The sequence below is a fragment of the Vombatus ursinus genome, unplaced genomic scaffold, assembly GCF_900497805.2.
Source record: "Vombatus ursinus unplaced genomic scaffold, bare-nosed wombat genome assembly UNPS02014799.1, whole genome shotgun sequence".
Classification (NCBI taxonomy): domain Eukaryota; kingdom Metazoa; phylum Chordata; class Mammalia; order Diprotodontia; family Vombatidae; genus Vombatus; species Vombatus ursinus.
Window position 1 is genome coordinate 47,247,403 of NW_020954577.1, and position 144,179 is coordinate 47,391,581.

At 44.7% G+C, this 144,179-nt stretch overlaps 3 protein-coding genes across 7 annotated transcripts in view; 2 read left to right on the forward strand and 1 right to left on the reverse strand.

The window, feature by feature from the left end:
- The window catches only part of LOC114050598 (peptidyl-prolyl cis-trans isomerase FKBP14), a 9,434-nt gene extending 142 nt beyond the window's left edge, over positions 1-9,292 (forward strand). Inside the window, exons 1-4 of the mRNA XM_027872414.1 lie at positions 1-289; positions 2,557-2,708; positions 7,992-8,119; positions 8,983-9,292. The exon at positions 1-289 is cut by the window's left edge and continues 142 nt beyond it. Of these exons, the coding sequence (XP_027728215.1) occupies positions 93-289; positions 2,557-2,708; positions 7,992-8,119; positions 8,983-9,141 (636 nt within the window). The 5' untranslated portion in view covers positions 1-92 and the 3' untranslated portion in view covers positions 9,142-9,292. The remainder of the gene's footprint in view (positions 290-2,556; positions 2,709-7,991; positions 8,120-8,982) is intronic.
- A 21,426-nt stretch (positions 9,293-30,718) lies between these two features.
- Positions 30,719-95,551, forward strand: LOC114050516 (secernin-1). Its single transcript, XM_027872273.1, has 9 exons — positions 30,719-30,789; positions 53,739-53,898; positions 63,570-63,751; positions 71,007-71,209; positions 75,376-75,570; positions 78,444-78,609; positions 89,596-89,776; positions 91,269-91,428; positions 91,711-95,551. Exons 2-8 carry the CDS (start codon positions 53,740-53,742, stop codon positions 91,425-91,427), a joined length of 1,245 nt encoding a protein of 414 aa, XP_027728074.1. The 5' UTR covers positions 30,719-30,789; position 53,739; the 3' UTR covers position 91,428; positions 91,711-95,551.
- A 3,619-nt stretch (positions 95,552-99,170) lies between these two features.
- LOC114050585 (WAS/WASL-interacting protein family member 3-like) overlaps positions 99,171-144,179 on the reverse strand; it is a 72,908-nt gene continuing 27,899 nt past the window's right edge. For all 5 annotated transcript variants that reach the window (XM_027872397.1, XM_027872396.1, XM_027872392.1 and 2 more), the window contains exons 3-9: positions 118,660-118,792; positions 116,047-116,178; positions 114,300-114,953; positions 110,851-111,000; positions 109,692-109,793; positions 102,411-102,487; positions 99,171-99,863 (exon numbers count right to left, since the gene is read on the reverse strand). In XM_027872397.1, the coding sequence (XP_027728198.1) occupies positions 99,840-99,863; positions 102,411-102,487; positions 109,692-109,793; positions 110,851-111,000; positions 114,300-114,953; positions 116,047-116,178; positions 118,660-118,792 (1,272 nt within the window). In that variant the 3' untranslated portion in view covers positions 99,171-99,839. The remainder of the gene's footprint in view (positions 99,864-102,410; positions 102,488-109,691; positions 109,794-110,850; positions 111,001-114,299; positions 114,954-116,046; positions 116,179-118,659; positions 118,793-144,179) is intronic.

Below are 144,179 nucleotides of genomic sequence, written 5' to 3' on the forward strand. Positions count from 1 at the left end.
CTGCAAAGCAGGCATTGATTTCATGTAGTCAGGTCGCTTTCCCCCGAAGCGGCTCGCTTTGAAAGGACGCCTGTGCTACCGGCCGGGGCACCATGAGACTGGTCCTGTGGCCAGCCCTCCTGGCCACCCTGCTGGCCCTGGGGAGGGGGGCACTGATCCCGGAGCCCGAGGTGAAGATCGAGGTCCTCCAGAAGCCTTTCATCTGCCAGCGGAAGACCAAAGGTGGCGATATGATGCTGTTACATTACGAAGGCTACTTGGAGAAGGACGGGTCCCTGTTTCACTCCACGTAAGTGATGGGGCAGGGAAGGTGGCTAGGTAACGGGGGTGCGCCCGCCTGGACCAGAGGGAGGGTGGACCTGACCTCGAGACTGGTGAAGAAGCACGCGTGGAAAACGCCCCAAGCACTTAGGAAGCTCCCACGCTGCATCTATTCATGAACCGGGAATTCCTGGGGGAGGAATCTCCCTCTCCCTGAGGTCCGCACCTTCTCTTCCAGTTAGTCTGGTTAAGTCTCCTAGGGCACGCTGCGAGCCTGAGGGACTTGCCTTGGAGTAACCCAGAGCCTCTAGAACCCAGGGATCCGTCTCAGAGGCTTGCTCAGTACGCTAGAGACAGAGAAAAAGATGAGACACAGGCCTCTTGCCCTCAAGGAGCTTACATTGTACAATAGCCACACATTTATACTCGCTTATTAAGGCTTTGTCAAACACTTTACGGAATCTCATTCGAGCTTCACAACCCCACTCAGAGGAAGGTGCGGTTATTGTCTCCATTTTGCAGAGGGGGAAACTGAGGCCTTAGGGGTCCAGGCTTCTAGTTGGTATGGTAGGATGCCCAGTATCTTCCCGCCCTCTTTCACATTACCTTTAAATATACATATCGAATGTACCTACTTGCTTATTTTATTGTTTCTAATCATCCATCTACCCCTGACTTCGAATCCAGGATACTTCTTTCTTCTCCCTCTCCTTCCCCCCAGTGAGATCTACTAACCCAGGCTACTTCTGCTAATTGGCTATGAATACTCTGCTGCTTTCTGTAGTAGATAAATAAAAAGAATGGTCAAAAGGCACTATCTCAGAGCTAGAATTGCAGGATATGATCCAAGCCCCTCATGTCAAAAAGGAGAAATGGGTGCATTGAAGTTAACTTTCCCTGTCTGGTCCAGCCTTTAGGTAGCAAAGCCAGGAATAGAACCCAAGACTCTTGGTTCCCAGCCCCCTATTTCTTTTTTTATCAGACCTCCTACTGCTCTTCAGTTTTGGATGCCTCCCTGATAGATCTGATTTGTAGTTAAAATTCCTCCCCAGGCGTGGGAAGGAGTCCTGCCTCTGGAGTCAAAGGAGGTGAACTTGGATCTCTCTTTTACATAGTACCTATGTGACTTTTGGCAAGTCACTTAAACTCTGGACCTGGGCTTCCTCCTCTGTAAAGGAAAGGGGGCTGTATCTATGACCCTATCACCCTCCTATGCCTTCAGGAGCAAAACATGCAGGTGAAAATGCGCCACTTATGTGTTCTGTTCTGATTAATTCAGCAAAGGTCTATGTAGGACCCCACTGTATGCAGAGCCTGGTGATGGGGAGATATAGAAACGAGGGTCAGCCAGTGAGCCAACAGGCATTTATTAACTGTTGGCACTTGAGGAGTAGAAATCAATCAGTCAATCAACCAGCATTTCTTAAGTGCCCACCATGTACCAGGCATTCTTCTAAGCATCAGGAACACAAAGAAAGACAAAAACAAAGAGCTTATGTTCTGAGTGGGGAGAAAACATGGAAATAACTGGGTATATCCAAGACAAATGCAGAGTAGATTGAAGGTAACCTTTGAGGGGATGGTTCTAGCCAAAAAAAAAAAAAGGATGCTAGACCCACGTGGGGATTTGTTTTGCTTGACTTTGCATATTTGTTGCAAAGGTTTCATTTTTGTCCCTATTAAAGGCAGTTAGGAGGTAGAGAAAGTAAATGATTGTTAATTGAAAAATTTAAAAAGTTTTAAAGAGTACTGAGACCTCAGGGACCGGGGAGAATTCTGGGGGCAGTGACTGGTATTTTTGGGGGGGTTCTTCTTTTCTCTTTCTCCATGAGAGGCAGCTCTGCTATAGCAGAAGACTTCAGGTTGGGACACCTAGAACTCTTCTCCTTCCTCCCCTCTCTGTACCAGCTCTTTGGTTTCCAGTCTTGGACGCAGGCACACACCCCTTCCTGCCTGTGTATGCAGTCAGTACCTCATGTCTGACCACCGTTTGTCTCTCACTTTTTTTCCACAGGCTCCCCCTCTTTCCTCTCAGGGTGGCTCCCAAGTGCCTCTTTCTATAGCTCTCCCTGTAGATGACCTCATTCTGTGCCTCTCGCCTCGTGGGGAGAGAGTGGCCATCCTCGGCGGGCTGAAGTTGTCTTAAGGGGGTAAAAAAGAGAGCAGCTTTCACTCAAGGTAAAAGGAAGGAGCTGCACTCATGGACCTGAGGAGGAGATGGGGTGGCTAGGAAGCATTTCAGTGAAGCCAGGAGGCACGCTGGAATGGTAACTCACTCCGTCTCCTTCTCCTCAGGCACAAACATAACCACGGCCAGCCCATCTGGTTTACACTTGGCATCCTGGAGGTTCTCAAAGGCTGGGACCAAGGTCTGAAGGGCATGTGCGTGGGGGAGAAGAGGAAGCTCACCATCCCCCCTGCCCTGGGGTATGGAAAAGAGGGGAAAGGTAATCTTGCCGCTTGGTCCTTCCTCCTCCTCCTTCCTTCTCTGTCACACTCAAGTGTTTCTGCTTTGAGTTGAAGAGGAAGACTAGAATCTTCCCATCATCATCATCATCATCATCATCCCCATCATCATCATCATCATAATTATCTTGTTAGTCATATGAATGTTATTATTGTCATTAACATTAATTTAATAATAGTTATATTTGATAACAGTTAATAACAATAATATTTATATCAATACCAACATTATTGTTGTTGTCATTGTTAATAGTAATAATAACAATAATAGAGGCTAGGCCTGTGCTTTCATTGGTATTGTGAGCTCCCAGATGAGAAAAATCCTCCTACTACTGAATGTTGGCGTCTTCTCTACCCATTACACTCTTGTCCAAGGTAATGGAGAAGTTAAGTGACTTGCCCTGGGTCACACATATGTCAGAAGTGGAACTCGAACCCAAGGCTTCCTGGGTCCAAGGTCAGCTTGCTAACCGCTACACTGAAGCTTCAGATCATAAAAATAGCTGATATTTATTTCATGCCTTGGGGTTTACAAGACATTTTACATAGAACATTAGAACTGGACAGATCCTCAGGCTCTCTACTCTAACCCCCTGATGAAGACCATTCATAGCACGCACATAGCATAGTACCCGATGCATAGTAGGAGCTTAATAAATACTGATCGATGAGGACAGATTAGACAGATGAGGAATTTGGGCCCAGCCGAACAGGCTGTGGGGGCCTTCCTTCTCCATCACACAGTGCCCTTGGCTTCTGTGGCATTTAGAGTCTGGAGGAGACTAGGTTCAACTCTCCAGGTGACCATTCCTCGCAGTGACTGGGTAAGGAATGTAATTGAAATATTATCTTCCTTATACCAATCTGGGAATTAAGCCTCCAGGTAAGTGACTTGTTAAGTCACAAAGCCTCTGTTCTATCCCCTTCTCCATGATTTTTATCTCATTGCTGGGTCAGGATGATCCAGAGCCTACTGAATTAGTTCTGCTGGGTGCGGCTTCATTGTTTGCTTTTTAATTAATTCTCAGAACTTTAGACTAAGGACTTTAATTCTCTGTACTAGTATTCAAGCGTGAGTCTGGAAACTGATTCCAAATGCAGTCCTGCCTCTGACACATTCTGCTTTGGACCCTGGGCATTCTGCATTAGAAGAAAAAATCTCCACACCAGAAGTTCCTCTCCACACCAATAATATCATAGGGCTAGACAAAAAAAATTATTATTATTATTCCTATTACTATGGTTGTTATCATTCCTTTGTCTTCCTTCTCTGTCTCATTCACATGCCTCACCCCTAGTTTCTTTGTCCTTAAGTTCACTTCATATCTGTTGTTTTTCCTTTAAAAATTTTAAAGATATTTTTATTTAAAGTTTTGAGTTACAAATTCTATCCCTCCCTCCCTTCTCCCTGAAAAGGTAAGCAATGAGATAAAAGTTATACATGTGCAATGATGTAAAACATTTTTTAAGTTCATTTCTAATCAGTCTTTCTACGAGTTGGTTTATTCGTTCTCTTTTTTTCTTACTGTTTTCTCACACTCATACACACCCCCAAATTTTTCACTTTACCACAAAACATTTCCCCAGCTATGCCTGTCTTCCTTTCTCTTGGCTAGACGTTGCTGAGACCTTCCCATTTCAGTACATTCTGTTTCTTTCCTAGTTGTGGATACATTCATCCCTTATAAGGATTCCACATTTGTATTCCTGAATAGGAAGTTGCCAAGCTAAGCCTCTTCTGGCTAAAATTAAAACATTCTTGTTTCTATAGTTAGATTCAAATCTGGAAAAGAAAATCAGGCACCTAGAAAATGTATGCGTTGGGGCTCAGACTGGTTTTAGGGACGATAGGTGTGTTTTTAACTCTTCTGTGACTCCCGGCCAAAACCCTCTTTCCCTCTCTCCTCTGCCTTTAACAGGTGCTCACCATTTAACAAACCTAACTCTGCTTACCTTCCCTGAAACTGACCACAGTGAAACTAACACACCTAACACTGGACTAACACCAGCTCTTTTAGCTTGGGGTCCACGCCTTCTTTGGAAATCAACCTGGTTGTGGAGAAGCTGCTCCCGCCTTCTGACCCTGATGGGGAACAGCTTTGAGTGGACAGCGTAAGTCTTGTTCTCCTTGGAACTAAGAACCCTCTAACTCTCCTTTGTGGTCATCTGCCAGGGAAAAAATGCTTGGAAATATTTACCCCAAACTTTAGGATTAAATATATTTGGAAATATTTGGAAGAGGGAATTCATTTTTCCCAGGAAGCTTTGGGGAGCTCCAAAAAAAATGTTGGAAATGTTTACCCCCAAATTTCAGATTAAACACAGGGAAATATTTGGAAAAGGGAGTTCATCCTTCCCAGGAAGCTTTGGGGGGCTCTAGGCAACTAGCAGAGACCTTCAATTTCTTGTAGCTCACATCTTCCTTCCCCTGAAAGTGCTTTTTTTTCCTTTTAACTACTGATTCATCCCCCATTTCCCAGGAAGTTGCTCGAGTTATGTGGCTTTTATGATGGCTTCTAGCTGGAGGAATAACTCTGTTACGATTAGAAAAGGAAACTGAGGCTGAGAGAAGTTAAATGACTCGTCTGATATCTCATGGACAAGCAAGCAGCAGAGCTGGGATTTGAACCCAGATCCTTGTGTTCCACTGCACAGGAGTGTCAGATCACAAGCAGTCTGTATAACTCCCCACGGAGGCCAGAACCAAATTGAAATGTAATTGAGAAATGTTTAACGAGATAGTTAAAGACACGATAGGACACAGATTATGTAATTTGTGGATCTCTAAGTCAATGTGCCGCCTGCTTCTATTTGAGGACCTCACCAGACCCTCCGTATGCACCCATCTGCATTGTGTGTTTTGGTTTTTTTTTGTAAATCCCCATTTTCTTCCATTTTTTCTCATAGCAAGGCATTCTCAGTCCCTCATCTCCTTATGAAACAGAAATATGCTGAGTGGAACGTACTGCCATGTCGGATAGTCATCAGGGAGATGCAGTAGTTTCAGCCTCTTTGGCCTGTTGGTAGTCAGTTAGTCGATGGGTGATCATTTGTTAAGTACTCACTCTGTGCCAGGTACTGGGGCTATTTCATGTGATGTTATTGACCCCTGATTATGACATAATGGAGAAAGCATCGAGTCTGGAGTCAGGGGACCTCGTTTCAAATCCTACATCTGACACTAGCTGGCTGTGTGACCTTATCTCTCTTGGCCTCAGTTTCCTCCTGTGTGAAAAGTAGAGGTTGAACAACACACTCTAAGCTCCCATCCGGTTCTAAATCTGTAATCCAGAGCTTCCTAAATCAGGTCTGCATGATGTGGCTTTATTCTTTGAAAAATAAAATTAAAAAAAAATTTAATAAAACTTTTTCTAATCAATTTAAGGGCAACAGACACACCAGTATTCAAGCAGGGGTACAGAAAAGGGGAAAAAATTCCAAAGCCAAACCGGGGATTTTTAAAGCTGCCATTTTGGATCAGACACTCATCTTTTCTTCTCCCTCAATTTAGATAAAAGGGAGCTGTCTGTATAGACAAGTGATTGGGTCATAGCTTTAGGGCTATAGACATTAGATTATAAACTCCTTGAGGGCAGGGACTGTCTTTCTCTTCTTATTTGTATCACCAGCACTTAACACAATGCCTAGTGCATAGTAGATATTAGTAAATGACTTGGAATCATTTGTTGGCCCTAAAACCAGGAATCATTCTCCAGTGGGGGTGCCCAGAGGAAGAATAGGAAGGAAAGAACAAGGTGCTGCTAGTGGCACAGTGGTTCGAGCACAGGCCCTGAAGTCAGGAGGACCTGAGTTCAAATGTGGCCTCAGACCAAACACTTGACACTTACTAGCTCTGTGACCCTGGGCAAGTCACTTAACCCCAATTGCCCCCCCCCCCAAAGAAGGAAGGAAAGAACAAAGAGTCAGGAAAAGACATGGGGAAGAGGCAGGGAATATAGGAAGAGAAAATGGAAAAAAAATAACGTTTGCATTTGTGGCACACCGGGCTACTCTTCATGAACACAAGTTGAGGCAGTTATGTCTGTCTTTGTTTTGGTTCCATTGTGCAGTTGCGTCCGACTCTTTCTTGGCAAAGTTAGTGGAGGGGTTTGCCATTTCCTTCTCCAGCTCATTTTACAGATGAGGAAACCGAGGCAAACAGGGTCAAGTGACTTGTCCAGGGTCACACAGCCAGATTTGAGTTCAGGGCCTCCTGACCCCAGGCACTCTGTGCATGGTGCTAGTTTTATAGACTCCTAGGAGGACAGAGCTGAAAGGGGCCTCAGGTATCTGTAGTACAATCCCCTCAGCTTACAGATGAGGAAACTGAGGGCCAGTGCTTACCCAAGAGAGCTGGCCTTTCCTTGCTTCTCAGTTGTGCCAGCTGTATCTTTAGCCTGATGATAATAACGGTACTTTTTTTAAAAATTGGACCTGGCAATTCCTTTGATCTAGGGGACTCCTAGGTGAGGAAATCTCCTTCTGTCAGTGCAGATCAGTGCATGCTGTACAATCTAGAACCTGGGCTGCTGAAATGTTGGACTTGCCCAGGGTCCTCCAACCCATGTGTATCTGAAGTGGAAATTAAACTGGGTCGGCGTCCCTCTGCTCCTCAGCGGGTTGTTCTATAGCGCTTTTAAGACAAGCAAAGTGCTTTCCCTGTGTCACCTATTTTGTTCCTCACAACCATCCAGAGAGGTTGATGCTATGGTAATTGCAGAAGAGAAACTGAGGCAGAGAGGGGCTAAGTGACTTGCCCAGAGGCACCAGCTAAGACGAGTGGGGTGGGATTCGAACCCAGACTCTGAGTTCAGGCCTCTCTTTGCTGTGCTGTGCTGCTTAGGGGACCATAGCATTAAAGGGCCTCGGATACATAGTTCTAGTTGAGTTGAACTAACTTCCAGCAGTTTATTAAATAATAGCAGGGAAATCTCCCCTGAGAACGTAGACCAGTTGCACAAATGAGATTTCCCTTTTCATTCATTTTGGTCATCTTGGCTATGAGCTGGGCAAGAATTCAAGTATCTCTCCATGATGGGCTGTGTGTGTGTTTCTGGATTAGAAAGCTGAGATCTCCTGCTGATGAAGGAAAGGGAGCGCCTAGCCTCAACTCAAAATGCGAACTCAGACCTGTAGGGCACTCACTATGCTCAGTACATTTGCCCCCCAAGTTTAGCTAAGGGCCTATTTTGTCCAGATCCATAAATCTTCTACTTTTAAAAGTAAGAAGTTTCAGCGAAAGCCTTCTTTTTTCCCCCCGACAGGTCAAATTCCCCCCGAGAGTACACTGATATTCAATATTGATCTCCTGGAAATTCGAAATGGACCAAGATCACACGAGTCATTCCAAGAGATGGATCTTAATGATGACTGGAAGCTGTCTAAACAAGAGGTGAGGGTAATGTGGTGGCTTGGCTGAACACCGGTCAGGCGTCTGCACTAACTCTAGCGCTGTATCACCGACTTCTTGTGCGCGGGAGGCGCACAGGCTGCCGAAGGAGAGGTGAACCAACCCAGATCAGAAGTGGGGGCTGCTCAGTGCGGGGATCAGATTGGGAATGGCCACTGGACTTCCAGCCTAGGCAGGGACAAGGAGACCCAATCTCCCATCCGCCACCCCCCAAACAACAGCGAAAATGAGGTGACTATTTCCTGTCAAAAATATTTCGTATTTAGTTAGTTCCAAAGATCTGCAACTTCCTTGAGGCAGGTGCACCCTCCTCTGATGCAGATTGCATCAACCAGATCATATCTCCATCAAAATATACCTTGTTATAACCAGGTAGCTAAATTTATTAAGAAAAAAAAGGAGGGGAGAGTCCCTTTAGTAAATGGGAAATGTTATAAAAATCATTTGTTTTGATTATTTGTTGTTTAGCTCTACATTTCTAAAATACACATGTACGTAGAGTAGTGGATAGGATGCCAAGCTTGAAGTCAAACAGATCTGAGTTCAAATGCTGCCTTTAATACTTACTAGCTGTGAGACCCTGGGCAAGTCACTTAACTTCCATCTGCCTCAGTTTCCTCAACCATAAAATGGGGATAATGATAGCACCTCCCTCCCAGGGTTGTCGTGAGGATTAAATGAGATAACACCAATAGCTCTTTGCAAACCTTCATGTGTTATAGAAATGCTAGTTATTGTTATGATCAATAATAAAATAGCCTGAAATACAGGCTGGATGATATTGATTAATAATTCCCAGGTCATAGGGCCGACCTTTTCAAGTAGCACGATTCTTTCCTTTGCAGGTTAAAATCTATTTGAAGAAGGAATTTGAAAAGCATGGGGCAATGATCAATGAGAGTCACCATGATACTTTGGTGGAAGACATCTTTGACAAAGAAGACGAGGACAAGGATGGGTTTATATCTGCAAGGGAATTTACGTACAGACATGATGAGCTGTAAAGAAATATCCCTCTGGCGCCAATGCCGAGAATTTTTGAGCCTTATTTGCTAGCAATGTTGATTCTGTCTGTTGAGTTGGTATTTATTCATAGGAAAGAAGTAATTGTCTCCTGCTGTGTGTCTTTGAATATTAAAAGAAATTTGAGCGAGACTGCTAAGTGCTCCTTTCTCCCTAATGAGCTGTGGACCTAGGGCTTTGAAGGGGAACACTTTGTTGTAGAATCACAGATTTAAAGCCGGATAGAATCTTGGAGGCCATCTGGTCCAACCCTCCTACTTTGCTGATGAGGATACCGACACACTTAGAGGAGATGGGTCTTATCCAAGGTCACCTGGGGCCTCTAAATCCAACTCCTGGTTTTCCCAGCACACTCCAATCCTTTGTCTTTGAGCACGCCAGCCTATCTCTCATTCTTCCACCTGCAGCCTGACATTTAACTAGCTTGCTCATAATTTTAAAAGATGGCGGCCGTAAACACACTTCAGCATCAGATTTAATTAATCACAAACCACACACGCAGCTCTCTACCACCCACCTTTTTCTAGAAGTTAGATGCATTCTATTGGGAAAAGCCAAGGCTATCTATTTTCATGGTGCAATGAAACTGCCTGAGTTTTTGAGTTTTGAATCGTCTGCACGTGAGGAACTGAAGAAAATATGTATTCAGGTTTATTTGTTTCACTTGTTGCTTTATTTAAGAAGAATGTGAGTAGCTAAAATGGTTAATGATACAGAATTTAAAAAATTATATGTGCATCGTAATATTCAACAGATATTTACTAAATACCTACTATGTACCAGGCATTGGGAATAAGAGACAAAAAAGAAACAATCTGCCCTTGGGAGCTTACATTCTATTGGTGGGAAATGACATGAACACATAAATAAATACAAAATAGAGACAAAGTAATTGGAGGGAGGGAAGGCACAGGCAGCTGGGGAGGGAATCAGGAAAGGCTTTCTCTAGGAGGTGGTAGCAGAGCTGAGTTCTGAAGAAAGCTAGAGATTCTGCCCAAGACTTAAGTGGCAAATTACCAAGTGGTTCCTGGTACTAACACTGGTGACTGGGGCAAAATGGTGGGAGGGGAGGAGTGTAGTAGGCATCTTTCCCCCCACTATGATATGTTTATTTGAGGATAGCAGATACATTGCTCTTATCAAATAGGAAGTGAATCTAAATATAATATTGTGTCACAAATAGAAAGTCTCAGTAGAGGAACCACCAAACCAGGAGTGGCTTGAATCCATGGCCAAACACAAAGGGAAGATGGATTTGAGACCGAATCTTTGAGCATTAAAAGAAGCATACTATTAGTCTTCATTGGTAGAGAATATGACAAGAAGCTGCTATGAATTCAGCTACACATTTACGTGAATTTATATTTTATTAATTACAACAGCACCTGCATATATTTTGAAAGACGGTGGTACAAATGTATGAGGCACTATTCACAAAAACTCAGAAGCCATCGGAGGCAACCCATCAGGAACAAGAATCCATCTCTACAACATGCCTAACAAGAAGTCTCTACTTGAAGATCTCCAGTAATGAGGAGCTCACCACCTATCGAGGCAACCCATGACACTCCTGGGTGGCTCTAATCGATGGGAAGTTTTTCCTTTTATCAAGCCTAAATTTGTCTCCCTGCACATTCTACCCATCCCTCTCGGTCAAATGCTTAAGGTTAACCATCCTGATCCATTTCTTCCCTCTCCTCCCTCCCCTTGGCTTCTCTGGGGCTAATCTGAAGTCCTTCTTCATTCTGATTGCTCTCCTCTACACACTTCCCCATCCTAGGCAACTAGATGGTGCAGTGTATAGAGCTCCGGGCATGAAGATAAGGAGAGATCTGAATTCACATACTGCCTCAGACGCTAGCTAGGTAACCCTGGGCAAATCACTTAACCTTGCTCTGCTCAGTTTACTCACCTGTAAAATGGGAATCATAATAGCACCTACCTCCCAGGGAATCAGGAGGATCAAATGAGATAGCATAATAATATGTATAATAGTTTAATAGGTATTTAATGTTATTTAATTAATAAATAGTAATATTAAATAATAAAATTATGTAATAATTTATATAGTGATTTGTCAAGCACTGCATTATTATATTATTTTACATTATAAATTATATATAATATATTAAACATCAATGTATTGTTTAATATAGTTTGTATATATTAATATTTTAAACATCAATTTATTATTTAATATAATTTTATATATAATATACCATTCTATATAATACAGAATATCATGCATTATGTAATGAACGTATTATAATATATTACATAATATAATGATATTAAATATTAATTAGATATATTAAAGTATATAAATATATTATATACATTATAAATACTTCATTTGATATGTAAAATACTTTGCAAAAGTTTAAGTTGGATGCTATTCCTTGGGTGTATTTGCTTGTGGTACCTTGGAGACAGTAAGCACTTAAGAAATACTTGTTAATTTGAACTCCATGGGTGAATGAGTGGGTGGGCCCAAGATAAGAGCATCCATCTCTGGAGCTGGAAGCAGCTCTGCTTGGGGAGAAGACTCCTAAGGATAGCCTGAATCCTCAATCCTCCTGTGGGTGTTTGTAGAAATTCCCTTTCAGCCACATGCCCTTCCATTTCTTCTTGCTCACTGCCAGCTTTTTTTTTTTTAAAGTTAGAAGATTAAATGCAAAGTCTTATATTCCTACCAACTCAGATATGATCAGAGATGCTCGCACCGCTGCAGATTTGGTGAGCCAGCAGGGGATCAGTCCTTTCTGATGTGGGTGATTTTCCTTTTGCCTCCTCTTTTCTGTAGCCCAGAGGGAGACTTTTTAAATCAAAACACTTAATTACTTCCCCCTTATCCAAGAGAAGTTGTGAACCACGACAGACAGCTCTGTGGGTGGGTGAGAAGGGAGCAGCTGGCCTTCAGGTGGTCCCTCCTCTTCATTCTTTCTAATTGTGAAGAGGAGAGTTTTAATTGAAAGGTTCAGGTGGTTGCTTAACTCCCAGAGCACAGGAGACCTCACATTCAACAGAAATACAAGATGCCATCCACAGCCAAACAGAATGCTTCTAAAAGTTAGGTGGTCACTTGGGTTAGCCCTTGCTCCCTAGTGCCTATTTGGGCTCTCAAACAATAACTGCCCAATGGTAAGGCATATTTGGGGAACAGAAAGGTGCTCCACAGTCAGGGTTGGAGAGGCATGTCAGGAAGAACATTACTTGTCTGCCACTGGCTGTCGACCCCACTAACCCTACTCCGAGATGGGTAAGCTGAGGCCAGAGAAGGTGAGAGGTCCCAACCAGGGGCCAAACAGTCAAGAATGGGGAAATCACAAATCCTTATGTATTCCTTGCTTGTTTCATGACTGAGTCAAGATCCTGAGTCCAGAGTTTCTGCATCTCCATCGAACAAGCAGATGGAGATTTCCAGGATGGGTGACTCTAGCATCCTATGGGAAATGGTTCCTGGTCTGCCTTCCTAAAGGGAGGACTCAACCTGCATCTTTCCTAGAACTCCTCAGTATGAGTCAGTCTTGTGTGTGTGTTGGGGGGGGGCGCGGAATTCTGGGCTTTGAGAGAAGTCAGCTTGGCTTACAGCTGCTTGGTAGAATTTTTTAAAAAATTATTATTATGCATTGTTTTCTTGTTATTATGCACTCATGGTTTGCTGAGTAAACTGCAAACAATACCTAATTGTGGAGACTTGTCTTCATTATGTGAAGCTCACATAACTAGGGCTCACTGAAATGTAAGCTCAGAAAATTCACCAATGGGTGGGAGCTCAAGAGTTATTCTCTGATTAGGTAAAAAATGAGGAAACTATGTGTCAGTGAATGGAGTACTGAATTCGAGTTCAGAAGACCTGAATTCAGACATTTATTAGATGTGTGTCCCTGGGCAAGTCACTTGTACTGGCTCAGTTTCCTCATTTGTAAAATGGGGAATATATAAAATGGGAAATAGCACCTGTCTCACAAAGTTGTTGTGAAGATTAAATAAAACGGTGTATGTAAAGTGTTTTTCAAACCTTAAAGCATTATATACATGTGCATTATCATTATTATTATTGTTGTTTTAAAAATGGGGATTATAGCAGCACCTCCCTCCCTGGGTTGTTGTAAGGATAAAATGATGACAACCTTTGTAAAGTATTTTGCAAATCTTAAAGTGCTATATAAATGCTAATTGTTGCTGTTGTTGTTATAGCCATGCTCCCGGGACAAGAAGTAGGCACTGCCCCACAGAGAAAGGCAAAGCTGAGGGATAGGGGGGTGATGAATCTCTGAAAATATAGAGCTCAGTACTCACTTGGAGGACAGCTAGTGAGTGCAGTGGATAGAGCACTAGGCTTGGAGTCAGGAAGACCTGAATTCAAATCCAGCTTCGGACATTTACTAGCTGTGTGACCCTGGGCAAGTCACTTACCTCTGTTTGCCTCAGTTTCCTCATCTGTCAAATTAGCTGGAGAAGGAAATGGCAAACCACTACAGTATCTTTGCTAAGAAAACTCCATGGACAGTATTGGTGTGCTATGGTCTATGTTGTCACAAAGAGTCAGACACAATTGAACCATAACAAGGGTGTGAGCTAACTCCCCTATGGTGCCTGTAGTATGATTCCCAGTGTTTTGTTTTTGTTTTTTTAATTTTTGGGCGATTGGGGTTAAGTGACTTGCCCAGGGTCACACAGCTAGCGTCAAGTGTTTGGTCTGAGGCTGGATTTGAACTTAGGTCCTCCTGACTTCAGGGCCAGTGCTCTATCCCAGTGTTGTTTTGAGTAAGGAAAGTGTGGTGGTAAAAGGGCCCCCTCTGCAAACATGAGAGATTTTTTAAAAGAATATTTTCCCGCCCCCCCCCAAGTGCCATAATGCAATAAATTCTCTTTTTCTGTTGCTTTTGCTAGTTGTAGGGACTTGCATGTGAAACCCATTGGGGAAAAATGCATCTTTTCTGGTTATCTAGACAAGCATTTGAACATAAGGGAGTTTTTTGGTCTCCGAAGTTGGGGATAAAATCTGAATTGTCAAATATGAATAAATTCTCATTATAGCTTTAAGACAACTAAAACTACAAAAAGCTGTTGTCTTTAAAAATAGACATAGCTCACGGACATATGGAAGTGCGTCTGCTCGGTCTCTCATTAAAGGTAAACCAATGACTTGAGGAGAGGCAGTCTGGTGGGACAGATAGAGGACTGGACTTAGAAGCAGAAAGACTCGGTCACTTACAAGCCGTGTGACCCCTGTGCAAGCCACTGTGAGCCTCAGTTCCTAACTTGTAAAATGGGGAGACTCATACCTGTGTCGTCTACTTATGACATTATATGAGTGCGTAATGAAAGGAATCCTGTCTTCAGTTCCCTTCACACCCACTGTTTTTGGGGCGGCTCCAACTGTGTGGCAGCATTTCCAGCAGGTGGGGGTGTTCATTCACATTGCTGATTTTCTGATGTGTCTCACCTGCTTGTAGTACTTACCAAACTGTGGAATGCCACTTGTTTCACTGTCCTCCAAGTCAAGTTGATCAGAATGATTTCAGGAAGGAATGACCTACAACTATTGCTAACTCATCTCTTTCTTAGATTCATAAAAAGAATCTCATCATTTTGGCTAGGGACAGGGAGTAACCCAATTGGTGGCATTGCCAGAAGAAGGCAAAAGGACTGGAAGAAGAATATAGTAAGCGCTGACTGTGTGCCAGGCACCATGCTAAGTATCTTACAAATATTATTTGATCCTCCCAACAACCCTGGGAGGTAGGTGCTATTATTATCCCATTTTAAAGTTGAGGAAACTGAGGCAGACAGAGATAAAGTGACTTGCCCAAGGTCACACAGCTAACAAATGTCTGAACTATATATGGATACTGTAAGTATCCATATTTGAACTCAAGTCTTCTTGACTTCAGACCCAACTTTCTATCCACCAAACCACCTAGCTGCTTAGGTTCAATTGACTGGTGTTTCAGGGTTCTCGTCAAGTCTTCTCAGCTCTGTTTCCTAACATGGGGTACTTCACCCTGGGTGGCATTTCCTGACTTTGCCATCAACATCCCTTGTGAGGATATTGGGTTAGCCCCTGAGGGGGATTTTTTTTTTTTTTTTTTTGGTGAGGCATTTGCCCATTAAGTGACTTACCCAGAGTCTCACAGTTAGTGAGTGTTATGTGTCTGAGGCCAAATTTGAACTCACAGTCCTCCTGACTCCAGGGCAGGTGCTCTATCCACCGCTCCACTTAGCTGCCCTGTGGGGATTATTTTCAGTCACGGTCATTGTCAGTATTATCTAGTTTTAATTTTTGTTCAGTTGAGTTCAGACAGAACCAATCCTGAGATGGGTCACATCCTGCTATGGATTTATGTTTAATCTTCTGCTGTGCAGGTAGACAAAATGCTGCATGTAATTGAATAAAAATATTGGGACATGAGCTTATCTTCTGCAGGATCGCCAAAAGCGTCTTTGGAATAAGTCCAGTAGCAGTTAAAAGGATGAGAATGATATTGGATACTCCATCCTGTTTCCAGTATGTTCCTTGTGGATTTCTTCTGCTATTTCTCTATATTTTGAAGCCTTTTAGAAAGTTCAGTGGAGCCTAAAGACCATGAGTATTTTGCATTCAGGGATGTCCATCAAAAATGTTCTTAAATTTTTACCAGTCAATAAAAATAATTTATTTACATGTAGATTCTTATGTAGCCTTATCTATAGGTTTTGAGTCATTATTTAAAATTACGTTTGTTATTATTATTTACTCTTCTCATGTAACACTCTTGAGCAATCAGATTCCTATCTTTGAAAGCCTGATGCTACCCTGAAATTAGCAGAGCTTCCGTCCCCCTCCTTTGCTTTAAAAGCACATGTTCTTAATTTGGGGTCCATGAACTTGGTGGTGTTTTTCTAAATATTGTGATAATTGTATTTCAGTATAACTGGTTTCCTTTGTAATCTAATGCACCTTATTTTTGTTGTTAGAAGGGATCCGTAGGCTTCACCTGACTGCCCGAGAGGTCCATGACACAGACGAAGATTGTGGCCCCGATATAGAGTGTTTTACATTCTAGTTGTCCATGGTTTTATGCTGCATTTAATGTAATGGAATGTAAGTGAAATTGTCACAGAAGTTCTAAAACATGGAACTGGAAATGCTTACATTTTTATCGCTTTAATTAAGGTCATCCAAAGAGATTGCAGTGGATTATTACAATACAAAAGGACGCTGGCATTTGAAAGCTGCTCAAGGTTTAGCAACGGGAAGTGGATTATCTGAGCACCATTTTTGTTCCCTCATCAATTCTCTGTGTCCTTGCTGTGTGAGTGAGGCATCCAGCCTAAAAACGGTGCACTTAAGTGAGTCGGAGGCAGGCAATTTTCTGCCCAGCGATCTAAGTGCCTAGGAGAGACCTTAACTATGAATCCTTTTATGTGATGCTCAAGAAAGAAATGGCATGAGATGCTTGCTAAGAACGTTTTGTTTTTTCAACTTAGTAGTAGTTTATTTTTTCCAATTACATGTAAAGATAGTTTTCAACATTCACTTTTATAAGATTTTGAGTTCCAAATTTTTTTTCTCCCTCTCCTCCTGTCTCCCCAAGATGGCATGCAATGTGATATAGGCTATACATGTACAATCGTATTAAACCTATTTCCATATTAGTCATGTTGTGAAAGAAGAATCAGAACAAAGGGAAAAACTATGAGAAAGAGAAAATAATATGTTTCAATCTGCCTTCAGACTCCATAGTTTTTTCTCTGGATGTGGATAGCATTATCCGTCATAGCATTTCCATCTTTTGGAATTGTCTTAGATCATTGCATGCTGAGAAGAGCTAAGTCTATCAAAGATGGTCATCACACAATGTTGATGTTGCTGTGTGCAACATTCTGGTTCTGCTCACTTCACTCAGTATCAGTTCGTGTAAGTCCTTCTAGGTTTTTCTGAAATCTGCCTGTTCATCATTTCTTTATAACACAACAGTATTCCATTACATTTATATACCACAGCTTGTTCAGCCATTCCCCAATTGATGGGCATCCCCTCAATTTCCAATTCTTGGCCACCACCGAAAGAGCTGTTATAAATATTTTTGTACCTTTCCCATTTTTTATGATCTCTCTGGGATACATACCTAATAGTGGTGTTGCTGGATCAGAGGGTATGCACAGTTTTATAGTCCTTTGGGCCTAGCTCCAAATTGCTCTCCAGAATGGTTGGATCAGTTCATAACTCCACCAACAATGCATTAGTGTCCCAATTTTCCCATATCTTCTCCAACATTTACCATTTTCCTGTTTTGTCATGTTAACCAATCTGATAGGGGTGATGTGGTACCTCGGAGTGGTTTTTATTTGCATTTCTCTAATCAATAGTGATTTAGAGCATTTTTTCATATGACCGTAGTTATCTTTAATTTCTTCCTCTGAAAACTGTCTGTTCATATCTTTGACCATTTATCAATTGGAGAATGACTTGTATTCTTATAAATTTGACTCAGTTCTCTAAATATTTTAGAAATGAAGCCCTTATCAGAAACACTGATTGTAAAAATTGTTTCTCAGCTTTCTGCTTCTCTCCTAATCTTGGTTGCATTGGCTTTGTTTGTGCAAAACCTTTTTAATTTGATGTAATCAAAATTATCCATTTTACATTTCGTAATGTTCTCTATCTCTTGTTTTGTCATAAATTCTTCCCTTTTCCATAGATCTGACAGGTAAACTATTCCTTGCTCTCCTAATTTGCTGATGGTATCACCCTTTATGTCTAAATCATGTATCCATTTTGACTTTATTTTGGTATATGGTGTAAGATGTTTCCGTCATACTATTTTCCAGTTTTCCCAGCAGTTTTGGTCAAATAGTATGTTTTTATCCCAGAAGCTGGAGTCTTTGGGTTTATCACACAGTAGATTACTATAGTCATTGACTGCTGTGTCCTGTATACCTAGCTTATTCCACTGATCTTCCACTCTATTTCTTAGCCAGTAGCAAGTAGTTTTGATGATTGCTGCTTTATAATATAGTTTTAGATCTGGCATGGAAGGCCACCTTCCTTTGCATTTTTTTTCCATTAATTCCTTTGATATTCTTGACATTTTGTTCTTCCAGATGAATTTTTAAATTATTTTTTTTAGCTCTATAAATTTTTTTTGGGTAGGTTGTTTGGTATGGCCCTGAATAAAAAAATTAATTTAGGTAGAACTGTCATTTTTATTATATTTTATTTATATGTATTATATATAATTTTATACTATTTCACATATTTATTATTACTTTAAATTAATTAATAACAATTAGGTTCAATATATATTTATTATATTAACTCGGCCTACCCATGATCTGGCTTTATTTGTGTGAAAAGTGTTTTGTTATTGTGTTCTCATAGTTCCTGTGTTTCTCTTGGTAGGTAGACTCCCAAATATTTTATATTGTCTACAGTTATTTTGAATGGAATTTCTTTCTATTTCTTGCTACTGGGCTTTGTTAGTAATATATAGAAATGCCAATGATTTATGTGGGTTTGTTTTATATCCTGCAACTTTGCTAAAGTTGTTAATTATTTCAAGTAGTTTTTCAGTTGATTCTCTGGGATTCTCTAAGTGTACCATCATATCGTCTGCAAAGAGTGATAGCTTTGTTTCCTCATTGCCTATTCTAATTCCTTCCATTTGTTTTTCTTTTCATTGCTAAAAGCTAACATTTCTAGTATAATATTGAATAATAGTGGTGACAATGGACATGTGCTAAGTGTGACTTAGTCTAAAAATCTAGAATGCAGTGGGCCAGCTCCCTTGGTCCCTGGACTTCCCTGCATGTGTATTCCTCTTGGGAATTGTGGGGAATTTACAAATCCCCTCCATTTGAGAGCCTAGAATGCCTATTTTGGATAAAGAGAACTCTCTTCTAAGTAAATGAATTCTGAGAAGTAGTTCTGAGCTCCGGGACAAGTTCAAGCTCCAGGGAAGAGCTTTTTTTTCCCTCCAAGCAGGAAGTACATTTGGAGATTGGGGTGGGGATGGGCCAGGCTTCACTCATTTCCAGCTTCCTTTAACACTCTTAATTACTTCATTGTGCCTGGCCTGGCAGTGTCCTGTTTGATGACGATGTAGCCCTAAGCCCCTAACCTTCACCCCTATTCTCAGGAGACCAGGATGCTATAGCAACTACCAATGCTTTCTCCAGAAGGATGGCATGTTTTGGAAGCTTTATTCTTCCATAGTTGTATGTTTTATTACTATTTAGATTTATTTTCATTGTTGAGAAATTGTTCTCAGCCTTAGAAGTTGTTTTTAACTCTGTGTACCACCCCCCACATTTGGGATCTGGGGCTCTAGGTGTTTTGTTTTGTTTTTTTCTCCCTTGGATTATTTTACGAGTTGAAACTGAAGAGGAAGGCTGCATGGTGAACTGGAAAGACAGGACATGGTGAATGACCATGAGTTAAAATCTGGCACCAGTGACGACGTATGTGGCCTTTCTCAGTACTATTAATGACCGGGAGAGGTCAGGTCGCTAGGACGAGATCTACAGATTGCTAAGTAGAGAAGAACGTTGTGCTTGAGATGCTAATCAGCAAGCGTTTAGTAACCATGTATGGTGTGCCAGACATTGTGCTAAGGTCACAAAACGCAAAAACAAAAGTGAACCGGTTCTTGCCCTCAAGGGGTTTATACTCTACATACCTATAGACACATATGCACAATATACATATGTATACACATGTATGTATGTATGTGTACACAGTGTGCACATATATTTGCACATATATGTATGTAGGTATACACATATCAGGGCAACTAATTGACACAGTGGCCGGAGTGCTGGGCCTAGAGTCGGGAACACCTAACTTCAAAGCTGACTTCAGGTATTTACTAGCTGTGTGATCCTGGGCAAGTCACTTACCCCCGTATGCCTCAGTTTCCTCATCTGTAAAAGGAGCTAGAGAAGGAAATGGCAAACCACTCTAGTATCTTTGCCAAGAAAACCCCAAATGGGGTCAAGAAGAGTCAGGCATGACCGAAAAATGACTGAACAAGAAAAATGCACACAAATGTACATACATCTGTAAATACACACACACACACACATATAAAACAAGTAGATACAAACTGATTACAATGCACTTTTGGGAGGATGCTAGTAGCTGTGGAGATCAGTAAAGGCTTCCTGTAGATACTGGAACTTGAGCTGAATCTTAAAGAATTTGAGAGAGATTCACCTACACAATGGAAGCATTGATTTAAAAAAATAAGCAAGAATCCTACAGAAAGCATTGAGGGGCTGCTATAAGCATGGAAAAAGAATAGGTTCATAATCACAAAAGCATGAATCCCTCACAAACCAGTTCTCAAACTTTTTGATTTCAAATTTTAAACTCTAAAAAATTTTAAGGACCCCTCTGTAAGAGTTCTGTGTATATATTGTATCTATTCATATTTACCAAATTATACATTAAATTACATATTTCCCAAATGGATATTTGATTACATTTTGATATTTACCAAATTACCTATTAGAAATTAAAATGTCTTAGTGGTATTATGAACATAGTTTCAACCTCATGGACCCTGGACCCAGGGCTGGTGATGCCTGGATCACACTTGGAGAAACCCTGCTTCATGGTATCAAAACTTATAACCCAAAGGAATGATGGTAGGAACTCAAAGAAAGAAATTTACCCAAGAAAAGGAAGGTGACTTTTTATACTCATGTCTTTTCAGGAACTTAAGGAAAACCCTAAAAGTGATCAAGTTAGGAAGTCATAGGCTCACAGATTTGGAGCTGGAAAGGACTACAAGGCCATGCAAACCAACCCTTTCATTTTACAGATGAGGAAACCGAGGCCAAGATAAGTTAAGAGACTTGAGCAAGCACTGGCAAGTAGAAAGTTGCAGGGCTGGGATTTGAACCCAGATTCTCTGACTTCAATTCCAACACTCTTTCTACTGTTTTTTTTTTTTCCTGATCTCCTCAGGTATTTGTGACCTTCCCTCATTCTCTCAAATGACTTTGTATATATTTTATGTTTATTTATGTACATATGCCCCCCCCCTCCAAGAATGTCAGCTCCTTGAGGGCAGGCATTATTTATTTTTTTTTTTACTTTGCATCCCCAGCACTTGGCCCAAAGCACGGTGCTGGCCCATGGAAGCTATTTTTGAATTTCACTAAATGACACCACTCTGCCTTTTGAATTAGGGTCAGAGTTGCTGAATTCTGCTTCAAAATAGAGTCAGGGTCCTTTGTCGGGCTTCTGAGAGAGTGAGTGCTTTTTTTATAGCAGTCCCTTCCTTGTTTATTTGTTTTTCCCTTATAATTTTTTAAAATTTTTGGTCTGAATCCCTTTGAGTACATAATCTTTCCCATAATACCTTGTGGGTCCTCTTTTATTGCCTGTATTATTCTGTTTTCTCTTTTGTATTATTATCTGTTTAAGAAGATTAAGTGGTACACTAAAATTAATTGATTCTCTCTCTGGCATTAAGACTGAGCTCTAAATCAATTCCACTTCTCTGATTCCCTGTTAATACTTGACGACCTCGACAGCAACCAGTTTATGGCTCATCCATTGTCTTCCCCACCACCTTTTCCCGTTTAAGCTGTCGTACCGATTTTGAATGTCTCATGTGCCTTTGCCCCTTTATGAAGATAGACAGTGGGGTCACCTAAGAAGGCAACAATCACTTTGATAGAAAGAAGTTCTATGACTCCTTATTACAAATGAGCATCGTCAATAAAATCTCTAGAGACCTGGAAGGGACCCTAAGGATTGTCTAGGCCAACACCCCCATTTTACAGAGGAGGTCCAGACCGGGGAAGGCATTTGACCACAGGCACACAGCTCCTATGAGTCAGAGGTAGGGTTGGAACCCATCTCTCCAAGACTTATCCCCCCATCCCAGGCTGCCTTTCTGATTTCAACTCAACCAGCAGGGTGGCCCTGTGGATGTCTCGTGTTTGGTCCTGAAAACATGCTGCCACCAAATGGGCACCGTGGAAACAGCACTTGACATGGACTCAGGAAGACTTGCTTTCCAATTCAGCCTCAGACACTTAAATCATTTAACACCCGTTTCTCTCAGTTTCCACATCTGTAACATGGGGAATAATAACAACTACCTCCCAGTATTGTTGTGAGAATAAAACAAGATATTTGTAAAGTACTTTACAAACCTTAAAGAACTATATAAATGCTAGCTATCATTATTGTGTTTCTTTAAAATTTCATGTGAACTCAAAAGTAACACTACTCTACCACCACCACCACCACCAACATAACCACCACCACTTCTACTACTACTACTACTACTACCACTACTACTACTACCACCACCACTACCACCATTATCACCACCACTATTACTACTGTCACCACCACCACTACTCCTACTACTAATACCACCACCACTACTACCACCACCATTACTACAACAACTACTACTATAATCCCTTTAAGGTTTGCACAATATTTTACTTATATTATCTCATAGCAACCCTATGAGGCAATGCTACAGATGGTTTTATGCCCATTTTACAGATGAGGAAAATGGGGCTCAGAGGTTAAGTAACTTGCCTAAGGTCACACAACCAGTAAGTGCTAGAGACAAGATTTGAACTCAGGGTCTCCTGCCTCCAAGTCTAGTACTCAAAGCTGGAAGGGACCTCCAAGACAGGTCATCAAGCCTTTTCAGGCACAAGAGTTCCATCTGCAATATACCGCCCGTGGTCATCATACAGCCTTTCTTTAAAAATTTAAATGAAGGGACACCTCTCTCTCCCAAGCCATTCATTCCTTTTGGGGATGGTTTTGATTGCGAGGAAGTTTTTCCTTATGTCAACGCTAAATTTGCATTTCGAAAAAACTTGAATTCAACAAACTTTTAAACGTCTCCCAAAAAAATTTAAAGTGATTTCAAGACAGAGAAGATGACAATGAGCCGAGGCCGTGAGAGGCTTTGTGAGGGAAGTGTTGCCTGTGTTGTCCCTGAGTGTCAGGATATTAGTCCAGATGACCAGTGAATCCAGAAGACATTTCTCTTCCCCACGTTCCTCACTCGCTCTTTCTTCACTCCCACCCTCGGTGAGCCTCTTGGCTGCCTTCGATGGCTCTTTTCTAGCTAAGGGTCACTCAGGAGGATTAAACTCCTAGAAGTTATAAAACAGTGTGAGAGCCTACCTCCCCTCTCCCCTGGGAATTTCTCATCACTCCTGTTTCTACCCACGGGGGACAAGCAGAGCAAAACGAATCCCTCTTCTTCATCATAGTTCTTCCAGTACTCTCCTACCTCCCCAAAGTTTTTTCTAGCCTAAACCTCTCTGGTTTCTTCCTTGAGTGTGAGCTTCAGGCCCCTCCCCATCCTGGTTGCCCTCCACTTTATAAATGTCCTTCAGAAAATGTGGCCTTTCTGCACCTTGCTGTGCACAAACCCCAGCAAATATGCTGATGGTGGGTTTGCCAACAGCCCTCAGCCGCACTATGACTAAGGATAATTTCCTCTTCCCAAAACAGATGCAGTGAGGTAGCCCCAGGTGCTACAATCAGGTACTGAGGGAGACATGTAGCTAAGAGAAGGAAGTGAAAACCAGGAGGACCCTTTGTGGGTCTCTTCAGCTTCTTTTAGCACTAATTGTGGTCTCTCTTCATTGAGAACAAACCTCCATCTTGTTTTCCTGTGGCCACAGACGCAGCTCTCTCCCAAGTTGACTCATTGTAAAAAAGTGATCTTGAGATGAAAATCTCTGCATGACAGCTGCCACTCAACCCCATGAATGGATCCTGGGGACAGCCAGCCTCCAGTTCTTTGTCTGACGACTGCTTACTATGCAGAAAAAATAACAACCATTCCCGAAAGCTTAGTCTAGGTCATTCTTGGTGTTTTGTTTTTGAAATGTATGGAGAGCTTTTTTGTTTTTCTTTTGAAATCACTCGAAATTAAATGGGAACCACCCAAATGCAGAGGATTTTCTCAAGAATTAAGCTGATAAGCATGTCTTTGCTTATTTAGCCTCCGAATGACTTGAAATACTAAGAAAATACCATACTAGTTTTTAACTCAAAATGTAATTTTAAATTATTATTGAAATGTATGTCCAAAGGATTTGACCTTCTTTTTCTGCAATCAAGACTGACTTACTGAGTGCGAACTTTAAAAATAACAAAAATAGACAGTCACCCCCAGTGTTCCTTTGCTTAGTTAGCCAACAATTGAATAGCTGGGTGATTTGTAAACGGGATTTATGTAGGTTCTGAAGACCTGTTGCTATGGCAACCAAGTTCAGAAAACTAATCTCTCTGTGAGCGTCAGGAGATTATCCCAGATGACTAAAGAATCCAGAAGATGGTTTCTCTTTGCCATCATCTCTCTCTTTTCACTCGCTCTCACCCTCCATGAGCCCTTTGGCTGCTTTTACTGGGCATTTTTTTCTCCTGGGCTTCTATTTAAGGGTCACCCAAGTGGATTAAATTCCCAGAAGACACAAAACAGGGCGAGATTCTGCCTCCCCATTTCCCTGCTATGTAAATACAGCATTCCCATCATGCTGTCTTCAGCTCCCTCCCTTGAGACTTAGCCAGTGACAGCTTGTTTTTCTCCTGATATTTTCAGGTATCCACAGAATCACTGAGCTAAAGCATCTCTATTTATGAGGTTTTAAAATCCATTTCCAAAATCACATGTAGGCACTTTGAGATTATGGCCGGCACATAATAAGTGCTTAATAAATGTTTGTTGACTCTCTGACTAAGAGCTGCAAACTGGCTTAACATTTCTGGGAGACAATTTGAAATTATGGGAGAAAAGTCACTAAAATGTTCATATCCTTTGACCCAGTGGTCTTATTTCTAGGCATGTACCCTATGGAATGGAAATCAAAGACAGAAAGATCCCAATGTATAGAAAATATGAGCAGCAGCATTTTGTGGAGGATAAAATCAAAATAAAACTGGAGAGATAGTGAGTGCTCATCAATTAACAAAACATGTTAAGCTCTGTAAACACAAAGCTTTCACAGCTTACAACTGCACTAAGACTTTTGGGATGCCTTGTATAATGGAATAATATTGAATTGTAACATGGGCTAGTGGATAGAGCTCTGAACTTGGAATCAGGAAGATCTAAGTTCAAGATATTTCCTAACCATGCCCTCCTGGAACAAGTCACTTCATCTGCCTGGGCCTCAGTTTCCTCACCTGTAAAACCAGGTTGGCCTTGAGGATGTCTCACCCTCCAAGAGGGTCCCTCTTAGCTCTAAACTTATGATTTTTTATGGGGAATTCAGAGAAACTTGGGAAAATAGGAATGAACTGAGGCTGAATGAAGAAAGCAGATGCCAGAGAACCATATGCATACCCAGTGACTACAATAATGTAAGTGGAAAACAACCCTGCCTGAAAGGCAGGAGAACTCAGCAAAGAGGGAGTCTGATCCAGGAGGACAGATGATGAAATCCTTCTTGGTAAAGGGGTATGGGACTCCCAGTGTGGAATGTTACATCCGCTGTTAGATGTGGTCAGACAGGGTTGGCTGGGGTTGGGGTAGAGAGTTGAAACAGACAACCTAACACATCATTAACACGTATTTTTAAAAATGCATTGAGTTGCAAGTCCTTGGCAGGGTCTAGGTGTAGACCTGCCTACACAAGCAATTTCTCAGACCTCCAGATAATAGCCCTTCCCCCACCTCCATAATTCCTCTGTATTTACTTTGTATATTTATGTTATGAACACCCCCCCCCCCCCCACCTTAGAGTGTAAACTCTTGGAGGACATTTTGGTCCTGGTATCTCCAGAACTAGCATGATGTTTTGTATATAGCAGGAGCTTAATAAATGCTCATGGAATTGAATTGGAGTTAGATAAGAAATACAGATTATGGTGCAGTTTGGAGTTTTTAGACTTTTGGGCCATTCTGAATATTGATTATAAAGTTGTTTGTTTTTTAAATGAGGCTCACCCTGTGCTGGCATTGCTTCAAGTTCAAGGGCCAAGACTTGACTTTGCACTGTCTGTCCCCATGCTCTGGGGCCACTTTTTGCCGAAGCCTTTCCTCCATCCATCCCCTGCCCCCAATCCATTGGTGCCATTCTCCCTAAGGCAGCTCATCTTGTCGGTATTTTTTTCTGTCTATGTTGTCAGAGTGCTTAATGTATGCTTATTTGTTGATCAATAGGCCTCCAGTATCTGTGAGTTACAAAGGGCAGTTAGATGACTCAATAGGCCTAGAGTCAGGAAGACCTGAGTTCAAATCCAACCTCAGACACTTCCTAGCTATGTGACCTTGGGGTCAGTTTCCTCATCTGTCAAATGAGCTGGAGAAGGAAACGGCAAACCGCTCCAATATCTTTGCCAAGAAAATCCCATGGACATTATTGGCATAATGTAGTCCATGGGGTCAGGAAGAGCAGGGCAGAACTCAGCAAGAATCAATAAGCGCCTATAGCAATGATCCCAGGATCCTCTGGACAATGGCGGTGGCTGGGCCCCATAGCAAGGCACTCTTTTGCTGGCAGAGGCTAATGAGGCTTCTGGGCTCACCATGTCCTCACACCATCCCTTACCCCTTCATTTGGTCCACTGGCCAAATGAATTTTCCACCTTTGGTCTAAATTTAAAATCGATAAAAGTGTTGGACAGTAATGGAAATTGGGGAATATGTACAGGGGAGCAGTTCTGGGGCCTCCCCGTCCCCCCTCCTGGATTTACCATTCAACCAGCAGGCATTTCAGTTCCCTTAGTAAAGAGCATTCTCACACCACTGGTTCTAAATTAGGCCAGAGAATACTCCCACAGTGACTTTCCCAGAACATGGAAAGGATTTGACTAAGTGTCTCTTCATGACAACAAATAAATGCCAAAGACACGAACGAAGATTTCCCATTTCTAAAATCTTATGTTTCTTCTCAGCTCTCCCCTCCCCTCCCCCTTTTTTAACGTATGAAGAGAAAATGCAGAGAAATACAGGTTTTTGGAGCTCGGTGGGAGGAAGAAATCTGGTGCCTTTTGCTTGGGGTATGAAATGGAAAAGAGCAATAGATTTGGACTTGGAGAATCGGGTTCAAGTTCTACCACCACTTCCTTGACCTCTCTGGGCCTCTGTAAAAGGAGAAGGTGGCGGGGATGACCCCTAGAGCCTCTGCTGCTATGAACTTCCTCAAAAAGCAGGTAGCCCTTTGTGCTTAGTGGGCTGTGATTAGAAACAGAACAAACACAAGGCGTTTTTTGCATTTGGGCTCAGGACAACAAACACCCTCCCCCTGAGACCAACACAGAGTGTAGTCCACATTTGCAGGATGTGTAGACAGGTGGATAGAAGCCAGGTGGATAGCAAAGGGTTGGGGGCAAGGGAAGAGTTTTCCCTAGACCACCCTCTGGTAGCTTTCCGTTTTGATTAATTCTTGCTAAGGAGGTGCTAAATTCTCCTGCTTTTCTGCTGTTGAAGGACAGAAAAAGTGCTCTCCATACCCTTGTCCCACCCTAGGTGTAGCCCCTCCCTCCCAGGGTTGTTGTGAGGAAGAGCTTAGCGCAGTGCCAGTCCCACAGTAGGTGCTTAATAAATGCTTGTTCCCTTCCCTTGTCCTTTTATAGATGAGGAAACAGGTCCTGAGAGGTTGTTTTTCTAAGATCACACAGGGAATTGGTGGCAGTGCCAGCATCCTCTGATTCCCAGGTCTGCACTGTGTGCAGTGCCAAGCACAGTGACTTGCATTCCATCAACCAGCAAGCTCTGTTGAGCTCCTACTGTGTGTCAGACTCGCCGCTAGGTGCTGGGGATATAAAGGTCGGCCTGAAGCTGTTCTTACCTTCAGGTGCTCCGACTGTGTTGGGGTGGGCAGAGAACCAACATGGTCGTAGAGCAGGGGGAGCTGTGGTGTGACTCCATCTCCTCAGAAGGCATAGCATCGCTGACTGCCATCTCGTGCAGGCCCTGGGAGCGATCGGCAGCCCCAGCACTCCGGGAAGGAAAGGAGGAGAGAGCACCTGGAGGGAAGGGGCTTCTTGAGCCCCAGCCTTCACCATGGGGCCAGGGGAGCGAGGTGAGCAGGTGAGAAGGGGTCCCCCTAGTGGCCGTGGACTGTGATTCCAGTGAAATGTTGCAAATTCAGCGATCTTTGCAGCCTCTAACTTCAAAGCTCCCAGTTTAGCACCCCCCGCATATCTTAGGAATCAGAAAAACTTGTGACCTTGGATGCGTCACTCCATGACTTAGTTTTCCCATCTGTCAAAGGAAAGAGATGAGAAGTCCTCCAAGATTCCTCCTAACTCTAACACTTTAAGTTCTAGGAATACAATTTGGACACCCCTTTGACATAAAGAGATAAGGAAGGCACAGTGCCTTGAGTGCTGTCGGCTCTCAACAAATGTTCATTTTAGCTGACAAGTGATAGATGGCAATAGAGTTCTCAAGAGTCACATTTTCTCCGGTGAATATTGTCCTAAGTGTTTTAGGTTGGGTGCTAAAAACCAAAACCAAAACCAGAGGGGCTGTGGAACCTTCACAAGCCAAGGAAAAGAATGCTTATGCTCAGGAGTGAGTCATCTCTTGTATTCTGGGCTCTGAGAGGCCCAGAACACCTGAAATGTGTCCACGGTCAACTTCCTCCTAGATGGGGCAGAAACCTCAAGGACAAATTTAATGTGGCCTTTAGACCTAGGAAACTCTGGGTGTGTCACAGGATTTAGGGCTAGACATCATTCAAAGCCCTTGTTTTGTTATAATCCATCCTCCACAGAGCTGCCAAATGGATATTCCTCCAACATGGATGGATCTGTGCCACTCCCTAGCTCAAGAATCCCTAGTAGCTTCTTATGGCCTCGAGAAGAAGTATCAACTCCTCAGGCTGGCTTTCAAGTCCCTATAAAATCTGACTCTTCCATGAATGTCCAGTCCCATTCAGTCCCATATATACTTCCATATATATACTCCCATATTCTCCTTTCTAGTGTTCCCCAGAGGGGACATTCCATTCTCCCATGGCCCAGATGTTGTATGGGTTGCCTAGAATACTTCTTCTCTCCTTAACTTTCTTCAAAGCACAGCTCACAGGCTACCTTCTTCGAAGGTATTTATTCTCCCCCAAACTGGAAAGAACCCTGGAATTGGAGCTGAGGACCTGTGTTCAAATTCTGCCATTGTTGCCAGATGCCTGTGTGACCTCAACCACGCCATTTCAGCTCTCTGGCCTTTGAATCTTCATCTGTAAAAAGAAGATGACTTTTGAGGTCCCTTCTAGCCCTAAATGGATGATCCTGTTTTGTAATTTTGTGCATATATGTGACACAGATGATCCTTGTGCATGGCCTCTGAATACCACAGAGTCCATAGAATGTAAGTTACTTAAATACAGGCTTTCTGTCCCTAGTGCCAAGCACATCTTAAAGTTCCTTGAATTCAGGGTCTTTTGTTCTGATTGGTAGCGGTCTTTTTCTGCCTAGCTTCTAGAAATATAGCAGGGGCTTAACATCTACTATGGAATTATAACCTGTCTTGTACAGCTGACTCTTCTTTTAAGTCTATAATAAATTTAGTTCATAGCTTTCAAAGGTGCCTTGCTTGTTTTTCTTCCTGTTCCCCCCACGCCAACTCCATTAAAATTCTTTAGTGTTCTTTCTTTTTCTGCAAATTTATCACTGGTCTCTCTCTTCCAACTCCACAGCCACTAGGAAAAAAGAAAAAGAAAGAAAGAAAGAAAGCTTAGTAAAGCGAACCGAATTTCCACTTTGGCCCCCGTCTAAAACAGCGTAACATCGGAGTTTATTCTGTGCTGGAGGCAGGATTTGAACTCAAGTCTTCTTATTCCCATTGTACGGCACTGAGGGAAACTGAGGTCCAGTGAGGGGAAGAGATTTGCCCAAGGTCACACAGGGGGTCAATAGCAGTGCCAGGAGTGGAATTCAAGTTCTCTCTCTCCAAACCTATTTCCCTCTGTATCATCCCTAATGTCCTCTCTCAGCTGGTCTCCGGAGAAAGCCGGTCCAAGCAACAGGGTCTAGGGAAAGGGATCGGGAGGAGCTCTCTCTCAGAGCCTGCATGAAGGTCAGAGCAACAGGCCCAGTGTTCCTGGGGGGGCCTGCGGGCGATCCCCTGGAGGGTGAAACTGCCCTTCCAGGGCAAGGCACGGCCCAGGCCGGATGGAGAGTCAGAGGGCGGGCTCTTCAGCGGACTGCGTCGCTGACATCCGCACGCGGAGCAAACACCCCAGGGGGCTGCTTTGTCCCAGGACCCGCCCAGGCTGCCGCAGATCTCTCCCACTTGGTGCTCCTCCCTCCCCGCCCCCGCCCCTTCCCCCCTGGCACTCAGCCGCACTGCTGCCGCTGCTCGCTAGGCTGGCAGCTGACGGACGCTGGGGCCACCGCGCCGTCCTCAGCTCCTGCAGCCTCCGCCTCGGCTGGGAGGGGCCCCAGCTGTCTGGGGACCCGGGGGTGGGGGTGGGGGTCTCTGGTCACGTGGGCTAGGGCCAGCTGTTACCTGAGGGTGGGGGTGGTGGGAGAGCAGGGAGGGGGGCGGGGAAGCACCGGCAGGCACTTGGGCAGTTTCTGTTACAGCCACTGCAGCCCGGGCTGCCGCCGCCGCCGCAGCAGCAGCAGCCGCCGCCTCCGGGGAGCCCAGAGACACAGCGAGCCCGGGAGAGAGCGAGCGTCCAGCCAGGTGAGCCCTCCGTGCAGAGCATCTCGCAGGGGCTGCTGCCCGCGCGGCACCGAGCAGGGGCTCCTGTTCGGTTTGCTCTGAGCTGGAGGCCGGGGCAGCCTCTTTCCCCGGGGTTCTCCCCCCACCCCCATCCCTTCCACCCAGGTTTTGGTCCTGAGTCAAGATCACGATCGGACTACCGTGGCTGTGTGGTTGGGTATGTGTGCTGCAGCTCCGTCAGACCCTAGAGGGGGAGAGAGACTGGACAGCCAAGCGGGGGCCCCGGGCCCTCCTTCAACCCCGCTGCCCCTCCCCCCCACTTCTTTCTTTCCAAGGAGCAGCTCCCCAAGTTGCATCCTTGCGAGTGTGTGGGCAAATGTCGCTCCGTGTGCGTGCCGTCCATCCTTCCCTGCTGCTCCTCCCGCATCCTTCCTGCCCTCCTTGCCCGCCCCATTGTCCTCTGGAGTATTTGGGGGGAGAAGGCTCCCCTTCTGCATCCCCCGTGTTCGGCCTGGCACAAACAGGCGGTCCAGCCACCCTCTCCTTTTCCCGAGAGTTCCCGTACCTGTCTGGAGGATTCTAACATGGCTGCCTAGTCTCCCCTTACAGACCTCCTGCCCGTGCCCTTGGCCCGCCTGCCACCCTCCCGGCTTCGTTTGCCGAGTTTCCCTTTAGAGCGGATTTAATGAGCCCGGAGGCCATTCCCGCCGTCTGCCCCCCACCCCCATGCCCCCAGGGTCCTCTAGCTGTGCTGTCGCATAGAGAGTAGGCAGCAGACATTCCTTCCCCTTCGCTTCACCTTGGGGGGCGCCTGGGGCTGGGGCTGGGGGCTCCTGAAGGGCCGGCTCCCGGGCCCTGTTGAATGTTTGCACTTGAGTGAGTGGTGACTCATTCGCTGCCCTCCTTGTCTTTGCATCTAAGATTCTAGCCTCAGTTTGGGAGCTGCCTGGGCCGCCCCTGCCTCCATGAAGGGGTGATGTTTGTGGTCCTTCCGAGCCCGAGGAAGGAAGAAAGAAAAAAGTTTTCTGTTTCATGATTTTGAAAACGCGAGTCATACTTAGAATGGGGGTGAGCATCAGTCACACCACTTTTAATGCTGGCGTCACTCACTGGCAAGACTGACTTGGGGTTTGAGTCTGGCATTTAGGGTTCGGCAGCGTCCTTGGATTTTCTTTTTAAATACCGGAGCCTCACAACCGCCTCAGGATACCTTTGTGACTTACATTTGCTGCTGAGAATATGGTGACTGCCTGTGCCTATCCTGCCCAGATGATGCAGCATTTTGGGAAGAAATCTGTCTTAACAATTCAAAATGGCAGCATGCTAAATCAGTTGTGTGTTGTTGTTTTTTTTTAAAGATAAAAGGTCAGTTCAACATCGATATATTTTCCATATGGCATTAAGCTTCTGATGGAAAGATCAATAGCTATCCAACAGAATCTTGCTGTATTCAGCAGTGAAGTCAGAGGCTGCTTCTTGCAATGAGGCTCAGATTTTAGGAGAGGCATAGGTGGGATGCTAAGTGTGTGTATATATGTGTGTAGTCCGGTGGATCGAGGTTTGAACCTGGAGTTTGGAGGATTAAAATCAAATCCTGCCTCAGACCCTGAGTGGCTCCTGGAACGTCACTAAATCACTCTCAGGCTCAGTTTTTTTCCTTTGTAAAATAGGATAATAATAACACCTGCCTCTCTCAGACTCTGTATCTTCATCTGGAAAAAGGGGCAAATAATGTCACCTACTTCACAGGGCTGATTCCAGAATCAGATGAAATAACCCATCACAAGTGCTTAGAGATATATAAATGCTCATTATTGTTATCAAGTCTTGGCTGCCCTAATGATTTTTCCCCCCTTCCAAAGCACTAACCCTCCAATGTGGAGGAATTAGAATTGGAAAGTCCAATCATCTAGAGATCATCTAGTCATTTTCCGGATAATGAAACTGAGGCCTAAAGAATGGGAATGGCTTGCCCAAGGTAGCAGAACAAACATGGAACAGAGTCAGGATTGGAATTCAGGTCTTTAGACTTGGAGGCTGGTGTTCATTCTGCTGCTCAGTGAGCCTCCCAGGAGAGGCCAGGAGCTGAAGGAAGTTGTCTTCTGTGGGAATGTGCTGTGGGATTTGACTGGCCTAGCTGCTTGGCTTCTTTGAATGAATAAAAAGTTGGTTGGTTTGCTGGCCTGTTGAAGAATAACTTCTGAATTCAATTTGTATACCACCCCCTCTAAGGTTTCTTTCCCTTCCCTCTGTCTTTCCCTGTGTATTTTGTTTTGTATATTTTGACTCCTCTATTAGAATAGAAGCATCTGTATGACAGGGGTGTTTTTGCTTGCCCCGCACATAGTAAATGCTAATAAATGTTCGTTGAATGATTGATATGGGATTGGATGCTTGTTTGTTCTTATGCTTTTTTTTTTTTTAACATGGAGTCTGGCCTCTTTTTTCAAGTAAGACATTTAGATTGGGCACCATAGATTCATTCAACAAATATTTATTAAATACCTACTATGTGCCAGGAATAGGAATAAAAAGACCAACAGGAAATGGGCCTGGACTTCAAGGATCTTATGTTCTTTGCGACATGCACACCGATAGATCAATAGAAAACATGTACAAAGTTTTTTTTAGGGGGGAGGGGACACTAATAATTGGAGGTATCAGGAAATGCATGTAGGAGACGCCATTTGAGCTGAGCCCTGAAGGGAAGTTCCACATTCCAAGTGACAAAGAAGTGCCTCTCAGTCTTGGGGGGACAGCCTGTGCAAAGGGAGATGAACTGTGTGTCCAGGGCCCAGCAGGTGGGAATGGAGAGTCTGTGAGGGGGAGTAATGTGAAATCAGTCCAGAAAGATAGGCTGGGGTGAGAATATAAAGTGCTTAACATATTTAATAGAGAAGTTGGTATTTTAGCCATCAGGAGCTCCAGAAGTTTCTTGAGCTGGGGAGTGACAGGGCTGTTATGTGATATTAGCACATACAGCTCTCTGAATGCAGGTAGAGTAGTTACAGTCAAGAATCACTGGACTGCTTGACGTGTTTTCCTCAAGGAAGAGGGATTAAAGTATGCTATTAAATAGTTCAACTCAACAAACATTTATTGAACCTACTACCTATTACAGTGTATGCCAGGTTCTCTGCTCAGCAATGGGGATTCAAAAACAAAACAGAAATAGCCCTTACCTTGCCAAGGAGCTTACCTTAAACTGCAGCATATACTCAATTTAAATAGATATATGGAGAGAGCACCAAAGGCTGGGAGGATCCATTACATTAAACAGGCATTTCTTGAATGCCTACTGTGTGCCAGGCACTGTTCTGGGATATAATCCAAGAACTGCTTCGAGTTCGTATTTGCACCCTAGTGGTTGGCAACTTGGGGGACATAGTGCTTAAAACGCTTTTGAAACAAAGGCAAAACCTGCCCTCAGTGAGCTTATATTCTACCTGGCAAACTCATGTATTTACATAGTGGAGGGATACCAAGAGAGACAGCATATTGGAGTAGTTAGAGAGAAAATAAGATGTGTGTTTGAGCCTTCTAACTAACGCATCCCGGCTGAAGGATTATGCTCTTAGTGCATTGGGAGCTCATTGCTAGTTAGAGAATAATTGGTGATCTACGTTTGTGGAGAAGGTTTTCTCACTAAGAGTTCCCCACACTAATAAAGAGAGAGAGAGAGAGAGAGAGAGAGAGAAAGAGACAGAGACAGAGACAGGGACAGAGAGAGACAAAGACAGAGAGAGACAGACAGACATAAAGACAGAGACAGACAGAGACAGACAGAGAGAAGGAGAGAGAGAGAAGGAGAGAGAGAGAGAAGGAGAGAGAGAGAGGAGAGACAGAGAGATGGAGAAAGAGAGACAGAGACAGAGAAAGAGACAGAGAGAGAGAAGGAGAGAGAGAGTGAGACAGAGAGAGAGAGATAGAGAGACAGACAGAGAAAGAGAGAGAAAGAGAAGGAGAGAGAGACAGAGACACAGATACAGACAGAGCAGAGGAAGAGATGCAAAGACACAGAGAGAAAGACAGAGACAGACCGACAGGCAGACAGATGACAGGTAGACAACTGTCAGGGGAATCAAAACATCTGTATAGGAAAACGCTATTTCTTTATCTTAAATTCTGGATACTTTGAGCAGTGTTCAGAATGCCTCCTTTCCTCACCTCCCTGTCTTAAAATCTTTGTGCCTCCTGAGCCCAGTTCGGGCACCACCTCCTACAGAGGCCTTTACTGCTTCTTTCACCTGTTTCGTTCTTGAAGTGATATTATGTGGTGATATTGTAAATGTGTTGCATGTTCCCTCAATTAGAATTTAAGATCCTTGAAGGCAGGACTGGTTTGTTCTGTGTCGTCTGTATCATCTCCAATAGCACAAAGTCGAGCACCTAGTAGACGCTTTGAAATGTTTGAATTAAATTGTATTTTAGGATTTCTATGGAGTTTAATCTTTCATCTATACATTCAAGAAAGCATTTATTAATCACCTACTTTGTACTTGGCACTGTGCCAGTGCCTGCCCTCAAGGAACTTAACATTTTATTGGTGGAAAACAACCCGTACACAGAGAAGTATATAGAACTGGATACCAAGTAAATGCAAAGTCATTTTGACAGTGCAGAGGGGAGGAGAGAACTCACGCCTGAAGAAATCATGGGAGGTCTCCTGTAGGAGGTGGCATTTGAGCTGAGCCTTGGAGGAGGTTAGGGAGTCTAAGAGGCAGAAAACATTCATCTCTGTCATAGCCTTTGGGGAGGGAAGAAAGTGCATTTTGAGATTTCGTTTTTAAAAATAAATAGGGCTTGTAGTATCTTTGGTAGAAGATCTTTTTCTGAGAAACCAAAACGGAGTCACAATAGTATATCTATTCATCTAAAGCAAGATAAAAGCAAAAGGTAAACACCATAAATAACCCAGTAGATTTTACAATGATTCTTGAGGCAGCCTTGGTTAGGACGGTGATTGATTCATTTTAGGGTGAGCCTGAATTTTTCACGCCTAATTTGAGTCGAATGGTATACAAGTTGCCACAGAAAAATTAAGCTGGGGTTAAGACTCAAGAGGAAATGGAGCAGGGCCACATTTCTGGCTAACTGTTCTGTGTGCCTCTGGAGGATGGCGGTTAGACAGGAGGGGCGATCCTGAGAGAGGGAAGGTGGAGAGGACGGACTTTGGGAAAGAGATTCTGAGATGAAGAGGGGGTAGATGGGAGAGCTTGTGCCTGGTGGGTTCGTGCTTTTTGATGAAGGAAGGAGTTCACTGATTGTGAGGGCTGGGGCACGAGTGGATGTAGCAAACTGAGGACTCAAGCAGTCAGTGTCATGGAGCTAGAGCTAACAGTCATCTAGTCCAATGTCCTGACATGGCTCTTCACCTTCTCTGCGCATCCTCCAGCCTATCAAGGCCTTGACCAGAGCTCAGGATAATGTTTGATGGGGATGGTCAAGGGATGAAAAGCAGGATTTCTGGGCAGTGGTCTGGGGCAGGTTGGAGTTGGAGGGCATCCCTGATCAGTGATGGGAATGTCCTCAGTGGGCTCCATGGGCCTGGGCTAGAGTCAAAGAGAACATAATGTGGGAGATCCTGATGTAGCAACTGGTGGGCCTGTCAAGAGGCTTTCACCATGGCAGAGTCCATTGTGCTAGAGAGAGCAGTACCAAAGAGGCTGGTCATGGCATTCAGAGCATCAAAAGATATCCATTAGCTTTTTGGAAAACTTTCCCAGTGACTACTTACATCTTAGCATTAAGATGAGATATGATTCTATCTGGTAATTAATAGCTTTGCAAGTATTTATATAGTGCTTTAATTTCTGCAATGTAATTAAATGAATTTCTCACTTGATCCTCCTGCAAAATGGGGATAATGATAGCACCTACATAGGTGCTATCATTATCCCCATTTTGCAGGTGAGGAAACTGAGGCAGACAGTGGTTAAGTGACTTGCTCAGAGTCACACAGCTAGGAAGTGTCTGAGGTTGGATTTGAACTTAGATCTTCACCTCATCAAGTCTAACACTCTATGCACTGTGCCACCTCCACTGCCATCTGGTGGAAACAGCCCTAGGCAACAGGTCAGCCACCTCCATCACTAATAGCATTTGCAGCCAGAAGGGGAGTTCATGTAGTAAAGTAATTAAAGAAATGAACGTTAAAAAACTAACTTGGCAGCCTTTCTCCAGTTCTGAAATCAGACTGCCTTTTCGCTCTTCATCCTTCTGGACCCATCTTATTTTGTGCATTTAGGTACTGTATTTATCTAACACAATGGCTGAAGACTGGGATGTGTGACAGAACACTGGAACCACACAGACGTGTTTAGCAGCTTTCTTGACAAGCGCTGGCGAAATGGAAGTGCCTCCTTGCTTACGGATTGTCAGATGATCTCTGCAGTTATAACCTTGAAAATGGGTCTTACGATTCAACCTCTTGAGAATATGTGGACAATTTGTCCCTTCTCCTTTTTTAAAAGTAATATTCTGAAGTTAAGATCGCAGCTGTAGACTTGGCAGGGGCCCGGAGCCATCCAGTTCAACCCTTTCATCTCAGAGAAGAGGAGCTTGAGATATGGAGCGCTGGCTTGGCCGGCGACACGCAGGTAGTGAGTAGAAGGGCTTCCCGGGTTCTCTTTCTCAAAGTCCAATGTTCTCTCTACAATCCTTCCTTCCCACTATGCTATATTTCCCATCCCCCAGCTTTTCTTTAAAGAATTCTGGAGAGACCGGACTTGTTTTGCTCAACTCACATGAAAGAATCGTTGGCATTCCTGCTGAACAGAAAACAGGGCAAATTACACCCAAAAAGAAACTGATTTTCTATATTGTATTTCTCCTATTGAAATATCAATGAGGAAATTGTGTCATTTTATTATGGAGTTCTTTAAATGAAAACCTGGAACTGTATAAAGTATAGCATGCTGGGGGGTGGGTTGAGGGCAGCAGGAAGTTACAGGAAAGCAGATTTCAGGTCAACCTAAGGAAAAACTTCAAAACTATTGGAGATGACCCAAAGAGAAATGGGATGCTGTGAGAGGTAGTGGGTTCCCCAGCACTGGAAGCCTTCAGACATGGGTGGGGTGGCCCCTTGTTGGGTATGCTGCAGAGGGGAATCCTGATTGGGTGCAGGTTGACCTCGAGGCCTCTGAGGCCCTGTCCAGCTCTGAGTTTCTACAATTCTGTGAAATAGAGCAATATGGCATGGATCGAATTTTAATAGTGTTGGCGTGAACCGATGTAGTTTGCAAGCCCTTTGTGCGGATGGTCTTGGAGAGCTGTTCCAGCCAGAAAATTTGTCACCTTGAGGCCAACCTGGTGCTGAGCTATTCCAGATTAACAGACCAATTCTTGGACTTCTGTTGGCCCATACCTGAAAACCTCCCATTTTGGTGGAACCTGCCAGAGAGTGCACCTCTCTTGTGTGGCCTTATGAACCCAAGCTTGCCCATGGAGGACCCATGGAGGACTCCTGTTTGTGAAGATTTTGTCCCCTCATTACGCTCCAATCTTCTCAAGGCAAGGTTCCCCCCCACCTTTGTTTGTGTGCCCAGTGTGGTGCCTGGAACACAGTAGATGCTTAATAAATGCTTATTCACTGTGGTGGAGCTTAGTGAAAGAATAAATAAATTATCATTGTCTAAGATATTTTTACAGGTTCACCCTAATAAGCAAACTGTTTGGTGTTACAAAGAAACAGCTTGCAGTGGGAGAGATTTAACTGGAATCGGGCAAATCTGGGCTCCAGCTGTGTGTCTGGGTCAAATAAGATGCTTGGAAGGAATAAGATAGTTCTCTAAGACTGGGGTTCTTATTCACCTTTTGCGTGTCATGGACTCCTCTGGCAGTCTGGAGAAGCCTATGGACCCCTTCTTAGAATTTTTAGGTGCATAAAATAAAGTGCGTAGGATTACAATGGACATCAATTATATTGAAATATAGGTATCAGAATATAAAAAAAAGTCTATGGATCCCAGGTTAAGAACCCCTGCCCTAAGACTGTAAGTCATGGAAGAGTAGTCAGTCCGTACCACAAAGGGCTCCCACACTGGGTCTTCCCTAAACAGAGGAAATCACAGTTCTGGCAGAGATAAACCAATATGGAGGAAAGGAGCCTGGGGAGCAGTGAGGGCTGCAGGGAGGGCGATAACTGTCTTCAGATATTGGCAGGGCAATCATGAGGTGGGGAGGCTATGAGTGGAGTTGATGGAGATAAATTTAGGCTAGATGCTGGGAAGAATTTGCTGATGAGCGCTCTCCTGAAGTAGAGTGGGCTGCCTGGGGAGGTAGTGGGTGCCCTCTCCTAGAAGGCTGGATGACCCCTCCCCAGGTCTATTATGGTAGGGACTGCTTGTGTGTATGTGTTGCTGGCTGTTGAGATACTGTCCCGCCATGAAGTACTGGGATTCTTCAATGCATCACCAATTGCATGGAGACTCATGCCTTTGGTCCCAGTGAGGATCAAATGAGAACAGGTGGCGGTGAAACCCATCGACTCCTCCCCATGGGTGCTCACTAGCATTCATTTTACAACTGAAGAACTATTCCAAGCTTTTTCTCTAAGTATTAGCCCACACCTCTCCATCCCTCATTGATTTCAGGTAACACAGGCACAGACCCTTATGACAGACCAGTCAGCCACTCAGAGAAAATCGTTATATTTGAGAATTCTCACTCTACAAGTCTTCAAATGAACATGCCAAGACGTGGCGCAGGCAATGAATATTTGTAGCCGTAATAAATTGGCAATGGGGTACTAGGTTTCCGCTGTTCCTGGGATGCCTCTCCAAAGTCATCATTTCTGGCAGCCTGGGTTCCACTGGGACCTCTTTGAGGATAGTGATGGTTAGGCTCTGTTATTCTCCCTGCTTACTTCTCTCCAGCCAGGTTTCTTTCATGCTCGGCCTGATGAGCCAGCAGAATGTATATGGGTTCAGAGGTTCACCACTCTACAGCTGGAAAGGACCTAAGAGGTCATCTTCTTTTATATATGAATGACTTGTCCTAAGTGATGCAGTGGAAAGAGTGAAGGCTTGGAGTCAGGAAGACCTGAATTCAAATCCAGCCCCAGACACTTACTATCGGTGTGGCCTTAGACAAGTCACTTCACCCTGTTTGCCTCACTTTCCTCATCTGTAAAATGAGCAGGAGAAGGAAATGACACACCACTCCAGTATCTCTTCCAAGAAAACCCCAAATGGGGTCTCAGAAAGGACTGAACAGCAAAGACTTGCCCCCAGGTCTAACAAGTAGCAAGTGGCAGAGTTGGGATTCACATCTGGTCATCTGGCTTGAAATTCAGGACTCTTTCAATGGTGCTGCCTTCCCATCATGCTAGATTTCTCAGTTCCTCTTTTTATTTAAAGAATTCTATCATCAAAAACTCAACTTGCTCATTTACATTTCAATAGGAAAAACACAATAGAAAATCAGTTTCTCGTTGGGTTGAAACTCATTCCAGTTTTAGTCCAACAGAATGCCAATAATTCTCTCAAGTGAATCAATACAGTAATTTTTTGGGTGGTGGGTGGGAAAGGAGTAGGAAAGGAGTCTGGATAATTGTTTCATTTAGTTTTGCAAGAAAAAGCATTTCACCCCAGGATTCCAAGAACTAATTAATAATTCTGAAATCTCATTGGGACGGACATTTGCATGCTGCCCTGAACTAAATCTTTTCCTTAATAGAGTAGATGATGACTAATGAGGAATGTTTCTAGAAGGTTCACTGAGAGAGATGTGGGGCTTTCTGTGGGAGAGAGGCCATTCATAGCACCCAGCGATTGAGGGAGCACACATGCATCCAATTCTGTAAACATTGCCTGAACTTGAAGACAAAGACCTTTTTTTCTAACCTAGCTTCCTCCCTCCTTGTCTAGACATTCTAGGAGCTGTTTCCTAGTTACATATGACCAGCATTTCAACCCCCCAAACGGGTTAACTTCAGCCTCCTTTCAGCAGCCTAGAGAGTGGCTATTGAGGCATTAAACTCCTTAGGGCTGGACTTCATTAGGACACAATTCACATCTTTCCCCTATAAGTAGTCGAGAGTGTAGATAGGACTCACTGGAAATTCAGTGTTGGTGTGATGAAAAGACTCAGGGTAGAGCTCGGGTTAAATGTATTGACCAGTCTTAGTTCTGGAGAACAGACATGGGGGCAGGGGGGTACTGTGGATGCATAATGTTGCCTTTGCCTTCAGAGGAGGTCATACTGTCTGTTGGTTTTGCTTAACGGCAGAGTAGTGAGTGCTAATTGTGACATCCCTGACAAGCATCATAGAGAGGTCAGGGATGAGGAGGATGAAAACTATCCTCAGATAAACTGTTTAAGAGGGAAGAGGAAGACCTCATGGAATCATAGGCTTAGAGTCAGGTGGGACTCAGAGGCCATTTACCCCAATCTTCTCTTTTTGCTGAGAGAGGTTCAGTGATGTGCCAAACAGGCAATTGGTAGCTGAATCTGGATTCAAACTTGGATCCTTTGATTCTAAATCTAACGCTGTTTCCTTTACCCACCTCATAGAGAGACTTGCTCTTGGGACACAGGGCCTGGTTCAGGAGACCCTGGTCTCCTTGGGAAACCACCTTGATGTTCTGATTGAAGTTAGATTCAGAGCCCAAGACACTGTGAGGCTATGCTATAGAGGCCACAGGCCCGGAGGGAGAAGGTGGGGAGAGGGCCTCAGAGGCAGCTACTTATTTTAACTCATGTTTACTAACCAGGCATCAGGCTCGGTTATTTTTATCTACTAAGGGAATACAGATGCTGCCATCATCCTCTAAATTACAGCATCCTGGGTCAAAGTGCCCATTGTCCCATCCTAGTTATGGCTCCATGGAATGGTTTTTCCTTTGGATGAGGAAAGGTTCTATGGAGAAGGGGACACTGGGAAAAGCCTGTGATGTAAGAAATGAAAGCTATCACTTAAACCTTTAAAAGTTAAGAAAATGCTGCTGCAACAACAAAGATCCAGCAGAACTCTTGACATATCATTGAAAAGGACACAATCAACCAATATGCATTTTTGAAGCACCTAGTGTCTACACGGCACTATGTTAGAAGCCAGGGATCCAAAAGCAAAAATGAATCAGCCCTTGTCCTCAAGGAGCTTACATTCTAATGAAAGAGACATCAAATGCTTCTAGAAGTATATACAGAATATATACAGCATGAAGACAAGGTAGTTTGGGGGAGGGAGCACTAACCCCCTCATGAAATGTTTCATGTAGAAAGTGGGATTTTGAAGCTGAGTTTTGAAGGAAATCAGGAATTCCAAGAGGTAGAAATAAGAAGGCAGAAGATTCCAGGAACAGGGTAGAGCCATTGCAAAAGCATGGAGGAGATGGTTTGTAGTGTGTGAAGAACAGTGAGTGCAGCTAAATCATACATTGTTGGCAGGGAGCTGTCCAGTTCTGGTCTGGTGCAAGGGGCTCCTCAGAGCCCATGGGTTCAGAAAAAAACAATTCCTTTAATAAAAACATTCAACAACTCCAGTAAAAAGGAATCCTCAAGGTGGTTAACAACAACAACATTCCATGAAGGTATAAAGCAGGTAAAAAGTCTTGGGTAAGGAGATTAAGAAGCAACAGGCAAGGAAGTTCCCTGGGGTCTCAGGACCTCTTTGCTAAAGTCTTAAAACAGTTTCCTACGTCTTCCTTTTCCAAATCACCCACTGCTAGATCCCAAATCTATTGACCAGGGTCTGCTGGGGCATTGCTTCCTGCCTCACAACAGCTCCTGGTGGTTGGGTGGAAGTGTGGGGGTTAACTCAGGGCTCTCCTGGCTCACAACCAGAGATGTGTGTGAGAAGACAAGAAAAATCTGTTCTATAATCATCCTAATAACTGACATTGGCCACAGGATTTATTTGTGGTGGAAGTGAGAGAACCATAGTTCTTCCATGAAAGTTGAAGATGCATTTCTCCGACTCCTCTAAAAGGTATCATCTCAATGATGCTGAGATTAATAGCTTTCACCCAGACCCCCCCATCTATCTTTCAGTATTTCCTCCCTTCATTCTGATTGTATGTAACCTTTAAAAATAATGTTTGCCTGAAAGTCTAGATCCCGTGGTGATTGACTCTATAAATACCAAGGGCATTAAATAAATAGATGTTTTCTTATTGACATTTTCATCCTCCTTGTGCCTGGAATGCACTTTTTCCTGACTTCCATCTCTTAGAATTTCTATCTTCAAAGCCACAGTTTAGGTCCTGCCTTCCACATGAGGCGTTTTCTGTTTCCCTCTCCCCTCTTCCCAATCCTTAGAACTCAACAGTTCTTAAAATTATTTTGTATTTGTTTATCTGGTTGTAAGCTTCTTGAGGGTAGGAATGATTGTCTTTTGAACAAAGTAGTGTTTAATCAGTCAATCAACACACTTTTATTTTATTTATTTAATTTTTTGGGGGTTGGGCAATGGGGGTTAAGTGACTTGCCCAGGGCCACACAGCTAGTAAGTGTTATGTGTCTGAGGTCACATTTGAACTCAGGTCCTCCTGACTCCAGGGCCGGTGCTCTATCCACTGCGCCACCTAGCTGCCTCCAACACACTTTTATTAAGAGCCTACTGGATGCTAGGCACTGTGCTAACTGCTGGATATATAAAACAAAAAATGAAACAGACCCTCGAGGAGCTTACATTCTGTTTGTAGAATCGAATTCATGGTTGTCATTTTTCCTTTTTGTCCTCTTTGCCACCATGACAGGTGTAAGGTGGAATTTCAGAATTGCTTTCATTTGCATTTCTCTCCATGATTGTTAATTTAACTGCTCCATGCCAGTGTGCCCACCCTGCTGATCCTCTATTGGTCTAAACTGTCTGTGTGATTTTGTGATCCGGCAAGAATCCACATCGGTGTTTAGAAACAAGGCTCCCTGGGGCAAAGCCCCATTCTCCCCATACGAGTAACAGCTTTGTGTGGATGGATAATCAGACCAGAAGGAATTATACAGCAAGTAAATGATGCTCAGATAATGTTCTTTATACATGAGAACATATTTTATTGCAAATAATCTTGAATATGAGCAAACGATGATCTATGAATGTGCCTCCATGGGGTCCTCCTTGTAACACTGCAGACTGTAATCTGTCTGTGCCTCCTCATCTTGGCTGACTCTTGACCATGTCTCATGATCATTGGGCAGGATCGTAGATTCAGAATTGGAAATGACCTTAGAGGCCATCCAGCCCAACCCCCACCTTTTACACATGGGGAAACTGTGGCCCCTCGAGGTTCTCAGTGACTTGTCCAGGGTAGCAAACAGCAAAGCCAGCATTTCTACCCAGATCTTTGGATTTGGAGGATTATTCTTTCCATCATGCCATCCTGCCTAGAGATTTTACATGGACGGTCCACCCAGCATGATGACAATCTTCCTCCATGTCTCTTGGCATCAAGTGGGTTCCAGAGCTCTAATCCCGTGGTCCTTCTGTCATCCCTTTCTACCATCACGATGGGTCCACTTTGTCTATTCATGTGGCATTTTTACCAATATCTTTTATGTTATCTATTTTTTTATATGAAGTTAGGTTCATAATTCCATTCATTAAACATTTCTTAAAGGCCTGGCACATAGTAGGTGATTAATAAATGATTGCTGATTTACTGACTTCCTATTGTAGCCAGGGCACTGTACTGAGCTCTGGGGGTACAAATACAACCTTGAAACAGCCCCTGTCTTCATAAAACTTTATTTCTTTCGGGAGATGCAATGTATATGGAAATAAATGTAATCCAAAGCCGAGTGTGACAGGCCAAAGGAGGGACCTAGAGGACAAAAACACATTCCCAGACAAGGCTTTGTGGAAGATGTGGCCCCCGAGTTGGCCTTGAAGGAAGAGACAGATTTCAACAGACAAAGATGAAGGAAGGAGTACATTCTAAGCCTGGTGGAGATGGCCAAAATGAGTGGATGGAGAGAGGAAAAGGAACCATGAAAGCATGGAAGAATGAGCTTTGCAGATTAGCTAAAGTATGAAATGCATGAAGGGGAATAATAATAATGGTAATGTAGCTCTTATGGAGTCCCCTAGGGTTTGCAAAACACTTTTTATGTTACCTCATTTGATTCTTACTAGGCCTTCTCAGAGAGATGTTATTTATTATTAGTCTCATTTTCCAGATGAGGAAACTGAGGGAGGGGAGGTTAAGTGACTTGTCTGAGGTCACACAAATAGTAAAGCACCTGAGGTAGAATTCTGACTTGGGTTTCCTGACCCCCAAGTCCATCGTGATGATGTGAAAAGTCTGGAAAAGGAAGTTGGATTCAGGTCATGGCAAGCCTTGATGGCTGGGCCACAGAGGTTACGTTTTATCCTAGAGACAGTGGGAGACACTGATGATTGTAGAGCTGGGGAATGATTTGTACAGGTCTGTGCCTTCAAATGGTTAGGACAGCTGTATGAAAAATGAAATGGAAAATGAAGAAATCAGAGGCAGAGAGATCAGTGTGGAACTTTTTTTTAACCACACTCCAAGCTTTAGGTGATGAAGGCCTGAGTTAGGGTCGTAGTGGTATCAATAGAAAATTTCATTTTTAAGTTAAAAATTGGTTTTTATGCCACAAGGCCTCATTTCTTTCTTCTCTTTATTATTTATTTAATTTAAAAGCAATTATTTTTTTCTTTCACCTATCTCCCCTCCCCACTGAATAGAAAAAAAAAGAAAAAGAAAATCTAGGTAACAACCAAGTGTAGTTGAACAACAACAACAAAGCTTCTCAACTGGCCATGTCCAAAAATGTTTGTCTCCCCTTCCATCCTGACTTCATCCTCTCTCTGCCAGTTTCCTCATTACTCCTCTGGACCTGTAGTTGATCATTGCATTGGTCGGTGTTCTTAAGTCCATCTGTCTTTACACTGCTGTCATTAGTGTGTAAATCATTCTGCTTCTGCTCACTTCACATTGTATCAGTTCATACAGAGGTTTTTTGTGAACCATCTCCTTCATTTCTTAAAGCATTCCATGACCTTCATACACCATTATTGGTTCAGCCATCCCCCAGTTGATGGGCATCCTCTTAGTTTCTTGTTCTTTGCCACCACAGAAAGAGTCCCTTTAAGATTTTCATACTTCTCTTTATCCCAGGCTCCGGTTCTGCTCTGACCTGCGGCTGACCCAGAAGGTCAGCTCCCATGACTGTCCACACCTGCTCAGTCACATACTTGTGATTTTATTCCTTTGTAATGATACCCTCATGGACACATAGGACCCATTGGCCTTTTCCAAGAACTCTCATTGAAGTTGGTAATATTTCAGAAAAGGCTTAACACAACCCCCATGCATGTTTGAACTCAGAAAACTCCAGCCTCAATGAGAGGTTACTGTTTGAAAATAGTCATCCCCTTCAGAGCATTTTTTCACAGGTTTTGGAGGTGGAGAGGAAAGGTTGAATCTGAGAGGGAGGATAGACAGGATTAGAGATTGTGTGCATTGGGGTAATGGAGATTTTTTTCTTTTTTGGGGGGGGTAATGGTGATTTGAAAATACCTCCCAGGTCTGGTGCTTGGCCATTATGGGAACTATGATGCCAGGGACAGATATGGAGACATGGAGATGATGGCTTCAGAGGTCCTCATGATACAGTAGAAAGAACAGTGGACCGGAAGGCAGATCAAATTCCAGATGTGTTGTCCACTACTGGAGTGACTGTGGACACATCGTGTGATTCCTCATAGACTCTGTTTCTTCTTCTTTGAAATGAGGGGGTTGGCCTGGAGGATCTCCAAGGTCTGTCCCAGCTCTCAGTCTGAGATCATATACTCCTATGATCCTAAGCTTTACTCAGAAGAGCAGTCCTTTCATCACATACACGGCTAAGTCCAGACTCATGTCTTGGAATATGGCTTCCAAATCCGACCACCTGGCCAGCTGGGGAATGGATTAGAATGATCTGCAACAGTGGTGGAAATTCTCTGAGTTTGTATGGATAGAGGCCAACCCCTCAAACATTGCCTTCCTCCGCTTTAAAGTCTAGGTATGTACTGAGAAGCAATTACATATATACACACAAACATACATATATATATATATATATTTATGTGTGTATGTATGTATAATGGATCATAATGGATCAGTGTGATCTCATTGCTGTGGTGATTCTCTTCCAAGATGCAAATCACAGCCCATTCATATCTACTCTTGTGACTGCTCATCTACACCAGCCCATCTTCTATGACTCTTATTCATGCTCCTAGAGTTTCACCACCTGGAAGGGGACCTGGTGAGGGGAGGCAGGGGGCAGCCCTTTGCTTTTTCCTGACATCAAGAAAGTTGTCTCTTCTTCTTGACCTATGACCAGCATCTCTTTTGATCAGACATTGCTTCAATGACCTCCATTACTACCATTCTTTGTTACTTCTTATTTTTTTCTATATGGAAGTCTGTTTATACCTCCAGCCTCCATGTACCTTGCTGTTGCCCTCATGGTGGTCCTTCTTTTTAATTCTTTGCAGACTAGCAATCCTTGTGTCAGGTAGACAATCAAGAGGGATCCATCTCCTCTCTTAACTTGTTTTTTTTTTTTTTTTTTTGTTTTGTTTTTGGGCAATTGGGGTTAAGTGACTTGCCCAGGGTCACACAGCTAGTAAGTGTCAAGTGTTTGGTCTGAGGCTGGATTTGAACTCAGGTCCTCCTGACTTCAGGGCGGTGCTCTAACCAGTGCACCACCTACCTGCCCCTCATCTCTCTTAACTTGTAACACCCATAGCATCCAACGTGCATAGGCCTGTGATGTAGCCACTTTTTTCCTTCGTGCTCTTGCTTGGGAGACCACTTCAGGTCTGCCAACTCTGATGCCTGGGCCTTCCCTTTTCACTAAGTTATTAGAGGAGTAGTGATTTTCATCAGTATAGGGAATATTTGAGTCTATAAGGGAGACCAAGGCTATAGTATACTGGCTCTCTTTGTTTTCACTTGGGATATGATGAAGAAAAATGTTTCTGCCACCAGGGAGCTTAAAGTCTAACTTTTATATATGACAGGGTCCCAAGTGTGATACAAGGTGCACTGAGCCAGGGATGGAGTTGTGAACCAGATACACTTCTCTAGGAGAATTTGAGGAGGGATAGCTCACTTTCAGTGTGGGGAGGTGGGATCGTGGAGGGCTTCAGGAAGGAGGAGACATCTGAGCTGGTTTCTGAAGGAAGACAAGGTTATCAATAGGTGGAGATGAGGAAGGAGGGTATTCTTGACATGGGGCATGCCCCGTGCCAATGTGTGGAGGAAGGAGAGTTAAGGATGAGATCAGAAAGCCCTAGCAATCCAGTTTCACTGTGATATAATTTATATGACTAGAGGGAGAGAGAGTATGAAATAATGTCTATTATACTAATGTAGGCAAGAGGTGATGGCGGCTTAACTGGTGAGTAGAAGACAGATAGGAGGGATATGGCCGCTAGGTAGGACCTGAGTGAGGGAGGAAGGGGGAGGAGGTACAGATGACTCCAGGACAGGCTTAAAATCTGTGTTGGGAGGATGATGGGCCATCAACAGAAACTGGGAAAATTGGTCTTGGAAAAATAGTATCATCTCCCTTTGGTTTATTTTGTTCTAATTTCTGGGTCAAAGATCATCTTTTCTTGGCAGAGAAAATGGAAGCAAGGCGGTAATTGAGCAGCTCGGCCTTCTCTGTTGTCAGTCATCATCCTGCCCCTTCCAGGCAAAGGTCTTTGACCTTCTTTAACCTTCCTTTTCCCCCAGCAGAGCTTTACATAAAGCCCTTTTTGTTGGCTGGTTTTCCTCCCCGGCGTCAGATACTTCTAAGACTGAGCATTTCTGACACATTTTTATAAGGCCATGCAATATCTTTGTTTTCATCTTCCATTGTGCGGCCTTGCTTACGTCTCCTGTACATTATCTTTGAAAAGTCTAAGTTGGTTCGTGAGTTCCCTGTGCATCCACAGCGGTCTTTTTTGTGCAATTCCCTCTTTTCTTCTTCATCAGAATTAGATTTTTTTGTGTCTTCAGAATTTCATGCCCAAGAGAGTCTCATCCTTCTTGGACTGAATTTTCCTGTACAATCTTAGCCCGTGAGATCCTAGCCATCTTTCCTCTGAATATTTGAAATTTGCTCTTCCAAAATCTGGGGAGGCTGGGCATGGTGGCATACTTCTGTAATTCCTGCTGCTGGGGAGGCTGAGGCTGGTGGAACCCTTGAGCTTAGGGGTGATGACCTATAGTAGACTTTGCTGATTGAGTATCCATAGTAAGTACAGAATCAGTGTGGTGAGCCCTTGAGAGTGGGGGCCAGCAGTGTACCCAAGGAGGGATGAGCCGACCCAGGTCAGAAACAGAACAGGGAAAAGCTCCTATGTCAATCACCGGTGATACTGGACCTATGAGCAACCCATGTACTTTTATCTTCAGAGAGATAGAGATACTCAGTCTTGAGTAAGAATGGGTGAGGGGGTCAGTTCCGGGATTTCTAACCTGGGTGACCAGGAGGTTGGCTTGTCCAGGTTCCAGTTCTGACACCTACTGCTTTTGTGACCCTGGGCAAGTCACTTAATATTTCAATGGCTCAGACAACTCTCTAAAATTTTATATTGCCAAGAAAGTGACAAAAATACTACTCTGTATGCCAGACTTGTGATCGATTTTCTGCACTCTTCCTCTATTTCTTCCTTCTGTCCTGGCGGTCTGTATTACGCTTTGATGACATGCTCACTTCTACTTCTACTGCCATAATCTTCATCCAAATGCTCTCCAGCATTTTTTCCCTTCTGGTTCCTGAATTTCCTCATGATGCCAATCTACTTTCTCCCATTTTGCCTTTCTTGTTCTTTGTGGGAAACTCCATTGACTCCCTAACTGGAAAAAAAAAAAGGACGTTTGACCACCTATGAAAGAAGATGACTTGATAGATATGGCATGATTCCAGTGAGAAAAGAGAGAGGACGATGTTCTCTTCCTGTCCTTTTCACTTTCCGTCCCTCATGAAGGGGTTAAAAATCTCCAAGTTAGAAATTCATTCTGTACTTAAAGTCCAGAGCACTTGGCCTGGGTGTTGTCTCTGAGGATAAGGGTTATGAGATTTCCTGAAGAGATTAGTAAAATTTGGCTCTCACTCTCCACTCTCCCCCATCTGACTGGGGCCATCACTTACAGGAGGCTCCAACCTTAGGTGGTTTCATTATTCAGTCTCACAAGAATCCTTTCATGGAGGATTTTAAATGCCTCACAGTCGCCACAATTAATCTCTCACTACTTTGGTTTGTAAGGGAGATGACAGATATGCAGATGTAGCATTTGAGCTCCAAACAGCAGAGGATTTCAGAAATAATGGAGTGGATGATTGTTTGGGAGCTTGCTTCATTTCTCCTTTGGCGTTTATTTTGCCAGTGCTGTGGTATAGGGGAAGGAACAATGACTTTAGAGGAGGAGGGCCTGCGTTCAAATCCATGACTGACCACTAAATGTGGAGGCAAAGGCTTGTTCAATGTGACCATTACAGAAATAGCTCTGGTTTCAAATCCTCTGGTCCCTGCTTGGTCACAGTATTCAGCAGAAAAATGAGCTCCTTCAGCCCCACAAACTGCTGGGCATCTGTTGCCGACAGTCACCACTGCATTAAAATGGACCGAGAACATTTGGTTGTGCAGCAGGAGTCCTGACAGAATGGTCAGCAGCAGCCAAGGAGCTTATGGGAGTCTTAGCAGCTTTTCCAGAGCTAGGCCTTGGCTTAGATGCAGAGATAGTGAGTTACCATCTTCCACTGAGGCAAAGAGGGGGAGGCTTAATTTGTATTGATGTGACCTTGTCAAGGACAAGAAAGTATAAAATGTTGATTATGTATGTAGATAAGATATAAATAACCTATAATGTGTCACTCTTTTTTCCAAGCATACCTGAAGAAGTAGAAGTAGGAAGAGGGAGCAAAATTCCTGTGTGTGTGTGCATGTGTGTGTGTGTGTGTGTGTGTGTGTGTGTGTGTGTGTGTGTGTGTGAGAGAGAGAGAGAGAGAGAGAGAGAGAGAGAGAAAGGGAGAGAGAAAGGGAGAGAGAGAGAGAAAGGAAGAGAGACAGAGAGAAAGGGAGAAAGACAGAGAAAGAGACAGAGACAGAAATAGAGAGGGGGAGGGAGAGAGAGAGAGAGAGAGAGAGAGAGAGAGAGAGAGCACACAAACAAAAAAGCAGTCATTTTGTTGGTATAGGGGTGCCTCCCAGGGTAAGAAGCTCCATCCACCAATACAGATTGCAACCCGTGAGTTAGCTTGGCATGGTAAAAAGAGTAAGAAGCTTGGCATGGATATGGAGTTGAAGCATCAGGGCTCGAATCCCAGTTCTGACTTGGTGTTCACCTTTGGAGCTCTCCCTCAGGGCTCAATCTGGTTTATTGGCAATTCTACAAACTGGTCCCCTCAGCCCATCTACATCTACTGGTTGGCTCTAGACCCCAGACCATGTTTTAGCTTCACATCCTATCCAGCCATCCCATCATCTCCTCTGCAGTATCTGTCCCCATCCCCCTTAAACCCTGCAGAACAAAGCTCCCCTCCCTGCTCCAGTTTATCCAAATGCCATGTCTTCTCCTATGAGATGTAATATCCTTAAGGTCAGGATTTGTCTCTTTTAAAATCAGTGACCAACACATAGCACTGCTTAATAAATGCTCATTCATTCATATATGTTCCATACCACATGAATACGGTCTTCAGAATTTATTTATAAGGGAGACAGACATCAAGGTTTGATGTCCACAGGTTTTCAGACAATCAAGAATATCAATCAAAGAAGCACTCTCCTGGGCTCACCAGCTTATTCTGCCATCCTAAACTGTCTTAGATGTCCTGGCCAAGTCCTTAGTCCCCCATGATTCTTCTCCAAGGTTTGGCTTTAGATTATCCTTCTTCTCCCTAACCCAGAATGCACCTGCTGTGTTTTCCTACGGAACGATTCCCTCCCCCTTCCCTTCAGAACTGGGAGTCAACCTCCTCCAGGGCTCGTCCGTCCATTCAATAATCCCAGACCCCCTCAGCCAATCAAGATCCCCAGCTCAGCTTTTAGCGCGACAAGCACGCAGTGTCTTTGAGGTGGAAGGGACCGAGGAGGTCACTCGGTCCCACACGAGCAAGAACATCTTCTGCAAGTCAACAAGTCAGTGAACGTTTATTCCCGTAACCCCTCGAAGTATCAGTTTCCTCATCTGTAAAGGGATAATAATACTTGTACTACCTCCTTCTCAGAGTTCTGAGGAAATTGCTTCATAAGCCTTCAAGGGCAGGAGAAGCAACTGGAGCTAGGAAGTGCGCGACCAGAGCTTTGTCTCAGGGTACTGACGTCTGTGGGGTGCATGCATCTTCCCTGGTGCAGTTGGGAGGCCAGTCCCCTGTACTTTACATCTTATCCCACCTTGGTAGCCTCAACTAACCCGTACAATATTGGCGTGATCCTGTTTTTTCATCCCACTCAGGGCCATCCCTAACTGCCTCTTCTCCCCTTGAGTGTTACCCACGGTGCCCTGCTCCTCTGACCCATCTCCTCCACTCTCCCCACCCCCATTCCTTCAAGGGTGCAGGCTGGACTTTCTGGGAGGGAGGAAGGCTGCTGTGCTCTCAGTGTGACTCTGCATTCATGGTTAGATTGTCCTTTGCATCACTGTCTCCCCACAATGGAGAGTTCTAAGTTATGACTCTGTATAGAAATAGGTGAAATTGTTAAGATTTTAGTGGGAGGCAGTGTGATGAGCCCTACATTTGGATTTGGAGTCCAAAGACCTGGATTCTTGCTTCAGTTCAACAACTTCTTAAAAGCCTGTGTGACCTTGGGCAAATCATCTAAAGTCTCTGGGCCTCTTTCCTCGTCTGGAAAACAAGCGGTTCCCCTACATGATCTCTAAAGTCCCAGCCTTCCTACACCATAGCATATTAGCTCAAGACTGAAGTGATATACAGAGGGAGGAACCAACAAGTCATGTGTGGAGGCTGGCCAGTATAGATGTCCTCGATTGGCGCAGAGGTCCAGTTCAGGGGACTAGAGATCCAGGTGTGGGGAGGCTTCATTGTTGCGTAACTGAAACAAGATTAAAAAAAAGATAACTTTTTTACTTCTCACTGGTCTTTCTTTGCTCCCTCAATTTCAGCCATATGGCAGCATGGAATCCTGCCAGCCCTGCAGGTGGGGGTTGGGACACAACCAAGTGGAGTGTTCCCGCTTTCCTAGGAGATGACAGATTGCCTCTTTTTTGTCCTTTCCCTTTTGCCATTTTAGCTGCTTCTGATGTCCACTGTCATTCTAGTATTGAACTGTTTGGCAATAATTTGTATTTATTCATTGTATGCTTCTCTCTATCTATCTACCTAGCCATCAATCTATTTATTTGTCTACCCAATTTTCCATCAATCCATCTGTCAATCCATCCGTCTAGCCATACATCTAGTCATACATCTATCTATCCATCTTTCTATTCCTCTACCCATTCATCTATCTATCTATCTATCTATCTATCTATCTATCTATCTATCTATCTATCTATCTATCTATCTATCTGTCTGTCTGTCTGTCTGTCTGTCTATTCATCTACCTATCCATCCATTTATCCATCTAACTGTTCATCTGTCTATCAATCCATCCATCTATACATCTATCTATCCCTCTATCTATCTATCTATCTATCCATCCATCCATGTCTTCAATCCTAATAGAATATAAGCTCCTAGAAGGAGCCTATTTTACTTTTGTCTTTGTATCCCCAGTACCTGGCACACAGTGGGTGCCTATTAAATGCTTGTCAATAGACTGCTTGGCTTTTTTAGCCCCAAGGATAAGTGGCATTACTTATAACTGACTGGTCTTGATTATCCCACAATTTTGCTCCTTCTCATTTGCCAGCTGGGATTTCTTCATGACCAACAGTGCACACAATTCAATACTAGTATAATTTTAGTGGATCAAATATTCTGGAGAAAAGTACTATGCTGATGGCATGTTCTGTGTTCATCCCAGCTTCATCACGCGAGTGCCGTTCTCTTTTCAGGATGTCTGTGGCTCCTCCCAGCTACTGCTTTGTGGCTTTCCCCCCACGGGCTAAGGATGGGCTGGTGGTGTTTGGGAAGAACTCAGCGAGGCCCAGAGATGAAGTCCAGGAGGTTGTGTATATCGCAGCTGCGGACCACGAACCCGAAAGCAAAGTGGAGGTGAGTGACGTGGGATCCATGCCATATTTTGTGGTTTGTGACTTTTTACCTTTCTCCCTCCCTTCCCTCTGGGCTGACTTAGCTCATGCCACCGTGATGGTCTTTCTGAGAAGCATGCGTGCTGGTTCCAGCTGCCACCTGGGCTTCTATTTGGTACTATTTCTCCTGCTCATGGTGTTAAAAAGTAGTAGCCAATAAGTACATCAGTCACTCCCATGTGTCCTGAAGAGGAATGTGAACAGATTCCCCAAGTCCTCAGGTGCAAATTTAATCAACATCTAAGCAAAAGTTTCTGTTGTTAGTTTCAGGAGAAACAGATCTCTCTAAAGAATGTGGGACTGAGAAACAGGAGAGATTTTGCTTTGAATTTTGGAGCTGGCAAAAAAATCCATCCCTGATTCAAGTGGGTTTAATCTCCAGAGGGAATAGGAGATAACTTCAGCAGACAGACACCCCTGGCTTTGGAGGAGTGATCTGGGAGCCAGAGCAAGTAGAAGGGCGTGGAGAAAGCTGTCCCCTGCATCTGGTGCATTACGACCAGCTCTTGTCATTCTTAGCTTGGTGTGGGGATGCCTGGGTCCCATCGCCCACACAACGAGGTATCTGGGTCATCAGTAGGGCACAGGGCAAGAGCTAGAAGGGACTTTGGAGGTCATCTCGTCCAACTCTCATTTTGGAGGTGAAGAATGGAGAGCCAGGTGGGCTGTGACTTCCTCGAGGTCACACAGGTAGCATTTGGCAAAGCTGGCGCTTGAACTCAGGTCCTGTGACTCTCAGTCATCGACTGACTGATGGATATCCCAGTTTCTTTTAAATGTTTCTTTTAAACCTTGATTGGGTTTGAGGAAGAACCCTGTCCAACTCCAGGTTTTCAGTCTGGTGTGATGCAGGGTCAAAGACTTGTGAGTCAAATCCCCAAGGTCCAGAGGTTATACTTATTTTCCTTGTTCTTGATTTGGTGCTGTGTGCAGCAGCCCCTGAAAGGTCTATTCCACGTCAGGAGAAACCAAAGAGCGAAGGGCATCATTGGCCTCCCCAGCCTTCTTTTCTAGGCTGGCGTTCTTTGGCTGCTCAAGCTGGAGTTTTGGTCTACCAGCCTCTTCTCAAAAGGCTTTGGTTGGTTCTGTGGCCAGAACCTTGGGGTTAGAAGGGATTTCAGAAGCCACTTAGACAATCAATGAGTCCCCCAGCATTTATTAAGCACCTACTGTTTATAAGACCATTCACAACCAAGTGGCTTACATAAGAAATTTTTGAGACAGGTCCTTGGCAGTTTCGGGGTGTGTAGCCAGACTGACCATGGTCACAGGGGGAATAGTAAAACCTTACTCCTGTTTAACGCTGCTCTTCATTCCATGGTTCAGATAAACCACAACTTAAATCATTCCCCCTCCTTGAGTTGTATGAGGTTATTTTTACAATTGCATACAGTAAATATTTGATATCCTATGATAAATTTTCTATTCTGCTGTTCCCTCCAGTGCTGAAAAAGACTTCCACGCTAGTGTGTTTTCTATAAATACTGCCTTTCGTAAGTGTTATAGTAGTTTTTAAAATAATAATAATATCGAACATTTATATTGTCAAGTCTACAAGAATGTATTAAGCACCTACTATGTGCCAGCCATGGTGCTAAGCACTGAGGATACAAAGAAAGGCCAAACCTTAGTCCCAGCCCCCAAAGGGCTGACTGTCTAATGGAAAAAACAAGCAAACAACATTGTATAAACAAGCGGTCCATTAGAGAAGTCTCAGAGGGAAGACACTAGCGTGATGGGGGACAGGGAAAAGTTTATCATAGAAGGTGAGGTTTTAGCTGAGGCTGAGAGGCCAGGACACTTGTGGCCAGGACAGTGGAGAGAACGTTGGCTCTGGACACAATTGCCCTGGGTTCAGGTCCTACCTCTAATACTGAAGACCTGTATGATCTTGTCACTTAACTTTTCTGGGCCTCAGTTTCCTCCTCTGTAAGATGAAAAGGTTAGACTAGAGAAGGCCCCTCCAGCCCTTCAGCTGGGATCTCTTTGTATGCTGATAATTTGGCAGACCTTTTATTAGATGTCTGTAAACCTCTAAGCAAGGTAGTACAGTGGATAGAATGCCACACCTGGAGTCGGGAAGACCTGAGTTCAAATCTGACATCAGACACTTACTGAGTGTTCCTTGGCAAGCCATGTATCTCTGTTTGACTCAGTTTCCTCATCTGTAAAATGAGGATATTAATAGCACCTACCTTCCAGGGTTGTTGTGAGGATCAAATGAGATAATAGTTATAAAGTATTTAGCACAGTGCCTGGCACGTAGTACACTCTATATAAGTGGTAGCTGTTATTATTACTAATACATTGTTGGTCAGTCATTTTCAATCATATCCTATCCTTCATGACCCCATTTGAGGTTTTCTTGGCAAAGATACTGGAGTGGTTTACTATTTCCTTCTTCAGCTCATGTTAGAGATGAGGAAACTGAGGCACACAGGGTGAAATGACTTGCCCAGGGTCACACAGGTGGTATATGTCTGAGGCTGGACCTGAACTCAGGTCCTCCTAACTTCAAGGCCTGCACTTTATTCACTTCACCACCTAGCTGCCCTATTACTAATATATAGTTATCAAAAATATTAAACAACGTTATTGTACAGTCCTTTGGCATAAGGCAGTCCCTCCCGGGAGGTCTCTGTTGACCTTTGCTTTCTACACCTAGGCTCATAGTGCCCTGCTCCCCCAGTAGAGGGGTGCCTGTCAATGGGTTAAGTCCTTGTCCAGGTACCCAACTTATGTCTATGAAAAGGCTGGTGGGCCAGCCAGAGAGATTGGGGGAAAACAAGCCCTCAACGAGTTCAGGTGCTGAGAATAACACATGAATCAGTTCAGTGCAAAGCCTTGTTGCAAGCAATGGGGAAGAGGGGGAAGAGGAGAGAGAGAAGGCAACCCCACATATAACTCAGGCTTACACAATGACACAGTATAACTCACACACAGGCAACTCTGCGCTCAGGAGCACAGAGACACAGGTCCATTCAGCAGGAAGGAGGTGCCCCCACAGGAGGAGAGGGGCTCCTCCAAAGGGTCCTTCAGAGAGGGGGGTTCTTATACTATCATCTGGGGGCTGACCAACTTGCATATCAGGAAGTCGAGGCAATATATTATTTTATCAGGGAGAAAACAAGCTAGTGATCGACAAAGCGTTATTTGGGGGACATAGTTGTACTGACCTTCAAAAACCTGTTTTTGTCAGCATTTCTCCATGAGTATGTTCTAGAGAGCCTCCCTTAAGGGGAGCCTGTCCTGATGGCCTCAAAACCATCAGCTCTAATTTCCAACAATGGTTTCCATTCATAAATTCTATAACCTACAACTTTCTTATAGCAGAGATATTATTGATGTCAACATTTCAGCTTGTGATATTGCCGGTTACAACTGGAATGACTCTGGCCACCTTGTATCTCATCAGTTTTACAAGGAGCTGGTTAGAGCTTCACCAGTATTAGGAATAACATGCTAATAATTACCCCTCCTCCATCTCCCAGCCCAAAAACATCTCTAAGGAATGAGGGGCCTCAGCAAGAAGTGTCCAGTAGCCCCCTCCCTCGGCTGCTTCATCTTTCCCCAGTCCACAACCTTGTGTGATCTCAAAGCCCCAATGAGAAAATAGCAACACAAATTCTCCTCTGTGCAGAAGGTGGGAGATACCAGACCCTACAGTCTTCTGTGATTCTATATGGCCTTGGATGACTCATCAATAAATCAGCCATTCATAGAATGTCAGCGTTGGAGAGACTGGGACTTCTCTCGATAATATACTCAATGAGAGGTCATCTAGCTTTTGCTTGATAACCTCCAATAAGGACCCAAGACATCCCGGGCCACTTTTGGGTGGTGCTAATTATTAGGATGTTACTGCTGACATCAAGCCTAAAGTTGGCTCTTTGTGGCTTCTACCCACCACTCCCGGGTCTTCCCTCTTAGGCCAGGCAGATCAGAGCTAGTCCTTCTATGGGATAACCCTTCAGGGACTTGAAGAGTTATTATGGTTCTTTCCTTGAGTCTTTTCTCCTGCATGTTAAACATGCTCAGTTCCTTCTACCAGTTCTTATAAAAATGGCATGAACTGGACACTCTCCAGCGGTGTCCTTCCCAGAATGTGGCACCCACCATGGTACCCAGTGCTCTGGTCTGATCAAGACAGAAAACTACCTTGTCCAGGGTATCGATGTAGCTTGTCATGGCTTTGCCCAGGGACAAAAGGCCAGGTGGTGATTCTTCACACCCGCCACGGTTTCCAAGCCTGCCATCATTTCTAAAGCATCCCATGTCCCGTCATTGTCCCTTAGACCAAGAAGTTTGATGGGCTCTTCAGACTGTTGGCAGTGCCAGGATTTTCTTCACCCGTCCGAGTGCAGTAGGAATGACGTAACGAGTGTTTTTTCATTCATTAAACAAATGTATTGTCCCGCTGTCTCCATTCCCCCTTTCATTGGATAGTGCCCAGGAATACTGGCTGCTGGAATGTGTAAGGGGGAGGCCAGGGTTGTCATGAGCCCATGGAATAATAAAGGACTTCCTCTAGAAGAATTACCTTTTGTGTTTCTGGCTTCTGTTGTGCGCCATGACCTTTGCATATCTGATTTTTCAGCTGTTTTCAGGCTGCTTTGCCTGTCATTCTCCAGGTGTTCATGGGCTTATCTGCTGGGAGGAAACTCAGAGATAAGCTTGAGTTGATCGGTCATTTTGGAGATGGAGAAATTGACTTCCAGAAAGTGATTTACCCAAAATCACACAGCAAGTCAGGGATTTTCTGGGTGATCTTAGTCTTTATGTTGTAAGGACTTAATTATTTGATTTTTTTGCTGGCTATTAAGTTTGTAATTTTTCAAAATTACATTTATTATTTTAAAATTCCTTTCAATGGTCTCAAACATGAGTATCTCAAAATAGAGAAGAATTTTAAAACACACACACACACAAAGGTGATTTTCCTGATTTCTGGTTCAAGACTTTAGTGGGATACAAGGGAAAGAATATTGGTCCTAGAGTCAGAAGAGTTGGGCTCAAATCCCACCTCTGATGCTTATTACCTGTGCAAAGTTGGACAAGTCATTTTATTTCCCTGCGCCTCAGTTTCTCCATTTGTAAATTGAGGGGCATGGACCAGCCCCTCCCAACTTGGGGGCCACGAGCCTCTTTCCTCACCATCTCCTACAATAGTCACACCATATAGATGCTCCCTATTATTTATTTAAAAAACACTTGAATCATTTCTCAAAAGCTATTTTTATAGAGAAGCAATCAATTAATCATGATGTTTCAGGGTGTGATTATGTCCAGAAGTGGGGGAGCAGCAACTTAGACCCAGAAATTGATCTTGTCTTAGTGATCTAGGTATTTCAAAGCCAGTTTGCCTAAGGCTTCCAGAGCTAGAAAGTATTGCTAGCTTCAGATTGGGCCAGGCCTTTATTCCCAAACCAACAAACAGTGAAACTTTCTGGGGAGGGGGAGAGGGCACCCATGCCTCCAGGGACACTTTGCTGCATTTAAACAGCCCAGACATTCTTAGGGTGTGGCCTTTGGCATCCTGAGTGCTGGCTGCCTCCAGAAGCCCTGATTGACTCCATCGTTGGAGACTGGATGGGTGTGGCCACTGGCTAGCTGCACAGTTTGACCAGTTTAGTGGGACTGATCTACCACGAAGAGGCTGAAATGGAGGGCCTGTGTCCAGCTTGGGAAAGATGGAGCAAAACCTAAGATCCTCATTTCCATTGGGAATGTTTTTTAGTTTATTATCTTGAGGCTCGGCATTGTGACCTGGGAGGCAGATTTCTCGGTCACATGTTAAGGAATTTTTAGATATTTGTTGTTGTTCATTTTTCAGTCGTTTCTGACTCTTTGTGATGCCATTTGGGAATTTCTTGGTAAAGATATTGGAGTAGTTTGCCATTTCTTTCTCCAGATCATTTTACAGATGAGGAAACTGAGGCAAAAAGGGTGAAATGACTTGCCCAGAGTCATACAGCTAGCAAGTGTCTGAGGCTGGATTTGAATTCAGGTCTTCCTGACTCCAGGTGTGTCATTCTATCCACTGAACCACTTTTTAAAATTATAAACTTGACCACCAATAAAATGAAGAATAAAATAGATTTTCTTTTTCAATACAAATTTGAATAAGAACATTTTCAGGATTAGAAATTTCTCCTACTTGAGAAGTTCCCATTTTCAAGGATGCTTTGCTTGCGACTCCATTCCCAGTGGGCTGCTCTGTACCAAGATTATGATAAACCATCTTTGTTTTCTGAACCAGTAGGCGCACAAGAGTCCTAAGAAGAGACAGAATTTGTGGCAGGGTGTCAGCTTTCTGGAAACCTCCAGGGTGCTGTCCTCTCCCCTCTGCTGGAGCCAGAATCCTGCAACTGGGGCCTTAGCGCTGCTAGGTCTGAATGCCGGGGCTCACTGCTCTCCTCAGGGACCCTGACAAGCCTCCAGTTTGCACTGCTCCTTCACCAAGTCCAAAAAGGCTGCTGGCCCCTCTTCCCATCCTGCTATTGGCTCTTAACGGTGTGGGAAGATGCTACGGAACACTGAGGGAAGGACTATTCATTTTTGTGGCAGTTCTTTGTATGTGTTTCTTGGTCCACACTCATATTTATTCCCTTGTGACTGAGGAGCTTTAGGGTTAGCTGAGTTCACAAGGAAAGGGCTGCATGTTTCAGAAGCTTCAGACCGGGCAGGCTGAGCAGGGCCTGTGGGCAATGGCCAATGATGGTGTAAAGAGTTCGTACAAGAAACAAAAGTTTAAAAGGGAAAAAAAACACCCATTAGGATGTTTTTAGTTTAATACGTCGCTGAGGCTCAGCATTGTGACCTGGGAGGCAGATTTCTTGGTCACATGTTAAAAAGTTTTTAGATAAATAATTTAACTAACTTTAAAAAATAATAAACTTAACCACCAATAAAATGAAGAATAGAATAAAATAAAAGTCCTTACAAAATAAGGAGTAAAATAACACACAAAGCTATAAACATATTATAGTATATTTAACTATATATGATATATAAAATGTAAATGCATAATTTATATATAGAAAATGTGTGTATATGTACACACACACATATACATATATATATAAATATATATATATATATATATATAAATGTGTGTGTGTGTATGTAAATGTTTTAACAAGGCAGCATGGTATAATTGAAAATAGACAGATGCAGTAGCGGAGGACCTTAGTTCAATTAAATTCAATTCAGTAAACATTTAGTCAGCACCCACTATGTGCCAGGCATTGTGTTATGCGCTGGGGATATAAAAAGAGGCAAAAGACAGTCCCTGCCCTCAAGGAGCTTATAATCTACCTCACCACTGTCATTTACTCCCTGTGTGACCTGAGACAAGTCTTTTAACTTTGCTGGGCTTCACTTTCCTATTCTGTAAAACTGCAGGGAGTCCCTGGTCAGCCTCTGGGGTCCCTTCTATCTCTAAGGCCATGGTGCTTGCTTGTATCTTTTTCTGAAGTTTCCGAGGCTACTTCAGTCTGTGTCCAGTCCAACCATCCTCCCCCATCACATCCCTCCTCTGCTCTTTGGCTGTTTCTTCAATATCTCAATGAGAAGGGACCCATGGGCTTCACCAGACGGCCACTGGGCTCGAGGGGCTCTGAAGTCTTTCCAGCTCTGACATTCTGTGGTTCTGCCAAAGCTGGTCTCTCCCATCCATAATACATGCTTTTCTTCCCTTTGGTCACAGAACAGACTGGGTAACTGGAATTTAGCATCTCCATGACTTCTCATGGCAAAGGGCTGTCAAATGTATTGTCTGTAAGAGGCATTTCCCTCCCTCCCCCATCTGTTTCTGGCTTCGACTAGAGATGTCCTCTTCAATAACACCAGCCTTGCTGGACTCCATCCACGGCAGAGACTTTCCCAGCCAACTCTGTGTTTAAAAAGAGCAACTCCAGACTTTTACAGGCTGTAAACAAAGCTGTCCATGATCACTATTTTATTTCACCCCTTTGTTTGGTCTGGAACAGAGTGTCCCTTTGACATCACAATTTCTGAAGGGTTCTTGACCTAGGGGCCATGAACTTATTTGTTTTTATTTTTTAATATTTCATTATAATTGGTTTCCATGACAATTCTATGTATTTAAGAACATGGTTCTGAGAAGGAGTCCATGGGCTTTATCACACTTGATTGCCAGAGGAGGACATGACACAAAAAGGTCGAGAACTCCTGCTCTACAGGACCTTGATTTGTTTTTCTATGTCTTTGTCAACAAATATTATCAAAATATATCAAGTACCTACTATGTGCCTAGTCTTGTGCTGTGGGGGAATAAGAATGAAGTACTGGACTTTACTTAGCTATCACTCCTCTTGGAAGGTAAGCTTTCTGAGGGTAGGGACTGAGCATTGTTTATCTTTGTATCTCCAGTAAGTTGCACACAATAGGTGGTTCATAAGTGCTTATTGAATGAGAGTTAATGCAAACCCAATAGTGAAACAATTAATTAACCCTTAAGTTTTAAACTTTAAGGTTCTTGAAGGAATTTCTTGTTTGTCTTTTTTTTTTTCCTGCTTTTTGGTGAGGCAATCGAGGTTAAGTGACTTGCTCAGGGTCACAGAGCTAGTACGTGTCTGAAGCTGAATTTGAGCTCAGGTCCTCCTGACTCCAAGGCTGGAGCTGTATCCACTGTGCCACCTAGCTGCCCCTTCTTGTTTGTCTTTGTATCCCAGGTGCCTCTCACACTGTTGTTGACTGATTAAATGAGGAAGGAAAATGGAATTTCCCAGAAGGGAATATTTAGTGACAATTGAGATAACAAATTCAATAGAATGGGGAATGTGGAAGCCTGATTACAGGAATTTAAGAGGGGAATAGCTAGATAGGAAGTGGAGATGGTTGTAGATGAGCTTTGGGAGGTTTGGAATTTAAAAGGAGAGAATTTGGATGGTAGTTTGAATGGTCAAATCAAAGCTTGTTTTTTAAGATAAAGGAAATTGGAGAATGTTTGAAAGCTGGAGAGACAGAGAGAGAGACAGAGAAAGACAGAGAAAGAGAAAAACAGAGAAAGAAAAGAGAGAGAGAGACAGACACAGAGACAGAGGGAGAGAGAGGGAGAGGAAGAGAGGGAGGGAGGAGAGGGAGAGAGAGAGAGAGAGAGAGAGAGAGAGAAGAAATGGCTCACATTGATATAGTCCTTTAAGGCAGTATGTTTCAGCAGAGTCAAAGGACCACCTGTCATAGTAAGCCTCTAATGTAGAGGGGTCGTGATTGGGATCTATCTTCACACTGGTGGAATTGTGGATCCTTAATATATTATCTTATTATACCTAGTTTATGGCAAAAGAGCTGCAGAAAAGTGTAAAGGCAGACACCTTTGGGGATGAACATCTCCATGTTTGTCCTCTGCCTAGTTCACGGTTTGGGTGCACACAGTCAGTGCTTAATAAAAGCTTATCGATTTGTAGGTGGAGCTAGATCTCATTTTAGAACAAAATAAAGCATTGATGGGGGCAGCTGAAGGGTCCCATGGAATGTAAACTCCTTGAGGGCAGAATCTATTGCCTTTTTGTCTTAAATCTCCAGGAGAGTACCCAGCACACAGTCGGTGCTTCATAAATGCTTGTTAAACTGAACTGAATTCTCTCTCTTTTCTTCTTCCTTTCTTAGTGTACATACATTGCAATTGACCAAGTCCCGAGGACGCATGCCATTGTGATCAGCAGACCTGCCTGGCTGTGGGGGGCAGAAATGGGAGCCAACGAACATGGGGTCTGCATCGCCAATGAAGCCATCAGTACCAGAGAGCCAGCCCCTGAGAATGAAGCCTTACTGGGGATGGACCTGGTCAGGTAGGTGGGGGCTTTACTGGAGAAGAGAGGCTGCTAGGAAGTGGGATGGCGGGTTGGGTTTGTCATCCAAGAGAAGCAGGCAGAGGCATGCACACACCCTGAGTGTTAGGCCTTGCCCTGGCTATCTGTTGTCCTGTGTATTCAGGAAGAAAAGAATCATTTCTAAAGCACCTACAATATGTCAGGAACTGTGATAAGCACTTCACAAATATTTTATTTGGGACAGGGCTTGAGGTGGGAAGTAGATCTGAGGGCAGCAAACATTCTCCTCCCTCCCCCCCCTCCCCATTTTATAGATGGGAAAGCCAAGTCTCAGAGAAGTGGGATGGCTTCTCTGTGATGGTCTCATGGCTAGTAAATTGGAACCCAGGTCTTTCCTGATTCTAAGCCCAGAGCTCCTTCCAGCACCCCTTCTGCCTCTCAGACTCAGGCCTGTTCCACTGATTTGGGCCACTCCACCCAAGGTTTTCTAGTGGCACAACATGGTGCCGTGGAAAGAATGCTGCATGTGGACTCTGGCTTGCTCTATCCAAAGATCATAGAGGGATGAGTTACTGGGGTAAACCTACATTTCCTTCAAGACTTTGGGCAAGTCATTTTACTTTCATGGATCTCAAATTCCTTCTCTGTAAAATTGGAAGGGAGTGTGTAGAGTAGGACTAGATAAATTCTAGGATCCCTTCAGGTTCTGAAACTCTGAGCCTTCTTTCTCACCCGTGTGTCATTCCCCCTCCCCCACAAAATTCTTTCTTTCCCCTCTCCTTCTCCCACCCCACACAAGAGATGAAGGGATGGTGCCAAAGGACATTCTCAAGTTTTTTACATTCTCTAAAGTAATGGGACGAAATCAGAGGGGGCCCGTGGTTAATACCACCAGATGGAGACGCAGGAGGCCTGAGTTCTGGGCTTAGCCAAGCCTTTAGGAATATAAGATCAAAGATTCGGAGCTGGAAGGACTCTCACACACCATGTAGTCTAAACTGTGTGACTGGGAGAACATTTCTTCACTGGTAAGGGACTTAGTTTCCTCATCTGTAAAATAAGTACATTGAACTAGACATTCTTCAGGGTCCTTTTTACCTTGAAAATTCCACGTGTCTTTACAAGGAATCTGAGCAGCATATCCTGGGCTTTGCTTTACCCCAAGGTCAGTGCATACCATACAAAACACAATTGTATCATTTTCTTATTTAGTCATTTCAGTCGTATCTGACTCTCTATCGCTCCACTTGGGGGTTTTCTTGGCAAAGATAACAGCTCATTTTACAGATGAAGAAACTGAGGCAAACAGGGCTAAGTGACTTGCTTAGAGTCACACAACTGTAAGTGTCTGAGGTCAGATTTGAACTCGAGTCTTCCTGATTCCAGGCTTGGCAGTCTATATACTCGGACACCTAGTTGATCATTTGCATCATATCTGTCACCCCAAACCTTTCCTACAATAGCAAACATTTCAGGTAGCATCAACGCACCAGTCTCATTTTGCAAATACATAGACAAGGCCTGGTTTGAAGTCTTCTGGGTCAAGACCATGTATCCAGGTCCAGGTGGGAGCTAAGCCAGCACTGAGCTCCATGTCTGTTTTTTTGTCGATTCTTGGCATGAAGGCGGATTTGGCTTTTCATCTGCCCACCTCCATCTTCTCACTAGCACAGTCTCTGACATAAGTGCTTTGTAAAGAAATGCTTGTTGCTTGATTGAGTGGGGGGACCTTGAGGAAACTTTTCCTGTTGCCCTCCTAACCTGGCAGCCAAGAATGGCAAAAGTAGCACTGCTGGTGTTTAATCAATGGGTCCATCTGAGCTTTCTCATATCGAGCCCTGCAACGTGCGAACCAAAGCAGCTCCTGGGAAAGATCAGCAGGACACAAACTGGTGAGTTCCATGCAAGAGGGAGCGTTTTGCATCTCATGCTCTGTCCAGTGCTCAGCTAGAAGGCCCCAGTTTGAGCGGGATCCTGCCCACTTGTCACATTAGAGGCATGGCTTTTACCAGCCCCCTAAGGCTCTGCAGTGACATATATTTTTATCCTTTCTGCCTTTTTCATCACCCCTCACTGAATTATTTAAGGTGCTGCTTAGTATCATGTGAGAAGCCCTCGTCTGTGCCAACCACCCTGGGCTCTCAAAGATCCTACAGTCACCAGCTCTGTTCTTATTAGGGCACCTTACTCAAAAAAGGATAGGGTTTCAAGTTTGCAGGTTGGCAGTTACCATCCTGTTCTTACCACCCCCGCTGGTGCCTCCTTGGCATTTCCCTGTGAGAGATCATCGGAGGATGAGCTACCAGGATTAACCTTCCTTTGGTGGCTCGCAGTACAATTTAAGCAATGAAGGATTCTTTGAAGTGTCTTCTCTCTATGAAGTGCTATGGTAGGGCTTAGGGAGGCCAAGGCAACATGATGCTGTGCTCAGATCGCTCACTATCATATCTACTTTTTGCCACAATCTGGAATCCTGTTGTCCACAATGGTGGGACCTAAACATGAACTCTAGATGATATGTTTGGAGATTTTGCCATAGTAAATTCTGGGTGGGGACAATGAGCCAGAGAGAGAGGGGATTATTTGGGGGATATCCCCTGAGATCAAATCAGGTCTATATGAGCCTACAGTCAGGCATCTTGGGCCATAGGCTTATCTATGTGCCCACTGCTTCTTTCCAGTAGAATATAAGCTCTCTGAGGGCAAAGACTCATTTTTTTTGTTTGTTTTTACTTTGTGAATAGCACCCAGTAAGGTGACTGGCATCCAGGAAGCTGGCAGCAGGCAGACTTGGAGAGAGGCCAGGCAAGACCCTAGTCCTGGAGGCAGTGAGGCATGGGGCAGATCATATAGAAGCCAGAGTATTTAGTCACTCAGTCAATTAGCATTTTAAAAAATCTTATTTTTTTTTTTTAACATTCATTTATTAAAAAATTTTTTTTTTTAGTTCCACATTCTCTCCCTCTCTCCAGTCCCTCCTCTACCCATTGAGAAGGCAAGCCTTGTGATACAGGTGAAGTCACAGCATTTTTTATTAAGTGCCAGGTACTATGCTAAGCAGTAGGGATACAAAGAATAATAAAAAAAAAGAAAAGAAAACAAACAGCCTCTGCCCTCAAGGAGCTTGAAATCTAAAGGGAAAGTCAAGCATGAAAAAATAACTGGGACATAGAGGTATGTGTATATATATATATATATATATATATGTATACACACACATATACATATACATATATACATTATATACACATATTATACACACATTATTTTTATATATACATATATCTATATCTATCTATCTATCTATCTATCTGTCTATCTATCTATCTATCTATCTATCTATCTATCTATCTATCTATCTATCTATCTATCTATCTTAGACCATTAGGGAAGACCAGGAAAAGCCACTTGCACAAGGTGGGACTTAACCTGAGTCTTGAAGAAAGCCAGGGAAATTGAACGGTGGAGATGAAGAGGGAGATCATTCCAGGCATGGGCACAGCCAATGAAAAGGCATGGAGATGGGAATGCCAAGTACGAGGAAGGGCAGTGGGTCAGTGTGGCTCAATCACAGTGTGTGTGGAGGGCAATCAAGTATAAGAAGACTGGGAAGGTAGGAAAGGGCAGGTTGTGAAGGTCTTTAGATGTCAAACAGAGGAGTTTAGTTTATCCGGAGGTAATAGGGAGCCACCACAGCTTATTGAGGAAGGAGCTGTAACATGCACAGACCTACACTGTAGCACAATGACTAGCAGTGGAGAGGAGAATGGATTGGAGTGGGGAAAGATGGAAGCAGGACTGTGGAAGCCTATTGCAATGGTCCAGGCTCAAGGTAAAGAGGACCCATACTAAGGTGATGGCTGGGTGAGTGGAGAGAAGAAAATGCACATGAGGGATGTGAGATGTTTGTCAAAGAACTGACAATCTGGGACAAGCAAGAGTGAGGAGCAAGGGTAACACTGAGGTTTGACCTTGGGGTGCCTAGGAGGATGGTGGCACCCCAGACAGTAATAAGAAATGCAGAAGAGGGAAGGATTTAGGGGCTCAGAGAAAGAGTTTAGAGCTGGAAAGAGACCTTAGGGATTATTGAATTCAATCCCTTCATTTTGCAGATGAGGAAACTGAGGCACAGAGAAGCAACATGGCTTGTCCAATGTTGTGCAGCTTGTAGGTTGCAAGGGCAGGCTTACAGCCCAGGCTGTCTGACTTTAGAGTGACTGCTTTAATCAGTCATACCGTTCTGCCTGCAGAGCACCAACACAAAGACTTTGGCACAAGGAAGTGGAACAGGACCCAGTTACTGGGACTAGGGCCCTTGGCCACTTGGAGGAAAGGGCAGGAGCCCAGGGACAGAGCCAAGGCACAAGGGGGTTACAGAGCTGGGTGCCGGGATGATGGGATGCTGGGCCACCTGGTGGATCTAGGGCCTTGACCTCTGCTTTTCTGCTTAAGACATGGATTGGTCCCAGGGCCTGGAAGCAGGGCGAAATCTGAAGGTCAGAGTTAAGTGGACTCAGCTCTATGAATGCTGGGTCAGAAAAGCAAGCCAGATATTACAGGAGGGCTTTATAGAAAGTTGGAGCTGGTTTTTGAAGGATGGTAAGGATTTGGATAGATGACTTTTTTAAAAATTATTTTTATTTTGAACTTAACAAACACCAAATAGGATAAACATTTTCACATACATAATAGAACAGGAGAGAAAAAAAGGACTGTACATGAAACTTCAGATTTCTATTATTTGCAACTGACTTTTCTTTTTAAGTAGGTAAAAAAAAACAACCTATAACTTTCAAACCTGTAACTTTTCAAAGTTATCCTGTGCATTAGTGCTTCTTTCTGGCCTTCCTTCTATTCTCTACATTCAAAAAAAAGATGCTTCAACAATCCTCTTGTCTTCCTTCCTTCCTTCCTTCCTTCCTTTATTTCTTGATATTCTATCCTGCCTTCCTCCCCCATCCCCCACTGGAAAAAGAAAAAACAAAAATATTTTGTAACAAATATGCATAGTCAAATAAAACAAATTTGCCATGCCCCAAGATTTGTGGCTAAATTTGCACCCTGAATCCATCACTTCTCTTTAAGGCATTCTTCAACACTGGTCCTTTGGAATTGTGGTTGTTTTTTGCATTGGGCAGAGTTCTTCAGTCCTTCAAAGTTGTTTGTCTTTACAATATTGCTGTCGTTGTATACGTTGTTCTCCTGGTTCTGCTCAGTTCCCTCTTCATCAGTTCATACAGATCTTCCCTGGTCTCTCTGACACTATCCACTTTATCATTCCATAGGTTGCTTCTTGTGTAATATTATTCGGTCATATTCATCCACCATAATTTGTTTAGTCATTCCCAAATTGTGGAGCACATCTGTAGTTTTGAGTTCTTTGCTGCTACCATGAAGAGCTACTCTAAATACTTGTGTACACATAGGTCCTTTCCAAGAGGATTAATGTTGATATGCTGTAGTTGAAAAGGGTTTTGGGGGCCAGTCAGAGTTGGGGATGGGCCACAGGGTGAGACTCTAATCTCAAGCCACTGACATCGACTTCTGTCCCTTGCTAATCACGCCAATGGAGGGATTGCAGGCTAGGAAGAGTGAGGAATTAGAAGCACTGGAGTTGGACCTCCTCCATCTAGGAAAGGACAGCCGTGAGAGGCTTCATCAGCACACATGTTGGTGTGATCTCTGGTCCCAAATCAACACGTCTGGAACTATAATAAGGCACCTCACTTTACCACAGATTTGGTCCTTTTGTGGATAAAGTCATGTCTCCTGAGCCTCATCTTCTAGGAGGGCTGTTAATAAGATGGAATGATCTGAAAGAGGAAGGCAGCTGGGTGCTAAAGCGAACTTCTTTCTCATACGTCTTTTTTTTTTTTCATTATGTGTATATTAAATTTAACCCGGTAGGATCCAAACTGTCTGCTTATTTGTGCCTCCTTCTGAACTTCTGTGTATTTTTAAATGTTTCGTTGAAACTCTTTTCTTTGTTCTTTTTCTTTTCCCCATTGCTATCATTATTCATCAGCCCTTCTCCTCTCACAAGCCAAACCCCTTTGCTTCGTAAACCATATAATCAAGCAACACAAATCAAGGCATGGGCCATGTCCGGAAACGTTACCTCTCCTTCTGCTCCCCTAGTCCATCTCTTCTGCTAAGGGGGGAGAGGCAAGCTTGGCCAACAGCCGTCTGACATCAGAGTTCTGCCCTCGGGGGCCAGGCAGATCCAAGCTAATCCCTCTTCCCCACGACAGACCTTCCACAATTCCTGACTTTTTAATACAAGAAATAGATTCTATTCCATAATCCCTGTTTAGAAAAGGAGACATTTTATTAACAGGATGGTCTCCTTAAGTCAGTTGTCTCATGAGCTTATTCTTATGTTCCTCTCTCCCAGTTTCATCATCCACCTTCCCAATCATCGCTGTGAAACTAAGTCTTCTTAAGCAAGCTTAAATAGAAAAGTGTCAGACACATCAATGAGCAATTATTCGACCATGAAAATAAGCCTGTTATGGGAGTAAATGTCACATTCTTTTTAGCGTCTGGAATAGCCCAGTAAAAGGAAATACTCTTTCAGTGAAAGCATAGGAGATTTTTTAAAATTTTATATTAATAACATATTACTACTGTAAAACTTGCAAATTATTTTAGATACATTTGAGCCTGAACAACCTTGTCAGACAGGCACTTCAAGTGTCATCATCCCCATTTTAAAGATGAGAACACCGAGGCTCAAAGAGGTTCAGTGATGCCCCAGTGGTCTGGGTCACATGCTTTGTGAGGGTCAGGGTGGGATTTGGACCTAGGTCTTCCAGATGCCCATCTAGTGCTGTAGTCAGTCAATTAACAAGCATTTATTAATCCCCTCCTATGTGCCGGGTGAGTGACAGGGGGGCAGAGTGGATGGGGAGCTGACCGTGGAGTCAGGAAGACTTGAGTTTAAATCCTGCCTCAGACGCTCGCTAGCTGTAACTTGGGGGCAAGTTGCTTAACTTTTATTTGCCTCAGTTTCCTCATCTGTAAAATGAGGATGATAAAACAATTACCTCACAAGGTAGGTGCCAGGATCAGATGGGAAAATTCATGCAAAGTACTTTGCAAATCTTAAAATGCTATATGTAAATGTTAGCTGTTATTATTTATTAGTAGTTGTTAGTTATTAACGGTTAATAATGTTAGTCATTATTATTGGTGTTTAAACAGGTTCTGATTGTTACAATGATCTCAAAGTGGATTAAAAAGACTCGGATTCTACTTTTTCTTTCTGTTTCAGGCTGGGTCTAGAAAGGGGTGCCACCGCCAAAGAGGCCTTTGACGTCATCGTCTCCTTGCTGGAAGAGCACGGGCAAGGCGGAAATTACTATGAAGACGGGAACTTGTGCCACACTTTCCAAAGCGCATACCTGATTGTGGATCGAGAAGAAGCCTGGGTGTTAGAGACCATAGGGAAACACTGGGCAGCTGAAAAAATCACAGGTTGGCGAGTTTGGTTGATGGGAGTTGATGAGGATGAGGAAGGGGATGGTGCAGCTGGCACCTGGGAGACTTTGCTTCCTCTCTGTGCACTCACCCTCTTCTGCTTAGCTCTCTGTCACCTGCCAAGGTCTCTGCTTCCTCATTAGACTAATGATGTACCTGGAGCCCAGGTGCAGTAGGCTCGCTTCATAGGAGGTAAAACTTGGGTTTTTTCCTTGTAAGTGTCCTGGTCTTTGGACTGCACCCCTCCCTTCCCCTGGGTCCACAGATGAAACAACATCATCATCACTCCATCCAACCAGATGAACCAGCTTTGGGGGGATGGTACCCTTGCAATTCTGCAATGTGACAGTCTGGGGCCTTTTTATTCTACTTGGTGATCTGTGATATCACAGGGTGCAGTTTGACTTTGTTCAGCTTTAGCAAATTTGTGGGAAAGCAGTACTCTTGACTCTCTACTGTGTTGCTTCAGGAGAAAAAGTAAGAGGATGTACCTGGTAAAATCAATTCCTACTCTGTGGTTCTTCTGTCTGGACAGTGCTTGATCCCAGCTGGGGACAGAGACACTCTACAGGGTTCCAGAGAGCTGGAAAAAACCAGATTTGGTGAAACTCCTACAAAATCTCCCCAAGGGGTATTTGGTACCCAGTATTTTATATTTCAATTCTCCACATCTCCAGGACCAATCTAGAACTGCAAGCAGGGCATTAAGTTCATTCATAGACTGCTAGTTCAAAACCTTTACCCTCAGCACGGTGCTTGGGGCCCTCAGAGACTCTGGAATGGAAGCCTGGCTCATTCCAGATTAGACCCACCAACAGACTGCTGATCTTGAGGCTTTTTAAAAAATCGGTTCAATATAAGAGTGTTTTTTGGGAACCAGAGTTATTGGAGTATTAAAAAAAGAACTCCAATAACACATAAAATCTGCTCAACCTAATAACATTCTAATCTACCTCAATCCATCAAGCATTTATTTTTATTGTTAAATAAAGTTTTATTAATACTTTTTGTTTTTATGCCACCCATATTTCTCAATGCAACCGTGCCCTCCCCAGAGAGCCAACCCCTTTAAGAGTAAAAAAGAGTGGGAAAAAAACCAGTTCAACAAAACTAGCCAATAGAAAAAGTCTGGCATTATCTGCCATGTTACACACTTATAGATTCCCTCATCTGCAGAATAGCACAGGCAGGTGTCTCCTCCAGTCACTCCAGGGCCAAGCTTGGCCATTGCAATCTCACAGCTTTCTGTTTTATTGTTTGGTTGTTGGTTGTTAAATTTATGTCATTGTAGCCATTGCGTATATCAGTTTCTTGGTTCTGCAGACTTCACTTTGCATCAGTTTCTATGTCTTCCTTTGCTTCTCTGTAGTCACCATATTTATCATTTCTTACAGCACAGAATATACTATTCATTGCATTCTTGTATCACAGCTCATTTGACCTTTCCCTCATTTGATGGAGATCTACTTTCTAAGAAGGATTTATTAAGTAACTAATATGCCAGAAAATCGTAGCACCATAACCCTAGAGCTGGAAGAGGTTTATCTAGTCCAGTACCATCATTTTACATATGAGGAAACTGAGTCCCAGGGAAATTAAGGGCCATGCCCAAAGTTACAGTGATAGGAAGCATCCAAAGTGGGATTTGAACCCAAATGCTCCGGCTCTGCCTTCTGCCTCACCTCTAAGCACTGGGGATGCAAAGACAAAACTTACATTTTCCTCTGTGTGTGTGTGTATGTGTATGTGTGTGTGTGTGTGTGTGTGTGTGTGTGTGTGGTGTGTTATGTAATCAAATAAGTATATATTGTTGTTGCTCAGTTGTTTCAGTCTTGTCCAACTCTTCATAACCCCGTTTGCAGTTTTCTTGGCAGACATACTGAAATGGTTTGGTTACTTCCTTCTCCGGCTGACTTTACAGATGAGGAAACTGAGGCAAACAAGGTTAAGTGACTTGCCCCGGGTCACACGACTAGTAAGTGTCTGAGGCTGGATTTGAACTCACAAAAGTGAGTCTTTCTCACTCCAGGCCTGGTGCTTTATCCATTGCACCACCTAGCTGCCTGTTTTATATATGTATATGTGTATATATATATATATATATATATACACACACACACACACACACACATAACATATAGTATATACATAATAACAATTAGAGGAGGGATAGAGAATTAACAAGTAATCGAATCAAGAAAGACTTCCTGGAGGAGGTGTCTCCTCTGCTGAGCCTTGGAGAAAGACTTCTGAGTGGTTTCAAAGCCTGGTGTGATATAATTCCTAAAAACTTCTTTGCCAAAAGATCTTATCAGGGCCAAGGCCTGATGGGGATGGGGATGTCAGCTCTGCACTGTAATTACACGGTATTTATGCAGAACTCTATGATGGGTGTCTCTATTCCAGAAGTTTATTTGCAATGGAATTCAACTAAAAACCCATCTCCCTCCCTCCTCCATAGATCTGCTTTTAATTTCAAAAAAACACTGACATTTTAAAAATTGTGCAGCTGCTGCTTTTACTGGCTGATTGCGGGAAGTCTGATTACAGATTCAAGTCTGGCAGCCGCTAAGCATACTTAAAGAAATAGCCTTTTTGAATCAGCCCAGTTAAGAAAGAAAAATCTCAGTGCTTGCTGGCGAGTTGGGGCTTTCTCAGCAGCTTAGCATGAATTGTATGGAAATCACTGGTGCAGGACAGAGAGTTCACTTTTTTTTTTAATTTCTATCTTCTACTTTCCTCTATGATGATAAAAGGCAAAGAGAGGCCAGCTCTTGTGAGCAGCCAGTTGTCTTCATTTGGGAAGTGAGCGCAGGGAAACACAATGGAGGAGAAGCCAATACATCAGTGGCCCTGGTTCCAGCCTTCAGTTCCATTTTCAGGAAATTAACTGTTTGATTGTAGCCTATGATTCTAAGTTTTTCCTCATCTACCGCTCTTTGTGGGCAGCAAATAAGACCACCCCTACTCCAACCACAGTTTCTAGCTAGCAATCACCTCTCACAGGCAGCCTTTTCCATATATTGACCCTAGAGAGTGTCTCGTAGACCCAAGCCTAATTCAGCTCATGGGTATGTTGAGTTCTGAGGTGCAGAGATGGGCACAACAAGCCTGTTCTCTCTGCTTTGTGGATGTTATGAGACCTTGCTGTCCAGTCATACACAGGGCAGGAAACTCAGGGTCTGGGTGCATTTTGATGCTGATTTTGCTGGACTTCATTTGTTTTTCTTATGGGAGGGACTCTCAGATACTACATCACAGTGTACTGTGTAGAACATGCAGACCATGATTTACAAGCAACTTTTAAAATGAGTTCGTGTTGTTAATACTGATGAGTCATGGCATGGCAAAGGAGGTAAGCTGTAAGACAGCGTCAGTCTTTACTCAGTGCAAACCCCACCACTGCTATTTAGTAGCAGTGTGATCATGAGCAAATCCTTTAAGTCTTCTGTGCCTCAGTTTCTTCCTCTGTAAAATGAGACAGCTGGCCTGGACAAGATGGCCTAGAGGTCTCTTTTAGCTCTAGAAGTAGCACCTTATGACATAGGTTCATATCCCACCTCTAAAGATTAGAGCCTGTGTGATGTGGAGCAAATAAATGACTTAGCCTTCCAGGCCTCAGTTTCCTCATGGGTTCCTCATCAATCCTCTGATCTTTGTCATCACCTTTCCAGGTCTGAATTTCTTTCTCGTGTGTGTGTGTGTGTGTGTGTGTGTGTGTGTGTGTGTGTAACAAAAGCCCACAAGTGGCTTCCTTAAATTTTACCATCCTAAATGCCAGTGATAGCCAAGCATCTCTCTTGGAAGGGATTTTCTGCCTTTCTGAGGGTAATAAATGCCTAGCTGTCCTTCAGCCAGATGGTGGAGGGGCCTCACATATTTTTCTTTAATTGCAAATTTAAGCTCAGTTAAGCATTATCTATTCACTCCATCACACTCTTTGGTCAGGGTTGGCTAGTTTTCCTGTTGTGTTGGTTAATGGAGTTTACCCAGAAACAGGGCAAGATGGTGTCTGTTTTCATATCCACCCAATTTAACACATTCTAGTTTTGCTTTCTTCCCATCATTAAGCACCATCACGGGAGGGCAATGGGAGTTCTCAGGTTCTAATGGCTTCCTCTGAGGTATATGTTGAACTAATGCAAAGTTCACTCTTTCTGTAGAGGGAGTGAAGTGCATTTGTAACCAGCTTTCCATCACATCCAAGATCGATGCAGAGCACCCCGAGCTCAGGAGTTATGCCGAAGGTCAAGGCTGGTGGACTACCGACCAAGAGTTCAATTTCTCAGAAGTGTTTTCTCAAGCAGATGACCACCTGGGCTGCTGTTCAGGCAAAGACAGCCTAGAAAAACAAGAGGGTAAGTAAAGGCACCCTTTAAGCATCTCTTTCTCATTTGTTGGGCAATATACCAGTAAGTAAGCCTCACTCACTTCCCTGGTTTCCTTCAAGACTCAGCTTGAATCCCACTTTCTTCCCTGGACCTTGCCCAGTCTTCCCTCCCCAGACTTTTCCCTTTCCTTCAACGTCATCTTTCATTTACGTTGTATACGCTTGTACTTACATAGTGAGCACTTTGAGGACAGGACTGTGTTTTTGCCTTTCTTTGTATCCCCAGGACTAGCACAGCGGCTGACAGTGCTAAATAAGTGCTTAATAAATGCTGGACTGGCTAAGTGAATAAAAGGAAGCAGGCAGAATGGACTTTAAGTACGGAACTCCTTGCTGAAGCTGACGTAGGGGAAACCATGAATTGTGCTTCTGTTCACACTTCTATTGCCAAACTCTTCCACTCTCTATTATCTTCTAAGCTACTGACCTAGTTATTCCGAGCCTATTTGTCCCAGGATTTCAAGTTCAAAATGATATTGGAGATGATTTAATTTAACCCCGTCCTTCCTAATCTTATAAATGAAGGAACTGAAGGTTGGAGTAATAAGGTGACGTATGAGAACTCCAATGCGAATTCAGGTCACCTGACTGGAAGCCTTCACTTTTCCACTGCTCCCTATCAGGAAGAATTATGATGAAAATGAGAAAATCAAGGTGGAATGAGCCCTGACTCAGGAGTCAGGAGACCTGGGTTCAGATCCCATCTCTGTTCCCCATTGTACCTGTATGACCTTGGTCAAATCAGGCTCCATTTCATCATCTGTAAAAAAGGAGGTTGGGCTCGCTGGGCTCTAAAGCCCCTCCCAGCTCTAAATCTCTGCTCCTGGGAAATTTCATTGAGTCTGCCTGCTGTGTTAACAGCCTTGGGACTCCACAGCCAGTGCTTCTCCACAATATACTGAGAGGCCAAGCAGAAAGAAGGCTGCACTTGGGGTCAGGAGACCTCGGTTTGAATCCCACTTCAAATTCATGACCCTAGACAAGTGACTTTGCCTCTTCAAGCCTCAGTTCCTCCAGCTCTTAAATGGGTTTGATAATAAGCCATGACAGGGAAAGTGCTTTGAAGCACCACAGAAATGTCAACAAGCTATTGCTATTAACGAGACTTCTTTTGTTTCCGGCATTGGGTGTTCTCGTGCTCCAGGATCCATGGTCTCTTTGCTGTAGGGGAGGGGCTTTTAACCTGGGCCCCACACATCCAAAGACAGAATTCAGGGGGCCCATGAACTAGAGTGGGAAACAAATGACATCTTTATTTTCACTAATTTCTTTTTTTTCTCACTTAATAATATTTTATTTTTTCCAATTACATGTAAAGATAGTTTTCAACATGCATTTTAATAAGATTTTGAGTTCCAAATTTTTTTCTCTCTCTCTCCCCTCCCTCCTCCCGAGATAGTAAACAATCTGATGTAGGTTATACATATGCAATCATGTTAAAACATTTCCACATTAGTCCTGTTGTATTTTCACTAACTTCTGATTGAAATTTAGCATTTACTTCAATTATTTAAATACATTATTCTGAAAAGAGGTCCATGAGTTTCACCAGACTACCAAAGGGGTCCAGGACACACAAAAAGTTAGGACTCTCTGCTGTGGATTCTTCTTCTTTTAACACAGATCACAATCCCTCTTCTACTTGGTAGCCAGCCATTGAGAGATGTTATGACTGGAAATTAATTCCCTTTGGCCAACTTGGTAAAGGGCTCTCTGAACTTGGCCATGCTGTCCCTTGGACCTCTGACCATGTCACTCCCCTGATCAATAATCTCCAGTGGCTCCCTATTACTTCTAAGGATTAGATATACATTTGTCTGACATTTAAAGCCCTTAACAACCTAGTTCCAACCCACCTTTCCAGGCTTATTATTTTAATTTATTGTCTATTACTGATTTATTTATTATTTCTTACTCTCCTTCTCACAATCTATGGTCCAGCCAAGTGTCCTTTCTATTCCTCACACGTGACCCTCCACCTCCTGTCTCTTGCACTTACTACCTCCTCAAGCCTGGAATGATTCCCTCCTCATTTTCACTCCCAGTCCCAGGCTTCCTTCAAAGCTCCCCCCAATGCTATCTCTTAAATGAGCGCTTTCCTTATTTCTCCCAACTGCTAGCACCAATTCCCTCAGGAAAAAGCAACTTTATTTATATGTTTATATACTTACACATGCATATGTCAGGGTTTCTTAGCCGTTTGTGGTGTCATGGACCCTCCCTTTGGCAATTTGTTGAAGTTTATGGATCCCTTCTCAGAATCATGTTTTTAGATGCTTATAATTGAATTCATAGGAGTATAAAGGCAACTAACTATATTGAAACATAGCTATTAAAATATTAAAAATATAAGTTCATGGACCCAGGTGAAGAGTCCTTAGTATATATTGTCTTGCCTTATAGAATATAAACTCCCTGAGGGCAGGGACCATTTCATTTCTGTCTTAGTATTCCCTGTACCTGGCCCAGAGGAGTCACTTAATCAGTGCTTGTTGATTGTCTGATTAGATAGCAGACAGCCAGCCTTACCGCCACACAATCTAGGCTCCTGTGTTCATGCAGACCACTTGTCAGACATTGACCTTACTGTGTATGTTTTTGTGGGTATAGTATAGACAAGCAATAGTTGGTATGTCTTCCCCTGGAGATGTATTCATCTATATCTTATTCTTTCTCCCTCTCTCCCTCCTTCCTTGCTTCCTTCCTCTCTCCCTCCCTCTTTCCTCTTTCCTTCCTTTCCTTCCTTCCTTCCTCCCTTCCTCCCTCCCTCCCTCCTTCCCTTCCTTACTTCCTTCCTTCTTTCCTTTCTTCCCTCCCTTTCTTTTCTTTCTCTCTTGACAGAGAGCATCACTGTGCAAACCATGATGAACATTTTGCGGGATAAAGCCAGTGGAGTGTGTGTAGATTCTGACTCATTCCTCACTACTGCCAGCATCGTGTCTGTCCTGCCCCAGGGAGGGAGTTCACCATGCATCCACTACTTCACCGGGACCCCAGATCCCTCCAGGTGAGCCTGCCAAGCTGCCTTGGATAGCCACAAGCTACAGGTTGATGGTTATGCCTTCAAAGAGTGTCTTCTGTTGCTGAAACAAGTTTGATTCTCCCACTGATTAAATATCTGTTGACTTCAATCCTCCTGCTTAACTCCCTCATTTTATAGCTGAGGAAAATGAGGCACAGACAAGTTAGGTGACTTGTCAAGATCACCTAGCTCCTTAATGGGAGTGACAGGGCTGGATCCTAGGTTTTCTGACCTCCCAGTCCAGTGCTCTTTCTATCTATAGGGATGTCACACTAGGCTGACCATGGCAACTGAGGCAGTGCAGAGTACTAAACTTGGACCTTCTCTGGTACTTTATTGAATATTCCTTTTAGAATAATAACAGCTTAACAAAATGCCTTCCTCCTGGAAATCCTGTGATGTGATTATAGGATTGTGGATTTTGAGCTGGAGAGAGAAATATTATTATATTCATCTTACAGATGAAAAAACTAAAGCACAGAGAGGGTAAGTGATTTACCCAGGATCACACAGCTAGTGTTAGAGTCAGGAACTAATCCCAGGTCTCCTGAAATTGTGCCTTCCATTAATACTGCCTGCACTATAGCTTACCTTTATATAGCCCTGTTAGGTAGGTGCTCTTATTACTTCCTTTTTATCAATGAGGAAACTTAGAGCAGTTAACTTGGCCGGTATAACATGACTAGTAAATGTCTGAGGGAAGATTTGATTTCAGGTCTCTCTCTGACTCCAAATCCACCATGCTGTTCCTCAAAGATCTTGGGACAAAGGCATGAGGTTGCGGCATTAGAGTAAGGAAGAGAGAATTGGACTAGGGAGTCAGGAAACTTGGGCTCTAGCTTTGGCTTTGCCAGTTGTGAATTCTGTCTAAAGTTATGACTCTGACCTCAACCTATGGGCTCAGAGGATTTAAGTGGCTTAACCATGATCACACAGTTGGTGAGTGGTGGAGGTGGGATTTGATCTTTGGGGTCTCCTGACTCCATCTCCAAGACTTTTCCATGATACATCCTGTTTTCAACATAGTGTGTTTCATGGAATTGACTTCAAAGCATCTTAGGACCAGAAAGGACCTTGGACAGCTCCTTCACCTCTTAGGTAAGGTAGCTGTGACTCAGAGAGGTGAGCAACCATGTTGCTGTTGCTGTCTGAAGACTCTTCATTCTTCACTTTCTCTTCTTCCTTTTTATTTTAATCAAGAAAATTCATTCATTCCAACAGTGTCTCAGTCCTTACTTCCAGGACTCACTTTTATTGATGGGCACAGAACACTCCCTTCAATCTAATTCAATTCAATTCAACAAACATTAAATGTTTACTCTGGGGATACATAGAGAAACTGAACAATAGATCAGACCTCAGCAATTAATGTAATGATGAGAGAGAGGAATTTGATCCAGGGAAGTGAATAGCTAACTTCTCAGTGATAGAATGTAAGCTCTCTGAGGGCAGGGATGATCTTATTTTCTGTCTTTGTGTCCCAGTGCCTAGTACAGCACCTGGTATTAGTTGGTGGTTGATAAACGCTTGTTGATTGGTTCACTACTTCAAGTTGCAGATCTGACAAGGCTCCTAACTTCTCTTAGTTTTGTTATCATGGGGAATCCCCTTTAAGTATGAGTTGGACTAGATGTCTATGGAGGTCCCTTCTAACTCTTGAATTCTGTGATTCTATGATTCTGTGATTGCTTGAAATTTGATCAAGGACTTGTAGTCTATGAATAGATGTGGTATAGTAGGAATGGCCCTGGGTTGGATTCAAATCCTGGGCCTCAACTTCCTGTACTCAAAAGGAGATTATGGGATGCAGTTTGGGGGAGTGGATTGAATGCTGCATGTAGAGCCTTCAGAGGGCCTGGGTTTGAATGCCAACTCTGATACTTATTCTCTATATTACCTTGGGCAAATTGCTTCTGGGCCTCAATTTCCTCTTCTGTAAAATAAAGGGTTTGGCCCATGTGGCCACTGATGTCCTCTCTGGCTTTCCATCTGCGCTCTCATGACTGGGGAATTTCTAAAATCCCCTCCTGTTTTAAATTCTGCGAACCAGGATCTGAACCGAGACCCAGCTGACCCCAAATCTGGGGCTCTTTTTGGAACATCATACTGCCTCAATCTTTTGCCTTCTTTTTATATCAGCCAGGCACACAGGTACACAAAGTTTTCTTTGAATGAAGAAGGTGAAATGTTTTTGGTAGCCTCCTTTAAAAAATATAGAAGATTCCCTTGTCTCAAAGTTGACCTAAGTTGGTATACCTTTGAAATCAGGCAGCTGGGGAGAAGCATAACCCATTGGAAAAACCCTTTGGCTGGAGAACAGAAACAGTTGTAACTAGGATGGGGCAGTTGGGCCTTTGCCATAGGGTGCCAAATTTCAAGGACTCTGAAAGCACTTCCTACCTTTCTGAAGGGTAGGAACATCAGAGTTTATTACTCAGCAAGAAGACTTAGTTAAAACAAGAAGCTGCCTAGTGGCCCACTTCTTCTTCCCAACAGCTGCTCCCTAGGTCAACTCCTCCCCTTTTCAGGCTTTGAAAGTTTTACTTGCTGCTTGCTCTGGGTGTGGTTTGTACTATCCCAGTTACAAAAGTTTCTAGTTAGAGTTCTGATCAGACAAATTCTGTGCTCTGTGACCTTGGGAAAGTGGCTTCATTTCCCCGGGACTCAGTTTCCTCATGTGTAAAATGAAAGGGTTAAATTAGACAAAATCTTAGGTTCCTTCTAGTTAAAAAAAATCTTCAATTCAGTGATTGTAGATGTGCCAAGAAGTTAGATGTAGGCGTCTTCATTTCTTAGCAGCCAAAATAGAAAGGAATCATTTGTCTTGGGGAAAGTGGATGGCCTAATAAAATTATAGAAATGGATTGGAAACACCCTCTTTGTAATTTTTTGAGGTGAAAAAGTACTTTAGATTTTCAAGTGATTTTAAAATAAGGTTCTCCATATGATTAAGTGATCTGCAAAGACTTAGCAGAACATTAGAACTCTGGCTGAAAGATATCCATTCTTGACTGATAAATGAGCCACATTATCTATAATGATGGGAGAAAGATCACAGATCTGGGGTCCTGTATTTTTTAGTAATTGCACATGTTAACATTTCATATTTTGTCATGGGGAAACCTGCAGCAGCATTGCAGAAATATTGCTTGACTAGGAAGCAAGAGACATGGGTTCTAATCCTGGTTCTGCGTGGTATGAGGTATGTGACCTTGGGCTGGTTGATGAGTTGGAAGACCTCAGAAGCAGCTGTAAAATGAGGGGCTTGGACTAGATGACCTTGAAAGTCTCTCCCAGCACTAACATACTATGACTCTATGATGAAAGGTAAGGTGGTGTAGGGGAAATTGCTCTGGGGTTGAAGTCCCAGCCTGACTTGCTAATAACTGTGGACAAATCATTTAACCTATCTGAGCTTTGGTTCCCTCATCTCTAACCTCACTGAGCTGTGCTGAATTAACTCTTTGGAAACCTTAAAGAGTGTGAATTTACACTGAACATGTTTGCACATATTATAAACATACATATTTTAGTCCAGCCTGTGATTTCATCAGGATAGGGCTCTACTTCCATCAGTTTGCATTGGTGAAGGTCAGAAATTCCCTCCATCAGCACCAGTCAGCACCTTCTCTGGAGGGTCATCTGGGCTTCTGAGGGACTTGCCCAGAGTCATACAGCTACTTGGGGTCAGAGGGAGTCTTGAACCCAAGTGTTCCTTACTCCCAAGGCCAGCCTCTATCCACTGTACCAAGCTGACTCTGAGTTTGCCTATCCGTTCTATTTCTACTTCTATTAAAAAATGAAGTCTTCTGGGCACAGTGCCAGACCAGCGTACTTAGAAAACACATTGGTGAAGAGTGTGTTGTCTTAATTAACCCTCCCCAGTTAGATCATGGGACCTCCAAATGACATCATGACATCATTACTCTGTCCTCTCCTGTTCCAGATGACTGGTCTTCTGTGTCTTTTTTGTTCACTTGCTTGTTTATTCCATTCATTTCTTATAAAAGCTTTTTGTTGAACGTGTTTCCCTCATTTATACATTTAGAGGTTTGGGGGTAGCAGGGGAGGGGAACAGGAATGAATGGGGAGAACTATAACATTTAATCTGTTTGCATGAAAATCTCCACAGTTGTGCTTGCAGCTTGGTAAGCCATTGGATAACTTAAAGCACCCACGTAGTTGTTGTTTTTATAACAATAGCAAAAATAATAAAATGATACTATGAATGACTGGCCCAGTATCCTGTCTTTGATAGAATTTCCAATGGGAAACAAGTACCTGGTGACATCTTTATGAAAGTAAAGAATTAGATTGGAAAAAGTCTGACACCCTCAGCATTCTAAGGTTCCCACTAATGGGAAATCCTGTGGAGGCTCGAACACTGAGTATACTGTACCGACAAGGGGTGGGGTGAGGAGTAGGGAATCATGTGAGTGACTCTGACCTACTTTGCCCCAATGGTAGGCAGCAGTCATGTGTCCATCTCTTCCTTTATCTTTTGTCCCCTTCCCTTCTCAAAGGGCTGAACTAGAGGGGCCGGACTAGACTGGGCCTTGAGTAGGCTGGTCCTAACTGGGGATGCTGGGCAGGGCTGAGGTTTGCTGCTTTCCAATCTGGTCCTGGCATCGTACATCAGGTATATTCACACTCAACAGGAACCATCTGGCATGGGGGAGCCTAGGATTTTAGAACTGGAAGAGATCTTAGAAACTGTCTAGTCTGACCCTCTCATTTGACAGATGAGGAAACTGAGGCTCAGAGAGGTCAGCTGACTTGTCCAAAGTTATATCGTGGCAGAGGCAAGAGGTAAACCAAATCTGATTCAAAACCAAATACTCTCTTTACCATCACACCACATTCAGTCCTTTGAGTCTTACTTTGAAACAACTCTTAAAAATGTCCCTCTAGGTGGTGCAGTGGATAAAGCACTGGCCCTGGAGTCAGGAGGACCTGAATTCAAACCTGGCCTCAGACATATAACGTTCACTAGCTGTGTGACTCTGGGCAAATCGCTTAACCCCAGTTGCCTCACCTAAAAATAAAACTGCCCCTTCTCCTTCTGCCATCGTGGTTCAATCACTTGTTAACTCCCCGTTGGACAGTCTGACCTCGGACTGCAGTAAAAGTTGTAACCTCTCAAGGAACTAGGGTGGCTTCATCTCTCTGTATTCTGCACTGGTCTGACCACACCTCAAGATTTGTGTTCAAATCTGGGTGCCTCTTAAAATGAGGCTTAAATGATAAGCTGAGACATTTAGGTGTCACAGTGCAAAGAATGCTAGAATTGGAGTTAAGAAGAGCTGAATTTGAATATGATATATATGATGATGGGCAAGTCACTCAACCTATCTCAGGCTCAGTTTTATCATCTATAAAATGGGGACAATAGTAGCATCCATCTTCCAGAGTTGCCAATATTAAATGATAAAAAGTGTTTTGCAAACTTTAAAGGGCTATTTGTATAAATACCATCATCATCATCATCATCATTGTTATTATTAGCCAAAAAGCTTCTGGGGAGGGCAGCCAGACTGGCCTTAAATTCACTCTGTATGAGAATCAGTTCAAAGAACTGGGTGTGTTTATGAAGAAGACTTGGGGAGGGGCATGGACATGCCAGCTATCCTCAGTGATTTGAAGGGCTTTAAAGGAGGGGATAGATTTGTCCTGTTTGCCCTCAGCGGGCAGAGCCAGGAGCAATAGGCACAGGCTGCAGAAGGTAGCTGTAGGATGGATGTAAAGTGAGGCAGTGTAGACACAGAGCTGGCTTTGAAGCCAGGAAGACTTGGGTTTGAATCCTGCCTTTGACCCATCCTTACTGTGTGACTCCGGACAAATCACCTAACCCCTCAGTGCTCTGGGCAGCTCTTTAAAAATACAGGTTGGAAAGAAGGTGCTGACTTGCATTTGGAGAGCGAATGCCCTGGACTATTGAATTCAAGTTGCCCATCCCTGTCTCTAACATTCTTATGCTAGACCTTGATGGCAGAGGGGAAAGAGTCTTTCGGGAAGTATCCAAGGCAGGTCCTAGTTATTGATTCATCATTTCCTTACCATTTATCACACGGTCTTTTCAACATGATAAAGATTAGTGATTAAAAAACAGTTGATACTTTTACCTTAAATCACAAACTTAGAGCTGGAAAGAATCACTGAGGTCCTGTGGTCCAACCCCTCCATTTTAGAGGTGAGCAAACTGGAGCTTACAAAGCTCAGCTCACTGGTCCAAGGTCACATAGGTAGTAGAATTCGAAATGACACAGCTTCATTTTACCTGCAGTTCTCAGAAATGTATTCATTGATCCATCTCTCACAAAATTTAGACCTCGGGCCAGTCTGTAGTGGTCAGTGTGGGCTCCTTAGCCTGGCATTCAAGGCCCTGTGCTCTCAGATACCTTTGCAGCCTTTTCCCATAGCACTCCTCCAGCCAAACTAGATTGTTTGCCTCCTGACCCCAAAGCTGTTCTTTCTTCTTCTTTGGGGGCAAGAGATGGTGTATCAGCATATGAAGGGGATTGTAGGTCCAAAGTCAGAACATATAGAAGAAAATTCTGGCTTTATCGCTTTTTAGATGTGTAACTTTCCCTCTCTGTGACTCAGTTTCCTCATCTGTAAAATGACAGATTCCTTTGGGTCCTTTCCACCTTTAAATCTGTAAACCTATGCTTGGCCTTAAGCCTGCTTTACTCAATCTGAGCCCCACCTTCCTCAGTGCACAGTGGACGTAAGAACACCTGTCCCGGCCATCTCTCATGTTTGCTGCGCAGAGCAGATGTACGTATATTCCCTTCACAGACCTTGAAGTGTGATAGAAATGATCAGGGAGCATTAATCTTATGCTGCCTCTCCGATCACCCAAAGAAGATGAATTCTTGGAAAACAAGAGGCTCTTCTCCACTGGTGTCAGGGCTAGGGGTGATTGATCTGTCATGGGGTTCCAAAAGCATCGAATGCCATTTCTTGGAACTGATTGTGAGGGCAACTGGAAGTTGAAAGAGATCAGGTCAGGAACCAGCTCCAGAAATCTAGGAGGTAAAACCAGGCTGGCTGGTGCCATTGTTGTCTGGATCTTAGGCTGTGGGACCTGGTTGCCCTCAACCTTACTGTGAGACAAGGGTCTTGGGGGCCAGAGTCCCCGGCCAAATAGAATACTTTTAGGGGCAGCTAGGTGGTGCAGTGGATAGAGCACTGGCCCTGGAGTCAAGAGGACCCGAGTTCAAATCTGGCCTCAGACACATAATACTCACTAGCTGTGTGACCCTGGGCAAGTCACTTAATCCCATTGCCTAGCCAAAAAAAAACAAACCACAAAACAAATATAATACTTTTAACAACCTCTTTTGTTTTAATAGTCAGCCATGAAGAGCCCATGCTTCCTAGGTGTCATCGCTAACCAGCCCAGCATTTGTGTGAGGCAGGCAGCCAGCATCTCCGCTTCTAATACCCCTAGGATGTCTCTGCTGAGAGCTAGGTGCATCTCAGAATCTATTTCACAAAGTCATTTTACGGATGAGGAAACTGAGGCCCAGGAAGATTATCCAATCCAACCCCCTCCCTTTACAGTCAAGAAAAGATGCTGGGGAGCGCCATAGTGCGTAGAGCTTTGGGCCTTGAGTCAGGAAGACCTGAGTTCAAATCTAGCTCAGACATTTATCAGCTGTGTAACCTTGGGCAAGTTACTTAATCTCTGTCTGCCTCAGCTTCCTCAGCTGTAAAATGAGTGCTAGTAATGGGTGTTGTAAGGATAAAATGAGATATCTATTAAGCACTTTAGTATAGTGTCTGGTACATAGTAGGTACTTAAATCCTTCTTCCCTTCCCCCTTCCCCTTTTATGTTCTTTATGTATATTGTTTCTCTTTACCAGCTCAGAGGGTAGTATGCTGAGGGTCACCAATGGCTTGCAGGCTTTCTGTAGGACAGACTCTGTATGACATGGAGGGAATGAGGGAGGAGATCCCCTCAATGGATTCTGCCCAAGGCAGGACCCTGGAGCAGTGGAGCTTCAGGGCTGCCTGTACTGGATGAAGCCCACTGCTGTCTGGGGTTTCTGGGACAGCTGTCATGCTTTCAGTGTTCATGTTCATTGATATGACATCTGTATTGATTTGCAGTGGCTCTCTCTCTCTCTCTCTCTCTCTCTCTCTCTCTCCCTCTCTCCCCCTTCCTCCCCTTCTCTCTCTTCCCTCCCTCCTTCTTTCTCTCTCCTCCCTTCTCTCTCTCTCTCCCTTCTCTCTCTTTCCCCCTCCTTCTTTCTCTCTCCTCCCCCCCCTTCTCTCTGTCTTTCTCTCTGTCTCTGTCTTTCTCTGTCTCTCTCTGTGTCTCTCTGACTTCCTGCTGCTAGGCACTGACAGATGATGCTTGCTGTACAGCAGCTGCACCAGGGGTATAGGGTTTGAGGGTGAAGCAGTAGCTGGTCCAGGCCAGCAGGAGGGAGTTTCCAGCTGTATGCCTCTGCCTGTGGCATTGGACCTCTGTCTGCCCCCTTCTCTCAGTATCTCACAGGCTCCTGGAGTCCTTGGAGGGACACAGTGAAAGCAGTTCTTGCTGACACTCACCGATTTCCATCTGTTTGGAGAATCAATTTCTCTAGCTCGATATGTGGACTCTTGTGCCATTCTCCATCCACTCCAATGGAAGAGAACAAATGGACTTGATTATTGGCAGGATTTGTTTTTGACAACCAAAAGAAAAAATGTTCTTCTTATTGACCTTTAAAGGATGGAAGTGTGGTTTTCCTACCATTGACTCGGGTGACTGGCCTGGTATTAAGGTCCAATCTGTGAGGTTGGGGAAGGGGAAGAGGGCAGGCGAGAAGGAGAATTCCAGTCACCTCCCACCTTCTCCCCTGCCATGCACTCTGCAGTCTGGTGACACGGCTTCCTTGCTGTACGCAAACACAACACCCCATGTCTTGACTCCAGGCATTTTCCCTGGCTGTCCCCAAGCTCTCTCCCCTCTTCTCTGCCTACCGGCTTTGTTCGAGCCTCAGCTAAACCTCCCCCTTCTAAGCAGCCTTCCCCAGCCCTCCTTATTGTTAGTGACTGCCCTCTGAAATGGATTGTTTATTTATGTACTCGATTTTTTGTGTATTTATGTATTCCTCTATCTATCCGGCATATATCTAATTTGTAAATAGCTGTTTGCATATTGTCTCCCCGACTAGGCTGTGAGCTCCTCGAAAGCAGACATTTACCTTTGCCCCTCTTTTTTTGTATTCCCAGTACTTAGTACAGTGCCTCGCACATAGTAGGTGCTTGATAGATGTTTGTTGACTTGACTTGGACCACAGGATTATAGATTTATGGCTGGAAGGGAGCTCAGAGGCCATCCTTTCATTTTATAGATGAGGAAACTAAGGGACAGAGAAGTTAAGTGACTTGCCCAGGATCGCCCAATTAGTAAATGTCTCAGGTAGGATTTCCACTCTGGACCTGTTTATTATGCTGTGCTGCCTCCAAGACCATTAGGGCTTTGCCTTTAGGGTTTTGTTCAGGGTCTATTGTCTAAGTCTTGTCTCCTCCACTAGACTGTGGTTCATAGAGAGCAAGGACACAGGACCTCCACTTCTCCACATTGTCCATTGCGCCCTAGAGCAACGCACTGAATCTTAGCATTCTAAAAACATTTGCTGAGTGAATGGATGGATCGTTAGGGCTGAAAATCCCCACCTCCCTAGAGGGTCTAAGAGGATTGGCATGAAACTCTCTGAGGGCAGAAACACCATCTTATTACCAGCATAATAAGGCAGTGAATGGTATGAGAGAGAACTCTGGGTTTGAAGCCATAGCATGACAGTGGAAAGAGGGACAGATTTGGTGCTGGAGGATCTGAATTCAAATTCTGACTTTTCCCCTTCTTTCATTCGTCAGTCGTCAAGTCAATTGGGCAAGCCACTCAATTTCAATTTTCTGAGTAACTGTTGTTATTGGTCAGTCATTTCAGTCCTGTCTGACTTTGTGCCCCCCCCCCCCCGTTGGCCATATTCACATAAGGCAGGGGACAGGCTTGTGGGTTCTGTCAAGGTCTCTAGCTGGGAAACAAATGTATTGATGCTACTGAGGCTGATTACTTGGAGTGGTTTGCCATTTCCTTCTCCAGCTCATTTTACAGATGAGAGAAACTGAGGCAAACAGAATCAAATGATTTGTCCAGGGTCGCACAGCTAGTAAGCGTCTGTGACCAGATTTGAACTCAGGTCTTTCTGACACCAGGCCTGTTCTATCCACTGCGCCGCCTATCTGCCAGTCATTCTTAATAATAGCTAGAATTTATATAGCACCTACTACACACCAGGCACTATACTAAGTGCTTTGCAAATATTATTTAATCCTCATTACAACCCTGAGAAGTAGGTGCTGTTATTATTCTGATTTTACAGATGAGGAAACTGAGGCAAACAGAGGTGAAGTGACTTGCCCAAGGTTACACAGCTAGGAAGTGTCCAAGGCTGAATTTGAACTCAGGTCTTCCTGATTCCAGGTCCAGAGCTCCGTGCACTATGGTGCCCCCTAGCTGTCTTTTCTTGGCTGTAAAATGAGAGGATCTCTTCTAGCCCTAAATCTGTGTTCTTACCTGTGATCAGGGGTCTTTCTGGCCTCAGTTTCTGCACGTATAAAATGAGGTGGTTGGAGCAGACAATTTCTAAAACCCTCTGCTAGCTTTAAAGTTCTGTTCTATGAAACCCAGCTGTTTTTATTATCTGTGTGACTGGATATAATGAATAACCTCTCTGGGTCTCAGTTTCTTTATCTGTACAATGGGAGTATAGAACTGAACTAGATGGCTCTAAGTTCCCTCCACCTTTATGTTCAGGAGGCAGCACCTCCAAACCTGCTTGTCTAGGCTGCAGCTGCCCTATAACAATCATTGGTGCCTAACAGCAAGATGTCATTGAAGGAAAGCCAACTCAAATGTTTTCGTATTAAATATTTTTGTTTGCTTGAAAAAACCTCTCCTCCCCTTCCAGGTCCATATTCAAGCCCTTCATTTTTGTGGACGATGTAAAGCTTGTCCCTAAAGTCCAGTCTCCCTGCTTCGGGGAGGATGACCCCGCCAAAAAGGAGCCCCGTTTTCTGGAGAAGCCTGACCGCCGACACGAGCTCTATAAAGCCCACGAGTGGGCTCGGGCTGTCATTGAGAGTGATGAGGTGAGGTGCGGCGTGGGAGGGGAGAGGGCGGGAAACATGGGCCCTTCCCCCTTGTCTAGGGGCAGGGGTGGGCACGGGAAGCACGTGTAGGAAGGTGACCCTGATCTCTGAGGTTTGCTCCTGGTCATCCACATTCCCGGAGAACCTTCTCAGACTTGCCACTTTACTTTTCAGCAGATTCTTGGTTGCTGTTACATTTTTCCATCAAAGTCTTTTGCAACAAACCAGAAACAAAGTCTCCCACTAAAATGTTGTCCTGAGATTCCATTTGACTTATGAATAGCCTTCTTCCCTTTGTGGCTTCATTTTGTCAAAAACTGCCTCTTCAATGAGGATGGAATTCTTTTTAGAAATCTCATCTCTTGCTTTTCACCAAAGACAAGTTATTTATAAGCATTAAGGTGAAAATACACACTTGCCACGAATAGTCTAATAATAAGAATTACAATGTTGTGCTATTTGAATAAATCCAAATACACACACCTGTTCCCCACCACCACCATCTTAGTTCTTCACACAGAGTTCCAAAGCATCAATTCAGACTTGAACATTCCCTAGTAAGCCTACCCCCAGAGACGCCCACAGCATGGCTAGCCATCCCTGCCTGTTGTTATTAACAGAATGGATGGGATTGGAGGCTGGGAGGCCAGCCTTCTTCCTCCAAAAATAACAGACTTGGAGGGAACCAACCTAGCTGTTGTTAACTAGTATCAATAAGACATGCCAACCAGTTTTCCCCAGGATATGGGACATTATTAAGGTTGCTCATGCCCCTTGAGGTTTAGGAAATATGCAATTTACTTCTTTTGTTAAGAGCTGGGCAGGTTTTCTATCACAGAGATCTAGTGTAAAATGGGGTATGTGTATCCTACCATGGTGGAAAAAGCATGGGATTTGTAGTCAGAACTTGCGTCTAGGCCCTTCCACGTACTCCGAGTACGACTTTCAGCAAACCACTTTTCGCCTCTGGAGATCATCTCTGGGCCCTGGTCTCCTCATAGACGAGAAGAGGTCGCACTAGGTGACATCCACGGTCCCTTTGAGCTTTAAGTCCATGATCCTTTCTTTGGTGTATTTGTACCAATAGGAAGAGAAAGATGATTTGAATATTATCTCATTTATGCAGTGGCTATGTGACTCAGGACAACTCAGCCAACTTTTCTGGGCCTCAGTTTCTTCATCTGTAAAATAAGATGCCTGGGCTTGGCAGCCTTTGAGATTCCTTCCAGTCCTAGGTCTAGGCCTTGCTACTCCATGTCCCTGTCTCAGTTTCCTCACTTGTCAAATGAAGGCCTCTAAGGTCCCTTCCAGCTGTGGAGCGAGAATCCTTTGAACCCTGTCTATTCATGATGAGATGATGCCTGAGGTCCCCTTCCCTTTTCATTCCACAATTCTACCATATTCAAAGCGGCAAGGCAGCCGATCAACTGCACAGAGAGGTTTTCCATGTGGTTGGTTATGACGCACCATAACCCTGTGTCTCTTTCCTCAGGATCAAGGTCACAAGCTCATGGAGACCATGTTGGACCTGGAGAAACAAGGGCTGGAGGCCATGGAAAGCATTCTGAGCAGCACTGACCCTATGGACCCCACTGAAGTGGCCGACCTTTTCTATGATTGTGTTGACACGGAGATTAAGTTCTTTAAGTGAAGTAAGCCCACCCTTTCTCTCCTCTCACTTAGAAACTCCCTACTTGGCCAAACTCCAAGCAAAACCAATCCCCTCTCCTCTTTGAGTAAAATAGAAGATGAATATTTCAGCCCCCTTTTCTAAACAACCAGTCTAATTTTAACTCACACTCTGTGCTTTTGGTCTTGGAAAGAAACTCCCTCGGCCCTCCTAAGATTTAGCCAGTATTCGTTTTTTTCACTAGCCTGATCTTTGGCTTTATATGACTAATGGTGGATATTAAGTGGCTGTTATCTTATTTCAGTGATGATGGGCACGCTTAGCCTTTTCCCAAGAAGATTAGCGCTTGTCAAGCCCTGAAGGATAGTCTTTACATTGCCGAATTTTCAGGAAGGCAAAACGAAAGCAAAACCTTTAAAGAGTCTTTCTCTCTTCTTAGTAGCTGTTTCAAGTTTAACAAACTGGCTTTTCTTTGCCTGGTCACATGCTGTTTTGTGTAGAGTCCAAGGAGAACGTCAGCAGTGTGGCCACGATTTTCCAGCGGGTGTGCTGGCTGACACCCCATGGAATGCTTTTCTGGGCCACTAGAACAGATGGATGAGAGGAGGACCTTCCTGGCCCATGTTCCGATGACTGGAGCTACAGGCATGTTTTTCTTCTAGTCAGTGTGCTTGCAGTGTGTCTCCAGGAAGGCTCTTAAGGAGCGAGAGGCACACACACGATTGTCTCAGAGGGAACTGGACACATTTGAGAGGCGCTGAGTCAGTGCATGGATTGATGCTGAAACAGCCCCTCCAGCACAGAGCTCGGCAGGCCAGCTGCTTCTCCACCTGGATGGTGTCATGTATATAGATGATTCAGAACCAAGCTGCTGCTGGCTAGCTTGAGGTTACTGTAATTAAATGGCCCCATGGAAGGATTCCAAACGTACAGAAGCTGGGAATCCGCCAACATGCAAGGCAGAGGGGGAAAACCAGCAGCCAGTGACCATGCAGGCATCAGCTGATGTTCTTACATGCCCAGATTCCCTCACTTCTCTGGGAAACTTGGAGGCACTCTCCCTGTGTATGCATTATCTCAGCAGCCAGTTAGGGTAGTTAAGTTGATTCGTTCTGCACGTGTAGAATTAAGTGAAAGAAAGCAATTTGTCAACAGCGCCTGGAAACCAGCTTAAGGGGTGCCCAGATTGGGTCAGTGCTATGAAGACCGAGTACAAGGAGGGCTAGAGAGGTCCAGCATTGCTCTGCAGGGCAGCTATTGGACCCTGTCTCCTGAATAGCTGGTGTTTATTTACAAGTCACTTTAAGGCTTCCCAAGTGGGTTACCTGCAGCGTAGTCTATTTCCTGCTGCTAGCTGTACATTGTTGACTTCTCCTCTGTCTGACTCTTTTTCCTCACTGTTTCCCCACTTCTCAGCTGCCGTCTCCCAAAAAGCTTACATGGGGAAAGCTCTTAGACCAAGGCGTCCCCTCTCCCCTTCCTTGCTTGACTGGGAAGGGACTGACACGTGTTTTCTAAAGCCCTCATTTATTATTAAAATGGTCCCCCCAAAAAGGTCATAATTTTAAGTGGGTGATGAGATGATCATCAGCTGAAACGGATAAATATAACAACGAATGAAGGGAACAGGAGTAAGTTAGGGCACCTGGTCTGGGGCCATTGGGATGGGATTACTTTGCACCACTTGTGTTGGTAGGACCCTACAGTTGGGACAGCTTTGAAGGTTACCTACCCTTCACAATGTTGTAGCTCCAGCCTTCTTCCTTCTGTACATATGCTCCTTGCTTTAAACCTGTTAGCCAAAGTCCTGTGGTGGTTGAAAAGCATGGCTATTTTATCAAATTCTGTATCTTATGATGTTAACTCCAAGTGAATGGATGCCTGAGAGCTGTCCAGGTGAAAGAAAGCACAGACTGCGGGGTGTGCTTCTTTCAGAGTGAGGGAAGGCAGGGCCACAAAAACACAACAATAAATTTGCCTCCGTTTTCACACTGCGGGCTACCAACTGTACAATTTTCTCTCTGGAGAGCAGGATAAGACCCTTGACTACTTCTGTTTAGTTTCCATGGCCACAACAGCTTTCATGGGCTTCCCATATACTGGTGGAAGTAGAGGGTAGGAATGGTGGAGATAGTTTGGTGATGTACCACATCTCAGTGGTCATTCTTGAGTTGAGCTGTAGACTATGGGTTCTTAGACCCCACAGACTCCTTTGGCAGTCTGGGGAAGCCTGTGAACCCCTTTGCAGAATCATATTTTTAAATGTGTAAAATTAAATATATAGAATCACAAAGGAAGACAGTTACATTGAAAGGCAATTATAAAATTTTTTTAAAAAACATTCATGGACCCCTTGAGATTTATCCATGGACCCCAGGTGAAGGACCCCTGTAATGGAAGGAGTGATGATATAATATGGGGTATCTTAAATAAACTAAGAAAACCTGGAGAGAAATTCTACAAATTCATGATGGGTACGGGGGGCCAGTAGACCTTTCGCTATTGAGAACTCAGAGATCTGCTCCGTATCAACCAAGCTGATTTGAATGTTGAGAAAATAAATTTGGTTCTCCTGATTCCTACTGTGGCTTAAGTCCTTACTGGTATAATCCTAAAGCTGAACCTTGTTGCTCTAGCTTGATGCCTGGACCCCACAGACAAGACTGCTGAGACTATACACTGACCTTGCTTGGGCAGATCAAAAGAATGGCGGAGCAGGCTCTGGCAGGTTATTTGGACCAACCCTTTCTATGCTGTTCCTAGCCCAGCATCACTATGCTGATTCAATGACTCAGAGCAAGTTTGGTTTCTTGGATAAGGCTGGTTACGAGGAAATGTGGACCTCGTATTGCATGCACGCTGGGGACAGCCCCTGACTAATTTCCATTTCCCCAGGAGTGATGGGAAGGTGGCCACTGAAAAGCAATTATATTTGGGTAGGCTAAGTCATTGATGTTTCTGCTACTCCCTCTGAATGGTTTTGCATATTTAGTTAACTACTTATACAATTCTGTGCCTGATCTGATTGGGCCTTTGCCTTCTGTGGCTGAAGAAATACAAAACCAAACCAAAACAACCCAACTTCAAACTAACAAAAACTTAATGGGGGCTTTAGGTCTCTTGGAAAATGCTTGAGGAGGCTCATAAACTCCAGTCTGTTCACTGAGAGAGAAGTGATATCGTAGGCATGACATTTTTTAAAAATAAAGTCCAAAGTTTGGAATGTTGACAAATTTACCATATTTATGATGTGGGAGCCATCTTTGGATTCAGAAGACATAACCAATAAGGGCAGAGAGGCTGGCCACAATCATCATCCAGCCCAAGACAACATTAATTCGATTGTTGTCTAGTTAGAACCTGGCTGCTTACCAGCCACAGACGAGGACAAGCCAACCATTTTGAGAGGAAAGAGCCCGGCTTTTATAAAATGAAAGGTTTCGAGTGGTAAAGGTTATAATGTGAAACCTACGAATTATTCAAATGATCTGTATGAGGTCATCACCGTGAAGAAGCCCCTGCATCAGAACATGCAGACATTTACTCCACTTAGATCCCAATAACACAGTTCTTGGCTGTTGAGCGAAGACACGAAATTATCAGAACGTACATATGCCAAGAGAGACATCATGGCCTAGTGAGTAGAGTCAGCCTTGGGGTCGGGAAGATCTGGGTTCAAGTCTTGCCTCTCTGGTACACAGTTGTTACACAGACCCACTTCTCTCAGCCATGGAGGCCAGGCAACTCCATTAATTGGATTATTCTTAGCCAATGCTGATCATTTCATGCAACTTCTAAATCCCATTTACAGTTTCTGATTCTGTGTCAATGTGTGCTTTCTCTGACTGAACCCAAACACTATGTGAACCTTCATTTGCTAATTCCTTGTGGAAACTCACCTGCACCTGTTTGCAATCATCTCGTGATAAACTGAAGTGTCTTTAATGGAAAAATACTCTTTGTTGAGAACAATGAAAGAGGAAACATTCTTTTTCCTGTTGTGGGAGCAGACAATGTAGTTATGATGATGATTTTTTTTTAACCAATGCCTTTGAACAGGAAGATATTCTTCTCCAGCTCTTTCCTCTATGACCTTGTCTATAAATGCATTATGCATAAAATTAAAACTACTGAATCACCCTAAACTGCCTCCTTTGTGATGTCTCAGCTGTCCCATAAATAAATGCAGGGAGAGGTTGGAGCCAGAGAGTTGATTGGAATGGGCCCTACCCCTGCCTCCGTTATGTCTCGCCTGAGGAATGAGCTCACCTAGCCAAGGAGGTCCAGAAAAACACGTTGCCCCTTCCAGCTGAATATGATTATGCCCTAAGTAGGTCAGGGTGAGTCATGATTCATACCTTCCTATGACAGGAAGAGAGTATAATGACATTCTCACCCACCTCTGTCCTTTCTCCCACAACCTTCCACAAGGTCAGACTGTAGGTCTGGGCTGTTTTTGTTAGAGGGCACTGTGCTTTGGCCATAAACAGTGGCAATGAAAATGTCATTCTTGTGTTTCTAGTGTAGTGATCATTAAACCTATCTCTGCAAGCTGTGGAGGGATCATGGGCTGAAAGGGAGGAAAGAAACAAGCATTTATTAAGCACCTCCACCAGGCACTGTATTAAGTGCTTTACAAATATCATCTCATTTGTTCAGAGGGCAGCTAGTCCAGGCTCCACATTTTACAGATGAAGAAACTGAGGCCTAGGTCTGGGGTCCCACAGCTAGTAAGCAGCTGAATTGGGGTTCAAACCTAGGTCCTCTTGACTGCAAATCGAGGGCTGTTTCCATTGAGCCACAGTATTCCAAACCCGATTTTACAAAGAGCAGAAGACATTGGCCCAGAGACACGGGCAGGATTGGGTCCTTTTATTTTGAATTCAGGACTGGGACCGTTATACTGAATCATGGCTCCTCATCCTAACAACGAGGAAAGAAAATGCTCAAGGTCACTCCAGTAGTAAGTGGTACAGCTTGATCTGGACCCCATATGTCCCACCTCCAAATCCAGAGGTCTTTAAGGTTGCACACCTTGACATCCTCAAAAGTTCCTAGGAGGGAAGATCTAAATAAAACAGGGGCATAGACTGGGGAGGATTCCTCTTGTAGCTGAGCACACCCTGCCTCAGATGCTTTGGGATGGGAGTTGGGGTGGAGCGGGCTGGCTCTGGATTGGTTCCTTCCCAGCCCTGTTCATGAGGGCTCAGTAAGCAGAAGATCTTGGCTATCTTGGCTGTAGGATGGACTTCCAAGAGAGTGCTATGGGAGGGCATCCTGCACACTGTTCTATATTAAGAGGCTCTTTTCATAGAAGTCAACTTTAAAAAGAAAGTCTCTTCCATTCTGTGGCTACCGTGGGAAGTTTATAAGGAAGGGAGATCATTATTGACCATAATAGACATATGGCATAAGGAATAAAGATTGGGGCTGTGGTCAGCAACAAGCCTTTATTAAGCACCTACTGTATGTCAGGCGTTGTGCTAGGGACTAAGGATATAAATACAAAAAGTATAAAATAACCCCTACACTTAAGAAGCTTACTCTATTTGAAATTTTTTTTATTAGCATCCAGAAGCCCTATTTAAGTTTTATTCGGGGAACTAAACCATCCTTGGGAGATAATGGGTACACCTTCACCGGAGATATTCAAGCGAAGCCAGGATGGTCAGGAACATCGTAAGGGGATCTCATTGAGGCCCCATTCCATTCTGAAATTCTGAGATTAAAACAGAAGTACAAAGAACAGGCATGGTTCCAAATAAACTGTATGAGAAGATTCCGCCTTTGAAGAGGTGGGAGGTATGGTGGGGTGGGGAGAAAGGACGTGGCAGGTATTTTGAGACTTTGTCAGTCTACTGATCAGTATTGCTGATTTTTTCCTATTTTTTCTTTAAAAATATCTTTGTTCTATGGGATGGCCATGGAAGAGGGAAGTTGGAGGAATCCTGGTAGAAACTGAGATGTCAAAACAAAAGATCAATAAGAATGTATTTAGAACTTTTTAACCCCAGAAGAACAGGGAAGGTTCGCATGGGACGGGGATGGGGAGGGGCAGACCTCCCAGGGAGGGGGTATGGGCTCTTCATCAAGGAGTTCAAACATTTAAGTTAAAAGTGCTCTTTTTCCAGCTGGCTGTGTACGTGGGGGCATATGCGTGTGTAACAAGAATTATTTTCCAAAAAGATGCTTATCTAGGTCCACGTATCCCAGAAAGTTTCTGGTTCTGCACAAACGCTATTCTGCCCCATCATGAAGCCTGTCTTATCATCAGATTAAAATAGCCCCTTAATCCTCTGCGTCAAATCCTGGCCTTTGCTCTGCACCGGAGATGGTCCTTATCTCCAACCACGGCGCTGGCCCTGGTATTTCCATTCATTGTCAACAATTTTAGCACCAAGAAATTGATTTATAAAGAGAAACCTTAATAAATATGAAACACATATTAAATAGGAAGGGCCTCATGTAGACTGCAGTAGCAATGAAAATCCCTGAGATGGAGGAGGGGGTGCAGAAAACACCCATCAAGCATCCAGACTGAGGTTCTTCTTTGTACCATTTTGTGAAATATTATTCCTAGCAACTGTGCACCGGTGATGAGCACAAGAGGTTGCTAATTCAGTGACTGTGACTGCATCCAGTAGGAGCTTAATAAATGGTTTTTTTTAACCCAGTAATTGCTTTTTGATTTGATCATTTCTTTCCAGTTTCCAGAGATTCCAATCTAAAAATGGATTGCGGCTTTTTCTTTGCTTTTGAAGAATTCTATCTTATCTTAAAGTCATATCTTAAATTAGACAAGCAGAGTCTCCCTATCTTCTTTCATCTATGAACATGCCAAGCACAGCCCCCAGAGCTTCCCTCTCTGGCCACACGTCCTGTTCTGTGATGGAGAAAGAATTGGGGTTATGTATGTTCCCATGACTCTACGGCCTTAAAAGATGTAGGGTTGGGTACAGGGGAGGTAGGAGAGAGAAGTCCACTACACCACTCATTTGGGGAGTACGCTGAACTCACTGGAAAGCACAGAACTTCACTACAGTTTGACTTCTGTTAAAAAGGGGAAGCTGGGCCTCCTGGAGGAAGCTCGTACTTACTAAGGAGGGGACAAATCAGACATGGGAGGGAGGAATTTCCCTGCATGCTTCAGTATGTACTTTTCTGTGAGGGGTGAGCTGATCATGTGGCAGGAAGCTTCACCCAATGGTCAGTCAACAGGCTTTGCCAGGATCCTCGCTATATCTGAGGGCCCCCAACACCGATGAGCAGATTTCTTGTGGTGAATGGATATATGGACTGGAGACATTCAGGACGGGTGAAGGGCAGGGATGAACTGGGAATACCCATTGATGAGATCACAGATCCATTCAAACACTGAACCAAGACAGACATTCTTCACTCTAAGTGAATACTTTGGGGGCAATATCACTGTCTCCACTTTGATCAGAAACAGCTGAGAACATTTCTGCCACCCTGGGAACCAAGCATGAAAGAGATCTCAAAGCTCATGAGGAACCATAAGGAAGAGTGCTCAGAATCATACGCAGTAGGGTGTAAATTCCCTGAGGACAGGCACCCAAGCACAGCACTGGCAAGTACATACTTAAATGTTTGCTGCATTGAGTCACTTGAAGGAAATATGTGACAGGCAGCCTTGCAAGTAGAGGATGGATAACATCAGGTGAGACTGGCTTCTTCTACTATTAATAACAAGATTAGAGAAAAAGCAACACAGTCATTGTATGGAAACAAAATTCCTTCCTTTTTTTTTTTTTATTAAGGGTAGTATTTACATTAGGCAACAAAATTCACATATTGAAAATCTGAGGGAAAGGGGGAGAAAGGGTAGAGAGCCATGACATTCTGGTCATTCCATGCTGACTGGTGACATCCATGTGCTGTAGTGTGGGTACACTGCTTGTTCTCCATTCCGTAAGGCATTTTTTGGTTTCATTACCTAGCTGGTGCAATTAGACTATGAAATCACGTCATTGACGAGTCGCCATGTACTCTTGAACAGGGGGACTAGCTAAAACTTCTCTAAAGATGACTCAAAAAATGGGTGGTTGTTTTTTTTAAAGACGTGGAAGGGCCAGCCCATGGGGCTATTTACAGTCATGGGATGAACACTGAACAGAGAGAGGAGTCTCTCCAATACCACTAATCAGGCTCTTTGTACTAACTGGGACAAATGGGCTGCCACAATCTGGGCACATTTGAAAAACAAATCACTAAAATAAAGACAGCTACAACACTGATTCCAAGCCTGTGCAAACGACCTAACTATAATAAATAAGGGCTTGCTGCTGAGCTCGTCAGATGAGAAACAAAAACTTGAGTTTGGTGTGGTTGCTGATGGCATTCTTGGACAGTTCCTGCATCCTGCTATACAGAGCAGGGCATGATGATGGGACTTTTACTTCATCTGTCTTCTTACCGTAGAGTTTTCAGTGGTAACTGTAAAGATAATACAATTCTGAGGACTGTGGAGAGAAAGGTTACCTGCTAAAGGTAATCTGGTGTGATGGATCTTCTAGGCCCCTTGAAGGCTAGATGCCCCTAGATGCCCTCCTCAGGTTCCTTCAATTTCTAAATATAGAATTCTCCAATTCTTCAAATTCTGCATTGCCACAACTCCAGGTATGGCTCTCAAAGGACCACCTGTTCCCTACCCAAAGAACACAAGATGGCCCCTTATAAAAATCTCTACAAGGAGAAGGCACGATGGTTTTTCTTGTTAACCTTTGTAACAGAGCTGAGTTGGGTTAGATGGTTCCAGCATGAATATGGCATCTGATTTTTTTTCTCATCAGAAATCAAACATGAATTAAAAATGGAATGAAATCTTTGACAAAGCTGACTATGTGTGAGGGGCTCATGCTCCCCCAGAATCCACTAGGGCAAGCTTTGGTTACTGTCAATCTAACTGGTAAGTGACTTGCCTAGGATTCTAAGATAGACCTACTAGAAATGTGGGAGAGAAACTGAAGTCGCTCTGCCCCCTAGCTCAGTGCTTTCACTACTGGACCACTCAAGTTTGGGTGCATCAATGAACACACACATCCCTTAGTGGTCCATTCCTGAGATTTCATGATTCAATGATTCTTGGTGTTTCTCTCCAAGAGGCTACCTGCTTCCTCCCCAAGGAAGCCTCTTGTGTAGCCGTTCTTAACAAGTATCCCGTGATGCTGAGGACTTGGACATTTGGGTGAAAGCTTCAATCTTCACCAAAATGAACACTCAGGAGACCAAGATTTCAGCTAAACACAAGGAATGATTTCCTGGATATGGGAATGATTAGATATTCAAGCAGGCTCCCAGCAGAAACTGAAATGGTCATTTTTTGGAACAAGACTAGTTCTGGCTCACCTGGATAAGATGCAATGATGTCACGGGCCTTTTAGAGCATCAGGGCCCCCAAGACACGCTTATGGATGATAACTCACATTTATAAAGCACTTTACAAAGACAATCATCCTCATAGTTTCATGTTATAGTCTCCTGTGATTAATAAGAAACTAAGTTCCTTCCAAATGATGTCTGTGGTCCCTTCAACTTACAAGCCTGAAGTGCAGCCTGAAGGACAGAGTGTGAGTCAGGAAGGCCTGGCTGTGAATGACTTCAGATGCTAGCTACGTGACTCTGGGCAAGCTACTTCCTCTCTCTCAGCCTCAGTTTCCTCATCTCTAAAATGGAGATACTGGTAGCATGTCTCTAACAAAGTTGGGAATATCAAATAAGAGAATGTCTGGTCAAGTAGGGCTCTATAAATGTCAACTGCTCTGGCTGTGGTGCTGATGTTGATGCTGGAGATGGCACCTTGAAGATTTCCTGATTTCAAGATTCTAGAGGTGGCTCTCAAGGGGCTCCTGGCCATGCCACTTTCCTCTCATCTTTCATCTAGCTACTGGAGGGGTCAGTAAAAAGAACCAATGAGCTAATAGAGCTAACACTAGATTTTTGAGGCTGTCACAAACTCGCAAATGGAAAAAAAGCAAAATGCCAGAGTAAGAAGGGACTGATGTAACATTTCCAACAATAACTCTTAAAGATGAGAACTGAACCTCCACAGTGAGATAAGGGAAGTCAGGTCCTTGGGGGTAAGGAAGCCCAAATATCTTCAGCTGGGCTAAGAGGCTGTCCTGGGTCACCCAAGGTACTTCCCCATCTCATGTCCATTTGGGCCTCCCTGGTTTTCACTTGTCATCAGCTACCCTGTGATTTAGATCATAGATTTAGAGCAGAAAGAGCCCTAAAACCCATCTTTATTCAGCATCCTTATTTTACAGATGAGGAAACTGAGGCCCAAGGAGATGAAGTAATTTGTGCCAAGTCATGCAGCTAGTAAGTGGCAGAGCTGAGATCTGAACCCACTTCCTTCAAATCTCCTCCTTCCACTGTACTGTACTGTGTTACCTCTCCCAGGACTGAAATGAAGAATCCTAAAAATAATTACATAATAATGGCTAAGAACAGGTGAATCTATAAATTGCAGAGAAGGTCCCCACCTGCATTCCCAAGGAAGCTTTCTTCTCTAGGAGTTCCCCTACTAGAAATCACAAGTCTTGCTCCTATCCCATATTGTCCTCTTTAGGAATAGTCATAGTCTTCTACAATACGCCTCAAGAGAACCCGGGAAAGCCCTGTTTGCAGAGTCAGATACTAAAATCACGTGTTTCACGTATAACCTCTGTCAGATTGCTTGCTTTCTCAATGAAGAGGGGAGAGGAGAGAGGGAGAGAATTTGGAACTCAAAATTTGAAAAAAATAATGTTAAAATTATTTTTACATGTAATTTGAAAAAATAAAACATTAAATAAAAAATTTTTAAGAAGAGTATATGTCCTAAAAAAAATAAAATCATGTGTTTCTCATCTTTGTTTAAGATCAGTGAGTTTTTCCCTTGAGGGAAAAATTGTTGGGAGAAAATATGTCTTGGCTCATTCTCTGGCCCCCTGGCGAGAATTCCAGCCCTGGGCTTGACATTCCGAGACCTGTTGTTACCTGAGAGTTTCGACCCTTGGTGTCCTCATTGCCCCGGCCAGTCACTTCTGCTGGGAGCCAGGAACCTGGAGTTGGACCTGAAAAGGGTAGATGTGATTAATCAATCAGGATTAACTGGCACACCTCGGGGCTCAGGACAAAGAAATGTTTACAAAATTAGCATCTGCAAGCAACAGTCATAGCAAAGTCATTAATGGTTATAAGACTCGATCAATTGAAAACCTTTGAATTAAGAGGCCCTGGACTTGGAGTTGGGAAGACCTGGGTTCAAATCCTTTCCCTGCACATTTCTAGGTTTCAGTCACTTCATCTGTAAAATGGAGGGTGTTGGAAGTGATGACCTTTAAAGTCCCTTCTTGCTCTACACCTACTCTACACCTACGGTCCCGGGAATTCTTGGCATGGGTGGTCACTTTCTCATCCACAGTCTTACCTGCAGACACACTGTCAGAGGAGGTAAAAGCTCTTGCTACTCTAAATCTTTGTATACAGTAAGCGCTTTATAAATGGCCACTGAATGAATGAAACAACGAATGCATGAATGTGTGGAGACTAGAATAAATAATCCAACTTTCCGTGCTTCGAATAATTCTTGTTCAAGCTTCTCCATATCATAGCTGTTTTAAACAAGATCTGCCTCTGTCTCCGAGATAATGTCAAAAGTAGCTAGGCTAGGGGGCAGCTAGGCAGCACAGTGGATAGTGCACCAGCCCTGAAGTCAGGACGACCTGAGTTCAAATCTGGCCTCAGACTAAACACTTGACACTTACTAGCTGTGTGACCCTGGGCAAGTCACTTAACCCCAATGGCCTTAAAAAAAAGTAGCTGGGCTGTGAAATTTGTTGTCATCCTGTCCTCCTCCTGTCCACTGGCTCGGTGCAGATCTGAGTTCCATGGCTGACATTTTTAGTCTCCAACTCCCTCCCAATCCAATCCGATCCAATCAGCATTTACCAAGCACGTACTGTGTGCCAGGCACTGTGCCAAGTGGCTCCCAATCTGCAGTCATTCCAAATAGGTTCCCTTGATGTCCTTTACCACAATTCAATAAGCAATTATTAAGCACCTATTTAACGAGAGACCAGGTTCAAGGCCTGCCTCTGACACACACCAGTTATTTAACCCTGGGCAAGTCACTCTCAGTGTCCCCAAGTGTGCTCAGCCCTGGGGACACAGAACAAGCAAGTCCCTGCCCTCAAGAAGCTTACATGCTATTAGGAAGACCCAATCTATAAACACAGATAAGTAACTACAACATGTATGCTGAGCAATACAAAATAATTTCAAGAGTGAGAAAGCACAAATAATAGGTGAAGGGGGTGCTCAGGAAAGGTTCTGTATAAGACGTGGCCCCTAAGGAAAGAAACAAGAACTCATTTAGGGCCTACTATGTGCCAGGCACTGTGCTGAGCGCTTTACATATATTATCCTCACAGCATTCCGGTGAGGGAAGTGCTATTATTATTCCTATTTTATAGTTGAGGAAACTGAGGCAGATGGTGGTTAAGTGACTTGTCCAGAGTCACAAAACCCAGGAACACTGCAAGGCAGAGTTGTGGAAACCATTCAGACATGGGGCCCAGCTGTGCACAAGCCAGGAGGTGAGAGTTCTCATTTCAGTTTAATTCTTTTAAATTCAGCGATCACCTCAGCTGTGAATGACTTAGCTCTTCTCAACAATACAACGATCCAAAACAATGCTGAAGGACTCACAATGAAAAATGTTATCCGCCTCCAGAGAAAGAACCTGTGGAGTCTGAATGCAGAGTGAAGCACACTTTTTAAAAATTGTCTTTATTATTCTTACTTGGTTTTTATCTGTGTTTTCTTTTGCAACATGGCTAATATGGAAATATGTTTTGTATAACTACACAAGTCTGCATCAAATTGCTTGCCTTCTCAGGGAGGGGGGATTAAAGAGAGGGAGGACAAGAATTTAAAACTAAAAAAAAATGTTAAAAAATTGTTTTTACATGTAATTAAAAAATAAAATATTAAAAAAATTTAAAAATAAATTCAATGATTATTGATCCAACAACTAATCATGATTCCAGAGGACTCAACGAGGAAACATGTGACCTCCTGACAGAGATGAAGGGCTCAACTGAGACACACATTTTCCGGACATGGCGAAAGCAGGAATTTGTTTTGCTTGACTATACTTGGTTGTAAAATGGACTTTGTTTTTCTTTCTTTTTTAATGAGAGTGGTGAGGGAGAGGGAGAGAGCATAGATTTTGGTCGCTGAAAAAAATAAATTTTAAAATAATTTTTTAAAATTAATTTTAGTTGCAAATTTCAATTCAAAAAAAGAATACAAGGGTCAGTCAGAAGGGAGATGCAATACTGTATACAGGAAACTGCCAACAAGCTCATTTAGCTCAAGTGTAGCTAAGTGCATGCTGGGGAATAATGTCCGACCAGCTTGGAAAACAGGCTGAAGCCAGACTCTGGAGCGCTTTAAATGCCAATCTAAAGTGTTTGTATTTTAACAGAAAAGCAAAGTGGAGCCCCTGCAGCTTTGGCTGAGGGATTACATGGTCTCACCTGTATTAATATATCACACACACACATAGCACAGTGATGACTCTTTCAGGTAAGTCAGGATAAGACATCCATATTTTGTAAATACATCTCTTTTTATGTTTTTCTATTTGTTCTCTTTTTCTTTGTAAACATTTCAACCTCATCTTGGTGAACTAAGGGGTAAAGAGGTCTTAAACGTCTCCATCAGGACAGAGAGGTGCAGACACCCCCCCCCCCCCCCCCGGAGACAGGCATCGGGATGGTGGAATAAGAAACAACAAAGGAAACAACTAGAAGCCTCAGAGTGGCAAATACCTCCTGGTAAATACGAGTACAGGATATGAGCATGTAACGTGTATTTATGTGTGTGTGTGTGTGTGTGTGTGTGTGTGTGTGCACACGTGCGTGCATGTGAGACAAAGGGCACAATCCACACACGTCACTAGTATTGAAACAGGACAATGAATTCCTCAGAGGTAAGATGACATTGCTTTCTCAACCATGAAGAGTCCAAATCACAAAGGAACCAGGTCAACAGTGAGCTGGGAGGCTGGAAGAGACGCGAAAGTGCTAGCAGACTGGAATAATCAAAGATTGGTCTTGTATTAACCTAATAGCATCTAGCACTGGGATTCCCAAGGACAGGCACTCACATGCTCACTGAGTGTTTTCAGGAGTTATTCACGTATCTCTTTCCCAGCCCCTCATCCTGAATTGAGAGGGTGAGCTCGTTTCTTAAAACTACAAATATCAGTTCATAGTTGATATTACTCCATGCTGAGGACAGGAATAACGCAACACAGAGTCCATTAACCACGACCATGCAGGGTAGAGGGTTGGGGTAGCTAACCTCCATTTCCACCAAGAACTAAACTCAAAGCAGTGGGTCTAGTTATAATAGGAGGGCTCTGCATTAGGAAGGATTTCCTGCCTTCAAAGTCCCTAAGATGCTCAAGAGATTTCAGGGTATCTGAAGATTAAGAATCCCCTTTCCCAGAATGGCTTAGGACGGGGTTCTTAGGTTCTGTGGACAGATGTTAAGGGGTCATTAAACTTGGATGGGCAAAATATTACATCTTTATTTTCACTAACCTCTAACTGGAATTTAGAATTTCCTTCAATTACTTAAAAACATGATTCTGTTCGAGACACCTTCTGAGAAGGGGTCCAGAGGCTTTGCTAGACTGCCCAAGGGGTCTATGATGCAGAGAAGGAGGATGAACAAGATGTCTTACTGCCCTGTCCTGTTCTCATCAGTGTGTAATATACCAAAGATACAACAGTGAAAAAACAAATGAGACAACTACAAGAAATTAAATTAAATTAAAGAAAGCCAGAGTAAAAAGGCTTGCTTTTCAGTTTGGGACTCCCATATTCCAAATGGCTGGGTGATCTCATGGATGTGGCTTTCTCCTCCAATGACGCATCCCCCAAGCCATCCCTCCTGGCCTGTCCCGTGTAACCTTTGTCCATCTGTGAACATGACATGGTCATAGGACATCTACCCAGTATACTGGGGTCCTCGCTTCCTTATGACATAGCAAAGGTTCCGGTGGAGTTCATGGGCCATCCATCTTTTCCTCTTTCCCACAAGACAAGCTCATTTTTTTCCTTTGGTGACAAGTATTTAACTCCTGGCATCTTTGATCATTGCTTGTTTGAAATGGGTTGCTGCCTGTTCACACCCACCAAGCACCTCTCCGTGGCCATCTGGGTAAACCTTTTTTAATTCTCTGGAGCGTCTGATGACTCTCCATCCCACCGGCAACCCATGAAGCACCCACTTGGTCGTAGTATAATAGTAGCAGTATAACAACTATCTTTCTCAGAGTTCTAATATTATCATTATCAGCTCTATGAGTTGGACTCTTTAAATGGTCTGTGGCTCCTTCTCTGATATCAGTGATATCCACTCCACCTGCCTTAGCTCTGTATAGCTCTGTAGCTATTCTGATAGATGTGTGATCTCATCCATGTGGCATGTAATGACCTTCTTCTAAGGATAATGTCTTCTCCTAAGAATGATGATGATGATAGCAAAAGGTTTGCAAAGTCCTTTACATATGTTATCTTACTGATCCTGGAAGACAGGTGCTATTATTATCCTAATTTTACAGATCCAGAAAGCTGAGGCTTAGAGAAGTCAAAGGTGTCATTCAGCTAGTTAAATATCTAAGGCAGGATTTGAACTAGGTCTTCCTGACTCTAGGTACGGCCTTTTATTTACCAAGTCACCAGTTTCTCTTCCTTTGTGACTCTTACCCATGTCCTCCCATAAATCCTCCACAAAGAGTCCACCCAACATGCTGGGGGCCTACCTCTAGTAAAGCAAAATGAAACTGCACTTTCCCAAAGGCAATCCAATCTTGTGTCTTCCTCCTAAGCCCACCTCGGCGCCCACATGTGGTGCCTGTCCAAGATTCACATCTAGACCGACTATATGGTTTCTCCATCCAATGGCACATCGCATTCTGGACGACAGGCATTCTTCATCCATTTGGTTTTTCTTGTGTGGATAGTTAAGGCAAATTCTTTTGAGAGAGTATTAATTTTATTTAGGAGGCTGTTCAGTATTATACGCTTTGATGCAGTCAATAAAATATCATTTAGAAGAAGAACTGGAGGACCTCTTTCTTTAGAAGGAGTTCCTCCTCCATCTGGATTCTGTGTGGTCTATCCTCCATGATGATGGCCAACACCTTTGGCAAGCATACATCTCTCTGCTTTAAACGTCCCCTGTCACGAATAATCAGGATGTCATCAAAATTATTCTATTACTATAAACTCAAAGGAATCTTAAATTTTAAGGTACACGCAGGATACACTTTGATGGTGAAGTGTCTTTAGGGTGACATTTTGGTTTATTAAATAGTCAACAGTAATGGCCTTTTGTATTTTTCATCTCCTTGTCTCCTTTCCAGTTTCGTCCTCAAATGCCCGTGGGTTAATTGGGTGAAGTAGGATTTCTCTACGTTTGTTTTACTCTCCATTGCTTCTCGCTGTTTTCCCACGTAGTACTGCTCATGATTTTCCACTGTCCTCCTCACTAAGCTATTACAAACCACCTTAATTTTATTTAATTAATTTTATTTGCAAACCAGTGTACTTCACACAGTGCCTGGCACAAAAAAGGTGCTTAATCAATGCTTACTAACCAACTAACTAAACCGGGTGCTGTCCTTGGTTCTATTTCTTTTGACTTGGCAAGGAGACAAATTGTTTGCTGGTAGAGGTGGTTTCTGGGCTCTTTTGCACTCTTTGTTAAGGTGACCGAATTTTATCAGTTGAACCTCCCTAGGACATGGTGACAGTCCATGCTAAGATCTATCCTTTCATTCATTTCTCACTTCAGTGTCTACAACTGGTTTAAGTAGTTAATACATGCAAACTGCTTTGAAAACCTTTGTCGCTGTAGTTGCCGTTGGTCAGTTGTGTCCAACTCTTCATGACCCCATTTTGGGTTTTCTTGGCAAAGATACTGGAGGGGTTGGCCATTTCCTTCTCCAGCTCATTTTACAGATGAGGAAACTGAGGAAAACAGGGTGAAGTGACTTATCCAGGGTCACACAGCTATAAGTGTCTGAGGCCAGATTTGAACTCAAGAAGATGAGTCTTCCTGACTCCAGGTCCAGCGCTCTATGCCCTATGGCGCCACCTAGCTGCCTTTGAAAACCTTAGAAGAATTATATACTTAGCAATGATGATGATGATGACAAGGGACCATCTCAACTATGGATTCTATCTTCTCATTTTCAGTCTTCCTTTTAATTTGCTATCGATTCTGATCTTTGGTCTCACAAGTTAAGAGTTTACTGCGCTAATTAGGCAGTGACTCATTAGTAACGGGCCTTTCCTGCCTTCAAATAGAATCAGTCTCAGTTTTTAGGATGCTATTTCATGCGTCCCATTTCCAGGGCCTCCAAACTCTCTTCTTCAGAAAAACATTCAAATTTAGAGGCACGGAATTTTGCTATTACCTACTAATTGTTGGCTTCTCTCGTGTCTTACTTCTGCATCCCATTTTCCAATTTATTATTTTTATTTTTTTTTTTGTGAGGCAATCGGGGTTAAGTGACTTGCCCAGGGTCACAGAGCTAGTGTCTGAGGCCACATTTGAACTCAGGTCCTCCTAACTCCAGGGCCAGTGCTCTATCCACTGTGCCACTAGTTGCCCTTTCTGATGTATTTTTTTGCCACCTTCCCCTATACCAACCTTTGCACTGAATACATCAGTATTGACACACATGCATATGCGTATATATATAAATATACATACATGCATATACATACATATATGCCTACATGTATATACGTATATATGTATGTGTGTGTATATATATATATATATATATATATGTATGTATCTTTCTTCCCCCACCCCCATGCAAAATAAAACCAACTTTGCCTTTGGAACCCAACTATCCTTTGGAAGGATGGTTCACAGGTTCTCCTTGGAAGGTCAATGACTAATTAAAGTCCTTTATAAATGCATTCATGCATTCACTGAGATACAGCCTGGTGCAGTGATACAGCAATGTAAGTAGGATAGTTTTATTACTATTGTGTTAAATTTAATACATACTTTAAAGCTACATAATTAAAGTTTGTTTCATACGCAACTCTCTTTTTCTGTTCTTTGTATACTAAAATGTTTATGTTTGTAGATGATGTCTATTAAGTTTACAATTAAAAAGAAAACTGCATTAAAGGGAAAAAGCACCCTTTGTCTAGTCAATGAGAGATGAGCCATACTCACTTCTGGGGACCTTGCTGGGATACGTCTTCTGGCATGGCTTGTATTCATCAGGAGGAGGGAAGTCTTCCACGGAGTGAAAAGTAAATTTGGACTCAAAGTCATCTGGACCGAGAAGAGGAAACAATGAGAAACGTGCCAGTTAACGACAATCATGTGCTTGGAGTCTGTTTTTACTCCAGGGAGTAAACCCCAGGGAGTGGATCTGACACTGGACGCCCTTCTCTGCCTCCTCTTGCTTAAACCCAGGGTTCAGTGAGAGTGATTTAAACAGTCATTTGGGGTACAAGGGAGACAAAGGAAGCGATGGGGAGCCGGCATCCACACATAACCACTCCCCTCAAACGTGTGTCTGTGTGTGGGACATTCCAACACAGATAACTTTGAAGTGATAACATTTCAAGTTTAACTGTCTCCAATAACAACCATTTCCTGGGCAGGAATAATTGAGCTGATGTGGGGCCCCCAGGCTCCAAGGTCAAAGATAGCATCTGGCACCTCTGAACTGCCCTGGGCAGCCCTGATAACTAGGGGCTCCTGAGTAAAGGTAGAATAGGGATCCCTTGCCCCTGCTGTCAAAGGGAACCCTAGCTTCAAAAGCAAAAACTAAGGGGGCTTCCTGACATACCTCGGCTCTCTTGGAGCAAACTGGGGAGGGTCCAGAGAGGAGGCAGAGGTCATATTTCCAAGAACCTCATCTCCTTAGAGTGGGCACAACTCCAGGCCCAATGGACTCCTAGTCCCCTGTGGTCTTTGCCTCCCCAAACTTCTCCTGCACATTTTAAAGGCTGGCCTTCCTCTTTCCACAATCCCAGCCTCCCCTAACTTCTTCTGCACATTTTAAAGGCTGGCCTTCCTCTTTCCACAATCCCAGCTTTTCATGGTTGGTGTGTCCCAGATGATAGTTCCGCTTGTACAGATGCCTCTGGGAGGCAGCTTGTTACCAGCACTGCAGAGCAGCCATGCGCATTCTCATTTTTATAATTGCCCAGGGCAGTGGGAATAGACTTGGTTCCAAAAATGTCTGCTTAGTAAACCTCAGAGCCCATGTGGCATGTCTCAGCTTCCCAAGTCCATCAGAAAACACAAAGTCTAAACCCAGCTAAGGGTGCTGGGGATGGGGGGAGTTGGTGGGCTGCCTATCTGGGAGCTGGCAGGTTACCTGTGATGTGGAAATTCCCATTCCTCAAGGGGGCTCCAGGCTGTGGTGTGCCCACCCAGGCCAGGGCCTGCTGACTTTTGCTGGACAGCTCTGTCGTGGGGGACCTTGCTGGGGGAACTGGGGGTGGATTCAGCTTCCCGCCACCAGTCCCTGAGGAAGAAGCAGATAGAGCCTTAATATACCCAAGCGCAATATCAAAGGAGCAGGTTAACAAAGGTTAAATGACTTATCCAGGGTCACACAGCTAGTAAGTGTCTGAGAACTCAGGATTTCCTGACTGTAAATCTACGGCTCTATCCACTGCCTTGAAAGAACTTCAAAGACAAGTGGATACTGCCAGTGAGCACTGAAGGAAACTCAGAGAAGAGGAGGAAAGGCCTTGGGGAAGGCAGCTGAGGATGATGGAGGCAAGTCTGGGATTAGCTAAAGGTCAGTTTGGCTGGAATCTATCGTATGTGAAGGGGATTAGGGCCAGAGAATCTTAGGTCTAGAGCCCTACATTCTCATTTCTTATTAATATGACAAAAGATTGGAAAGGGTTAATGAGCCCAGACTGTGGAGGACCTGAAATGGCTAGGCTAAGGAGTTGGTATTTCCTTATGAATGCTATTAAAATGCTGTTTTACTCAAAAGCTTATGGAAGTGACTGTTGATAACTCAAAATAAATTCATAAGAAATAAATAAATTAATTAATTCTAAAAAGTTGTTTTAAATTCAGCACAGTCCCTTGCCCATGAATGCTCAATAAAAACTTACTAAACTGAACCTGTCCTGAATTTTTCTTTTTCTCCCCCACTAGACTGTAAAATCCATGAGGGCAGGGAAGTGGGTCTAATAACTCTCTGGGTCTCCCACAGTCCTTGCCTACAGGATAGGGCCCAATCAAGTAGCTGGAAAACCAGGAAATATCAGGAAATTGAAAGGTCAGCACGGTGCAGTAAGGGACGAGGAGGAATATGGCACTCACCCAGGCACCCCATAGGCTGGAGACTGTCCCATTGTATTTAATATAGGGCAGGCCTGAGCCACACTGGAGAGACCTCAGAGATGTGGGGGAAAGGACCCCGGTCTCAGAACCAGAAGACTCTAACACTTACTGTTACTGTTAAGTCATTTCTCTCTCAGTTGCTTCATCTTTCAAACGGGGTTGAACTGCCAGATCCAGGTCAAAATTAAGATAGCATTGGTCAGGAGAAGTAAGAACCTGGCTCAGGATGTGGGGGAATTGGTCAAGAAGCCTACGAGGGCAGCAGCCCAGAGACGAAAGGGCACTAAGGTAAAAGAGGCCAGCGAGCTGGAGTGTGTTTCTCTGAGAACTGTATGGAGCTGGCAGAGCCTCAAGGGTTGTCAGTAAAAAGGTCACTGAAAATAACCGAGAAGAAAGAGAAGTGGGAGAATCTGCTGATGAAACTCTTCCTTCAGGCTGCCATGGCCGCCCACTGGCAAGATGTGCCAGAAAAGGCACACTGAGGTGAAAACCATGGAGACAGAGAAGATGGTGATGATTTACTGAAGACACCAGAAAGAAGCTGCTGGAAGGCCTTGGGAGGATGTGAGGTCATCGAATTTCTGGCCAAGGAACTTGGGCAGATCTTGGAAGTGATCCTTTCAGAGTTCTCTCCCCAAGAAAAAGTGGAAATTGACTTCTTCGGCAACCCACCCTGGCCATGAACACGTGCTTCTGCCTGGACCTCACAGGACAAGCACTGTGGAGATGCTTCCCTTATGGTTCCCTTAAAAGTCCCCTGGCTTCCTCCCTGGCTGTTCCAGTTAGCCAGACACCTGAAATATTTGACTAGATACAGGCAAGTGCAGAGAAATGTCTCAACAGTGGCATCTGTTACCCTCTAATTACTGCCTTGGGCTTATTTGTTGGGAAACTGAGCAGCAGGGCTTGGCCCAAGAATCATCAAATGAGACAAACCTTCTCTCACAGAACCAGGAGGAAAATGCTGTTTTCTGTCATGCAAGGCTACCAGCATCCACTTGGCTGTATACAACTCCAACTACGGGGATGGCTTAGAGAAGGTTCAAAAGACGGTAACAATGGTCTGGGGCTGAAACAGGCCCCACGAGAAAAGACTAGAGGAACTGGGATGACGAAGCCTAGAGAAGACTAGACTGACGAGCTTCCTTGGAAAGCCTGTCTCCAAGGGGAAATTGGACTTATCTGTCCTGACCAGAGTATCCTAGGGGATGGGCCACTCCTGTAGCAGGTGGGACTGAAGTCAGCCCTAAGGCCAAACCTCCTAATCCCAAAGGGTGAAAAGGCAGCAGGATCAATAACTGAAGGAGACATGGACATTTGCTAGTTTTTTTGGATCAGATTTGTGATTTAATTGGTTTATGAGATGCCCAGTGAGGAAACACCTTGCTTTGAAACTGTCTGAGACAAGTCAGTCAGCCAACTAATTACTAATCACTAATAATGATTTATTGATTATTAATAATTTGTTACCAACAACATTCAATTATCTATTAGTTTACTTAAATGACTTACTAATAACATTACTAACAATATTTTATTAGTTATGAATAATTTAGTTTAACTATATTCAATTATTAATTTAACATCAAATTATTTATTCATCATAATTAACATAAAAATTTTAAAAATAAAAATTATTTTGTTATCATGAAATTTTAAACAGATGGGAGAGAAGGTCTAAAATCAGCTAGTTCTGATAGGCTCTAGGTCACCTTTCATTTGGTAATGAGATTAGAGGTCCCGTTTCCTCCCCCCAACCCAGGTCTTTGCTATCTTCTCCAACTGATACCGGGAAAGGTATCTGAACACATTCATTTCTGCGTTCCCTCCAACACGGACCTTCTCTGGGTAGTCTGTTTCCCCAAACTTGTTTCCTTTGGTACCATTTCTACTGCTTCTAACCAGTATTTATGAATGGTTTTAATGGTTTGTAAAGTGATATAGGAAAGTTATCTCTTCTAATCCTCACAATAATGACAGTATCCTGCATTTGGAGATAAGAAAACTGAGGCCCAAGAGAGTAAGTGACTTGGCCAGGGTCACACAGTTACTATCAAAGGCAGGATACAAACCATGACTTGGAGACGGTGTGGAACACTGGAAAGAGTACTGCTTTGGACTTGGAAGGGGTTCAGATCCTGCCTCTGGTTCTTATACCTGTGTGACCTTGGGTAAATCACTGCTGGGTCTATTTTCTCATCTAGTAAATGAGGAGATTGGACTAGATGCCACTGGGCAATTGCATAATCTTTAGCAACAATGAAAAAAAGGGCATCCTAGGGGATGGGCCACTCCTGCAGCAGGTGGGGCCGAAGTCAGCCCTAAGGCCAAACCTCCTAATCCCAAAGGGTAATAAATGAAGCCCTGCTTTTAGCGCCTGCTGACTTCTGGGGTGCAAACGCTAACACCGAATATTTAACAACCAGCTCCTGGCCCCCGTCCTGGTGGAGGTTCACTTACCCGCTCCTCTGCCAGGCCGCTTCTTCTGCACCAGTACGGTGGACTGGGAGGCTGGGGGGGTGGGTGGCAGGGGCACGGACTGGAGGCTGGCATTAGGGGACTTGCGTGGAAGTGGAGGGGCAGCATCACTGCCGCCACTGGAGCCTGGCAGGGGCGTCGGGGGCAAAGATGACCTGGGCGAAGGGCAGGAATAGAGAGGGGGGGGAGGCGGGGGGTCCCGAAGGTCCGGCGGCGGAGGAGGGCTGGGAGCAGAAGCCTCCGAAACTGGCCCAGGAAAGCCACAGGGGGGAAGGAGGGGCAGAGGGGGCGGAGGAGGGGGCAGGTGCAACGGCCCGGGCGCGGGCTTAGCCCCCCTCTCGCCCTGCACGGGTGGCGGGGGAGGAGGGGGCGTCGGGGGAGGGGGTGGGGGGGCCGCGGTGGGGGGCGGGGGCGGCACCATCAGAGCCGGGGGGGAGACGAGGGGGGGCTTGCCGACGGCAGAGACAGCCGAGGGCGGAGGGAGGGGAGGGGGGGGCGGAGGCGGGGGGGGGGGGGCGGGTCGGGGGGGGGCCGAGGCTTCCGACGCGGGGCCCAGTCTCGGAGACGCAGGGGGGTTCAGCGGGGCGCTGATGCTCTTCGCGGGGAGCCGAGGGGACGGAGCTCTGGACCCCCCACCTGCAGACCAGAGCGGCCATCAGTGACGTCACCACGAGGCCCGGAGGAGCCCAGTGCTGGCGGGCACCCCCGGGGGCCTTCCACTTTGAGCCCCCACCTGGCCGGGGGCAACGGGGGGCCTAGAAAACCTTTCAGTTCCGTTGGGAGGAATAAATGAGGGCGAGCTTTGTCGGAATTTCGTGCCTCCATCTACGGGCACTAAAAAATAGAATTAATTAATCTAAAAACTCAGGGTCGGCTTCTTCTCGTTCCCAGAAGAACCCCCCTATTAATGCGGGGCATCGGATCAGGTGGCAGAGCACCTCGGTCCAGTCTGTAGTGAGAGTGTGACTAAATCACTTAACACCTCATCTCTAAAATGGGCAGAATGACACGTGCCCTCGCTACGCCTCACCCCATGACTGTGGATAAAACCCTTTGTGAGCTTTATAAAAAGTGAACTTTGTAATTCTAATTATCAACGGGCAAGCACGGTTTACGATTTTGATAAAAACCCCATTTTCCCCTGCCGTTTCTCAACTCAAGACTTTGCACAGCACTAAGCTTTGTTCCTTCTGTTCCAGCGAGTTGTAATGTTCTAAATTGGGCTCTCAGAAGGCCCGAGGCAGCCCCAAAGCCCTGGGTGATGATTGGCTGGGGCGACACTACCCGCAGCTTAGAACTCAGCCAGCTGGTGAATTTCTCCGGCTTTGTCGAAAGCAGTGGATAAAAGCGTCATTAAGTACGCGTACTTAAAACAAGAACTACCCCTCACAAAATCTGTGAAAAGCTCTCCTCTGCTCCCTCCCCTCCCTTCCTTCCCTCTTCTCCCTCCTCTTTCCATCCTTTTCTTTCTTTCCTCCCCTCCTTTTCCCTTGCCTTCTCCCTCCACCTCAAGAAAGCAGGATCTAAAGCCAGAGAACCCGAGTTCAAATCCCACCTGACTCAAATAGTTACTTAACCTCCCTTGGTCTTCATGTCCTCATCTATAAAACAAGGAACTAGGTCCCTTCCAGCTCCAGGACCCTGTGATGGAATGACATCAGAGCCCCAATGCGTTGCTTTGCCAAGAGCCTGTTCCAGTTTTCCTCTATCCCAACGCCAGCCCCCTTACCTGAGCCGTCCCTCTGGCCTGCTGGCCTCAGCACAGGAAAGCCCCCTGCAAACAAGCCTCCCAGGGCGGGTGGGTTGCCCTCTCGGGAATTCCCAGGAGCACCTCCACTTTCTTTATTGGCTCCTTTCGAAGCTGAGGAGAAAAAAGGTGGAAGATGGCACCGAGTTTGAGCATCCCATAGTTAACGAGCCTGCAGCTCATTCCCAGTGAGGGTCATTTGCATGGAGCTGTCTCTCTACCCACCATCCCACATTTGCCTGCAAAAAAAATCTGCATGCGAGTTCCTGGAGGCCGAGACCCATTTTAGCTTTATGGTGTCCTCAGCACTTAGCATGGTGAGGAAATACCTCTAAATCTCAATACCCGACAGTCTCTGAAGGTGGGTCAAGCTAGAAGCCATATATCCCCACCAGACTGGCCTTCAATTCCCTTCCCCATCCCCATAAGCCCCTCAGGAGGAATGAAATGGCCCCAAGGAGGGGAAGGAGAATCAGCCCTTGCCCACAGCTGGCTTGAACTCTATGTCAGAGAGATACCTGTGCTTAGAAACTGCAGAAGATGAAAAAACCATGTGGTTGTGGCATGAATGAGGAACCTCCAGCCAGAAATTAAAGCCAGCTCTTATCTCACATGCCCTGAGAAATTAGGACATAGTGCCCACTGGTGGATGAATACAGCTAAATTCTCAGAGAAGTATTTATTTATTTATTTATTTATTTATTTAAACTCCAATTTGTGAGATTGGAGGCATTCTGCTTAACTGGATTTCCCAATTAGCCCAGTGGAAAAGGCACAACATCCTCCCTCCCTTCCTTCCTCCTTCCCTCCCTCCCTGTTGAGATTTCTAAAATTATTTGTCTCTTTCTCCATACAATTAAGAATAGGCCAATGAGCAGAATGAAATATCTCCGATGATCTTGGAGCAAGTGTCTCAAAGTGAGCATTTCATTACTCATGAATCATTCATGCAGGAAAGAGTCCTAAAGACCTTGGTTCACAACCTGACTGTCCATTTACTCCATGTGATTTTAGGCAAGGCAAATCTCTCTGGCCCCACTTTCTTCATCTGTGAAGTGATGGGGTTGGACAAGATGGCCCCCAAAGTTTTTTCCAGCTCCACGTCTAGGCACTACAGAACAACCGCCATCTTTCCATGACAGTTTATCCGTAGGGTAGACATGACTAAGCTGAGTGTGTACTGAGTCCAAGAGACAATGGAGGAAAAGACAAACCGACTAATAGTTAAACTGTCAAGGGTTCACTGTATCCAATTATGATCTAGGAACGTGGAAGCCGGAGCTAGAAGGAACCTTCAAGGAATGCTTGGCCAATCCCTTCCTTTTTACAGCTGAGAAAAACCAAGGCTCAGTGACTTGTCCAAGGTCTCACAGGCAGGAAATGGTGATTTGAATCCAGGTCTCCTTTGGGATACCAAATCCAGTTGTCAGAGGGGTGTGTGTGTGTGTGTGTGTGTGTGTGTGTGTGTGTGTGTGTGTGTGTGCTGTTGGAGAACGAGTAAGGACAGTTTTATTGACAAAGACCCATTTTTTGTGATATGAGCATAAATTTCTTATCTATAATGACTAAGATATGTTATTGCTTTATAGATCTAGAGTTCAGTAAATGCTACAAATAATATTAAACTCAATATAGATTTTTTTTAAGTTTCTGGAAAAAGAACAGAAGTTTTGTAAATCATCTCCAACTTCTTAAAAAAAACAACAGCTTTATCACGGGCTGACCTTTGAAGGGCAGTTTGTCAAACTCATCGGCTTCATAAGGGCAGCAGCGTGTTGTTCGGGAACAATCTCTGGGCTGAGATTTGAGCCCAGGGCTCCTAATCCCCAGCTCTGCACCGGACTAGACAAGTCTCTGTACTTGGGTCTCCTTCTTGGGAAAAGGAAAGGGGTGCTCTTTGCAGAGGCGGGGCACGACGGGTGTGGAACACAGCATACGCTGTCCTATTCAGTGACTCTTTGCTGTTCCTCACCCACGACACTTCTCCAGCTGGCTCCCATGTTGGGAATGCTCACCCTCCTCATCTCTGCCTCCTGGCTTCCTGAAGTCTCAGTTAAAGTCTGACCTGCAAGAAGCCTTTCCTAGACCTCCTTAATCTTACTGCGTCTCTGCTGTTGCCTACCCTCGATTTCTCCTGTCTCTATCTTGCTCGTACGTAGTTTGTTTGCACATTGTCTCTCCCATTACACCATGAGCTCCTTGAGGGCAGGGACACATCTTTGGCAGGGACACATCTTTGCCTCGGACCCTCAGAGCCAAGCACAGTGCCTGGCCCAGACCTGGTGCTTAATAAATGTTTGGTGACTTCTTCTTCTTATTTATCACAAAGGAAGGCTGATTGAGTAAAGGAGAGGAATATATTCAGAAATGAAGATGATGTGCAAACAAAGGCTAGCATTAAAGTGAAAAATAAGCCAGAGGGTGACCTCCTCTGACAGTTGCCAAGGTCCCTGTCAGCTCTAACATTCTCTGAGCTCATGAGCTCACCGCCCCTTGGCCTGAGGGGTCTGGCGCATGTTCTAGGTGACCGATGACGGCCTCCTCTTAACTCCTGGGGGAACGGGTCATCCCGGCTCAGGCCCCGGGCACACTTACTTTCGATCTGAGGGGCGCTTCGGTCATTGATCTGAGTGACTTTCCTTAAGCGAGTCCCTTGCTGAATATCTGCCAACAGTGCGCTCCGACCTTGGGGTGCGTCCTTCTTCAGTTTGGGGGCGTCTGCGCTTGGCTGTGTAAGAGAAGGAGGAAAAGCCATTTCACTGCTACTAGCTGCTGACCACAAAGAAATGCCTCTCCCAATTAGAAAGCCTCTCCGTTGTTGAAGGCGGGAGTCTTGGCAGCCAGGCTGAAATGGAAGCAAGGTCAAGAGAGGGGAGGGCAGCAAAGAGGGAGCCAGGAAAAAGCTCCAGGCCCCTGAGGACGGCTGGTGAAATGTAATCCACCCCCTTTGAAACGAGCTTGTCACAACCTGCATGGTTCCTACAGAGATCGATACATACCACAGTACCTGAAAGTCTGCTGAGAATATTATACACCTCATATCATTTGTTCCTCATTACAACCCAAGAAAGAAGAGGATCTCCATTCTACAGATGAGGAAACCGAGGCAGAGATTGTGACTTGCCCATGGTCTCACAGTCAGTAAATTTTAGAGGAAGATTCAAATCCAGCTCTTCCTGATTCCAAGAAAGGAAGCCAAATGCTACAGTGGATAGACTGCTAAACCTGGAGTCAGGAAGGCCTGAGTTCAAATCCTTCCTCATACTCTGGGCAACTCCCTTGGTGAAGGGCAGGCTGAGGGCAAGGGGCACCTCTCTAGCCCAAAGTCTGCTGATACTCCCTCATCCACCAGGAAGGGATTTCTTACCATTCCTGCATGCCAGCTGTGAAAAGGTCTGCTTGGGGACCCAAGTCACAAGCAGTGGGACCCCAGATGGGAAACACTCCCTCTTGGGAGGATTGGGGTGGGTTTTGTTGTGAGCCTAGATGGGGGTCCTTGGGTTTGCTACTGCAGCCTAGATGCCAGTAGTGTGAGAGGTACTGAATGAGCTCAGGGTCAGTGAGCATCATTTCATGGGTTTGGGGTTTTTCTAAAATACTTCTTTTGGATTCTGGGTGCCCTAGACCATGGAAACAGCTGAGGCTGCTTTATCTTTGGTGCATAATCTCTGTTTTGGAGAGGCTTGAGAAATCGTAAGGATCAGAGAAAATGTTGAGTCCTCCATCTTGTTGCCTATGTGACTTGGAATCCTTTATCTATAATGTTAACTATTACTGCTATCTTTTGAGCTCATTGGGCTCATTTAGAACATTTCCTCTACCCCCAATGTACATTTTAAATATATTTTCCATTTCTTACCAAAGTACCTCTCTTGCTTTATTATTTAAGCTTTACTCCAAGATGGTGGTACCTCCTACTGTCAACACTGATCATAGCACCTTGTACACGCCCTCAATATCTATGTTTCCGTTTCAAATATCTGTTGATGTAGCCTTCCCAAACCATTGAGATCTGTTAGTGCAGTCTTCCCAGGCCATTGAGAGATTACATTTTAAGACATATGTTTGCATGATGTAATACAGTCTGTTTAACCTAAATTTCAGGTGCCCTTTTCTTGTCTTTCCTTGGCTTCCTCTATTTAGCCCCGTATCTTCTGGACAAGCCAAGCACACTGGCCTCATAATTTTCCCACCAGAGGGCTCCCTAACACGATATTAAATACAGCATCTCATATTCCTCTTGTGAAGTTAAAAATGTGGTAACAGCCTCATGATAGATGGGGCCACATCTCTAATTTGTATAAAGCTTAGTTATGGTGTAAAAGGTCATCCAAAGACAGATTCATTCAAATACTACCAGTCGTATTAGATAAAGACTGTGCTTTCCACGATCCTTACAATATTTACAAATAATAATTCCACCACAATTTAGTTTCTTGAAATTCTCTACCAGCTTAAGAAGTCTGGGCTATGACATTCTGCCTATTTGTCCAAGCTACCCTGAAACAGGCCTTCCGAATACTCTCAGCTCCTGTTACTGTTCTAGGTTTAGCCTGGCGATGGGTCATTTCAAAAACCAATGAGATTTCATAAAGGCCAAATTTTTTTAATGAGATGAAAAGGATAGCAGGAACTTGTCTTTACATGATATTTTAAGGCCTTTACAAAGAACCCTGTGAGGCAGAGAGGTGTGCCATTTTTTAAAGGAAGTGAGGAGGCAGGTTCAGAAAAGTGAAGGGATTTGTTTAAGGCAGTACATGTCAGCCCAGGACGTGAAGCCAGGCTCTCCCAGCACACTCATCTGCTAGAGGAATCTCAGCTGTGGACGAATTTGACCAACATCTCTGTGGTCCTCTGTGGGGCCTTCCCTCACCCCTGCCCTTGCCAGCTTACGTAAATAAGAATGAAAGGGAGTGCGTGCTTGGAGAAGCCAGCAGTTTCTTACCCCTGGACCACTTCCAGAGGAGACCCTTTTGGGAAGAAGAAAACACAGGTCCAAGGCCTGACAACAGGAATCGCAGGAATCCCTGAAGGGTGGGATACTCCCGGAGCCCAGGGATTCCCCGTGGAAGCTGGGAAACTTTCTTTGGGACAATCCTCCTGTTAACAGATGAGCCCTCAGTCTTCACACTCTAGCCTGAAGTCCCCGTCAGACACCGCCCTAAGCCAACAGACGTACAGATACTGTTTGCAAAGACTTACAGACCTGGCCTCCTTCAAGCCTCACAAGAACCTATGAAGGAGGGACCATTTTTATCCCCATTCTCTAAAAGAGGAAGCCAGAACTCAAAGGCTCCTTGGCTAGAATTACCCCCACCCTCCCCACTCAGAGTTAGAAGTGGGATCTGAAGCCAGGGCTTCAGGCCTCTAAGACTGGCACACTTTCTAATCCATCATCAGCTTCACTACAAGTGAAATGTCCTGTCTCACCACCTCCTGGCCATCTCCAAGTACACCACCTGATTTCTGGCATTATCCCCATCTCCTCTCCTCTGGAACCTTGGATTCTGACCTTGGCACTCCAGGCTCCAATAAGTGAGGCCTAGCCTTATCTTGCCACAGCCAGGCTCCACACTGTGTTCACACTTTTCAGCAGTGTCCACACCATGCTAGGTGGATGGCTATCTTTTGTTTTTCCCCATTAGAATGTAAGCTCTCAGGGACAGTCTTTATATTTGTATCCCAGTGCCTGGCACATGGCGAATGCTGAATAAACTCATTCTCTCTCTCTCTCATCTCTTTCTCTCCTCTGTCTCCCCCCCCACTGTCTCTCTCTCCCTCTCCTTCTCTGTCTGTCTCTCTCCTTTTTCTGTCTCCCTCTCCTGTCTCTCTCCCCACTGTCTCTCTCTCCTGTGTCTTTCTCTCCTGTCTCCCCCCCACTCTCTCTTTCTCTCTCCTCTCTCTCCCCTTCCCTGTCTCTCTCTTCCGTCTCTCCCCCTACTGTCTCTCTCCCCCTCCTTCCCTCCCTGTCTCTTTCTCTCCTGTCTCTGTCTGTCTCTCCTCTGTTTCTCCCTCTTTCTCTCCTCATTCTGTCTCTCTTCTCTCCCTCTCATTCTCTGCCTCTTTCCTCCCCACCCAACCATCCTGAATGGCTACTTGAACTAGATGCTATGGACAGAATTCCTGTTACAGACTGGGTTCAGATCAGATCATCTCTGAGAGCTCTTCTAACTTAGAGACTGCAATCAAGGGAGAACTGTAATAATTACAATAGGCCTTTAAATAAATAACGCTTTGAGGTTTGTAATGCACTTTATGTACATTATCTCATTGAGCTTCACAACCACCTATGAGGTTAGGTACTACAGGTAGTCACTACTTGACAGATGAGGAAACAGGCAAGCAGAGGTTAGGTGACTTACCCAGGGTCACACAGGTAGTACATTTCTGAGGCCAGATTTGAACTCAGGAATTCCTGCCTCCCACCTGATTCTATGACTCCGTGGCCCAAGGAGAACTCAACACCACTTTTTCCTTCTGTATTTACATTAATTCTGTGGACAGAAAAATGCCTATGCTATGGAGATGACAGCTGCTCTTTTTGGCGTTACTGTGACCGGGCCTCGCCGTCGCTTTTCTGGGCTCCATCATGAAGCAGACTGAGGCGGCTGCGGGCTCAGGGCTGGGTCTCCTGGGCCTCTTAGCTGGTGCCCAGGAGCAGAGCACGTGTGTGAGCACAGGGCCAGGGGCACCAGGCCTGAATCTCAGGGGGCCAAAAAGGAATAAAAATAGAAAGAGGGGACTAAATGCAGCCCTTGTGTCAACCTCTCTGGGTGGTGGATGCCGCTGGCTGCCAATGCCCTGACATGGGGAAGCGTCAGAAAGGCACAGAGACGCACCGGGGGCGGGGAGGGGCGGGCAGGGGCGGGCTGGGGCGTCAGATATGTGACAGACCGGCGGGCCAAGCACCTTTTGGAACGCACCACTGAGCTAAAACTCATTTCTTTTTTGGGGGGGAGGGGAAGAGGGAAGAGTAGGAGTCGGGAGAAGCTTCCAACAGCCCTGCACCAGGTGCTGGCCGCTCTCAAGGGACTAGTCTTCCAGGCCCACGTTATCATCATGGCGTCATGTAGAGCCAGAAGGGTCATTGCGTCTAACGCCTCCATTTTACAGATGAGGGAACTGAGGCCCACAGAGAAGCTCAATGATGTTCACAAGGTCATTTAAGCTAGGATTTGGACCCTGGCCTTCTGATTCCAAATCCAATCCTCCTTCCACCATCGTGTGATGCCCCCTGATAGAATCAGAGCTAGAAGGGCTTTTAGAGAGCAATGAGACCTTTGTTTTACAGGGCAGTAAACTAAGGCTAACACTGGAGAAATGACTTATTCAAGATCACACAGCCAAGTGTGGCAGTGGCAGGATTTGAACCCTTGTCCTTGGGCTTCAGGACACCTAAGTGGTGCCACAGTACACAGAACAGGGACTGGCCTCAGATGCTTACTAGCTGTGTGACCCTGGGCAAGTCACTTCACCCTGTTTGCCTCAGTTTCCTCCCCTATAAAATGAGCTGGAGAAGGAAATGGCAAACCAGTCCAGTCTCTCTGCCAAGAAAACCCCAAACGGGGTCACGACTGAACAACAATCTTCCAAGCCAGTCCTCTTCCCGGGGCATCAGGCCGTCATCCAGTGCCCTGTCCACACATGACCTCAGCTGACCGTGCCCACTCTGAACCTGGCATCAGACATTTCCTGTCTGGGTTCTCCCTAGTTCGGGACTCAGTCACAAGCAGGGAGGCGATGGAGACAGCAATCAGCCTGAAGCCGTGGTCGTGGTTGTGTAGAGCGACTGAGGAGAGGTCGTGTTGGGTGAGGATGGAAGGATGAGAAAACGTATCCTCACGGGAAGTCCCTGCCACTCCAGCAAGCTCAGCAGAATGCCCAGATTTTTCTTTAATGCTGTGGACCTGAATTCCTGATGGTTTATTTTGGAAATTCCAAATACACAATTAAAACTGAGAATCAATGAATTTAAAATAATTAAACAAAACAGAATTCCTGGCTTCACATGGGGTCTGGAATGCATTCCCTCCTTTCACTCAAAAGAATTCTCAGGGGCAGCCAGGTGGCTCTGTGGATAGAGCACCGGCCCTGGAGTCAGGAGGACCTGACTTCAAATCCAATCTCAGGCACTTGACACTTACTAGCTACGTGACCTTGGGCAAGTCACTTAACCCCAATTGCCCAAAAAGGGGAAAAAAAAATTCTCAGCTTCCGGCCCCTCCTGCTTGTTGACATTCCCTCCATCTCGAAATTACTTTGAATAACCTTGGCCATGTGTGGCAGTCAGTTATCAGTGCTCACTGCTGGGACTCAGCAGGGAACTCTGTTCAGGGCCCTCCGATGGCCCCAAACTGAGGGTCTCAAATCCAGCTCCTCACCTCCCTCCCTCCCTCAGGTGGCAAACTGCTTCTCTGGCATCGCCAGCATCTAAAATTATCTCCTTTGTTTATGTGTCTGCAAGCTGAGGGACCGCCTGCTGTCGGGCTGGAGCTACTGAGATACAAAAGCAGCCTGACCAAGTTAGACAAACTGGAGAAGATGCAGATATGTGGGGGACAGAACAAGGAGAGAGGGCGGGGTTTGTCATGGGTTCAAATCCCAGCTCGCCCACTTCATATGTATGTCACCTTAGGCGAGTGATTTAACCTGTGAGGGACTCAGCTTCCTCATCTGTTAAATAAAGAGGCTGGACAAGATGGCCTACCAGCTAAACTGCAGCTCCAGTCCGATGACCCGACTTTGGAAGAGATTCCATAGAACTTTTGTGGAATTGTTTTCTTTTTGGAAGAAAGACCAGGGCGAATGATTCCTTGTCTTTCCCCTGCCCTCAGCTGCAGTGGTAAAAGTAAAGAACATGATCAACCAATAAACATTTATTGAGCACCTACCATGAGCCAGGTGCTGGAAATTCTAGGTAACAGAAGCCGATCTAACAAGCATTTATTAAGTGCCTACTATATGCCAGACCGCGTGCGAGTTGCTCAGGCTCGTAGGTAATAGAATACCATTTAGAAAGCACTGATGAAATATCTACTATGTGCCGGGCACTATGTTACACGCTGGGGATTCTAGCTAATAGAATCCAAACTCATGAGCATTAATTAAGCACAACGTCGAGCACAGAGTAGGCACTTTGTAAATGTTTATTGATCGCACTGGCACCTAACACATTGCCTAGCACACAGTAGGTGCTTCATAAATGTTTATTGATTGCACTGGCACCTAACACAATGCCTAGCACACAGTAGGCACTTTACAAATGTTTATTGATCACGCTGGCACCTAACACATTGCCTAGCACACAGTAGGCACTTTATAAATGTTTATTGATCGCACTGGCACCTAACACAATGGCTAGCACACAGTAGGTGCTTTATAAATGTTTGTTGATTGCGCTGGCACCTAACACAATGCCTAGCACACTGCAGGCGCTTCATAAATGTTTGTTGATTGACTGAATGACCTCCTAAGAAATGCTCAGGTCTCTATACAAGCCACAACAATCAGAACCTAGCAAATTCCCCTTTGGACCTTGATCAGTCCCAAGTCAAATCATCTAGTGAGGGAGAGAAGGTGTGGCACCATGGCTAGGACTCAGAGTCAGGGGGCTTGGGGATGAACCCTGTCTCAGTCACTTATTAACTGTATGGCCTTGGGGAGGGAATCACTTTCCACCTGCCGAGTTTCCTTTCCTCAGCTGTGAAGGAGGGAGGGGCCTGGCTGGGAGGCTCTTCTGGCCAGAAGTCCTCTGACCTTGGAAACAAGGACAGGTCACAAGCAGGAAAGGGAGGTGGGGGAAAATAGCCCTAGGACTCTAGTGCCCTTCGAGAGATGGAGGAACAGAACTGTCACACAAAACGGATTCTTACAAAGTGCTTCCAGTCCCCAAAGATGCACCTCCTGCATTTGCAAACCAATGGGGCTGGCTGCCAAGGGAGGAGGAGACTGAACAGCCCCCTCCCCAAGGCCATTTTGTTTAACTGCAAGCCTGATTTTTACAGACTGGTGGAGACCAAAATGTATCGGCATGGCTGTCCCCAAATTAAAACAAATCACTCCTTTCATTGTCTTTAATGACCGCTAAAAATGTCTTTATGGAAATGATGGTTATTTTACGAAATGAAGGGGAACCAGGGTTGCTGAAATGGAACCGGTCCCCATTGGATGAAAATTGAGAGCAGGAGAAATTTTGCTTCTTAGCTCTCTGTTCATGACTGTCTTTTTGCCTTTTTTTTTTTGGTTTTGTTTTAGCCAGCAGTTTATATGTTGACGGAACTTCCTCTACCAATACAGATAAAACCTGCTCTGCCATTTATAGACATTGTCCAGGGCTGTGAGGGATTAAGTGACTTCCCCAGAGTCACAAAGCCGACAACTATCAGAGGTGGGATTCGAACTCACAGCTTTCTGATCTAATAGCTCTTCCCACACTGCACTATGAACTTGGTCTAAATCAGGTACTGCCTTGTATGGTTGCGTTACATCGTTTTCATGGGCCTATATCTTATCTCAGGGCAGAAATCAGTGCCTCCTTACCCGAGGAGGTGCCTTGCATGGAGAGGCCCAGGGTAAATATTTGCTTATTGATGTCATGGTACTTGGGGTTTTTCACAGTTAATGGGCGAACCTGTAGTTAAAAACAGCTGTCACTCTTTTCAAGCCTTTCACGAATGTTCTCAAATGGAGTCATTAAATAAGACTCACTGTGGCTATCAAGGTCCGAGGAGGGTCAGCAAAACCCAGAAAACAAATGGGAAGAGTGTGGACAAAACCACAGTGAGGTCAATTCCCCTGATGGGCTTCTGTGCACGTCAGGTCCTCAATAAACTTCTATGGCTCCCTGCTGACCCTAGATCAATACAGATCAATACAGATGCCTCTTGGCATTTAGAGCTGCAGAATCTGGCTCCAAATGACCTTTCCAGCCTTATTACACCTAACTCCCTCTGGGATCTTGCTCAATGAGTCTTCTGGCTGTTGTCCACCCATGACCCGCTCTTCCCCCATATCTTTCTCTCTTTCTCTCTCTCTCTCTTTCCCTCCCTCCTTCCCTCTTCCTCTCTGTCTCTCTGTCCCTGTCTCACTTTTATCTCCTACACTTAGGACAGTGCCTGGCACATAGTAGGTGCTAATAAACACTCGTGGCTCCTGAGCACCTGAGAGCTCTCAGGCACCATGGCCTCTGGGGGTGTTGCTATCCCAAGCAAAAGAACCCACACCCACTGAGAGGAAAGGACGTGTTTGCCGTACATCGGGAGAAAGGTGGAAAGTAGAGCTTGAACTCTTTGGATGTACCTGAGTTCGACTTCTGTAGGAGCACGGGGCTCACGACTCCCCTAATTCCCCTTGCGGAAGGACCTTTGCTCTCTGTTCACCCCAGACCTGGCCACCTGCCTCTTGATCTCCCCATCTCTCAGTCATGGGATGCAGCGTGGTCCCTAGGGAAGGACACTAGCTCTGGCCTCAGAGGACCTGAATTCAAATCCCACTTCTGCCACTGGCTGCAAGGAACAAGCAAGCCCACCACCTTAGCCTTGGCGCCGCTTCGTCCGCCGCATAGCTCTTTGTGCTGCACTCACACCCAACTCACACTCCAGCCAAGCTGCCTGCCATGGGCAGCAACAGTGACAGGAATGGCAGTGCCACCTTGACAGGGCTCACCAAGCTCTGGGGGGCACCACTCTTCCTTGGTCAACCTCCCCCCACACACACACATAAGCCAGTGGGATTTTGCTGTCCAAGGCAAACCAAGGCTGTTATAGAATCTCAGTGAAGGACATTTGTAATGGCTTCAAGACCTCCAAGGGGGCAAGACCCACCCACTGTGGAGGCAGAGCCTCTGACTTCTGGATAGCTCAAAGGATATCACTACTTACTGAGGTTCCCTATTCTTCTCAACAAGGCGGGATGGCAGAGAACTGGACTGGGAGTCAGACAGCCTGGGTTCAAGTCCTTAGAAACTTTTCAGTTGTCAAAGTGCTTGCCATTCTCTGGGCCTCAGTTTCCTCACTTGTAAAAGGAAGGGCTTGGACCGCGAGGTCCTTCTCTATTCTCAAGCCTAGGGTCCTCTATTAATTCATGGGTCTGAAATTCATTTGAGATCTTCAGAATGGTGTTATCTGGCCATCAAGAAAAACAGCTGAAAGGATACTCCCAGGTTCAAAACGAGATGATCTCTGAGGGGCCCTCTGGAGGAGACAAACCTCACTCTTAGCACAGTTGTGTCTGATTTTAGTTTTAATTAAAGCTACCACCACCAGGGGACATGACCACAAAGGGTGCAGTGCCAGGCGCTCCATCCACAGGCTCAGGACACCTCGTACAATCCTCTCGAATAAGGAATTTTATAAACATGAATCAGCAAAGTAACAACCCCATGCCTAGACCAAAAGCAAACGTGCTGTCCTTGGGACCAAGTGGGTGCAAGACAGGAATGTGCTTTCAAATTCTGACGGGCTGAAGCAAAAATCAAACCTGAATTTCCTACAGCCCTACCATGTGCCAGGTTAAAAGTTAACTGGTTGCTGACCTGGTTACTGTTCAACAAAACATTATGGACCTGCTATGTGTAAGGCTCTGGAGATCTGAAGGTAACAACCCAGTTCCTGCCCTCAAGAAGCTTATCTTCAGCTGGAGTCAGGAGTGGGAAGACGCCATCTTATTATAGCCACAGAGGAAGGGGGAGAACCCTCCACCTTGGTTTTTCCGGTCATGATAAACGGCGAGGGCAGAGCTACAACTTCTGTTGGTTCTGTAGGACCCTCGGCCTCCTCAATCTTAACTTGGTAACACCACGGACATCCTTCCGAGGTCTAGATCCTTCTGTGGTTACCACCATAGCAACGCAGTTGTGAGAGGTAACTGTGCTGGGCCCCACAGAGGAGGAGTGCCCAGCACCATACTCAAATCAGTATCCAAATTCTCCCCAAAACCTCTGGTCGTCCCTTTTTTGGAAGTTGTGATACCCCAATCAAATCACTGAGGAGAGGAGAAACAAGATGGAGGCACAGAAGAGGCCAGGTTGTGCCTTGGGGGACCGAAGGCTAGAACATTTCATGGGATACCAAAGTCCTGGACCAAGAGACCTCAAAACTCCAGCCTCCTGATTTTACAGATGAGGAAACTGGCCCCAAGAAGTTAATGCCACGATCAAGGTCCCTGGAGTCAGAAGACCAGGTTAAACCCTACCTCTGACGCTTACTATCTTTGTAATCACGGGCGAGGCACTTAGCTTGCCCGGGGCTGAGCCTCATCTGAAGATGAGGGGGCTGGAGCAGATGACTTCTGAGGTCCTTCCGGCTTGGTGTCCATGATCTTATGATAAACCAATTCACCTGAGCCTTGATTTCCTCATCTGTAAAATGGCAATAATAATATGTGTATTGCCCATATCAGATTGTATGCCCTGTTGGGGAGGGCAGGAGGAAAATTTAGAACTCAAAATCTTATAAAAGCGAATGCTGGAAACTAAAAATAAATAAATAAATAAAGATGATAACACCTACCTCACAGGTCATTACGAACTTCAAATGAGATACTGTATGTGCAGTGCTTTAACATAAAGTCAAAAAGCATTTATTAAGCACCTATTATGTGCCAGGCACTGTGCTGAGCATCAGAACTAGGGTGGAACTGAGGACGGGCTCTCACATATACTTCACATTTACTGAACAGAAGATAAGCTCCTTGTGGGCACAGCATTTCTTCATTTTTGTCTTTATATCCCCAACACCTAGCACATAGTAGGGGCTTAATAAGGGATTGCTGAAATGAGCTGAGAAGCTGACTTCACTGAGAAGTGAAGCAATCAATCCACAAAGAAGAAAGAACTATGGAGTTTGTATGCAGATCAAAGCGTACTATTTGCTATTCTTTTTTCTTCTGTTGTTTCCTCTTTCTGGTGATTCCTCCTATTGGTTCTAATTCTTACTTACAACATCGATAATGTGAAAATATGTTTAATAGGCATGTATACGTATAGCCTATATCAGACTGCACGCTGTATTGGGGAGGTAGGTGGGGAGGGAGGGGGAGAAAAAGTTAAAACTCAAAAGCTTTTGGAAGTGATTGTTGATAATTCAAAATAATTAAAAATTTAAAAAAAAGAGAAGTGAAGCAATCAGTCCAAGGTTATGCACCAGACTCAGAGGAGAGACAGAAGTGAGCTGAATGCAGAGGTAGCACTGAAGGCTGATCACCTAATGCTGGGTTGCTTTTCCCCATCTCTGCTTACACACTACGTGCCAAAGTACAGAAGCCAAGGGCCGGGCTGTACTTTACATGTATCAAGTTTACTGGCTCTCCCAAGGCTATCATTTTATGACTAGGCTTATCTCGGGACGAACCAGGGTCTGGTCACCGGGGAACCTTGGCCCTAAACCATTCTGCCAAGAAAATGTAGGATAAACCGGCATGCATTGAATGCCGAGGGGTCCATAATTAATCACCTTTGGTGATTAGGAGCTGGAGGAGAATGAGAAATAGGAGACTTTGAAGATACACAATACCTCAAGGACAGTGACAGAAGCAGTGCTATCTGCATCTCTATAACTCTGCACAAAAAGTCTCCCATGCCTGGACCACATCCCCTCCATATTTCCACCCTAGCGTCATTCGAGGGATACCTCCTATGGGAAGCCTTTCTTAATCTCTCTATTTATTAGGGCTTACTTCACATTCCAATTATCAGGTATACACTTACCTGGGTAAATTATCTATCCTCCTCTCTCCCCCAAGGGGAACATAAGTTCCTTGAGGGCAGGACCATTTTCACTTTTCATCTCTGTATCTCTAGTGCTTGGCACAGAAGAGTCTCAGTTTACTGTTGCTGTTGAATTCAACTGATTTCTCACTTCTGGAAACAAGAGAAGACTGAACTCTGATGTCCATCTACCCATCCATCCATTTATCTATCCATCCATCCATCCATCCATCTATCCATCATATATACACACATATATGCACACATGCATGTCCAATATACCCTTATACTTCTAGGACACACCTTGCTCTAGAATGACCCTGAAGAAGCCCACCTTTAGGAAGAAAAACTTGGACACCAGGAGCAGATCTCACAACTCCGATAAAACAGTGACGTGGAGATCCAGTGCTGGCCTTGGACCTAGTGAGATGTGGGTTCCAATCGTACCTTGGACAATTACTGGTTGTATGGCAATTGGTCAGCCAAATCATATATGTCAACATCCTGTTTCCTCATCTGCAAAATGGAAGTAACCACACCCTTAGGACCCGCCTCATTGGGCAGCTGTGTGCACCAGTGAGATAAAGAATGTAAAGTGGTCTGCCCACCTTACGATGCTTCAAGGTTTGCAAAAAGCTTACATACACTGGTACGAGCGGGGACTCAATCACCGTGGATTTTTGCTTCAGTCCATCAGAATTTGGAAGCGCATTGCTGCCATGCACCCGCCAAAGAGCTGGCTTTCTTTTCACCTAGGTGTGTGGTTGTTACCTTGCTGACTCGCAGTGAGAGATGGAGTGATTTGCCCGAGGTGAGGGAGGTTGTGAATGCCAGGAGCTGGCTTCGAATGCAGGACCCCTGGATTCCAAACCCATCACTCTTTCCCCTCCTCTGCTGGGCCTTCTGGTCAACCCTCTCCGCTGCGATCACCTTGAACTTGTCACAACCTGCTCTGCACTCTGAGTTTCAAACAAGCTCCACCAAAGGATTAAAACCTCACAGCCTCACTCCCCGTATTCCCCCCTGTCCCCTCCCCAGCAGGCCCCAAAGTTCCCATTCCTTCGCTTTACCCACGGGCCCTCGCTCCTTCTCTCTTGGAGGGATTTCCTTCTCAATGCCAACCTTTCCACCACTTTTAAACAGGAACCACAGAAAAGCTGTACAGAAGTGTGCCTTGTCATTATGCCAATTAGCCAGTTACATGGAACAGCCTGCTCTCCTCCAGTGTCACTGCCAAAGAAAACAGCCCTGTTGAGACGTGGCTTCTGGGGTGCCCAGGCGGGTAAGAAGCCAAAGAAAGAATGTGCCGCCTCCAAGAAAGCCCCAGTGCTACGATCGGCCTCTTTCTCTTAGAGAAACTGACCAAGAAAGGGGAAAAAAATCAGAATGACTCCAGGAGCCCACTGAGCTCACTTAAATAATTATTAACCCCCATCTCAGGTTTAATGACCTAGAACACACCAGAAGCCAGAAGCTTCTCTTCTCAGAGCATGGGGGAGAGACCACATGGGGAAGCATGAAGGTTTGGGCCTCCTCCCTCTCATTTGGGGTCTCATTGCGGTGCCCCACCATCTCCTGGATCCGCCTCCTCTGCTCACCACCCAAAGAGAGCCTTCAGCAAGAAACCTAGTTAGCAGCAAACTTCCCCGAGGCTTCTTTGGGGGGATGGAGTCCCATAATCGAATGCTAAAAGGCACTGGGGTGGTAGGGGAGAGCACTGGCCGAAGGGAGAGGTCTCCCATATCTGAGCGGCCTCATCCTGGAGAAGGGTCTGAGAGTGACTGCACCAGGCAGGGTGATCTCCTCAGAGGCAGAGGCTCTGCCAAGTGCCACCCTGGGCCGGGCCAACCAGAGTCGCCCCCGCCCACGCAGCCTTTTTATCTCAGCTAAGCAGGCTTTGCTCCCCAGTCTGACAAAACAGAACACGAGCCAACAAGAAGGGCGAAGTCAGTACAGTGGACCACGAGGCTCCGGCAAGACCCCCTCCACAGCAGGACAATGTCTCACGCTCCAGGAGAAAAGGCGCAGCCCTACATTTGTGACCCCAGGATTGAGGGCAATTTCTCAGCTGTGTGTGATAGTAGGGGTAGAACAGGGCTGCCCTAGTTCCTGGAGAAATCAGAGACAGATTGTGTGAAAAGCAACCCCCCTCCCTGCCCACACACACAAGTATTGTACCAGCTTGGGGCTGTCCTACCTCCGACATAGACAGGTTGGGTGACCTTGGGCAAGTCACCTTCTCAGAGCCCTAAGTAACTAAGACTCCAAAGTCTGCCTTAGTAGAGGGGCTTTCTTACTCTGAGAGTTCCTTGTGCCAGTGACGTCACCTGGCCCTATTCCTGCCCCAGCATTCTCCCCCTGAACACGAACCTCCCTGGGTCAATATTTCCAAAAGGCCGGCTCCAAGCAATGAATACTAAAGAGGGCATGTGGACTTTTCATGCCTACTCAGTCTCGCCAGAAATGCCGCCAGGCCAGGTTAACACTTCCCTCTCCCTGACTGAGGACCTCGGAGCCCACAGTCTCAGCTGTTTGACCATGGCCTGACCTTCAGAACCCTCAGGCCACAGAGAGGCCGAGCATCCCTTCAAAGGGCATGAGGCTCTCCAGCCGGCCCCAGAGAGGCCCTCAACACTCGCACTGCTTAAGATATGCCAGAATTTAACAGCAGCTGAGAAAACAAGCCTCCTTTTAAATGCTTCACATGTTTTCTTCAGTAATGACTTAGCTGGAGTCAACACTTCAAAAACATCCCCCCCCCCAGGCCTGTAGCTTCCACCCGGGCTATTCTCAGGGCATGCCACAGGTAACACCATCACTCCTGCCTTGAGTATGGGGGTTCCTCATCTCTTTTGTGTCATTACTGCACTCCATCCCCCCACAGAAGCCTTGGGGAAGTTTGCTGCTAACTAGGTTTCTGGCTGAAGGCTCTCTCTGGGTGGTGAGCAGAGGAGGCGGAGCCAGGAGATGGTGGGGAGCCACAATGAGACCCCAAATAAGAGGGAGGAGGCCCAAACCTTCATGCTTTCCCGTGTGGTCTCTCCCCCATGCTCTGAGTAGAGAAGCTTCTGGCATGTTCTGGGTCATTAAAGGTTAGTGATTTGCTTAGGGGCATACAATTAGCAAGTGTCTGTGTCAGGTTACAAACTCTGGTCTTCCTGACTCTAAGCCCAGTGGTCTATCCAACCATGGCACCTAGTATTTATTCATTTTAATTAATTATTAATAGTTTGTCATTCTTATTTTACAGATGAGGAAACTGAGGCGCAAAGAGATTAAGTGATTTAAGAGCCCAAACACAGACTGAAAATGCCAGAGGTAAGCTCTGAATTCAGATCCTCCCAGCTCCAAGTTCAACCCTCCTGGTCATGCTGCCGGGAGATGGAGAAGGGCAAGTTGAGGAGTTTGGGCCTTGGGTCAGCAGGTGGAGGGAGTCACTGCTGTGATGAGAGGTGAGCACTGGAAACATCTCAGAAGGAGAGACAGGAGAGGCCAGGAGGCTGTGCCCATCATCCAGGCAAGAGGTCAGGAGGGAATGGGAAGAGGAACTCAGAGTGCCCCAACTCTGTGACAATCTCTAAGTAAATAATGGAGGGACTGACATTTTAGAAAGCATCTCGATGCAATTTCCTAGGAATTATTATCTCTACTATTTAAAGAGCTTTTGAAAGCCCAGGGCCTGAAGGTTGTGACCTTTAAGGAGAAGATTCATAATCCTCTTCCCCAAACACATACTGGAGGCAGCATGGGTGCTCTGGGCTCTCTGCTCAGGCCCTCATGCATTTGCCCTTCCCAGCCAAGTCTACGTAACCCTTCTGGGCCTCAGTTTCCTTCTCTGTAAAACAAGAGGGTAGGACCAGAGAGCCTCTAAACCCCTTCCTGGCTCAGAATCTAGAATTCTATGGTCCTACACTCCCACCCCTGCCCATTCTACAGCCCACATGCCGGCATCCAAGTGCCCCCGGGGACGTGTCACAAACACCTTTCCTAAGTGACAGTGCCAATTTTCCTGCCAAGTCCCTGGCAATAGGAGCAGAATAGAAAGTAATCAGCAAACACTGGCCCAGTGCTGGACGCACATCTCTTATTGTGCCCACATCTCCTCCCACCTCACGGCAGTAAGGAAAGAAACACATTCAATACTGTTGAGAATAGCTCTTTTTAAGGCTGAGTGACAGGCCCAGCCACACCTCTCTTCATTACAAACCAAGGAAATGTGCCGCCAAGACGGGCACGTTTTTCATGGAAGATTGCTAGGCGGGGTGCTCATTGCTGGGGGGAGAAAAATCCAGAAAGAAAGAGAGAGCGAAAGTTTTCAAAATGGACTTGAAGTCAGGAGGAAACATCAAATAGCCTTTGAACACGGGTCCATTTTAAGGTGTCTCAGGAACCTGGAAAGCCCTCGCCAACCTCTCATTACCAACGCTCACCCAAGCCCTCACAATGTCCAAAGATCGTACGCGAGTGACAGCGCATGAGATTTTCCAAGAATCTCATTATTCCCAGGGCACCAGCCCCCATGCAAATGAACTCCACCAAATGGGAGTAGGACCTAATTCCCCTAAGCTTCTTTCCAAGAAACTTTGCTCCTTTTACAACAAACACAGAACTGAGAGGACCCAGACAAAGCCCTCGGGGTGCACTCGCTTTTTCAGATTGCCTTTCACAGACTGACAAGTCTTCTATACCAAACCAAGACCACTACACACTGGAGATGGTGGGAAAAATCCCGGAGACCAGCCCACCGTCTCTGATGTTTCCTTGACCCTGGGAAGCCCACCTCTCCATGAATTATGCATCCTTCGACCACGCTAGGGGGACAAAATTCACCCTAGCAGGTTACTGAGGGCGGACAAAGATTTTGCATTATGGTAAACTGGTGCTGGAGCCACTCTCAGCAGACCTCCAATGATCTCTCTGGGTTTTTCTGAACGGTGACCAGTCACTTCAGGGATGTGGCGGCACAGCTAAATGACCCCAAACCTCTCCCTCATATTGAGAATTTCATATTCTGCTGTTGCTAAAATACTGATAAGCTAAGAGTGCTCTTCCAGGGGGCTTGAATATTCTGACTTTGTTCCATCTGCTACTATCACTCTCATTTTAAACACGAGCAAACCGAGGCCAACAGGGTTAAGTGACTTGCCGCAGGTCTCACAGCTAGTGTCTGAGGTCACATTCGAACTCAGGGCTTCCAGACTCCAAGCAGAGTCCTCTATCCACCTTCCACCAGATCGCCCTCTGCCTCTCTGTAACTTGTGCATCACAATGGCTAGGCACGCTGCCCTCTGGGGCCAAACAGGACAAATCAAGGGTCTGTTTCTTCAAAAGCTCAAACCCAACTCTCCTGTGCTCCTGAGGAGTCCTCCCCACTCCAGACTAAACACCCCCAAGTCCTGGCACCTCCAGGCCCTTCAATGCCCATCTTTAAATGTGATACGCAGTACAGAACACAACCCGCCAGCCTTGGTCTGACCCAAAGAGCACAGTGAGTGGATCATTACCTCCCTCATCTCGGGCACATTGCCTCTGCAAATGCATCCCAAGGCTGCACCCACCTTCTTGGCTCCCCTATCACACTGCTGACTCAAACTGAGCTTACAGTCCATTAAAACCCCAGATCCTTTTCAGACAAACTGCTGTCTTGCCAACCTTTCCCCATTTTGTACTTACGAATTTGATTTTTTTAAAGTTTAATAGCCTACATTTATATCTATCAATCATATTATTACCTTTGGTCCAACATGCTAGCCTGCTGAGGGTCACAGAATCTAGTTTGGGGAAAGAATACTAGTCAAGGATATTTCAGCAACTTTAAATATCAACTGTTACAAAAATATGTTTTTTGGTCAACTAAAGAATGACATAAACCTATCAGCCAATGAAGCCTCTCACCTGCAAGTGATAACACCATGCTCAGGCCTTGTCAGTGCAGCCTAATGCCACGGGGGTTATTGGAGAGTTATCAAGAGATCATAGTATGGCAGCCTATGTCATGGGGAAATCCAAAGAAAACAGCAGGTAGGGTCCCTCCCCTCAAGAAGCTTGTGATCTCCTCACTCAATCCACCCAGACTGACGCCATTACTAGACTTTCAGTTCAATTGACTCAAGGAGATTTGAAAATGAAACTTCAGCATGGTTTTCCCCATCTCCTCCCTCATCAGACAGACTGCAGGTTTCAGATCTTGCTCTTTATTGATGGGAGGCACTGTGCAATGCAAATGGCGGTCATCATTCATCATGAAGTAAGTGACTGCTCAGAGAGACTCCATCCCATTACCTGAGAAGGCAGATAAAGGGGAGAAATGAAGGGCAGGCCTGTCTCCTACTCTCCATCAATTACTGTCCCTTTCTCCTTCAGGGCAGGCTTCCTCAGCTAACACCCAGCCCGTCTCCTTCCCACAGTCCTGCCTCCTCCTCTACTAAGACTAGAATGGGACAGAAAGAGGAAAAAGGGTGGAGAGGAAAAGACCAAAGGGAACTAAGTGGCATTTTCAAAGGACTGTCCATTTAGAGCAGGAAGCAGCCTTGGAGACTCCAGATCAACCTGCCCATTTCACAGATGATGACAATGAGGCCCAGCAGTTAAGAGACTTGGCCAAGGTCACACATAAGTAAGTAAGCATAGATAAGATAAGTAACAGACTCAGGTCTCCCAACTCGAACCCTACCCTATGTCCACTGCACCATGCTGCCTTTTCTCCTCCAGTTGTTATGGAAGCCAGTAGGTCTTCATTCTGGCTGGCTTCATTATGACCCAGAACAGGCTATGCCACACAGCACTTTCTCCAAAACACCCTAACTACAGAAGGGAAGACTGATCGGAGGTAGGACATGGTGTCAATGTTTCCTTGTCTCTCCCAGCTGCAATGGTAGCTGGGTGGTTCAGTGGCTACAGCCTGGCCTGGAGTCAGAAGACCTAAGCTCACACCCAGCCTTAGTCACTTACTAGTGATGTTACCTTGGGCAAATGACTTTACCTCTCTGAACCTCTAAAATGGGGATAATTAGCACTTACCTAGCAGGGTCGTTGTGAGGACCAAATGAGACAATATTTGCAAATCTCAAAGTGCTATGGAAATGCTATTACATGACATTTGCCATATTTATCATTTGTCATTATTTAGATCTGTAAGGGTTGTTAGAGAGCATCTAGGTCAACCCCTTCAATTTACAGATGAGGAAACTGAGGCCCACAAACCATCAAAGTTCTAGAGAGGGATGGGACCGAGGAGCTCATCTAGCCAGAGTCTCAGACAAGTGAAGTCACATTTCCTAGGTCACACGAGCATTAACTAGCAGGGTGTGGATGTGAACCCAATGGCTCTGACTCTCCAGGCTAACTTTTTTCCCAAGATTCCATTTTCTTAGTTACGAAAGACCCAAATTGTCAATGGTCATCACTGAGTCTTTGCTCTCTTCGCCTTCATTTCACAGGGAGTGCACAGATGCACACTGGTCACTTTTTCCATCTACTCTCTAAGCCAGACACAGTTACGCAAAATTCCCAGCCCCTCTTAATTTGAGAAAGAAAATTCCACTCCTATTTAAAAGTCGTGAGGCAGCAAGTCCTGGAAGGGTCCTTCTCATCCTCCCCAACTTGGAGAACATGCCTAGGAAGAGAAAATGAGCCCCGCCAATCTCCTGATAAAGAGACTATCTTTCCCAACAGACTTTCTACTACCCACCCAATAGGGCTAAGAACAACAGGCAGGCGTCCATGCCCGGCTCCATGCTGCTGGCTTCCCACGTTGACCACATGGCTCAAAGGCAGGACTCTGTGAGCCTCAGCATCTACAGGATGGCTTGGATCTGTTCTACAGGGGGCTGATGCTGCCCTCCTGCCCCCAAACCAGAGACGGACATGGGCTGCAAGATGCACAGAGAGGGGGCATGCCCAAAGAAGCCAAGCCATTGGCCCCTCCCCTGGAAGAGGCAAGGAAAGCCTCAATGTACGTGCTCATTCATTCAATAAACATCTGATATATGGTTACCACGGGCCAAGCTCAGTGGTCTCTGCTCCAAGGAGTTTATACTTTACTGCGGGGAAGGGGAAATACAGTAACATGATCACAGATAACTATAAAATATACTACCAAGTGGTTCAGTAGATAGAGCATTGGAATGAGAGTCAAGAAGACCCGAGTTCAAATCCTGCCTCAGACATTTAATAGCTCTGTGACCCTGGCCAAATCCCCTAGTCAGTTTGGGCCTCGGTTTCCTCATCTGTAAAATTAGAGAATTGAAGCTGACGGTCCCTCAGGTCCCTTCCAGTTCTCAATTTATGATCCTATGAAAATCAAGACCAAGTAAAGATCAAGTAAGTTGAGAGGGTGCTTGAAGATACCAGAGTTGAACCTTGAAGGGCACTAGGGAGTGTGAGAGGTGGAGATAAGCAGAGAAAGCATTCCATGAGTAGAGGACAGTGTGGACAAAGAAATGGGGGTGAGAGATGGAGTGTTAACCCCAGTCCTTTGTATGCACTGTCCTCTGCTCATGGAATGCTACAGATAGAGATATATTGCTATATAATATATAATGCTATAATATGTCTATATTATATTATATAGAGAGATATATTGCTACGCAGTATACAATGCCATAACACATATCTAGATTATATTATATATTATAATATAGAGATATATTGTATATAATATATAATGCTATAACATATCTGTATTATATAGAGATATATTGCTACATTGTATACAATGCCATAATATATATCTAGATTATATTACATATTATAATATATAGAGACATATTGCTATACAATATATAACGCTATATCTATATTATATTATATAGAGAGATATATTGCTACATAGTATACAATATGTATCTAGATTATATTATATATTATAATATAGAGATATATTGCTATATAATATATAATGCTATAATATATCTATATTATATTATATAGAGAGATATATTGCTACACAGTATACAATCCCATAATACATATCTAGATTACATTTTATATTATAATATAGAGATATATTGCTATATAATATACAATGCTATAATACATGTACATACATATACTTTAAAACTGGTATTCTAAGATGCATTTCATTTAGCAAAAAGAGGTGACTACAAGCAATACTTTATTATCTAGAAGGTCAGGGCTGAAGGGGACCTTAGAAATCATGAAGTCAATCCCTTTGTTTTATGGATTGATTGAGAATCAGAACAGTGGAAGTGGCTCAACTATGGTGACGTGACCGGTTGATATTAGAGGCTGGATTAGAACTCAGGCTCTTGAGTTCTAGCTCAGTGCTTTTTTCACTTAAACCTTGGTTAGATTCTGGCGGAGGGAACGTGCTATTTCTGATAGAAGCTGGCAATGAATTGTGGCAAGAAGAAAACGAAATGCCAAGGAAGATTGGAAGGGCCTGAAAACCCCCTTCCCTTCTAAACAACCTTATTCCAAATTCAATATCTTCAGCTGTTTCCCCCTCTCTCCCCCACACTTTTCTTTGATACTTAAAAAAAAATACTGCCCACAATTCTCACACCTTTTAGTTTACAAAGTACTTTTCTCACAACAAAACAGGAATTATCACCCCCATTTAGGCCCAGAGGGGGGAAGCGATTTGTTTAGTCAACTCAGCTAGTTATGGGTCAGAATCAGGCCTGGAACCTAGGTCTTCCTCTGAGCCCAGCCTTTTCTTCAGTAAGCCTCACTCTTTTCCAGCAAAGACAACATTCTGTCCAAATAAAACAGTCACAGAGCTGGAACTCCCTCCTTCGCTCTCTCCTCTCCCACACAAAACTCCTAGCTTCACCTGTTTCTGCAGCCCCACTGGCCAGTTGTCAGTGTGTGTTATTATTGCCTGGCTCCACGTTGCCTTCCCACTAGAGAGAAACAAAGGGGCCAGGGGGCCTCTCAGAGCCGAGGAGGGCCAAAGGAGAGGCTGCCCCCAGGCAGCTCCTGTGGCAAGTGAGTTAGCCCACCGCTGTTGGGCTGCTCTAAATCAGCTATTTGGGGCATTGCTGGTGTCGGTGTGACTTACATAACTGCTCCTCTGCCTTTGTCGCGCTGCTGTGGGTTTGACAAAAGAAGCCAGGCTCGATCATGCTGAGCCCACAGCGCCAGGACATAAAGAACAGGGTTTTCTTTGGCTTCTTCTAACCACGTCTCCCTGCGGGTTTGGAGGTTTGTTCTAGGGTGGCATTGTGGATCTCGCAGGAGACCTATGCTCAACTCCCCGTCACCTCCTACCGGCTTTACGAATGGGAGTGAAGAGCCCAAGAATGCAGAGGAAGGCGTGGGATACAGGACAGGGGGTCTGAGGTGGCACTCAGAGTGCCCCTGAGAAGGCATTCAACCCTCGAGGGGCAGCACTAGGGATTTGAGGTCTTGTCCCCCAAGGTCAACCACAGTGCCAGACACATGGCAGGTGCTCCAGATGTAAGCAGAAGGATCAAAGAAGGATAGCACCTGTTCTTGTCTGACAGGACTCCAGAAACCTATGAACAGAGCCGTGAGAAGCAGCCTGGTGCAGAGGAAAGATGGCTGACCTGACATCAGGGAGGCTCGAGTTCAGATCCTGCCCCTCTGACATTTACTAGCTATGTGTCCACAGGTATATATTCCTTAACCTCTGGATCAGGGGTTCCTAACCTGGGGTCCATTTTCTTTCAGAAAATGTCTCGATAGCTGTCTTCCGACACAACTGGTTTCCTTTGTAATCTATATATTTTATGCATATAAAAACATCTTGAGACAAGATTCCCCAGAATTTGAAAGGTGTCTGTGACACAAAAAAGTTCAAGAACGCTGCTCTAGATGGGGAGGAAGAATCGGAGCGCTCAATGGGACCTCAGTGGCCTTTAACTGAACTCCTACCCACAAGGGAATCCCTGCTATTAACATCCCTGACAAGGGGCTTCTCTTCTTGAAAAGAGCCTCCCCTCCCCCCTCTTCCCCTGCCTCCATGACAGCCCATCCCACTCCTGGATAGCCCTAATGGCTTGGAAGTTTATCCCGACCGCATGCTTCAGTTTACCTTTTTGGCAACTTCCACCTGATTGCTCCTAATTCTGCTCTTGGGAGCCAAACAGAACAAGTCAGATCTGAACTCCACGTGACAGCTCCTTGATAACAATTTACAGCTGTCATGCCCCTCTTTTCTAGGTTAATAACCCCACGATCTTTCAAATATGGTCAACAGTGGTTCAACACACCCATTTGCCAGTAAGACCTGAACATGCGGCTCATCTGGGCCAGGTGACCTGAAATCATCCGGGGGTCCAGCTCTCTTACCATCTCTTTGCTTCTCTTGGGCATCAACTCCCTACTGCAGCAAGGTCCCTGTTAGTATAAATACCGAACCCCCTAACTCGGCTGAACAGCCTGCCTATCCCCCCTGGGGCTGGAACAGACGACCAGATCTCACATCCCTCTGGATAAAGCAAACTGGAATACAGGTAATTACTGGCAGGGGGGTCGTTTTTTGCAGTGAGATGGGCCTCACTACACTCTTTAGCACAAACGTCACCGTCCTTGGCAGAGAAAACAAGCCAGTTAAGCTTGTCCTTCTCTATGGCTGGCCATTGGAACATCCCCCACCCCACCTGGGGCCCCAGCCTTTCTTTCACCTTTTCTTCCTCCTCCCAGTAGAGTTAGATATATACAGATAGATAGATGAATGTGAATGAATGAATGAATGAATGAACGAACCCCTCCCAGCCTCTCTCACCAACCTCAGCTCATCTTCACCTTCGGCATTCCTGACACTACCCATCCAGGCCCTCATCAGCTCTGGCCTCCTAACTGGCCTCCCGGCCTCCAAGCTGTCCCGGCTGCAGTCTACCCTCCACACAGCCTCCAGAGGGACTTTCCTGAAAGGCTGATCTGACCGTGGGACTCTTCTGCTCAGCCATGCCAGCGGCTCCCTGCAGCCTCTAGAATCAAACAGGACCTCTTCTGTTCTGCCTCCCCCGGGCCTCCCCGCCCCACGCCCCGCCCCTCACCTCTGCCTCACGATTCTCTCTCTTCCTTACGGATTCTCTCTCTTCCTTGAAGAGGCAGCTCAGGCGTCTTCTGCAGGAAGCCTTCCCTAATCTCCCCAACCGTCAGCGCTCTCCCTCCCAAACCACCTTGAGCTTAATTCCATGTATATAAGGGTGCTATATATGCAAATATATGCATATCTACTCATGTTTATTAACTTTATGCTATATATATATATAGCGTAATAGATATATATATATCTATATATGTGATATATAGATATATATATATATATATATATATATATATTGACAGCTAGGTGGCTAAATAGATAGAGCGCTGGGCCTGGAGTCAGGAAGACTTATCTTGCTGAGTTCAAATCTAGCCTCAGACATCTGCTAGCTGTGTGACCCTGGGCAAGTCACTTCACTCTGTTGGCCTCAGTTTCCTCATCTGTAAAATGAGCTGAAGAAGGAAATGGCAAACCACTCCAGTATCTCTCCTAAGAAAACCTCAAATGGGGTCACAGAAAGTTGGATATGACCGAACAATAACTGAACAACAAAACTAAGGATCCGTGACTTAGAACACCACATAGTAACATCATCTGTGTTTAACTGTATTTTTACTTCTTTATTTCCCAATTTCACTTTAATCTGGTTCTGGGGGCACTCAGCTGTGGCCCCGTGTCTGACCCCTCTGGTCTAGAAGTCCATTCGTGGAACTTTGGGGTTCTGACTGAAGGACATGCCAGGTCTTTTCCAGATTTAAATCCATGCCTGGTACTCTGAGATTATCCCCAATTTATCGTGTATACACCTTGTTCGTACATAGTTGTCTGCATGTCGTGTCTCCCACTGGACTGTGAGCTTCCGGAAGCATGGACTGTTTTTGCCTTTTTCTGTATCTTTGGTGCTTAATTAGCAAAGCACCTGGTGCACAGTAAGGTGCTTAATAAATGCATAACTTGACTTGCTGCCTCTCCTACGGCTGAGGCCTCCCCTTCCGACCTGTGTGACCTTGGCTAAGTCCTTGTTACCCCTCCAGAGCCCACTTTGCTTAGCTGCAAAACTGAGGGGTTGGAGTAGATCCCTAAATGTGTGATCTTACAAACTCCCTTCTGAATAGAGGTAGGTGAGCAGAGACAGTGAGGAGAGTGGGGGAGCTGGAGGAAAGGGCCTTGGGTTCAAATCCCATCCCTGACCCATTTGACCTTCCTATCTCTGGGCCTCAAGATGAAGGGTATGGCCTAGATGACCTCCAAGGTGCCTTCACACTCTGAGCCAGAGGGTCACACGCCAGGTTCTGTTTTGGGCTCTAATCACCTCCAAGCATGTGGAAACTTTGGCCCATGCTATTCTGTGGCTGAAAGTGGGAACCACTGCTGTGTTCCTCAGTGAGCTGGTGTGGGCCCAGGGAATGGGATAAGCGTCTGGGGAGGGAA

Excerpts from the sequence above, each read along its gene's own strand:
- LOC114050516 (XM_027872273.1), top strand. The coding sequence starts at position 53,740 with ATGTCTGTGGCTCCTCCCAGCTACTGCTTTGTGGCTTTCCCCCCACGG. Across the intron at positions 75,571-78,443 it reads CAGCCTAGAAAAACAAGAGG|AGAGCATCACTGTGCAAACC; the intron begins GTAAGTAAAGGC and ends CTCTCTTGACAG. Across the intron at positions 78,610-89,595 it reads GGGACCCCAGATCCCTCCAG|GTCCATATTCAAGCCCTTCA; the intron begins GTGAGCCTGCCA and ends CTCCCCTTCCAG.